Consider the following 113,591-nt stretch of genomic DNA (forward strand, 5'->3'; position numbering starts at 1 on the left):
TCTGTGTGATTATTCTCTCCAGCTCCCCGAGCATCCCGACTCCTGCCTCTGTGATAAAGATATTCATTTACCTGATATGAAAATCTTGTTCATGCTGATCCCAAATGACTCCAGATAGAAAAGGGAAGAAAGCAGGGAGGTAGGAGACAGCATGGGGGGAAATGACAGGATGGAAGTGCTAGAAAGAACGACATGAAATATTTATTTGATGAGCCTGTGCGACACTAAAAGTTTGCATGGAATAAATATAAGGCTTTGGAGCAAATGTGGGTCCAGGGTTTTTGATGTTAAATCTTTGGAGTACTAGGGTTTGGGGGGTGTTGCAGGATAACTCATATTCCATTCGACGCGATACAATGCGCGATACATGACTCAGGATAAAGTTCATATCACAATAGAGAAATTCTGCAATAGTCGATATATTGCAAGACAATCGTATTATAATACATCACAATATCTGATTAACTGAGGAACCCGAAAAGCTCCTTAAAAGGTAAAGTGTAGGATTCATGTATTTATTCTCTGCATATTGTCAGTTACACCTTTGATCATGCTTCGTCCTTTAACTTCTTGTCGCTGCTGTCTTCTTCTTCTTATTCGTTTTTTTATTCAGATGTCGACTTCTTCTTTGGCCGACTAACTTCTGTTCACATGACCCGAATTCAATGTGCCACTGTGAAGAGTCATGAAGTGGTGACGGGGTGAGTCCCAGAGAAATCTGTTTCGAGTGCCATATTTTAAATGAACATACCAGAAATGTGATAAATGTTTCACACACTCAACGATGTCAATATACTTCTATATTGATATTTTGTCCAATCACTACAAGACATACAAGTTTAAGTAGAGTACACATTTTCCAAAGGTTTGTATGCTGGTTTTTTTTTTCAGTAGTGATTCTGGGAAATGAAGGAATGTATGCAGTGTGCACATGATCGACTTTGTGTGTGTGCACAAGCTTATATTGTCGGTGTTAATGTTTGTGGCCCTGGCTTTTTTTGGTGTGTATATTGTCAAGGAGTACACGTCCTCCCCTTTGTGCTAATGATGAGCTTCATTTCATTTTAACTGCATCTGAATGAGGAGGCTTTGCATGCAGTGCTGGCATCCATCCACTAACTCTTCCCCAGATATGAAGCCGAGTGAGTGAGAGAGAGAGAGAGAGAGAGAGAGAGATACGGATATTATGGGTGGGAAAAAAAAAAAACCTGTCCTCTCAAATGCACCCTCATGGTTAAAGGGGTAAAATGAGATGCAGGGGTGCGATTGTCACTCCCCCCCTCCCCTCATCTCACATTTTCTTCTATTGCTTTATTTTGTTTGAGTATATGGCTCAGCCCATCTCAGGTTTTATTGTCTCTATCTCTTGGAGCGCTGCGTCGCCCGTATAACACGGTCGCCATGCGCAGCACATCAGGGAAGTTCTTGATTCTGTTCTCAGTAATTTAAAGCCTTTATGGAATTGCAATTTCAGGGCTCAGTGCTTGTTTTTCTAAAATGTACTCAAGGAATTAGCTACTCCAGCCACAAATCAGTAGAATTTATGCACAGTTGTAATACACTTTATGGGCTCATGGTACATTGCTTCAAAAACAGCAGATGTGAAATTATGATAAATATAATGAGGGTTTTTTTCTCCCCTCCTAACTCCGTCCCTCACCCTCCCTCGCTCTCTTTCCCTCTCTCATTCGGCTGTGAGAGAGGGAGAGAGAGGGATGTGAAGCGTGTTTACTTACCCCATACAATACATTTAATGTCTTAGTAAGGGCCGCCAACAAAACCTGATTAATGTCCTCATCTCTTTTATTAAAGATAAGAGTGGCACTGCAGTCAGGAGATAGAGAGAGTGCCATAAATCTCCGGCAAAATGAGCAGTCAAATAATCACTCATCAGAAATGAAATCTACATACATTAACACTCGCCGACATTCTGCTGAGAATATAAACACAGGGCTATGGGCGATGAAGCCAGCTCCATTTATCCACATATTCCCAGTTAGGGGGAGGGGGGTGGGGGGGGGGGGGGGGGGTAAGGTGTCTGGAGCTGGGGATGATGTCTAAGGGAGTCCTGTCCTGCTAAGCCACAGTCCACCAAACTAACCATGTGTCCAAGGAAGCAGACGCACAATCATTAGGGCAATGGATGAGCGGGATAGCGGAGGCAATTAAGCATCACCCCGAATAGGACATAATGTTGATCCATCCCTACGATTAATCACGGCATGCATTAGACAGTGATGGGCGACCCTGTGCCTTTGTGACAAAATGATTCTTCATCCCGTGTTTGGGGATTGGGATCCTGAGGTCCCTAATGCTCCTTAGAGGCGCCCCAATGAAACCCTGTCATTTATTCTGCTTCTGTCCCTGACAGCTATCAACCTGTCTTCTGCCAGCCCAAGAACATTATCTGAACTCCCAGGGTGCTTAGCGGCGTGAAGCTTATGAGTGGTTGTAGCAGACAGGCAGATATGTAAAGCAATGATAGTGCTACCTTTACTTTTGTAGTATCACAATCAGTGTCAAACCAGGTACATGTACACTCATGGCCCCAGTTCATTGAGAAGCATGCGGTCTCATACAAGAGTGCTGCTTTAAACCCTGCACAGGATCTGTTGGATGTAGATTTGGGTGCTGGCAGTTGTTAAAGAGCTGTATCTGCATTGCAGCCTTGGTTCATTCACAAAAATTTGTTTGTTGGAAAAAAATGTTTTATATGTACCAACCTTTGGTGGCATCAAACTATTAGATTTATCATCTGCTATTTTCAGGATTTAATAAATGTATCATTCAGTTTATAAAATTACATTTTTAAAAACTTTTCTCAGAGCCCAAGTCTTTCTACTTGTGTCCAACAAGCAGTCAAAAACCACTTCAATCTTTACCTTCATGACTAGGGCTGGGAATCTTTGGGTGCCTCACGATGCGAAGTACATACTTCAGGATCTACTCCTATCATCTGTGAGACTGGCTGAATTTCTTGTTGCTCTATTTGTCATTCTACTGAGTTAAAAAGCTAGCCTTAGCACTTGTTGAGTAATTGAGTGACTGATTAGCCCCAAAAAAAGTAAAACATTTTGTAAAAAATAATAATCGATTTTAAATCTTAGAAGAGAAGAATCTTTTTCTTTTTTCCCCCAAGCTCTATTCATGACAGATAAATGTAAGATTGGCTGACGAGGTGTTTTTACTTACAAGAAATAGATTTTCTACGTTTGGTAAGAGTGTCAGTCCACTTCATTTGGCTTCGAATAGAATAGAATAGAATAGAATAGAATGTCTTTATACAATTGTACAACAAAATTATTTGGCTTCACCTTAAAGTGCACACACATACAAGCATCCACAGCTAAAAACAACAAAAGAAGAAAATAAAAAAAAGGAACTCTCATTCAGGTAAGATGGGCAATGTATGGTGGGAGTTATTTACAGGTAGTAGCATAGTAGCAAAGTACTGCTTTACACTCAAATACTGACAGGGATGTGTAGCTGTAATAATGACTCACCTGCAAGCTGGTACTCCTTGTGTGCCTCCATGGAGCCGATGACAAACCCAAAGCACTGTTGTTAATTTTTACAAAACACAGACCATCCTAATATCATTTGTATTGTATTTAACTTTGTGTCCTGAGAAATCACACAGTGATCTTTCAAAAGGATTTCAATCCCCCCCCCACCCCCCCCCCCCCCCCCCCCCCACACACACACACACACACATTATTTTGAATACTAATACACATTATCTAAACCTAGAAGTCTCTTTCTGTCTGCTGCATAGTTTCCTTCCTCTGTGCAGTCTCCCTCTGACCATATGGACACCTATTCACCTGTATTGCTGGATCATGAGGATGTCATTACCTCCATCATTGAGCGCAGGCATCTGAGAGCCAGTTAACCTGGAAACAGGCCTGGCTGTGCAGCCCGGTGCTGATGGTACAATATGCTCCTTGTTATTCTAGGATCATTGACGCTGAAGCCCTGGCAATCAAGTCAGTTTTGTTGAAGCTCATTGGCTCAGCGGGGTCTCATCTCATCTGCTTGGAATGAGGAAAGGAGTGTTCGGGTTAGTTGGGTCGTTAGGTAGAAATTCTTTGATAATGGTGCATGTTACATTAGAGCCTTACAAACCAAGGAGAAGTGTTTCAGAGTCTGTGCAATGTCATTTACCGAACAGTTATGGTGGATAAGAAATTCTCCTGGGGTGTGAAGTATGGAGATGAATAGTGTCTTATTTAACCAGCCTCATCACATGCTACACCGCTAGGAAACACTAGCTTAAAAGTGAATAGATTCATGCATATCTAGGACACTTTTATTGCACATGAAATATGGCTAAATGTTTCTTTTCCTGTTCAATTATTTAAAGGGGCTTTATTGTTGCCACTATCATCTTACTTGTTTATACCATACCCGAGAAACGGCTGCTTTCATGTAGCATTAATAAGGCGTTCATTAATACCCACTTTTGGTGATCAATCTCTCAGCATTACCAGGAGCATTATGAAATGTACACTCATGATGAAATGGGTGTAACAGCTGAGGCCAGAGGTGACCTGCAGCCAACAAGATTTAACTCTTTAGTGTGGTGGGACACTTTCTCATCGGGGACACATGAAACCACTTCTTGCAGCAACCAAAGTTGTGCTGTATCTGATGTCATGCTGCCATGAACGGTGGTCGTGTTACATGGTTGATTTGTAGCAATCGTTAAGTTTGAAAGCTCTTTGTATTTTTCAGTTTAGAACATGTAAATTAATGGAAATCCAGTACAGTAACTTGTTTACTTAAAACAGTAAATTACCCCCAAAAATGCAATACTCCAATGCTGCTATTAACATACATTGCTGTTACAAAATAAGCCTAATGATTCATCAACATTGCTAACAGTGGAAAAGGGTTTTCAGTTAATAGTTTCTATCTTAGGACAAATTCAGATGACCTTTATCATCTCATGACATTCCCACCCACATTCTTAGATTTCTTTCTGACTTTTTCTTGCAACAGCCACTCGAAATGTCACATGTTCACTTCCAGTTGGGCACTTAAACAGAGTGGCGAAGCAGCTAATTCCAGAGGCGTTGTGGCCCATCTGTATTCCTCTTTTTATAATTTACTAAATGTTACTGTCCCATGATGGAAATGCAGGATAAGCCTTGATTATGATGTGGTCTTGTAGATTTATTTTAAAGTCCCCATGAAACCGAACTTCTAACGTATATATAAGTGCCGTGTCTTGACGTAACGTTAGGATGAATTTGATTGGATCATTAGCTTTGGCAAAGCTTTTTAATTGGTCAAAAAATTAGTAAACGCACCTGAGTGCAGGATGAGACATCAGACATTTGAAATGATAGAAAATACAGTTGTTTTTCATGTAAAAAATACTCAGAAAATGCTTTATTGAAATATATTTGGCAGATGAATTAACATTTAACACAGGAACGCTGGGAAAACTGGGAAAATATATTTTTCATTCCATGGGGACTTAAAGGCCACCAGTCTTAATTATTAAAAAAAAATCTATATTTCTGAATAATAATCGTTTCCATATCAGTTTATTAATAATAAGCCACTCTTAATACTGAAATTTTCATGAGAAAAAGCCAATCAGATGCAGCTAATGTTGACTCTGTGCCAACCATGAAACCATAGTTTCTGACTTTGTCCAAACCGACCCAGAGTTCATTGTTAGCAGATGATGATTTTAAATTTTACACTGTATTATTAGCTTTTAGCTGATTTTCACCTCGACTACTTATCGAAGAAATGGGTATTTCCGGGTGCCAGTGTAACGTTCTTTGTACTGGTGTTCCAACCAAGAGAGTACCTCATTCATCCATGTTATGTAAGTACTCCAACCTTTATTATCACCTTTTTATTGTCTCTGTAGTTATGATTATTTTCCTACAACTCAAAAGTCTAACTTCATGATAACAGAATCTAAACTTTAGCTGATGAAAACAATTTCTAGGGTTTCCTAGGGATGTTCCTAGGCAACTAATTTCAGTCGATTAACTTAAAATTCAGACGAACCGATTGGTATAGTTAAGAAAACTCAGAAAACAATCTACATTACACACAATTAATTTAACACAGCTAATCAGGAGACAACAACATCTCCAGTGAAACAATGTGAGACTGGCTTGCCGAGTGTTGATAACTTAAGCTAGCACCACCAGCCTTCGATCCTCCTTTCAGCTGTGTTAAATGCAGTTACACATTGCCGGTTAATATGCCAGTTTAACCTGACACAGGCTACATATAACTACTGACAAACTGCACCAAGCTATGAGATGCGGTTTGTTCACTGTGCTTGTTTACATCATGGCAGTAGAGCGAGGAGAGTAAGCCCATAACCGAAGCTGCAGCCCGTCTATGGCTACAGCCCGGGCTAGTGGCAGATGGCTGCAATGGAGGTCGTACATAAAAATTTGGCCAGCATTGAGGGCTAACATGTAAAAATAATAGTAATGCGTTTAACTGGTTAGTAATTGTGAACATTTTTAATCTTTGGTCGACTAAACTCGTAAATCCCTCGTGTTAACTTTTTTCTGTTTCTTCCGATTGTTGCTCTGGATGTAGTTTTGATTACATTTGAATGTGAAGTGTAACAGTACAGTTTTTTCATAACTTCATGTTACATGTAGGTCACCTCTACATTTTCTATCTCGTAAAAACACCATAACACTTTTGTGGTTCACACTTGGTATGTCGTAACAAAAAGAAACATTAGGTAAGGATACATTTTTTTTTACCCCTCTGAACATATTCAGTGTTGAGCTGTGGTAAACCCCTCACTAGTTTCCTCCAGTTTCTCCTCTCCCTGTGGGATGTCAGCCTCTCAGAGGGAGAGGGGGCATCTTTGAGGAGGTGGCGTCACACAGCTGCCATAGCCCTGCAAAGCTCCTCGAGGAAAGACATGTTGTCAGTGCACATTAATCATCGGGCCTACCATCGGAAACAGTTTCCCCTCATAAGCAATTTTGCTCATTAGAGTTACGGTGCTGATTTGCTGATTGGAGTTACGCTGGGGCTACTGCACCATGAGGGAGGGAGAGGAGAGGAGAGGAGAGGAGGGAGGACAGAGAGAGAGAGAGGGTGTGACACGTTTACAGTGATGTGAAAGCTGAGATGTTGATTAATGTGCATCGTTCCTGTCACATAAACTGAATAAATAAATATCAAACAAAAGCAGAGGGAGAGGCTCATTTACAAAGCAGGAAATGAAAGTTCCATTTAGTTAGCGAGTGAGACGGTCTGAAATGACAGTCTGCAGACACGACTGTAAACAAGAAATCACCGCGGCGTAAGTCAAGTCGGCCTCGTGCGCGCATGCACAAAGCTGAGTCTGTTACAGACATTCCTTAAAGTGACTCAGTTCAATTCTTTTGGCATAGACAAAACATTAAACCTCATCGCCCTGCCAGCTTGTCTCAAGTCCACCACTGTGATAAGTGGCCTTTCTGCTTTGAGTGACAGCTCGCAATCAGCACTTAAAAGCCCTCGAGCTGTGATTGCTTTCAAAACACTCTCACAGGCCACAATTCATGCACATACAAACTTTTTTTTTTTTTTTTTTTTTTACAGAATCTGAAAAAAAAAAAACCCATCTAACATGCCGACTTTTCCACAGCCGCCCGTCCCTACTTCAGGTCGCATTTCGTTTCAGTCTGTTTATATTGATCTTCATATCCCATTCGCAAACACCCTTGTTTACATAAATAAACAATATTCTGTTTGCTGCCATGAAGACTGAGTTTGCACAGGCTGCAAAATCAGCAGTTAATGGAGTAAGATGTTTACATGAGGGAGGATGCTGGCTAATAATGGCATATCTCAGCTGTCACGCTGCTTTCTTAGAACAGGAGTACGTGTTTGTGAAGGCCGCTGGGAGATGGCGTTTACAAGCTGGAACAATTGAATGTAACACTTTAACGTGAAAGGTGCTCCTGTGATTATAGATGCGAGTTTGTTGATTATTAAAATAATGTTTAAAACAGCTCTGGCGTGACATCAGAGCAGTGACGTCCCTGCAGTTGCAGAACTTTTTTTTACTCCAGTCCACCACAGGTTGAAGCCATTGTTCAACAGTGCCAAGTCTGCGGCGTGTTTTGGTTTTGATCCTATCCATTACATCCTCCCAGTCTGGTCCCTTTGTGACCCCCTCCAGCCCTCCCCTTCACAGCACCACAAACTCTCCCAAACCACCAGCGGTCATTAGATCATTCCTCCGTTTTCGGGAGCGCCAAACATCCGAGGCCGTCGTGAACTTTTCCTGTGGAGCGGAGCCAACGACCGCATGGCTTAATAAATGGTGACAAACATAAGCCAGCACTCACACATGGAAACATTACATGTTGCCATAGAAACGCGGCGCAAGTTCAACCAAATAAGTGATCACTTCTGTTTTTGTGCCTTTACATGTCTGCGCACGTGAATCCCCTCTCGTCATCTGACACGCCAGCATCGTTCCCTACGCTTTGATCATCTTCGGCAACGCGATTCCTCTCTATGTTCAGTTACGCAGCGTGTGCTAATTAGGCCTTATTTTGTCAGGTGAACGATGGCTACTGTTACACCCCTCTGTCATTTCCCTGAAGAGAAAATGCACTCCTGCAGGAATTCTTCTGTCTCCTTCCCTCAGCTCCTTTTTTTTTTTTTTTTTCCCTTCCTTCTCCCTGGTTTTGCAGATTTCCTCCATCCGCTCGGCGGCAGCCCGGGAGAAGTCGTTTTACAGTTCAATCAGGAATTCTAATAAACTGACCTGTGCTTTAATGACTAATTCATTGTCTCCTTTACTACCTTCATGGGTATAAAGCGGATTAATGACTCTAGCAAGGTTAAAAACAGTACCACTGTGCTTTTCCTCCATCTATTATCAATCATCCTTTAGATTCTTGGGAGAGCAACGGAAATTGAAGGAAAATTAGTAATCCTTTTGATGGATGATAGCATAGGTAGGAGTGTATGCGTAAGTGGGGCTATAGCATTAAATGGAAATCGCCTGATAAGAAGCTTCACATGTGGAAGCTTGCGTTTTTAAGGCCCGACGCATATATGGAACAAACTATAATGCTGTATGACAGGAGAATTATCATTCTGCAACAACAAAGCCACTTCAGGTTAACGCCACCAGGATGAGGGGAGAGGAGTCATATTTTTGATTATCCTCTCAACAGTGGACTCACAGATACTTGTTTTAAAACGGCCTAGAGACATACTCTTACACAGTTGGGTTTTCTTTTTTATAGAGTGTGTTACTTTAACACAGGAGCTTCAAGGAAAAGCTCTGCAGCAGTTTGGAGAATAGAGGCTACAAATTTCACAAGAGTTGTTAAACTTCTTTGACAGTTTCTTTACTTTTTCCTCACACTGTACGTCTTTCTTGTTGTTCAGAAATCCCATGGAAGAGGAGAGAACTTGGAAGAAAAAAAAAAAACCCAAATAAAAGAAAGGGGAGCGGGCGAGGAAAAGGGAACAGATCGGGTAGAAGGCTGCGTCTCTTTGTTTACCATTCCATATTCCCATCATGCGTTGCGCGCGCGTCTCTGCTGCATCTCTGGGCTCATCCCGTTCTTGGCCCAGTCATTTCTGACAATGTTAATGATTTAGCGGAGAGCCCTCCACAGCGGATGATTTGTGACATGTAGGAAGGCTCGGGAACGGGGGAGGACGAGGCAGGTTTCTGCGGGGAGTGTTTGGGATCCAGGGATGCCTTGAAGATAGTGATTCATTATATTTAAGACAAGTGTGACATCCTACTTCAAGGCAGCAGCACACATATGTATGGAGGAGGAGATTTTTCTTTTTTTTTTTCTGTTTTTTCTTTTTTTTTTCGGGTGGCCAAAGTGGGGAGGGGGGTAGGTAAGTACAAAGGAATGCCTCAGTGTTTTTTGAGATGACATAGGAATAGGAGGCAGGCATATAGAGACGGCAGACTGGAAAATAATGGGTAATGGAGGAATTTAGCCTCGGGCTATATGCCTGCTTTGCCTACTTCTGTATAACTAGTATATTTATAATTCAAATACATACCTTTAATAATTAACAACTAGTGAATATTAAAGGAGAACGCAGGATATCTTTTCCGCGCGTTGGAGTCAGGTGAAAAATAGTATTAAATTTCAAATTTGACAACAACAGAACAAAGGAGCGAAGAGCCAAAACAAAAAAAAAGTTGGGCCGCCATTCTGGGCCTCATCCTTTTCTACGTCTAAGGCTTTAAACAGAAGCGTTCTGATAACTCATAACTGAGTACGATACATTTTCAAACACATCTTATTGTCTTAGCATGAGCGGTATCTTTATATTTCTGGATCCATTTTGATTTTTATCAAATACATTCAATCACTCCTGCTTTTACTGCAGCGTTCTTGTTTCCTGTTTTGGTGAATCATCCTGTAAGTCAGTTAAGAGCCACTCCTTGGGAACAAAAGTACACAGTCACACAAGCAAACGTCTTTGTGATTTTTTTTCCCCTCAAGCGTCTCATTCGGTATTCGATTGTTGTCTGGAGTCAACGTGATTATTTTTCGCGTTGCCCCAGACATCGGCAGAAAAACAAGCGTCAGGATTGGTCAAGTGTTGACGCCCTTTTTGTCTGCACTGTGACACGCACATCACACGGAAGTATGACAGGCCACACGACTCGCATTTTAACCCACACCCACTCTGCCTCAAATTATGTAATTCCAGACACATTTAGGCTGCAGCGATTTTTTTGGGGGGGAAAAACAAGAAGCGTGCTAACAAAAATGCATTGAGATTCAGTGTGTTTATGCAGCGCTCCGAGAGTGCCTTTTAAAATAAAGCATCCCGAAGGACGGCGTGTTTTGTCGTCTGTACACAAGTGGCACAGAAAAGCTCCCGTACACTGTGTCAACCCAACTTATGCAAACACTGGAGTTCGACAAAAAACAACACTTTTGCATACTGTGTGGATCTTGAAATGTGTTCTGCTTTTGTGCGGGCCTCATTTCTGTCTCTGGGCTTTGATGTAGCTCATACATATTGACGACTCTCTGAAGAACGCCACCACGTTAACTAAAGCGTGAGCTCAATTTGTGCATCCCCTTTAAAAAAAAAAAAAAAAAAAAATGGTGCATTAGTTTGTCCCATTTATATTTCCTGGGTTAATTAGCAAGTGAGAGATTGGACAATTAGCTCATCCATGCTAATTGATTAGAATATTACAACTTGGTGATGATGGGATGAACATAGACTCCTCGTTCCATATTCCTCTAAGGGGTTTTGTAATATATACAATGCTTCTGTGTAATGAGGGCTTTAAAAGACCAAATCAGCTAGGGAAATTGTTAATTCAATTCCACTCAGATGGTACTGGAGTTTTTTCTTTTCGGGGGCTCGAATGAAGCGAAATTGAACTGCAGTGTTCCTTTTTTGATTTTGACTCGCGTCAGGGCAGATGATGTGGATCGCTGGTTCGTTTCTGTCAGAAGCACAATGCGATGTGAACCCTTCAAAGACCTGATAGTATCTAGGTCATTTTATTTTTTTTCTGCTGCTTGTAATTGAAAAGTCTGTTCTGTTTCGAATCTGCACATTTTGGAAGTGTCATAAGAAAAGGAAACACAGGAAACAGGAGAAACTGAATACATAACAGATGTATGTTTGGCCGTCTTTAAACCAAAACCAAACACTGTCTGTGTCGTTATTATACCACCGTTCCTCCCTTTATCTAACGTCTGTCTCCGGTCTCTACATTGTAGGAGTGAAAGCACAGGTATGGACCTCTAAAAACACCTCACTGGTGGCCTCACTCCAGCTCCATCACTGCTGTGTCAGTCTGTCATGATGCTGTGCAGAGGTAAAGAGCTGCAGGAGTCGTGAAGTTCACCTGGAAACTTTCAGAAAAAGCCCTCAAACTTTTGCTTTATGTTTAGTACAAAAATGTGAAAAGAAAGAAGATTTAGATTTTTTTTTAACAGCATGCCACTACTTTTGATAGAAGGTTAGCAGAGAGAAATATACTTGAACGTGCCTTTCAGCTCCGACTTGAATTATGTATAGCCCGCGTCTGAACTTTTACCTGCTATTTATTCAAAGTCGTCATTATTAAGCACATCCTTAGTTTCATCCGACCCCAGAACGAGAGAGATTTTGTGAAAAATGTCTCCCTTCACCTCGCAAAATGTTCCTCCTCAGGTGCAGCAAATAAAACAGAAAATAAGATTCATGCGTTAAATGCTGAAGTATTACACTTCTGTACTGTGCTTAATAATTAATAGCCCATCCCCATCTCCCTATGAATATTTACATGCAAAAGTGTCCCTGGGAGCCTTCCATACGCCAGAGGGAGGGAAGCCTGTGTGTTTATTGCATTAAACACTCAAACATCGTCACCGACCCTATTTCGCCTCCAACCACGACAAAAAAAAAACACTCAGGAAAGCATTGTGAGCATTTTATTTGTTGTTGCACAATGTAACCCATTCAACTTCCATTTAGACGTGGCAAGTCAAATTACAGGTACTCTTCTGTGTGCTCCCGCCGAAATCCCAGGACGCCGCTTGTCTGCTCCGGAGCAGAAATGAGCTTTCTCTCTCGTCGGGCTGTTTCGTTTCCAGAGCGATGACATTGTTCACCCAGATCACCTTCCACTTGCTTGTGTCGAAGGTGTCAAAGGTCTTGTTGGCAGGATCAAGGCGTCATTACACAGCAGGAAACAATAAATGATTAAGTTGATCAGTTTATGCTGTAACAAAAGAATAAAAGAAGACATACAAAGAAAAAGTAGTGCATGCTGATTTCAAAAAAAGTTTTCTTCCAGTCAGAGCAACTTTCTGCAAAGAGGAAAATATAACAAATTAAAATGATTGCCTCAGCTATCTGGGTCAATTAGGTTGAGGACTTTGGACTTTTGCAGTGCCAGACATTAATGCGCTATTCACTTCTAATCTCAGCTTCTTCTTGACTCCTCCCTTTGTATCTGATCCAAAAAAGAAAATATATAGAATAAGATTGCACGACAGCTCTGCTTGTGACAGCTCGGGATTCATGAATTCCTGACCTTTGAGAGAGACACACAGCAGGACACACACACAGGGGAAGATCTGGGAGTGTAGCAAAAAAAAAAAAAAAAACCTGCCTTGTTAAAGCTGCACTGCAGACCACTTTAAAGGGGACAAACAAGCTAATAATGGCCAAGTAGGAGATGTTATACAAATACAATCTGTGTTCTTAGTGAACTTGGGCATGTTTTTGCTTCCGCTGGTGATATTTATCTATCCAGAGAAGGTACGGCTGAGTGTTGTTGTTGCCTCGCTGCAGGTCCCCGAGCTCTCAGATCTCCTCTCTTGTCTCCTGTGTGGATAAGTAGTGGCTGCAAAGGCATCGCCGCTCTTTGATATTTCACTCCTCATTTGAATCAGCGGCCGCTTTATTTGACAATGCCGGATAATTACCTGGGTACCTTGCTTGATCATGTGAACTCCTGCAGAACCAAGAGTTGAGGGCGGAGAGGGAAAGAAGGAGAAGAGAGAAAGGAGATGGAGAAGAGGGGAGAATGTAAACAGGAGGAGGGGGGGGGGGGGAGAGAGAAAGCAAACAAACTATCCACATTTGTTTGCCTGCATTGTGCTTTTTTTTTTGTAACCATTCCAAACTAGGGGAGTCGTGAGTGAGACACCTTTTTTGTCTCAAGCTAAAAAAAAAAAAAGGGTTGAGAAGCTTTTTTTTTCTGCCTGGACTGCCTCATGCTGTGACGGGAGGAAGCAAGAGGTCAGGCACTGAGGGAAGATGAACTAAGTGCAAGTTTATTATAAGTCTAATGAATAGTTTTGTCTCTGGGGTTCAGTCATTTGATTAGCTTGCAGTCTGTGGTGTGTGTGTGTGTGTAGAGAAAGAGAGAGCAAGAGTGTGTGTGTGTGTGTGTGTAGTGATTCAGTTAAATCTTACACTTCTGAGCTTGTGTGTCGCTAAAAAAAACCCCACACCTTTCAGAGACAAAGAAGAAGAGACGACCAAAGGACAGTTAATTATTCTTTATTGACGTTATATTAAAGCTTCAGTACAGCACGTCATCACAGAACAACATATACCTTTTTTTTTGTTGCCAGTAATAAAAATGATAAAGACTGAATTAGAATATAAACAAATGCACTTTCATTAAAAAATTTAAACTCAAAGGGGGGGGGGGGGGGGGGGGGGGGTTAGTATTTAGAATATGTGGCTATGGCACCTTGTCAATGATGTTTATTGAACAGGAGAGCAGTGTTTACTCTGTTGTGTGACCAGAATATCAAAAGCGGTCACTCCCTGTGAATGCAGCTGCGTTCAGGCTGACTGACTGAGCTCTCCTTGGAGAAAAAAAAAAAAGCAGCAGACAACTGAGGCTTGGCCCTGAAGTTTAACTCAAACACTGTGCCAGCCAGAAAAACAACCTTTCTTACACCCAGATATCAAATAAAAATGAATTAGGACAGCTAAAAAGAAACAACCTCTCAAACCCTCTACTTAAGCACAAAAATACACTTTTAGGTTAAGACTCAGCAGCTGTTTTAATTGCCTTCTTATAAAAGACATTTAATTCATTAAGGGCTATAAATATAGCAGAAAGAAGAACGTCACACAAGGCTAAAAATATCCCAACTTTTCACGCCTTGAAGTTTTGTCTGCTTTCTCACCTTTAATTAATTGCAAGGAGGGAATAAGGCAGCTTTCGTTGGTGAGTGAGTTAGGACTGGATATAAGGGAGAAAAAAAAAATCTTCCTCACAGCCTTTACTTAAATGTTCCCACTTTCAACGCTGCATGCATTATTCCAGACGTGGACACGTTGTTCCATGTTCTCACGCACTCGGAGGCTGACATGCTTTTTAACTCTTGTTGCAAATTATATTCACTTTCTAATCATGTTGGAACCGTGAAAAAGACACCCGCACTCCACGTTCCCCCGCAGCTTCCGCACCGGACAGACAACACAAGAGCGGAATTTTCGATTCATTTCGAAGTGGAGAGGAGGAGGAATTAAGACAATTTAATAAAGGCTTAAATCGCTGGGGTTGTCTGCACAGCGCCTAAAGCCATATTTCCTGTGATCAGCGGAGGAGGGCGACTTTATTGGACATGTTTCTATTTCCAAATCCGCATAACAGGCAACGATGCATGTATTTCCTATAATGTAGATAAGAGAGAGAGGGTTTGATATGTAATAAAAGGTGGGTCTGCGCTGCCTGTTTAAGCCCCTTAAGCCTGATAAATGATGAGCGACAGAGGCACAGCAAGAGGGTCACCGCTATTAACTCCTCGCTTTCCCGGCCTGCACTTAAACTTCTCTCAATTACACGTAGTAATGTGGCTGGATACGGGCCTTATAGGCTCCGACCCGTTCAATCTAAGCGAAATAAAAAAAGGGAATCACACTCAAATCTTCCATAAGAGCCTTTATATGCAGGGGTATAGGCTGTCTGTCCCTAAAGCCACGTGTTAAAGGGGGGAAACACGGGGATTACAGTGTGTGGCGTTCCTAACACATGCACACCAGGTATTCTGGGACAAACACCCAAAGCAAGCTCATTAAATCAGCATTTGGTGTTTCCGCACAGGCGTTAACGACGGGCTCTAATCTCGGCGGTGACCTGCTCAAAGTGTGTCACAGCCGAGCGGAGCTGCAGGCTGCACACAGCGGAGGAACTATTTCTTTTATTCCACGCTATGGAAAGGTCGATTGAGCTTTGAAATTTGTTTGGAAAATAGTTCGAAAGCTGAAATAATTAAACCAAAATCAAAAATGTTTTTTAAAAGATTTTCTTACAACATAAATATGTCTGTTTTATTAAATAATTTATGAATACCTTCTCGTGCTGATTTAGAAACAATTGAAATAAACGTTTGATTTTTCTTCCTACATTTTTGAGTTCTTGAGTAAAGGATCATTTAACTCTTAATGGTTTTAATGTTTAAATTTTATTTTGAAAGGGCGTTAAGTGCGAATAGCCAAATAAAACTCGTTCAGATGGGCTAAAATAAATATTGCAACAATAATACAACTATTCTTGCTTTGAGGATGTATAGAAAGCTCCATATTAAATACTTTAATGAAACTGATTCAAATAAATACCGATTCACATGTTTTTTAAAATGTAAAATTCGAATAAATCCATGAATGAATAGAAATGTGTTTCATGCATTTAAAGAGAAAGTAATACAAATAAAAAGCCACATTTTGTCGTCTTTTCACAACAGAGTCACAGTCTTGTAATAAACATCAGCTGCAAAATGTTGAAACAGTTCATCTGAATTTATAGTTAAAGCACTTCCGGAATTAAAAGTTCGAATAATTATTTGAGAAAAAATAATATCAACAAAATCTACAGTTTTTGAAGGCTATTTCTTTAAAAACTGAACTTCATATGTGGCCAAAAAATATTTTTTTGATTGCAACCACTTCCGTTTGGATAAAAAAAACACAGTATTTTAATTATACTTGTGGATCGATTTTGTGTAAATTGACTGAATCATTTTTTGTCTTATTTTCTGGGCCTTCTCTCATTTGTTGCAAAGCTTTCGGCAGCTCGGCGTCCACTGTGACCGCCAGGTGTCGCTACATGGCCGCTTATTCCCTAACGAGTCTATGAAGAGGAAAAGCCACAGTTACATTCAGTTGCTGGCCTCCTCTTTTCTCTCTGTCTCTCTTTTCTCTCTCTCTCTTTCTATCCCCCCCCCCCCCCCCCCCCCCCCCCCCCTCCCTCTCCACCCTCTCTGACACCAGACTCTGAGAATCGGTGGAGGGGAAAATGAGGCTTTGGAGCTGAAGAATTTACAGTTAGTCGCGAAACTTTTACAAGTATTTGAGTTGCTCACTCCACTTTCTGAAACCCTATAGTCACATTTCACTCCGAGGTCAGAAAGAGTTCACATTGAGATGACTGAAGTCATGCTTTCTGCACGAGGAAAACACCGAAGCAGCCAAATATCTAAAACAAATACTACATAAAATGAGCATAAAATAGGTCCACAGCTGATGTAAACATACTGCAGTTTGTGGAGATGATTTTTTTTTTAATGTTCATCCTTGTTCTTGTTGCCTAGTTGGGACAAAACCAAAACTGTGCTGCTTTAATTTAGCAGAAAAAAAACTTTAAATTTAAAAGACGCGCCAGCTGCTTTCCTAATTTTATTTTAAATATATGTGTATATATATATATATATAGATATATATCTATAAACAGACACACTGCGAGGTTTTTACTCTCCGAGCTTCTCCAGCAGTCAGTCTATGATCCAGTCTTATCTCTGCGCCTCTATACATTAGCTCGACTCATTTACATAATCTCAATCCCACTGAAGAGGGCCAAAGAAGAACAAAGTTACAAACAAGATTAGGGCGATTTTATTTGTTCCTGCAGTTGAGCGCCAATTGTTTCTCCAGGAGTGTTTAAGGTCACTAAGAGGATTTGAAGCTCGTTTCATATCAGTGATCTTTTTGAGGGAATTAAAACCAACAATGCGTTTTTTTTTTCCACCATATTTAGCAACAGGCTTGTGTGTGTACAAGCCCTGCAGGGTGAAAAGAGGGAGAAAGGGGGAGAGACAGAGAGAGAGAGAGGGAGAGGGGGATTCTAAGTCCTGCTAAGAGCAAACAAGAGGAGTGAGTGGAAGTTCTGGTGCACCTTTAGGATGTGACATGCGGCGGATCTTTAGCCTGCTGATTGTCCCTGTAGTGTTTTCCTTGAAATGGATCCTCTCCCTCCCCTAATGAACCCAAACGCAGCTGGCCATGTCCCACACGGACACCGAGAGCTTTAACCCTACACTGACCTCCATTTGACACCACCAGATGAAATTTTACCGCCTGTTAATGCCATCCACTGATTTTTTTTATTTAATTTTTTCATAAAAGAGTTGTGTGTCCTCACCTGAAAATGTTCGAGACGTGAACGCCACTTGAAGAAATTGATATTTAAACGTGTAATTGTGTGTGGTGGGTGTCCTCCGTGGGATCTTGCTTGTAAACGCAGGGGAGTTACAGTTGGCACAGGTCTCGTTGGCGAGGAAAATAAATTTTCATCAACTATTGGGTGATTACAATAAAATTAAGAAAATTAAACACCGACTTGTGCCATGCTGTCACAAAGAGGAATTCACCTAAATATCGTTAATGATGATGTCTCGTGTTTATGGCTCCTCGTTAATTGCTGGTTCACAAAAAAAAAGAAGGAGTTTAAAATTTCACGTCGTTAGTGGAAGTTTTATAGGGAAGGGTGTCTTTCTGTGGAGCCGTGCATTGGACACGCGTAATTAGCCTCCGCTATTTTTCACACGCTCTTCGGGTGTTTACATCACTCTCCTCGGGGGCAAATCACATATTTTCACTATAAATGTGCACAAAACGCGGCAGCATCTCAACATCTAGAGGAATATTTAAAAAGTAATCGCTCCTGCGTGTGGATGTTTAAGCTGCAGCGTGCGCTTTCGCGGATGAGATCAAACATGAATAAGAAAAATGAATTCAGCGTTTTTTTTTTATAGTCCAGCCTGCAAAACTTTGCCTTCCCTGCGCCGTGAAGGCACGCGCGTCCTCAACAAAGCGGTCTAAATAAATATATACAGCGTAAGGTTACTTACCGTGCTTGTCCATATGGAGGAGGGGTGGAAAGAAAAAAGTCAAGCGCACAAATCAATGTGAACGATAGTATTTAGCTTATGAAAATATGAGTCTTCACTAGCAGAGTCTGCAGTGTTTACAGAGTGTGAAAGAGAGACTTGGAGACGGTGGGTGCCTGGGCTCTCTGCGCACAGCTCTGCAGCTCCTTCCCGGGGTATTGCACGTTGAAATGTCCACACAGCCGTTTGTCAAACCCTGCAGTCCCACACTTCCCACCCCCCCTTTATGCCAACAAACATAACTGTTGTCACGGTTTAATTTATTAAATCTTTACCGTAAAAAAACTCCTGAAATTTCTCTAATCGACCCCCCCTATCCACTCTGTTTGGCATTTTGTTTGTTGGGAGAGTTTATTGACCCTCCAACAGTAGCCACAGCCCCTCTCTCCCTGAGCGTGTGTCTACCTTCATCCAAACCTGTGAATAATTAATTTCGACCATCAACAAATAACCATAAATGGAGCCTTTATGTGAGAACCTATCAATACAGCCATGATGCCATTATTAGCATTGATGGAGCTTAATATTAAAGGGGATATAGATGGCCTGCTTCTGTTTTGTGCGTATAAGTGCCCATGCAGGCTCCAAAAGGGGGCTTCAGTGCAATCGATGGCCGGAGCGTTGTTGCTCCTCCTCTAAACTTCAATCTCCTCACATGATTGATGATCTTGGGGAGCTTTGATAATTGACTACTCTGAGGTAAGGCACGGATTTCTATCAAGACAGGGGATTGGACGAACAAAAAAACATACAAAAATCCTCCACAAAAAGCTTTTTTCCTTCTTTGGAAAAGTTCATTCTGGGTTTGGAGGGGTGCTGCGCGTTGTTTAATTTGCTTAAAAGGAGCTGCGCATTAATTAACAAAGATTATGTGGTAATACTGTGATATGATGCACACTGTCTTATAATCACAACAGACAATAAGTAAGCCTTGTGCTTATATATATGCTCATATATTCATCTCAGCACTCATAAGATGTCTTGATAATGTCATCTAAAGAATGCTTTATAATAATTTGTGAGTCCTATGAAGTCATGTTCCAAGTTATATAAGTTGTTTTTTTGTGCGTAAAAGTACGAGTGCTTCGTGCGTATATGTGCACAAAAATGAACATTTTTTACTCTAAATAATGATTCTTGTTGTTTAATTTACTCAGTGGTATGTTTCATTGAACTCAGTAGAGTTGCAGCCGAAGTGTCCGCGCTGCTAAACCTCCTTCATTCAGCTCTTTCTGCTTTTTCTTTAGGACTCTTCTCGCCACAAAAAAAAAAAAGGAATAGGGTGGGAGTTGGAGCTGTGTTGCTTTGCCTTTTACCCCCAGTGTGGAGTTGAAGCCGTCCCTGCGCCTCGCATATACTCTGCATATCACAAGATTTGGTCTCTCCTCTCTCTTTTCTGGAGCTGCTGTAGGACTGGCTATGGCCACCACTACTTCCGGGATCCGTCATTTCATTCGCCCACCGCTCAGCGCTGCGAACTGACTCTGTTTCTATAAGCAAGCTAGCAGCCAACCTGCCAACACTCGCTGACACTCACTCATCTCAGTTTCGCCAGATAGACGAAATACCTACGGGGGAAAGAAAGGAGAGATCCGAATCGCAATCTCTTAATTTCTTCTGCTTTTTTTCCTTCTTTTACAGTGATAATAAAACAAGATAGCGATCTGGAGGCATTAAAGGAGACGCGGACTTGCGGGATGAAAACGGACTAAAAAGATTCGTCCTTCTCTTGAACATCATCACCAACCGTCATTCATTCATTACCTTGACAACCTCTGGCTTTGATTGACAGCTGGAGTGGCAAAAAGCCATGAGACACGACAGTTTAGTTACATGCAGGTTGTTGATGGGCCGATTGTAACCTTCACTTTGGCGCATTTTTTGATTTTTTGCGAGGAAAAGGGGGAAAACAAGAAAAATTGCAAAAGTCCCCCATGCTACGATTTCAACTGAACCACACTGGCGAATAGGAGAAGTCGCAAAGTTGGTTGAAAACGGAATCTTGCCACTAAATCACTTTCTAACCGGGACTGGGATATTAAATATACGACAGATTCAGGAGTTTATTGGAGCGCAGCCTGATGGCGCAAAGGGTAGGTTTTAAATCTCCTCCACTTTACCTGTTTGAAATCCACTGTAGGGAGGCCCTCGTATCGATAACCTCTTGTCGGCTGGTGGCAAATTTACAAAGTATTCGTATCAAAGCGGCTGTATTTGACATTTTTGCAGCGCCTCGCTCCTCAAGCAGAGTGACAGCCTCTGCTTTTTACACTCACACTGCACGACACTCGTGGAGCAGTTTCACAGGAGACACCAAACTAAATCGCTCTTTTCACCCACCAAACTCACAATTGAGGACCAACATTACTTATAATGTTTTTGGTAATGACAAACACTTTCTCAGATTGAATATATGGCACTTTTTTGTGCCGTGGCTGCAGCGGATTTTCACAGCAGCAGCTCATTAGTTTCTACTTTGCGTATATTCAAACAAGAGACGGCATGCTTTCTGTGCTTTTCACATTTGTTTAAAGAGTAACCGGACAGTCCGCTCACTTTTCTCTCATTTTTTTATTCCCAGTACGATGAGCTGGCCCATTACGGTGGGATGGACGGAGTCACGGCGTCGATGTACGGGGACCCGCACGCTCCCCGGCCGCTTCCCCAGGTCCACCACCTGAACCACGGACCGCCGCTGCACGGCCAGCACTACGGAGCTCATGCTCCGCACCCAAACGTTATGCCCACCAGCATGGGCTCCGCTGTCAACGACGTTTTAAAGAGGGATAAAGATCAAATTTATGGGTAAGGTCTGCACGAGCCAAGTCCGCGTGCAGATATTTTAATTTTTCTAACTTTCCTGCTTTTCTCTAAGTTTGTGTCGTTGGAGTTTCTTCCCCACCACTAAATTTAAATAGCGTTTTGTGCTGGATTGACCGCAATTTTCGGGCTCTATTGTTGGTCAGGGGGAGTTTTGTTGATGTGTAATTTTAGACGTTTGTAGGAGGCATCGTGAAGCCTGCAGTAAGTAAGAGGAAGCCTCGAGCCTGAAACACAAGCTATAAAATAATATGGACGCTCGAAAGTCCCAAAGTGCTTTGAAATATAATAGAAAACTATTTTCAACATCAGAACAATTCTTCAATCTCATCACGTTTTCTTTTTAAATTACTTCTACATATTACCTGTCAGTTTAAAAGAGTCCAGACGCGTTTGAACGCTTTTCTGTTGCTTTCAAAAACTTCTCAAAGCAGTTTGAATTTAGTTTGTTCAGGAACACTGCGCGTGAAACGCACTGCATGGCTTTGGAAAATATATTCCAATCAGCTGACTGTCTGGAAATGTAAGAAAATGTTTTCAGATGTTTTGACTGATTCTTAAAAAAACTTCAGAAAATGTTTACGGATACTCCTCGGTTACGCACGTTCACAGAAAGTGTTATAATCCAGTGTATCATTATAATCTGGGATGTAGTGCAGAGTAAATCCCCTTCATCTCTTTTACTCACGTTGTTCTCATGTGCTTAGAGGAGTTCAATTTATGTCAACAAAAAAATACAAATGTAAAGGCTAATAAGAAAATAAGAAGTATTAAAAGCACACTTCTGTTAAAAACATGTTTCATTCAGTCTTTTAAATGTTAACAAAATAACTTTTTCTCTCAAAATGCGGATTAATGTGAGTGAGACTCATTTTTATTCCCACTTTGAAAGGTTTATCTCTAAAAATGAGATCTTTTTAAGCTCTGGTGCTTCTAATCGTCTGTATAGTTCAACTCCTCAAAATGTTTTTAATTTAATTTAAGTTTATTTTTTGGAGACCTTGTAATTTTCCTTAAATGCCACAGACTGCTTGTGTGTGTCTGTGTTGTTTTTGCAGAGTTATGTTGACTTCTTAACAGTTTTTTAGTTTGCACTGCAAGAAATGTCAGTCACAGTAAGTCCATTATTGTCTTAAGAAAATCCCAACATTTTCCCAGACAACGATAGAAAATATTCCAGATGCGTATTTACGCGAACTTAAAACTCAGACGATCTCTTGGAAAACGATAATCTCCAATCCTCAATTTAGTTTAACTTGCTGTGTGTTTTTATATTTTTGCCGAGAAGATTTGTTTTATAAGAAATATGAAAAAATCAAGCAGCGTGCAAAAAGTAAAATCATGTCAATTGACTGTGTTTTATTTTTAATTTCTTTAAGAATAGTAAAGGTTTACGGGCCATGGCACCGAGAGATGTGCAGGTTGATTTGGACATTTCTTGCAGTGTGCATGTTGAGCCGGTGTGCTGCTTGTGCTCAGACTGTGTTTCCCCTCTTGCAGTCACCCTTTATTCCCACTGCTCGCGCTGGTTTTTGAGAAGTGCGAGTTGGCGACGTGTACTCCGAGGGAGCCCGGCGTAGCAGGCGGCGATGTCTGCTCCTCAGACTCCTTCAATGAGGACATTGCAGTCTTTGCCAAACAGGTCAATTTAGAAACATTAAAAAAATGTATATATTGTTTTATGTTTTGCCGCATTAAGGCACTCTTCTTTTTTTTACTTTTGCATTGAAACTTTCTTTTGAATGATTAAATAGCAGTGTGTGTAAATCTGCAGAATTTCCACAAAACCTGTCCCTTATTTTTTTTAGACTTGTTTTTACCGTGATAGAAATAGACACATTCCGAACATTACATCCCAAAACTAACTTTGACATTTGCTGTGTTATTTTAGGTCCGAGCAGAAAAACCTTTATTTTCATCAAATCCAGAGTTGGACAATTTGGTAAGCACACACTCTCTGACCTCTCTGCCCTCCACTAACTGTGCGGTTTCCCTCTGCCGTGTTTCTTCGGAGGGGGATAGTGTCCGCAGCATCTCACAACAAATAAGTGAACATATGATTAAAGCTTCCACACTGGATGTCAGATCAGCTCTGAGGAGAAGCTGTGTGACCACACTAGCCGCTGTCATTGTGCATGTCCTCCCATCACACTGACCCAGCTGACCAGTGTGTGTGAAGAAGTTAAATGCAGCTTCCTTTTACTGTAAAAAAAAACAAAAAAAAACAGCATGCATCTCATGTGCACACCATAGCCTACTGTTATGACGGGTGGATTTTTACATTGAAACTTAACACACGTTTAAAAAAACATATATTTTTCAGTTTAATGATGTTAACTGTGCCTATTTTGCTCTTTTATTCCAGATGATACAAGCCATACAAGTATTACGATTTCACCTCTTGGAATTAGAAAAGGTAAATATTATACATCTTAATGCATGGCGCCACCTGCACACACACACACACACACACACACACACACACACACACACACACACACACACACACACACACACACACACACACACAGCATGTATGTGAATGTAACTGATATTATTAAACGTGCCTCAACTGTTTTTTTTTTTTTTTTGGCAGTGCTTTAAAGTTATTATCAGATGTTCTAAAATACACCGGCATGCATTTTGAAGAAGTGTTTCATTTTCTCAAAATATGCTTCTTTTTATTTAGCCAACTAATTCTGTGACTTATTGATAAAACATGTTGGAGCCTGTCTGCTCACGTTGCACATTGTTATCGATCCTCAGATTTGGTTTCAGCTGCTCATTATTCCGTCCTTTGCTAACGGCATGCTGTTTGTTTTTTTTTTGGTCCTTCAACTTGTTGCTCCAGTCTCAGGAGAATAATAAGCTCTGCAACAATTTCACTATTGTTTCCTTGCCGCCGATAATGCACCCCCCCCCCCCCCCCCCCTTAATTGCAGTTATTCTTGGACTTGGCTGAAGCGTTTCCCTTATCCTGAAAAAAAAAATGTGCTTTCTTTCTCCCCCTCTTTTTTTTTTTTCTATAGGTGCATGAGCTCTGCGACAATTTTTGCCACCGGTACATCAGCTGTTTGAAAGGAAAAATGCCAATAGATCTAGTTATTGACGAACGGGATGGCAGCTCAAAATCAGATCACGAAGAACTCTCGGGATCGTCGACTAACCTCGCAGATCACGTAAGTAACCAAAGATTTACTATATCTTCTTGGTGTGTGTGTGTGTGTGTGTGTGTGTGTGTGTGTGTGTGTGTGTGTGTGTGTGTGTGTGTGTGTGTGTGTGTGTGTGTGTGTGTGTGTGTGTGTGTGTGTGTGTGTGCTGGGCGTGTGTCTGCATTCATCTCTGATGTCTCACACTGTAGACAATAACCCGGCCGTTTATCATTTTAAGGACGTTAAACAACAAGTAATCGGCTGTTGTTAAACAATCAGATTTGCTTAATTTTCCCCCACAATGCAAAGTCTGGGGGCTGTTAGCCTCGGCTCGGTGTGTGTGTGTGTGTGTGTGTGTGTGTGTGTGTGTGTGTGTGTGTGTGACACTGCTGTGCTGTGCCATCTGTAAATAGCGCGTGCTCTGTTCTGCAAGGAAAATCAGCCGATCGATGTTCTAAGGTCATAAGCTAGATGTGATACAATGGACTGCGTTATTGTTTTAGTCTTTTGATTAGGACCAGTCATGTGTGCATAATGCGTCCCTGCTTGCTCCGAGGTTTGTGTGTGTGTGTGTGTGTGTGTGTGTGTGTGTTGGAGGGTGTGCACGTGCGTAAATTGCTGCCGTGCATTATGGAGAGTTGCACGCTGTAAAAAAAGAAAGAAAAAAAAAGAATGAATGTGAGGCAATTATCTGTTACTAAGGTTTAATGTTAAAGCAGGGTATCAGCGCTAAGCTTTAGCTGTAGGCTAATATTTAAAAAGAAAGGGGCTTTATATTTTGGGGGCTGTGGGAGCTGGATGGGGCCTGTGCGTAAAGCTGTGGATTTTTTTTGGTGTGCTGCAGAGGTGGAGAAAGTGGTAGCCTATTGAAATAGATCTCAGAGCTAAAGGCTTAGCATCAATGTCAAGTTCACAAGGCATATGATGGTTCGTCTGGAGGCCTTCCATTGCTGTTGATGTTAATGTGTTTAATTGTTTCGTATTGATTTGCCGTGTGGTTTGGTGCTCTGCAGTGGCTCTCTCCCCTCTCTGCTCCGCTTCCCCCCCTTCCACCTCCATTTTTTTTTATGGCTGGAGGCTCCATAATGCTGAATTCAATTATATGCACCTGAAGTACAGGAGCTTTAAATTTGAAGATCGATTCCCTGGTTTTAAATCGGTGCATTGTCGGTGTAATAAACACTGACTCTCCCCCCCTGCTGTTTGGATCGAGCTGACGGTGTGCTATTCAGTTGATATCTGTGAATGATTGCGTGTTGCATGTCGGTGATAAAAGCTAATGTTTTGGTGGAGTAAAAGGGAAAAAACAGAGCGGGTTAATGCGACAAAGTGACTAGTTAATATCAGTGCAGCACAAGGCCAAGCCTATTAGGAATTAAAGCAGATTTAAGTGTTATGCAAAGTCACCGCGCTGCATCTGTTGGCTCTGGCTATCGGCCTAATAGCGGTGGATTTCCCCCCCCCCCCCCCACTTTGAAAAGCCCGGCGCGTCTACAGGTCGACGCGGCAGGCTGCACAGGTTGAATTAAAACACAATCACGGAGTGGATGACGACGTTGGTCTGGAAAACGGTGCAATATTGTGGCCCTCCAACACAAGTGTAGAAATGAGGCATGCTGTTGTTTATATTGCAGAGATTAGATAAACTAGCCTGTTTAGTTTCATGGCAGATGGTGGATGCTCAGGCCGGTTTCCAGTGGTGCCTTCACTGCTCAGACACCAAGCTCTGTCACCGGTCCAAGCTCGCGAGAAATATTTTGATAATTAGTAAATTAGAAGTGCCAATAAAGCGAATCAGGAGCAGCAATAAACAAAGAAGGCAGCATGACAAGCCATTCATCTTGGAGTCATTTGGACTGACCACCTCATTAGGTTTTTAACTTTTGAGGGATTTATTTCACTGCTGTGGCACCAATGAACTTTTTATTATAGCTCTCTGCTGCTCTGATTTTTTTTTTTTCCCTTGCTTGTCTTTAGAGCTGAGCTGGGAGCTGATTTTAATAATGGCTGCTTGATGTAAATACGCACCCCTCCTGCTTATTGTAATATTTCAAAAAAAGCACAACTCCTTATCACTTGTAGCTTTTTGTGCACCTCAAGAAAAAAAAAAGAACATCCATAGAGGTGTCTGAAAGCGTGGCAGTAAATAGTTAACTTCTCAGCAGTAATTTCCATGTCTAATTGAAAGGAGTCCAGCTCTTCATGCTTAAAATGTGCTTTGAATGCTGAGAACAATGCACAAAAATGCATTTGGCTGCATAACTGTGTCGCTGGATTGAAAGCAATTTTTGTCCTACTTGTCTTGATTTATTTATTTTATTTATTCATTTGCTTCTTTCTTTTTTTTTTTTATTATTCATCTCTGTCCTCGCTTCCCCATTGAGGAGAGGAAGGCGGTTTGATAGTTAGATATGCTAATTTATTTAGTTAGACTCTCTCACGTCCATTTTTCTTTGCTTTGATATGCATTTTTAATATATAGCCCAGGGCTACATCTCATTTGGAGAAAGTTGGTTTTTCTGGAGATGATGAGGCTCTTCACTGGAGGAGGCAGCCCGTTGAGCCTGTTTGTATGTATGTGTGCATATGTGTGTGTGTTTTCTTTCCTTTTTTAAAAAAAAAAACCCCAACAACCTCTTTCTGTCTCCCTCCTCTTCATACCTGACATGGGAGCATAATAAGCAGTGTTTTATTTACACTTGAATGCAGCATTGTCTCAGCGATGATTGGATTACGTTATAGAGAGGAGCAGGATGAGTCCTTGCTGACACTGTTGATTTCCCTTTTTTTTTTTTTTTTCGCTTGCGGTGACTATCTCAACCATGTAGCCCACCCATGTCTTCCCAACTCACCACCCCTCCTCAGATTACCCTCCTCCCAATTAAAGAAAAGAAAAAAAAGATGTTGTATTACACATGGAGGGTGATGGAGGAGTTAAAAAAAAAAAAAAGAAACAGAGCGGTGTAGATTTGTAAACGGCTGCTACAGTGTGTGTGCTTGTCAATGCTTTTCTCTCTTGTCTTTTAATTAATGAATAAAATATCTGTCTCTTCTGTGCTACATCCAATTAGAGAGGCAAATAGAATTAACAGTGTCTGAATATTATCTGTACTAATGAATTAGCCTTTGTGTCCTCTCCTGCTATTCTTCAGTCGAGCTTACATATTAGCAGAAGGCTTTTCATTCCCTCCATGCATATGCATTACGCTTTTGAAAAGTGTCTTTGCCTTTCTGCATAGTTTCAGATTTGTTTAACAGAAAGTGTGCAGGTTTGCACGTTTGTTTTGGAGAGGCTTCCTCGGGGAACGATAGGAGCTCCCATAGTGGAGCTTATCTTACCTCTGCATGGCTGCTGGAAAGTAAAAAAAAAAAGGATGGTGGAAAAAAAACTTGCTCTGTTTACATTTGATTCTCTGGTTGCTGTAAACCATTGGTCAGCCGCAGTGATGTCACAGGTTCAGCAAAGCAATGCAATAGTTCTTGTTGTGCCCATGCTGTGATTTACTGTGTGTATCTGCAGAGACGGGTGCTCAGTAATGTCTCTGCACGTCACTTTGCATGGTGCAGCATACACACACACACACACACACACACACACACACACACACACACACACACAAACTCAGCACTCTGCCTGTGGACGCTGAGCCCTCGGGCCGAGCCGGCCTGCTGAAGCGTGGAATTTCTCCGTTTTGGAGGTGTTCTAATTCAACTATCTTTGTTCTCCTCGGGGAGCGACCACGTTTGGATCTCTCCTCTTTCCCATTATAAAAAAAACAAAAAACAGTGCACTGCTGACTTGGGCCGCTCTGTCTGTTCCACACAATTGTTTTGTGATGGTGGGATGTCTGGCCTAACATTTCCTATTTGATTAGTGTGCAGAGGCTGGGCACTGTTGGCAGGCATATCTAATCAGTGCTGCAGAGAGGCTACAGGCTCACTTGTTGCATCTCTCACGCTCCCTTCCTTTAACTGCATGCTTGCTCCAAATGACTGCAATAAAAAAACAAACAGTTTCTGGGCTGTAGGGACATTTAATGCATGTATGATGACCTGAGTTAAAATACAACTTTCATGTTAATGACAGTTCAGTTGCATAAGTAAATATTTACAAGCTTTGCAATTGAATAGAACCCCAACTGACTAAAGTGTAAAAGTGTCAGTTTAATAATTAAATTCTTAATCTCAATCTTAAATGTCGAGTTACATCACCACATTATCCTTTGAGGTTTATTTTTGTATTGTCTGTCTTAGGAACACCTCTCATTATGACACGCCTTCACACCGTTCTTAACCATGAATTCAATGCTAAAACACATAATTAAAGTGACACCTCTGTGACCCTGTTAAACAGTAAAACAAACATCATAGGCACCATGAAAAGAGGATGTTGATTAGCATCAAACTGTACAGTTATAAAAACATACATGTCACTATATGAACGTATGAAAGCACATATTTTAGTTTCTGTTGTTGTCGAGGAAAGAACAGAGTTAAATTATCCAAACACACGGATCACTATAGTGATAGCATTCTTTATTGAACCTTCATCATTCTATCTGACATTTACTGCAGTAAAAAGCTTGTTTTTGCCTCAGAGAAAGTTTTAAAGGATGAACACGACCAGTCAATCCCTCGTGTCTGTTAACACATGCTCCTTTGAATGATCGGCTGCTAAATTAAACACTCTTTATATTCGGTATAATTGAGGGTGTTGTGAATAGTCACAGGTTCAACAGAGGTGCACCTACACGTTTCTAAAGCGGCTGTATATAATTACGAGCTCAAGCCAACAGAAAATGTGTTAGAAGTTTTTTTTTTTTTTATACTGTTCTTTCTGTTTATACCATGTGGCAAGATGTGTCTTGAAATGTCAGCTTTATGATTTACGGTCCTGTGTGTTTTCTGGTGTGTCAGCGATTCTGTACGACACACATACACACACATAGAGATACACACATACGCAAGGCCAGTCGTCCCCATGCAGCCTTCCTTACACTGCTTCTACACCGACAGATTTCTTCCCTTTTTTTTTTTTTTTTTTCTTCCTCCGGCTTCCAGGGGAATTCGAGGGAAATTCAATGATGCCGCTAAATCAATTTTATTTAGAAATTCCTAGGGATGTAGGCAGAGTGCAAGGGCGGGGAGTGAGATTGTGCCAGGCAGGTGTTTGTAAATGAGAAACAGGGGACGGGGGAAAGCATTGCATTCTCTTGCTCTCCTGTGGCCCTGCTCCACTACAAGCCGTCCTCCCCATATTGTCTCCTGCTTTTATATTAATTACAACTTGTATTATCAGCTGCCAGTCGCTAACCCCAGCAAATAGAAGCGGCTGTCCCTGGAGACCATGCTTCTTTTGTATCTTACTCTCCATCTAGTCCTATTGTGTGTGTGTGTGTGTGTGTGTGTGTGTGTGTGTGTGTGTGTATCCTCAGCCTGCTCATGTATGTGTTGTTTTTTTTCGCCGGCATTCTCCTCCTGGTAACACTGCTCTTTAACACAATTAGTGGAGAGCATGGAGTGAACCATGTTTGACTCCTAATTATGCCCAGCTTTGGGGAGTTATCACACGGGCTAGAGGCCCTCTTTTTCTTCTTCTGCTCCTTCTTCCTAATTCTTCTTCCGAGGGATTCTTCTGTAGGTTGAAAAAGACTGTTTGGGTGACACGATTTCTTTCCCCGCGCCGACTTGTTTGAACTTCATCAGACCCACGAGGGCTGTGACAAAATGGTTGTGTGTGTTTGTGTTGCGCGGCGCGGGTGTCTGTTGATGCTCAGAGAGGTGCACTAAATAATTCATAAGGAGGAAAGGCTGTTGCTTTTGTCGCCTTGCCGAGCGCGGAAAGTTAACGCTTTTGTTGTGGTGTTTGTTGTCTTGTTTTGCAGACGAGGGCGGTTATGAATGAGAAGTGACTTCCAGGTATTAAAAGAGGAGAGTGTGGGGTTCATCATAAATGAGCCAACGTATTAATATTATTAAGTCATATAAAGTGCTGCGGTGTGCCTTTCACCCTGTAAGAAACAAACTAGCTGAGCTTTATCTACATCCCTGCATTCAGGCCCATTAAATCCACAGGGTAGCAAATCACAGCAAAATATCATTCCCTTTAACACCATTAGCTGAGGTGTCTTTGAATTTAATTTAGTACCAGCGCCATTAAAAATGACACATTACCCTGCAATGATAGCTAAATTAAGTCCTATCGATTCAGCTGTTGCATTAAAACCATGCTGTGGCCATAGCTGGCAAGTGTAAAGGAGAGAGAGGGAGGGAGGGGGAGAGAGAGCGTGTGTGAGCAGTGAGCACAGTTTTTCAGGTCTGTCTCGCAGCTTGCCGGCAGTGGATGTCTCATTTTGAGGAAGTAGAACCCAGTCATTTTCTCCTCCTCTTGGAACGAGGAGCCCGGCTCTGTTTAAACACACTATGCACTCGGGGAGTCTCTGGATTCTTACCTCTCCTTTCTGTCGTGCCTCTTTGTGTCACATGAGACAGAATTAGACTGTTTTCAGATGCTTGATGGGCTTTTCCCACATTAGTGATTTTACCCAGCGCGTGCTGTGTTGCGAGTAACAAAAAAAAAAAAAATCACTATAACAACAGACCTCGTTCCTATGAAGTGTACCATGTGTTGGCACAGAGGATGAACACATAACAATCGTCTTTCCCTTTCAGAGCAGGGACACTTTTCCCTCTGCTTGTTCTGGAGGGCTCAAGCCCACGCACAGCCTATTGTTCCCCCTGTCTTCTTACCCCTCTTCTGAGTAATTCTCCCAGCTCTTTATCTGATTGCCATCCGGCGAACAGCTGACGCTGAGAGGGGCCTCGAGTGGAGCGGAGGGTCTGAAGGGCCTTGTGTGTTTGTGTCTGCTGTTTTCAGCTCCAAGCTGTTTGGGAAAACAGCCCTCCTTCCCCAAAAAACTTAGCAGATAAAAGGGCCTTGCTCACAGGCAGAGCAGCAGCCTCGCCTCCGCAGCAGAACGAACAGCAGCACATCAGGACTGAGCACCCAAGGGAGCTCGGCAGCCGCTTGTCTTATAGCCTCTGTTTCCCTGAAAACCTCCTCTAGTCTCCGGGCTGTCTCCTGTCTGTCCTCAACCAGTACAGCTCACTCTGACTGGGGCACCGTAGCAGGCAGGCAGGCAGGCAGGCTGAACTCCGACAGGAACTACTCTGAATTTAAACAAAATGGTAAAAAAATGTTCTCTTTCTTGGAATATTCTGTAGCATGTACATTTTCCTTCTGCTTTTGTATGAATGTGTATGTGTTTATGTGTGTTTGAGGGAGGAAAAACACCCCTTAGCGGGAACCGAGAAGTGGGCTGAGGTTTGTGGGAAGCCTTGGTGGAGGCCTGTGTTTGTTTGGCTTGGGCTCGGCTCAAGGGGCTCCTTCTCTCGGCGGCCCCCCCCCAGACAATGTTGGGGCTTACGTTGGCCAGCGTTTTGTCATAGTGCTCAGGTGACAGGTTAAATTGGAAAAGACTAGCATGGGTTTTGTAAGCTACGGATTTTCTATCAACTCTTGTGTGAGAGAGGCTTATTGTGTGTTTGTCGGAGCAAGTGTGGTAAAATGAGTGATCAGTCTGTCCCTCTTCCACTTGAATGGCAGAGGAAATTCCACCTCTAGCCTGCCTTCATGTGGCACTGATAAAGCCTTTCCTGTACAGTAGAAAATCCCGTTTCCCGGTTTGCGGCGACAGTGCAGTGGGAATGACCAGGAAAGAGAGAAGGAGAAGGAGAAGGAGAGAAAATGAGCGGAGGAGGGAGTGGAGGAAACAGAAAAGAAGCCTTAAAAGCTACAGATTTGTTTATGGACATTTCTTTGAAGTTAGCCAGCAGAGATTTAACACTTTCTTCCAGTATGTGTTTGTATATAGAAAAGCGAGCGTGTGCGCATGTGTGTTTATTCTTCTTGCTCTATTATGTCATTAGCGTGTGTGCCTATGTGTATTTCTGCAAGCCCTCTGTGGGCGTGTGTATTTCAGAGTGGGCGTGTGCACGTTTTTGGCAGATTAGCTGGAGAATCACTGTCATATCTTATTTTCATTTCTGACAGTGGTAATGATTAATGGCGGCTGTGGTGTGTTTGGACTTTTTACCTCTATATTTCTCACTTGACACGGAAGTCTCGATTGGTTACGGTATAAACGAACTCCGGGCACTGCCATGTGTGTTTAGACAATTACTCACAAGTGCTTCACTTGGAAATCAAACGCCACATTAACAGCGCTGCGTTTTGCTCTCATGCATTAATGAAACACTTTGATTACAGTGTTTTGACTTATTGCCAGATGCTTTAGTGCATTTCTTTCTATTCATCTGTGATTTTAGTGGCATTGTTGATTGTCTGCTAGCCGTGCCAGGAGAATGTAGGCAGGCCAAGGGCCCTCACAGAGCCTGTACACTCTTACAGATGTCACTCTTACTTTTCCTGCATACTCATATGGTCTCTCTCTCTCTCTTTTTCTGTGTCCCTCCCTCCCTCCCTCCTCTTCCCACTTCTCTGCTCTCTCTGCTCCTGGTTTGCGGTTTGGACTGGGGAATGTGGATGGATGCACGGATGGATGGATGGATCCCACGCTCGCTTTCTCTCTCTCTCTCTCTCTCTCTCTTGAAAAAAAAAACAAAAAAACCCAACAACCTCAGAACCCAGCTTCCTGGAGAGACCATGATGACGCCACCTCCACACACTCAGCCGGCACACCGGGGCCCTCCAGCGGGGGACACGCTTCGCAGAGCGGTGACAACAGCAGCGAACAAGGTGAGCCAGCACCAAAATGGGCACGCACGTGCGCGCTCATTCTCGTGCACACCAGCACCGAGACATAAACACACACAGATGCAGGCACGGATCCATGCGGGACATATTAATCATCATGCATGGGAAGAGTTGCCAACACCTCACTTTAACCCTGTCTAATGTGCTATCTACAATGAATAGATGCCACATCTCTCTTTACACATGCGACCCAGTCCTTGCTTCTGCACACTGGATTATCCTGCTTTTTGACTGGCGTCCATGTAAACACATAGTCACACCTAAAAATGAACAAGCTTATCCACTACAGGCAACAGCCAGTGTTACACACGAGCCTCGAGAAAGGGCTTTCCAAAATGTTACTATTTAGAGAGCTGAACAAAAGCTGATGATTAATAGTGTATTTCTGCCAGTTCTTGTTTGCATTTAAACCATATTAACTTTGCATGCACAACAGCCCCTAATTATGTCTCAGTGAGCCTTGTGTTATCTAGTACGTGACCTGCCAAACAGTAATAATGCATTTCAAAACAAACGCATTTGAATTTATTACAGGCGGCGTGTGCAAGTCACAGCTATCTGCCTGGTGTTTTTGTCACGGTCCACATCAATTTTGACAGATAAATTATCAAAAGCACATGCTAAAGTAGAGGTGAGGCCAGGCGTCAAGACACTGTGAGGTTAAAACTGTTTATTAAACACTACTGCTGCCTGATCTGAGGGAACACATGATGCGCTCTTGGCCTTTCCTTTCTTGTCTTCCTCTTGTTTTGAATGTACCAACATTTCTCTTTCACTGGCAATGTGTGTGTGTGTGTGTGTGTGTGTGTGTGTGTGTGTGTGTGTGTGTGTGTGTGCGTGTGTGTGTGTGTGTGTGTTTTTGTAGGTCTCTTTCTGTATCCCTGTGCGCCCTCGGGCAGTGTCCATGGTTTTGCATGAAATTTCATCACACTGTCTACACCCACAAACACACTCAAACGCTCAGATACACACACACACACACACACACACACACACACACACACACACACACACACACGTACTGTAACAGATCGCTCGCTCGCTCGCTCTGAAAGTGAACCCGCTTGCTGTGTCCGTATCGTTTTCCCGATAAGCGATCAAATGTATCGATGGGATGTGTGTCTGTGGTGGGGCTGTTTAAATCATCTTAGCTTTTCAGACGGTTGTAGACTCTGAACCATTTCTAAACCACAGACCCGGGGCCGCAGCAGACCTCTGTGGTCAGCTGTGTCAGTGCTGATTGGATCACAGGCTACTGTCAGGCTAGTTGTTGTTAGCTAGGTCTCGGCTAAGCAACAGGGTGTTTCTGTTTAACAGTGCACAGAAACAATGTAACAGAAACATTTGTTAGAAAAAAACTAAGAGAGGGATGAATAATATTGTGTTTTCCAGTTTGGAGTTGATCTATTAAGTGATTATTCGATCCTAAGAGAATCAATCAAAACAAACTATGAACATAATGATAACCGGCTAATTGTTTCTGTCATCTTCATGCAGAAATGTCAAACATTTGCTGCTTCCAGCTTCTTAAACGTTAGGATTCGCTGCGTTCCTTTGTCATTTATGACAGTATGTAAAGAGGCTTTGGATTTTGGACTGTCGGTTGGACATAAAAGCAGATTTAAAGACATTGCTCTTGGCGTTATGAGCATTTTCCAATTTTTTTTTCGGGGACGTTTTATTGAATCAAATGTAACTGAATAATATTGAGAATAATCACCAGATTAATTAATAGTGAAAATAATTTTTACTTGCTGGCTTGAATATAGGATAAGACTTCTGGATGAGTGCAGTAGGGAGGACAGAACATGGGGAGATATTTTGCACTCATCTCTTTAATTGCAGGCAGCATGGGAGATGAAGACTGCAGAAACAACAGAGAGAGGAGGGGGGGATGGGGTGGAAGAAATGCACTGCCTATTGATTATCTTACACACATAAGTACAAGTGACCTGTAATCCACAGAGCACTTATCGACTCCTCTCCCCACCGTATCCAGTAACAGCCGATCAATACGGGCCAAAGACAGTTACGGTACGGCACCGTGCTCTGGGCCAACACAGACCAGGACTAGATCAAGGCCGGAGCCTGACCCACACTGTAGAGTGCTAAATGCTAGATCCACCAGCTCAAAGCCTTTCATGGCAAAAACAAAGAAAGTAGCATAGACTAGAGGCAACAATTCATAAGAAGGCAAAAGAAGAGCTATTAAAGTACAGAGGTGAAAGAGTAGAGAAGGTGAAAAAGTAGGCAGAGTAAGAAAAGAGAGAGAAAAAAATTGAGAGAGCGCAGCTGATTTAATGGTCTAATGAGGCCGTCCTCCAGCCAGTTGTTTTGTGTGAGGCATGCTCTGACCTTTCGCTTCGCTCGGGAGCCCCGCCGCCTCATTTTTCACATTCTTGCAATTACGTTAACGCTTGAAGCGCTCGCTGACTCCCGACTCTGGACCTTCCATTCTGACAGAGCCTTCCACTCCCCAACCCCTCCACCTTTCCACCTCTCCTCCACTCCACTCCACTCACACTCCACGCATGGACCCGCCTCCTATCTCAATACATTTCCACACAAAATTTGTAGTCCGCACTCTCAGGTCCGCAGAGAAAATGTGAAATGTGTGCTTCACTTCAGTAATGGGGTCTTTAACAGCTTGGCCCCTGTTAAAAGGGGTGATGATGTGGATCAGTTGAGAAAGACAGAATAGATGGGCGAGAGGCGGAGAGAGGGAGGAAGAGTGAGTAAGACCCACTGTGCTTTTTTGGTTTCAGCTGCCAAGAAAAACATCAACTCTCTTCCGCCATCGTGCATCTTGAAAGGTGTGTTTAATGTGCGTGTGCCTTGAAAAACACTTACCTCCAAAATGTATCCAGAAGCATCCCCCAGTTGAAAATCGGACTCCTTATCCGACTCAGTTTCTCCCAGAAATGTTGAAGAAAGGGTAAAAAAAAATTTTTTCTCTCTTTTGCTTTGGCTCTTAAGGGGATGCACAGTTGAATCAAGTTCTCTATTTTATCCCACAAAGTATGTACAGTGCAAACAGAACTCAAGATGGTCTCTGTGAGCAGAATCCACTTCCTCAATCTCTGCCTTGTATCTCAGCGTGGAGGATTGCTCTGAACCTGTGCCAAAAAACAATTTAACAAGTGCGCAAATATGTATCACCCCTCTTGTGGAATAATTTATTGTCAAGCAGTAAACCAAGGTGAAGCATGCTCATAGCTGTCAGTAAAGATTGCCAGTTAAGGTTCTGACGCATACGAAAAAGGTTTCAGCACAATACTCAGATCAGTAACCTTTCCCCGCCTTGTGTTCTTAACATATATTTTTTTCTCTTTCTCTGAGTTTCCCTCCAAAAAATAAAAAATAAGAAGTATCACCCTCAGGGCAAATTCTGCACTCTCACTTACTGACTCTCAGAGAGTGACTCCCTATGTTCTGGCTAGATAAACAAATTTCAGCAGTTAACGGGGAGACGGTTCAGAAGGTAACGCACAATAACTTCATTGGCCCCACTCGCACATCATTTTGATTAACAGTCCTTTGGAACTCCTCCAAGCTTATCTAGAAACATCTGAGACATCAGTTGCAGGGAGTTAAACTTGATGAATGTGTGTGCCTTAAGATAGCATGGGTTTCCAAGCTGATGTCCATAATGTGATCCATCCAAGTTTTAATTAAGAATCCTGCATGTATGCACACACCAAACACAGTAGAGTCGATTGCATTCAATCATTAATGTTTAGGTAATGTTTTACCCCTCTAGCTGTGTGTGTGTGTGTGTATATGTATGTGTGAGTGTGTGCACTTGCCTCTGCTCCAGTCCACACTCGTGATTATTAGCTATGCATGAAGACCAAATCCACGTTGACATCTTGAGTGGTGAGCAAAGGGGCTTTCTGTACAATTCCCCAATTCTACGGTAGACGGAAAAGGCTCAACAGAAGAGAGGAGAAAGCATTTTGTACATTTTCTCAGCAATTGAACAATCCCCACGCTCGGCGGATAGACAGACTCCCCAGAGAGATGGAGAGAGGCAGCGATGGAGGGAGAGGAAAGGGAGGAAGAGAGGGAGAGCTTGAGTGTTCGGCTCTGAGGGAGCATGCTGCGCTTGATGGTATTGTGGTACATTTGTGTGTATGTGTGTGTATGCGTGGGGAGTGTGGTGAGCTCCCTTGGCCCTGACCAGGGGCCCCACTCAGCAAGGTCTTTGTGGTTGAGCTCACCAGAGGGGGGTCATTCCTGGTGGGGACATGACTCCCTGTGTCCGCCTAGACGGTCCCAGCATGAACAAGGCCTGTTGAATTTAGCATTTTCCGGACCTTTGGCTTTGCTTTTTTTTTTTTTTTTTTTTTGCAGCTACGCTTTAGGCTCAAGAAGAAGAAGGAGCAGAGAGGAAAAAAAACCAAAATGTAACAAGAAGAAGAAAAGCAAAGTCTGTGCTTAACGCAAGATGGAAGCCTTGTTGCGTTTTAGTAGCCTATACCTCAGCTCTGAAGTGATCAGCGAGGTGTGTCTGTGTATATTAAATATACGGTGTGTGCGGGCATGCACGCATGAGTGTGTGTTAGCTGGTACCCTCTAAGTGCCTGTTAGAGTTTAATTTAGTGTAGTAATTAAAGCTGAACACTGGCCCATAAACAACAGATAAACAATAAAGCAGGCCCAGGCCCTGCTGTTTCATGGCTCTCACTCCCAGCTGTTGGAGGACTGATAATCTTTTACACCGTGCCCCCACCTTGCCTCGACACAACAACACAATGCTGAAGCAACAAGGTTGTGTGTGTGTGTGTGTGTGTGTGTGTGTGCGTGTTGTGAATGTGCGCTTGGGTCATTTTAGTGTGTAATGGCAGAGGCTGAACAAAACAGGGCGAAGAAACATAAACACTCGGGATATGACCACTTCCCCTCTTGGAAAAAAAAACGAAGAAACACACTGAATCAGAAAGTGTAAGAATAGTAGTCCTACTTGTAAGCTACTCACAAAACCATGTCAAGTGACCATACTCATTACATACTTAGATACTGTTAAAAAGTCGTACCACTTTGTCACAGGTTGGAAATCATATACTGTAGATTTAAAGTATCTGACAAATAAATGTCATTTGACTGCCTCTTGATTGATTAGCAACACAATGAGCAACATAACCGACTAGCTGCAGCTAATCATTAGCTAACTTTAACATCTAGCCACTTTTTTTAGACATTATAAACGTTAGCTTAAATTGCTGTTGAAAGCTAGTGTCACTACTTGGAAAGGCTTACATTTTCAGCGAACTTTATGTTAGCTAGGATTTTTACTTTCTAGCTAACATATTGTTTGCTGAGAAGTTGTTGGACGCTAGCATTAGCTGTCGTCTAGTGGGAGCTAATAGGTTGTGCTAAATGTTGTTTTACTTTTAAATGTTACACAATGTCCTTCCAGACATTCACTGTCTCAATTGTCTTTTCAGTAGCTGTGAAATGACAATAACTTTCAGATACCCCATTAGAAAAGAAAAAGTAAAAATCACACAATTTTAGCTTCCTGCTCTGAGCGTTACATCACAGTAAAATTGCTGCTGTGTGAATATTGTGAATGGCAACAGCGATCTTATCTGTAAACCAAGTGTATTCAACCTGTAACTATTATCTGTAGGAGTTAAAACTGTACTTAAACAAACTCAAAACTTCTGAATGAGGATAACATTGCTGCCTCTCAATAAGCTAACATGTGCAATGAAATGCCATGCGGCTACATGCTAAGCTTCATGTTAGTCAGGTGTCTGTTGTGAAAACAGTGCAGTGTGTCAGTGGGATGGTTTTGTTGGGAAGGGGCAGGGCAATTGTTGAAAGCCGAGAAGAGTTGCTGTGGAGGGGTAGAAAACACGGTACTGAGGGGATACTTTCATGATCCCATTAGCATAAGAGAGGCTAAATTATTCATGCGGAGTGCTTAATCTATGGGGAAAAGTATAGTTAATGCACATAGTTTTAAAATGGATCTCTCCCTGCTCCTGCTCTAACACCAGATTCTTGCTGGATTCAGCATTCGCGGGCATTTACGGGAAACGGCTGTCACTCTCCCCCACATACACTCACGCAGACATCGTATGTGTGGCCATAGGAGCACTTTTGCTTAAGCGCCGCTGCACTTCGAGCTGTTTCAAGGGGCTCTGCTCTCTGGCTCATCCCCTCTATCCATAAGTCCCTTTCTCTCTCTCTCCTTCCATTTATTCCTCCATCTCTCTCTTCCTCTCTTTCTCCCACCCCCCCCCCCCTCCTTCCCCCTCACACTCCTTTCCTCCTCGCTTACCCCTCTGTCTCGCTCTCAGTACCGCAGACTACCTGGCCCTCATCCAAAATGTGATTAAAGAGAATGATCAGCTCCCTCAGCTCCCTCCTTCCTTCCTCCCTTCCGCTCTCTCTCTCTCTCTCTTCCTTTTTATGTCTTGCTGTCTTTCTTCTGACCCCGTGTAACATTTGTTGAGTCTATAGATCATGAGAAAATAAAAAAAATAAAAACAGAAAAAGCAAAGGACCTCTGAAAGGATAGAGTCAGCTCCACTTCCAGCAGCTTAACCTTTCTACATCACCACCACTCTATGCCCTTTCTCCTCTTTCCCGCTCTTCCTCTTATCATCTCCTCCTTTTCCATTCCTCTTATTCCCCCCCCCTCTCAGCTCTGGCTGGGGCCTGGTCCCTCTGGTCCATAATCATGAACAGACCCCCAGTCTGACCCAGGCCCAACCCAGCCTGGCCTAGCTTTGGCCAGGAACTGGGTCCTACGCGGCAGGAAAGGGACATTAACTGGGTCAGCCTAATGTGCAAACTAATGTTTGGAGAACATAGGGAAAAAATTACCAAGATTATTCTGACAGCAGCTGAGGAGAATGTCTGTTTTGCACCATTAAGGGAGAGCTTGGGGGAGACATTTTTTTTTCTTTCTTTTTCTTTTCTTCTCTTTCTGTCTTTCTCTGAAGAAGACCAGATTATATTGGAGTGAGTTCAGCGTGATTAAAAAGGCAGAAAGGAAGAGCTGTTGCTGGGAAATAATCATGATTGAGCCAAAGTAAAAGGAAGGAAGTGACTTTTTCTCTCTTATACCCAAAGGCTTGTGCCAGAAACAAAGCCAGAGTGCAGCTCTGTTGTATCAGTTCATCATTATACAGTGGGTTTACACACCCATGTTCCACTGCTGATTACTCCAGAGCTTGTGGTGATGATGAGGAGAGCACAGGGGTCTGATGTAATATGGCTAAAAGGGATTTGAGCGCGTGCCCCACAGGGCATTTCCACGTCCATTAATGCTGCCGCTGCTGTATTTTCACAATGATGACAGTGCTTCTGTTCTTTAAAGGGAGAGTGTTTTCCCAGGAAATTTTCCGTCTTGTTTCAGCATGCTAGCCTGAAGGGGGTCAGCCAAGAAGTCACCCTTTAGAGGTGATAATCCAATTGCTCTAGTCCTCACCAGATTTGTTTTCCCCTTGTCTGGCACTGTGTTTGCGTGTGTGTGTGTGTGTGTGTTTACAGAGAGTGTAAGCATGCGTGTGTGAATGTAATAGACATAGAATGAGATTCGGAGGCAGCGAGATGCCACCGGTTTCTTCTGTGTCCAAACCCCGGGCCCCACTCTAGATCAGAGAGAGGTTACAGAGGCCAAGCCTGTCAAAGGCACACCTGCAGGGAAACTCCAAAAACCCCTGACTGCCAGCTTACACCAGCCCGTTTAAGGTGTGCTTATTTGGAGTTTAACCCTGACTTCAAATGTCCTTTCCCTCTCTCCCCCTTTGTGTTTGACCAATGGGCCTTGTGCTCTTTTACTTTCTTTCCTTTCTTCTGCCTCCCTTGGCTCTTTAATCTCTTCCACCACCCCCACCCTCCCAATTCTCCTCCCCCTAATATCCGAACCCCGCATCACAGCTAAAAGGTCCCTCCCAAAATAAAAAGCAGCGAGTAGTTTTGAGTCGAGTGGCTTAGCAAGGGCGGGCTATAGCTTGTTCACTTGCTGTGTGGTTTTTCTCTTGTGTAAACCCAAGTTTACACACTGAAGCCTGTTTGGATATGAGCGGAGCAGCTATACCCTACAGGTAGTGCTTTAACCATGCTGCCACCGTCCAAGAGAGTGGGTGGATGATAAAGGAAGTGTGTTACAATCCGAGTTCTTCCTCTCTGCCGCTGATTTTCACGCGCACATCTTTCACGTTTATGCAAAGCTTTTGAGGGCATTATGCAAGATAAGCTCATTTTCTAGTCTGATTCCCACTCCAGTACATGCTTTAATGACTCTTAAAGCCAAGGGCTGCTTTTTTAGGCATAATAGCACTCCCGCAGTCTCTCAGTTTCCATGTAGCTTTTTCCACACCTGATCACTTTTGTTCACCCATTTTATGGCTATTGGGGAGCAGGCGGAGGTGAGCGATTTGACAGTGGTTAGTGCCATGAGCCCTAATGTTTATTGGAAGCGAGCGTCTAATAATTTTTGATTACCCCAGAGGAGGTATTAGCCATGTTAGTCAGCAAGGATAATTTCTTATTTACATGCCCCAAGCAGTGAGCACTCTGAAGGAACACTGGGGCTAAATGCGCAACAAAACGAATCAAACATGCCAAACGAGATGCTCCATCCTGGCTGGCTGCAGGGCTGGAGCTGAGAAAACCTTCATTATGCATTTACCATAATTCATTTAGAGGGTTATCAATTTGCAGAATACAGAGGATATGTTTGGAGGGGGAAGCGAGAGCACCATATCAAACGAAGGAGAAAAAAAGGAACAAGGGAATGTGAGATGAAAAGGAGTAAGATATTCAAGGATAGCTCAGTGCCTGGGTTTTGAAAATGTTGTTCCAATTACACACTTTTTCATGTTTTCAGGCAGAACTCGTATGGTAAATGCTGCAATCTTGTCTCTTTTACCAGTGTCACGCTCCGCCCCCTAAAAAAAAAAAAGCAGAAGCTGATTTCCTTGTAATGAAAGCCATTTGGCCCAGGAATTCTCTTCTATGCAATTTTTTTTTTTTGGTCGAGATTGAGGCTACATAGAGATGTTCTTGTTCAAATATTGTCTCTCTTGTTCATTTGGGATTGCTCTTTGTTTGGCGTCTGCCCTGCTTACTCAGTGTGGCGCTCCGGACAGTTGCTACATGTTTTCATTTTTTCTCTCCTGGCAACACATACTGAGCAAAGAAAAAGACCCTTTTAAAGCATCTTTTCCCTCTGCCATCAGGCGAGGATGACTAAGGCCCCATTAGAACAATTGGAGGAAACTTCAGGAGACGGGGAGTGTTTAAAAGAATGAAAGCAGCCAGAAAACAGCACTATCTTGTGATAACCAGTGCATTCTCTCATTATCTAAACACAAAAAAAAAATCCTCCACCTTGGAAAAGTTGCGCTCACTCTCATTCAAAAATAAAACAATGAAAACAGAGGAAGAAAAAAGCGAGACACAAAAAAAAACAAAAAAAACATTTAACATTTTCCAAAGTAAGGGGGGAAAAGCTGCATTGTTTAGTACGAATGCTTACTCCCAGGGATGCGGTCCTTAGACAACTGAGTGTCTGCAGGAGACATCTGTGAAGCCTGACCTTGTGACCCCGGAAAGAATGCTCTTAAGGTGGGGGGAAAACTGCTTTTACCACTGCATCATGGCCTACAGGATAGCCCAGCAGCCGAACAACAAACCACTGCCGAAAACAACAACACAGCAGACCCAACAGTCGATGAAAAAAAATGAGGAAGAGGTGGGAAAAAAAAAAGGGGAAGATAGAGTGAGGGGGTGAAAAAAAACGAGGATACTGTAAATGTAAATAGAGAAAGAGAATTTAAAGGAGAGGAAAAAAGTAATAGAGGGGAGAGAAAACGGCAGATAACACACATGAAAAAAAAAAAAAACACAGATGGACTGTGCCTCACAGGCCTGGCTGTCTCTTACTCCTTTGCTCCCCCCCCCCCATGAGATCATTTTCATCCTTTATGAGTCAAAAGGAAACCCGGTTGAAAATGAAAGGTTACACAAGCCAGAGCCAGAGCCCTCGGAGTGAGAGAGGAGAAGATCCCTGCTGCAAGGGCCCTGCTGCTATTCAAAGCACCTGCCATTGTGTGGGCGCCCATCCAGGCCTATTGTTGTGCAGAAATTAGTCGTGCTCCCTTTGGCTCCCTTCGGCTCCAGAGGCATGCGGCAGACCCCCTTGTTGTTTTGGGTTCAGATACGTGGTTGGATAGATGCGTGGCCCCGGCTACCATCACCACTGGCTGTGGCCCTTTGCCCTCTCTCCTAAAGCACAGTAGCATTCTCATTTTTTTTTGTTTGCTTCTCAGGCCAACATTCCTATAGTTTTTACTCTCTCTGCCTTTTGTACTCCTACTCTCCTCTTCTCCTTTGGTGTATATGCTTATTGTTCTTTGGAGCACCCTCATTATACCCATGGTTATATTTTAAGGGCTTCTCTCTTTGATTCTGGTCTCGTGGGGAGCCAGTTGTGGGCTGGTGGGAGCTGTAGGGCCTGCCCAGCTCTCAGGGCTCCCTAGCCGGCGTCTCGGAGAGTGGGGCTTCGGGGTACTGTCGGGGCCGGGGCTACTAGTGCAGAAATGCTGGGGCTACAGCTAGTGCAGGGGGTGCATGTGAGGGGAAAATTGAAAAGTCAATAAAGAAGTCCACACCAAAAAAGAAAAGAAAAGAAGAGCGGAGGTTGAAACAAAAGGAGATGGAGAGCTTCAAAAAGCTGAGAGCTATAGAGCACTGCTAATTAATAGCATCAGAGGAAGAGCTGCTTTTCTTCTTCTCCTTCCTTCTGGAACTTTAATGCTGCTTGATAACTTGCGAGGCGATTTAGAGTTCACATTGCAAGTCAGGTCCACCTCGCTGTCAGACCAAGAAACAGCAGTCATGCATTATGAGAGAAGATGGGTAATGTCTTATTTAGAAAATAAACAGAAACATAAAAAATGGACAGAGTTGTCAGGTCAATTTGTTTTGTAATACAATCTTGGTTTTATGAAACTACTGAAGAGAGAGAGATGATGATTCAGTCAGTAGTCATTTACTGTATAAGGCTGATGTTTTTTTTTCTGGTGTAATGAGCTTCAACACCAGACAGTACAGGTGGAATTAACTATGGACCAAAATGCAACCACCAATAAATCAAACAGCTGTCAGGATGCTTTGTTGCATAGCTGTTGCATTGCATTTATCATCTTTAGAGATGTTTCTTGGTCCGACAGTGTACACTTACTGTACATTATTGTCAATTTTCCTGTGCATTATGACATGCACTTGTTAAGTTGAACCCTTATTCCAAAATAGATTCCCCTGTTTTCTATTTCTCTAGAACCAATCAAGAAGCAAAGGGCTGGAAATGTGACAAAATCCAACTTTTTGTGGTCAGTGAGGCATAGTGGCAGTAATCTGAACCCAGGCTTTTGCAATTTGTTTTTTCCCCCCCCCCAACCAGTAATAGTCTCCTCTCCCACTGTTCCTGCCATAGCAATTTCCACTGCCAACAGCTGTCAAGCCCCCAAAAATCAAAATTAGTGCCATGGAATTGGGCCTTAATGAAATGACCTGCTGGATTTACCTTAAGGAGCAGAGTGGACAGTCAATACTAGCCACGTCAAAACCCCCCTCTCTCTGCATGCTGCGGTCCCATTAACGAAAGGAAATAGTCTCGAGTAAATGTATTAACCACTACTTCCACCTTTCTAATTATATTTTTTTCCCTTCTGCCTTCATAATTCATTCAGTCTTTCATTAGTTTTTAATATTGAAAAGGGCTTCTGACTGGTTCTTCTTGTCTCATGGGGTCACCAATTATTTGTCAGGATGTATTAGATGAATGTTAAAAGGAGTCCATGTTATATAGTAGGGATTAATGTAGTTTCCCATTAGGGCCAGGACCATGAACATGTATTTTTAAAGCAGAAAAACAACTATTTTCCATCATATACAGAATACTGTTGCAGAAAGGTTTGCATCATTGCATCCAGGACTCTGGACTCCCCCTGCCTCTGCTTCCTATAGAAAAGAGGTGAATGTGTGCCAAGGCCCAGCGGACGACACTGGGCCCTGGTTATTGACTTGTAAAGGAACCGGTAGGTGAGGGGTCTTGACAAGACATGAGCGGCTGACTCTCTTGTAAAGCTGTATCTGATTTCTCCTCTAGTTGGCTCCCTGGAGAGAGCCGCTTTACCCTCTGTTGATCAGACTCTCACTCACAGCGGTATGGAAAAAACGCGGCGATAAAAAGAATGAAAGAGTAGTTTTGTGAGAGGAGACGCTCTCGTTCTGTATGCCGAGGTTTCCTTCTGTAAGGGGTGAGAATAAGAACGAGGTTCAGGGAAGGAAAAGAAGGAATCAGCTGCTAGAGATCTATGCAAGAGTACATGTACTGTAGCTTCTCAGTAAATCTTCAAATTCATGTTTTGGGAAGTTTTGTACCATGGAGCTTTCAACAAGCGAATGTGCATTTGTGTAGGTGTAAAGAAAACAGACATCAGACGAGGCTAGTATGAACCAAGCAAGAGCCTGACTCCTCTCAGATCTGACTAATTTATGAGGGTAAACTGCACTGACAGAAGGAGAGAGAGCGATTCAGGTGGAGGGGAGGAAGTTTTCATTGACTCTCCCAAGCAGGCCGAGCCAAAGCCCCAGGAGGGATCTCTCTCAGTTTGAACTTTATCAGGGGCTACGCTTAATCAATACGCTATCGGAAAAAGAATTAATTACTAAAGCAGAATAAAACAGCTGCATTTTAAACCGAGGATTCATCAATTCTGTAATCTCTTGGTTACAGCTCAGGTGTCAGGAGGATCATTTCAGCTCCATGTAATGAGGAACAGTGGGAGTTTACCCCAACCCTCTTCTGTCCTCCCTCCCATCCACTCCTCCCTTTCTGACCCCCCTTTTCCACCAAACACCCACTACTTATCCTATACCTCCTCCTGTATGATATTTTCTTTCTTTCCAATTAAATTTGAGTCATTTTCATACCTTCTTCGCTCTTTAAAAACGTAACATTTCCCCTTGCCCCATCACTTTTAGACCTACTGTACCCCCTCCCCCTCCCCCTCCCCCTCCTCATCCCTCTTCATTCTCTTCCCACCAAATTCCTGTCTTTGCGGGGATGGGACGTAGGGGTATTAAACTTGAAATCTCTGGTGCGAACACTGACTGGAATGGGACATTCCCGCTGCTGCAGTCATCAAGCCGGACATTCCTCTGCTCGGGCTGGGACACCGCTGGTGTAGTCAAAGAGGGGGGGGGGGGGAGCAAAATGGATGGGGGGGGAGGTTCATGTGGAGTTTCAAAACAACCCATTAAGGCTAAAATAATAGAAATAGATGTACTTTTAATGCATAAAATCAATGGAAAGTGACAACCAACAAAGAGTATTGGCTGAAAGAAAAATAAAAAAGCCACTGGAAGTATCCGTTCTCTTGTGTTGAGATAACCTTGGCCGTGCTGTTGCCACGAACGCCGCCACAGCCCTTGACCCCGGCTCAAAGCCTGTAAACGGACTGTCCTTGCCTACCCATAATGGGGGATTTCAAGGCAGGTTGAGAAGGGGTTATGGGTGATGAATTGGGTTTTTAGTGAGCTCATTAGGAAGCCAAACAGAGTTTAGACTGGCGGAGCGGGGCAGCAGCGCAGTAATCAGTTCTGCTCGCTTTGTTCCCTGCCTCCAGGACATTTGTGTGAAAAAAAAAAAAAGAGAGCGAGGAGGGAGAAAAAAAAAAAAACTTCATGGCATTTGGCTGATGAGAGGGCTGCTGAGCAGAGGCTACAATCTGATGGTTGACTTGTTGATTTATAAACCTTTTAATCCATTTACTCTAGCAAAGCCTCCAGCTCTATGTAGAAACCCACATCTCTGTTGAACCTCCCTTTGATGCCACTGTCCATCAGGTGTGGCAAAGATGTCTGCAATAAATCCAAGTCATAAGTACAAAAACTGTGTTTGTTTGTTTGGTTTGGAATTGTAATTGAGGGTAAGAGAATCAGGGCTGATGCTGTAACCATAAATTGCCTCAAACAGTGAAAGCTGTTCTGAATCACGAAAACCACACTGTTTTAAAAATAGTGACCTGCATACAGCTGCTCTCTCTTCTGCTTGAGGTAGAAGATTCATATGAAGTACCTTGTAGAATTGTATAGCCTTTACTTCACTAGCAGATGGATCCATCCATTTATTGTTTTCTGTTTTCTCTCTCTCTCTCTCTCTCTCTCTCTCTCTCCTTCCAAAGTCGAGCAACACAGCCTTTCTTCCAAAGATGAAAAAGTGTGGAATCAGCTTGTTTGACTAATGATCGTGCTTGTTTCAATACAACATAGCCCCACTTGCTTTTGGGAAATACCTATTCTTTAATATTTAATCAGCATCAAACCCTAGGACTTAGATATGCTTCTCTGTTGTTCTATCACAACGATTATAAATAATAGAAGGGGGTAGCTTAAATCACGCTTTCGGCTTTAATATCAAGAATAGCGCCAGTCCTAATATATTTAGTAAGAGAAGACGAGGGGCAGAATCTAGGTGTAGGGAAAGTGTGGTTCGGATTGGCAGATTTGTAAGTTTGTTTATCAAGAAACAGGGTCCAAACTGAGATTACCTGCGAGACCAATTAGCCCTATTGGATTTGGATTCTCCGGGAAGAGGCAGCGGCAGTGTCGGAGCGCAGGGGGAGCAGGGTGGAGTTGTCAGGGAGGCAGAGAGTGTGAAATGTCTGGTGGAGACCCAAAGCCCTTCATTAGCCACTGATCCCTGTCTGCTGAGTGAGGAGCAGTCATGGGCATCACAGCTCCCTTTAAGTTCCCCCTAAAAAAAAAAAAAAAAAAAAAAAAAAAAATAGAGAGTGGGGTGAGGGTGGAGAGGAGGGTAGCTCCCCCCCCACGTCCCCTGCAATTTAGCCCTTTGCCATTCATGCAAATTGGGTCCTGACATCTGCAACAGCCTGCCTCCTTTTCTTTTATACATCTTTATTCCATCGCTTTTCTTCGGCTCTTTTTTTCCCCCCTCTACAAATAAAAGCCCCCCCCCCCCTTTGGATGGCGGACTCTTGTCTGAACTGACATACATCCTTTTCTACACGCTCCACATCTGTGTCAAAAGTAGCACTCCTCCATGTGTCTATGTACATGTACATACACAAGGGTACAGAACTGGAAAAGAAGAACACTTTTTTTGTTTTAATAAGAAAATTGTTTCTGCAGGTAGAAGGTTAATTGCACCAATAGTCAGTCCAATTTAAAGACTTGGATGATGTGTGTACTTTGTGCAACCAGTGCTAAATTTCAGGTTCTTGGCAGATGCTAATCTTATGAAAAGATCAAGAGAGTTCTGGGCAGTGACTGTGGAGAAAAAGGCAGTAACCAGGCACCCCCTCCCCCCCCTCCTCCCCTCTTCTCCCTTCTGGATGCACCACTCTTCTTTGGCTCCAGGGGAGAGGCTGGAAGGGGAGGGTGGCTTTGCTCCAGCCCTTATTTTGGGTGAAAAGGTAATATAGCCTAACTGGCTGTTAAAGACAAGTTTTACCCCCAGCCCTCACCCCTCCCTCCTCCCCCCCCCCTCTTTTTCTCTCTCATCTCCCTCCACTTCACTTCAGCCTCGCCCTCTCTGGTTAGGGATGTGCACAGTGGGGTCAACGCCGTGCCTGTGAGAGGAGAGAGGCCTTGTATCGGTGGAGAGGCGATAGTTATCTTCAGCATTCCAGGGATGACAGAGAGATATCTGCCTGATGGCAGGGTTAGGGGGCTTAGAGAAGGGGGCGGAGAAAGGAGGGAGGAGAGGAGGTACAGGAGTTGTTGAGCAACTATCCCCCCCCCCATACACACACCTCCCTCTCTTCTTCCTTTCTTGCTGCCTGACTGCCTCGCTTCCCCACACACAGAAAAAAAACCCCTATCTAATTAGAAGCTCTTATTCCACTTCATTTAAGGGAACACTTAATGATGTGTTTTTGGGGGGAAGACAACTACACATTACTTCTCATGCAAAAGAACCGCTCATTCGTAGCACTCAGGATGCAGATACAGCTGTGTTTGAGATGGAGGCTTGTCCTCCATGTTTCTCTGGGGCGTCACGGCTGGTGGAGGAGAGAGCCAAAAGTGGTAGCTTTCTCTCCTTCACCTTGATCCAGAGTCCTGGAGGGGGGGGGGGGGGGGTGGATACAAAGAAGGTGGGTCAGGGGCATGCGAGTTTAGCAGGGAGACTTGCTGAAGGAGAGAGTTTGTTGTAATTGCTCTGACAGGTTTTAGGGCTGTTAATGACTCCGGCTTGAGCGCTACCAATTTGTCAGCATGCTTGCTGTTTACTAAGCTGTTGTTTTATGGTCCAGTGCAAGGGGCTGCTGCTTGTTCAAGCACAGATCAGGAAATAATCAGCGTAAAAAAAAACACTGGCTGCTCCTAAAAACAGTCCTGTTTAGAGCCCTCATCTACTGTATGCATCTGAACGGGCGCAGTAAGCCATATGGTGCGGTCACACAAACACTCCTCGTGGGTTACTTGCTGTTAGAAATTGGACGCTCAAGTGTGTGTTTTATCATTAAAGGGATTATGTTCTACTCGTTAGCGCTCGTCTGTGTTGTATGTTACGGGAGTGTGAAGCATATTGCTAGCATGCGCTTATAGCCAGAGGAGCTGTAATCCCCAGAGCCGCAGAGGGCCGGCCATTCCTCTAGTGTGAATAGAAACGGTACGTGTTTGTGTGTGTGTGTGTGTGTGTGTGTGTGTGTGTGTGTGTGTGTGTGTGTGTGTGTCAAGAGCATGTGGTCCCAGCGCCGGCAAAACCCCTTCGTAAATCCAGAGTAAATAAAAGGGGTAACCAGACGGACAAAAGAGGAGCCCCCACTGCTTCTCTCATTCGCTGCCATTTGGGGGGGGGGACTGAATGTGCTAAACGCCGCTTATGTTGGCTGAAAAGTTGAGGAGAAAAAGAGGGGAAAGGGAGGCTCTAAATCCCCCTCTTCTTTTCTCTTCATTCTCAGCGGCCAAGCCTGCAGGGCTAGAGGTGGTGTAAAAAAAAAAAGGGAGGGAGGGAGGGTTGGAGGACCCGGTCACTATAGCGTGCTTAGGTGGAGAAGGCCAAAGAAGCTGCTGCTGCTAGCGCTTAGCTTCTGTTCTCCGCGCACTCCTCTTTCCTTCTAACTTTTTCCTCCCCTCGCCTCGTTTGAGCGAGCTTGGGTGAACATGCCTGACTAGTTTGGGCTGACAGCGGGCTTGGGGGGTCTCTTGTAATTAGTCACTTTAACCACAGCTTCCATAAGCCACTGCCTCTACACTCTTGCTTCATTAGTCTGAAACAAATGCAGGGGCCTCACTGTGCAAAATCACTGCATGGCCTTCAGAATAAAACGCACACAACACGGCATCTAATGCGTGTCTAGAGGCTTTAAGAAGGTGTATTCATAGTATAGGGACCAGTAAGTCAGGAGTGTTATTTTATAACTAACCATGACTGGATTTTAGTGTTGTCCAACTATTGACCAGTCATTATTCATTCATGTATGAATGTATAGGATGGGGAGCTGCAATGTATGTTATACTCGCGGCTATATCCATTATGCTTCCAGGGCAGACTAGACTGTAGTGGCTCCCTGAGGGGGCACGGTGCCTCGTCGACATGAAGCATGATCTCCAAAGTCATTAGGCCTTCCCCTGGATTCGCGGACTCTGGGACACTTTGTGCGCGGAAAAACCAGTTCTTTGTGCAAGAAATCCTGAAGCGACCCTGAATGTGCCAACGCAAGATAAGCAGAGTTGCAGCGTGTTTACAGTCCTTTCCCAACCCGTTAATGAGCTCAGCCCTGAGACCAATTTACTTACAGGGAGATATATACTGAATGCATTTTTAATAACCACCCAGTGGTGATGAGAGAGGGGATGCATGTGAGCGTAATGTGCTCTCCGACTTGTTTGTTTGCTTGTGTGTTCATTCACTCCCCCCACCCCACCCCACCCCCCCGTTTGCATCTGGTCATTGTCTTCCATCTCGCCTGATTACACCATCTCGTTTCTTGCGCTTATGAAAATATGCACAAAGTTTCGTTGCGAGCACTTTAAGTCAAGATATTGCTGGAGTGGAGGAGGGAGAAGGAGAGAGACAGAAAGAAAGTGGGGGGGGATGAGGGGGGGGCTGTCTTTTTTTCCGTCTCCAAGGGCGCTGCTTTTCCAAAAGTGCCTGGGGCTACACTCCTGCACCTCGGCTCCCTCAGGCCTTTCGGCTGCCTCCTAATAGCCAACCCCCATCTGTGTCACATGGCCAGATGATGGGACGCTTCCCCCTGCTCTGCCCTGTACTTTTTTTTTTCCCCCCCATTTTTTTTTTTTTTTCACAGAGTGCACATCCACACAGGTTAGAATGGCAGAGTTGCCAGGGAACAGTCAGAAGCCATTAGCGTTTGGGACAATTTGCCCTGCAGCGTTCCTTCTCTCGCTCGTAAGAAAGGAGTGGGGGTGGATGCAAAGCACCAGCTCTCCTTTAGATGTAATGAGGTTGTGCAAGTTGGGCCCTCTTGATTCTTTTTTTACTCCTTCTGTTCTTCCTCCTCCTTCTCCTTGATCCTTTCTTTTTTTGTTCCTCCCTTTTAATCTTCTATCCACACTTGATTTTCCTTCATTCTCTCTTAGTTTAATAAATCTCCTCAGCGCTGCACACATATTCCAAACATGTCTAATCTGTGCGCGCACATGAGCATGCATGAAGAGGGACAGAGGAGCTGAAAGCCTCGGAGTCCAGTTTCACCCTCGCAGACTAGGGCAGGAGGCAGCGAGCATGCTGGGTAATGAAGTGACAGGTCAGTCTGTAAATACGCATGGGTCGCTCCGGCCCTGGCCAGGGGGGAGGCTATCGCATTGCAGTGAAAATGGAAACGTCAATAAAATTAATCTGCCAGCCTTTTGGCCACTGTGTGGTTCCATTGGATGAGCCTGACTGCTCACAGCGGGAGAGGGATTTGCGGACCGGCTCGAAAATCAACACAAAACCTTGCGGCACACAAACAAACAAGCAAAGTGTGTATCAACATTATTCAGTGGAGCTCAAAAGCGGAGCAACAAGGGGAGGGTGGTTTAAATTCACAGCTCACTACTTGTGTTGTTATTGAAGTTTGGAAGCAAACTGGGGGAGTTCGGGCTCAACTTCCGCCTGGGTCGCATTTCTCAGGAAACCCCTCACAGTCAGGGCAGCGCTACGGCCAGACCAAAGTTTATTGTTTTAGGCTTTCCTGAACAAGGGTTCGTACTTAGCTTGGGATTTACGGCATTTACCACTAATGAATGCCCGTTCTACAATTACAACACCCCTAGTCTGCGTGCCCCTTCCCATATGTCCTTCAGCGGGGGCTGCTGCTTCTTTAACTTCTGTCGGTGCAAAGGAGCGCAAAGTCTGCACTTCTCTGTTTTCGCCTTTCGTGTGGCTCCGCACTAATGATGTGGAAGGAAAACAGTGCAGAGAAAGGAAAAGAAGGACAGAGAGAGAACAAAAAAAAGAGGGGGAGAAACAAGGGGGGAGAAAAGGGAAAGAAAGTGGGGAAAGTAGTTTGAAGAGAGGGCCCCTGCTGTCCTTGTATTCTTCATTTATTTTGCATTTGATTACGCCACCAGTCGGATCCTTTTTCTTTCCCCCCTTTTTAATGTTATTAGTTCAAATATTTATGCGAGATTAAGGCTTATATAGGTGCTCGTGATTGATGCCTCCCCAAAAACAGGAGGACATGCGCGTCTGAATTTTGAGAACGTCGGGGTCCTTCCCTGCCTTAGTGGAGGAGTTTTTCAGATACATAATTTAGATGCCCTCAAGGAAGGCTTTCAAGGCATTTGTGCCCGGGGGCAAGAAAAAATAACTATGACTCTTAAAAGTAAATCATTTTTGCTAATGCACAATTAATGCAGAGGAAGGAGAACAAGAAAAAGGCAAGGGACAAAGATGGAAAACTTCGATTTTAAAGGAGAAATCGTGCCAGGGTTTGTGCATGTTTTTTCCCCTTGAAATCAAACGCTGACGGACATTAATGTAGGCGAAGCCGCCGCTGGCCTGTCATGCTAATCATGTGGCGGAATGGGGAGGGGTTGCTGCAAGGGATGGGAGTGGGTAGAGGACAAGTGAGAGAGTCTGGGTTTGGGGTGGTGTAGGGGGGGTGGGGGGGGGGGGGGGGCAGAGGAGTCCATTATGTGCATCGAAGTGCAACAATGAAGCACCCCAGATCACATCCCTACTTTGCTGTGAATTATCAACGCCTTTGAGTTTTGTTTGTATGCCAGTGTGTGTATGTGCACGCAACACGAATGCACGAATGTCTGTGAACTACTGTATTACTCCTTCCTGTCCCCTTTGGCTCTCTTCAAAAGATGAAGAAAAAAAAGCTCTACATTATGTCAAGCATGCAAATTTAATTGAATTAATGACACGAGTCCGAGCCTCTTGTGTACGTGAAGGCTCCTTGTCCTTTTTTTTTTTTTTTTTTTTTTTGTCATCTTGCTCTGTTTTTGTGGCCTCCTTCTCCTACTGTAGAACTACCCTCATAGCGTCCAAGCATAACATGAGAGTCGTTAACCCTTATACCCCTCTGCCGTGCTCTGGGGTGAACAACAACTCAGTGTTAACCCCCTCACTCTCAGGCTAAGGCCATCTCAATCCCCCCCTACATCCATTTCTTCCACTATACAACCCTGGCTTTGCGAGGCCTCAGTACAGTGCTTTTGAATTTCTTATCTGTGGTATTTGTCCGTTTATCCATTCCTCATAGGCCTTAAACTCAGCTTTGTCTGTCTGTATCTCTGTTTCAGCTCTGAGAATATTCTGAGTCAGTGCTGTGTTGTAATTTGGGATGTTATTTAACCCCGGGTTTGGTTTCCGTCTAGGAGATGGCTTAGACAACAGCGTTGCATCGCCTGGCACAGGGGATGACGACGATCCGGACAAGGATAAGAAGAGGCAGAAAAAGCGTGGCATTTTCCCCAAGGTGGCCACTAACATCATGAGGGCGTGGCTGTTCCAGCATCTCACGGTAAGCACAGACTTTTCTTTTTCTTTTTCTTATTTTTTATTTTTTTTGAAAACTTGCACACGCTCAAAAAAATCTTGCTCACACAAACACACACTTGTCACAAAGTTGTCGCTGAGTGGCAGCAGCGCTGTGATGCTCGACTGTCAGCCGCCTGTCACAGGGACACGGCGGCCAGGTCAATCTAATCAGTTTGGACTGTTTACTCTGCTCAGCACATTCAGAGTGCGAGATGGACAGCCCAGCAAGTTCATGACATTTGCTCCAGTATGAGATGCACTGTTTGTTTGGCCTGAAGAAGAGTGTTTTTTTTGGGGGGGGGGGGGGGGGGGGGGGGGGCAGGCTAAGTTTAGGAGTGGTAGTTACTGGAGTAGGATTGTGATGTGAAGGTGTGTCGATATTCAGGTACAGCACACACATTCCTGTATTGGTGGATAGTTCATCGGTAAAAAAAAAGATGTTGCCCATGTCTTTAAAAATGCTTTTATTTCACATTTTAAAGTGAAATAAAAGATTGTTTTCTCATGTTTCAGCCTGAGAAAGTGAATGCTAATGTGTGTGTATATATATATAGATCTATGGCAATGGAAAAAAAAAAGCTGTAGAAGAAAGTGAAAAAGCTCTTTGCTTAGCTGTTTCTGTATGTGTCTGTTTCCTGTCTGTTTGTGCCAAGTGTTAAGGGAAGGACCACATGTCCCCCCACCCTCACTAATGTCAGGACATTATCAGAACATCAGGCTGTATTGATTTTGCAACACAGGTCAGATTTCAGGAGGAGGTGGCCACGGCAGGACACATAAGCTGCTCTCTGAGCACGTGGCTCCATGTCCTAGAGACAGAGGGACAATACAAGAAAAGAATATAGAGAAGACTTAGTCCAGACAAAATTTAAGACGGTCAGATGCACCCTGTGTCCCCCTCTCCCCCCCCCCACCCCACCCCACCCACCCGTGCCCTCTGTACCCTGATTACCTAACCAAAACCCCAAGTACTGTGTGGCCAGCAAATACGGCCTAATTGAAAGGGCTGTAAATCCATTACATATTGGTCAGGGATAATCAGGAGTGCTTTAATCACTTTTATCTATTCAGGAGCAGTGAAGCTGCAACAGCAAAGCCCTGAGCCTCGCAGGCCTTAGCGGCTCCACCACGCCAGTCTGCATGCTTATTATTCTCATCATTATCAAAATGACTTCACAGCTGTTCACAGCTCCATCGTTCCCTGACTGGAGAGCTCTCGTCGACGCGTATGCACCAGGCTTCATTCACAGACTGGAGGGCAGGAGGCGAGAATACACTTTTTTTTCTCCATCATTTTCGAAGATTTTTTTCTTCTATTTGATTTAGATCTCGTTGGGGAATCAAGAAGACAACCAAAAAAAAAGCGATATTTGTTTAATTGAGATGGAATCTACTCTAACTCTTTAACTGCATTAAAAATGAAACATCTTATCGAGTTTAAACGTTAAATGTCTTCTATTCTTTTGAGGAAAGCCTCACAAAACTTCTGCAAAAGATGCAAAGACAAAGACAGAATGACGCTTACGGCGCTCCGAGGAGAGTCGCCAACAATTTTCTTTAGAGTTGTTTTAAAATTGAATTGAAAGAAGGGAAAGAAAAGGAGGAGGAATAGAGCCCAATGCCGGGACACAGGCGCATTTTTCAGACAGCCGGTCAATTCAGGCGGTTAATTCAAGGCCCTCTCTTTCTCCGTCCCTCTCTGCTTTATCACATCCCCTGCTTGTAGATGTTCTCTCCAATCTTTATTTGTTTCTTTTGTACGAAGCCCTGGCCAGTCTTGTACAAATAATAATCCCTCCCTTTTAACCTGCCTTCATTTCTCTACTGAGGAAGAGGACTAATTGAATTATCCCCCTTCTCACCATCCAATTCTCCCACCCATAAACTCTCTCACTCAGTCTCTCCCTCTCTCTCACACACACACTCACACCCATTAGCCATTCTCCTTTCTTTTAATTTGTTAAGCAAATGTATTTGCTATTGCGGGATGCGTTTGTGCAAGAGGGTGAATTCTTGGGGACTTTGGCCCCTGAATGGCCTATAGCGGCATTCTGCCATTCATGCATTCATTAACTGAGGGGTGAGGAGTGAAAGGAGCGGCCTTGTATTTTCTCAAACTGTGGGGCCAGCATGGAGCTCCTCTTGCATGAGCCGCAGGGGTCTCTCTACATATGTTCTCAACATCCAGCCATTGTCACATCCTCTGAAAAGCTCAAAAGGAGAGGACCCCCCTTCACACGCAGAAAAACAACACAGGCCAATAGTAACAACTGTTGGCTTTTGGATTCAGTATAACAAATTTGCCCTCTCCCGCTCCCCTCCCCAGCTACCCCTTCGCTTTATTCTGACCTCACACTCTCCTGGGAGAAATCACAAAAAAGGGTTTTCTTATTGATCAGGCTAATAGAAATGTACGCTATCTCAACCCATATTTGCCAACAATGGAACCAAAAAGTGACGTGTTTGATGCTACAAAGATGATACCGCTGTTATTCTATAGAGAAGCTGATGAAGCTGACCTTATTTATGTCGAGTCCATATACACATGCAGCATCACAGAGCACGTGAGCTGGCAACCTTAAATGCCCTATATGTAATTGGCAAATGGTTGGACAGATCAGCTGGTGTAAGCTGGCAGAAGAGGGTCAGACAGTCTCTCACCTCCCTGCTTCTATCCTTCCTCCCACCCTCTCGCTCTCTCTCTCTCTCTCTCTCTAATACCCCTCCCTCTCTCCCTCCCTCGCCATGAGTTTCTGGATGTCTTCCAGCCACATTAGGGGAAGGAAAATCCCAGACTGTTGGTATAAGCTTTTCAATACTACAGGGAGATTATGTTATCAGAAAGGTAAACTTCACTGTAAGGGGTAAAATGTTCTAGTGTGCTTCAAAAGCTACAAAAAAAAAAACGTGGAGAGGAGAAGTGAGAGAAGGAATGTGAATACTAAGAAATTAAAAAAAGATGGGGGGCTTTTCTCTCATTGTTGCACGAGGTGATGCCCTTTTGTTTGGCAAACGCAAACGCTAAAATCTACAATTAGCCCCTCGGCGCCCCTGGCCTTCCTTCCCTCTCACCCCCTGCTAGCCTTTGCTCACCCCTGTAAAGACAAGAGGTCGGCCTTGCAATGAAAACAGGAAGCACTCAAATCCAAAGATACCACTCTGGTCTCTGGCCTTGTCTTTTGACTAGTGTAAACCCTCAAACACCTATGAAAATAAATAGGGGACCTCAGGAGCAAAACCTCGGCCAGTTGAGAGGGTCGCGCACGTGGGTATGTGGTAGTTTAGAAAGAGAGAGGGGAGAGAGGAGGTGTGAGGGGTGGGGGTGGGGGGGGGGGGGGGGGGGGTGAGTGGTCAGTCAGATGGGTAAGTAGGTAGCCCTCTCAAGCATCAAGCGTCTCAGGTTTTGTGCTGGGCCACCCTTTGGCCTGGGTGTTTGGGGAAATTCTGTTAAGCTGCTAAGCCAGGTGTATTGGTCCCCTGGGCTCCTTGAAAGGGAAGTGATATATCCCTTGGACGTTTGGAAAATCCTTGGACTGTGAGCAGTAGGAGTGGTGTTCAGAAACAAAATGTCATGTATGTATTAGTTTAGTTTAAGTTTTATGGATTAAAGGTTCAAATTTTGGATAGTTAAGGGGCCTATTTTGAACCATGAGCCACTATTTGAATATAGTCATTTGTGCAGTACTTGTTTGCGTCCTTTAAGAAACGACAGTGTGAGCAAGGACTCAGAATCTTTTACTGAATGACTTGATGAAATTCTAATTATTGTATGCTGTAATATCTTTGAACACCAAGAATAAGAGTTAAAGCAGGTCTGAAAAGAGTCTCTGTTAATGCAGGCGTTAACCAGAGTGAGCACTCATCACACTCTGCGTGTAGATGAGTGCATTGTGCTGCAAACATCATTAGACACGACTGACAGTAGCTACCCCGACCCCCTCCTCCTCCTTCCCCCCCACCTCCTCTCCCAATCCCAAGCCCAACATAGCATTAGTCTCCATGACAACAGGGTGTCATCGTCAGGTCGAGCCCTCCTAGCTGCTCTCTCGACCGCCCTTTATAGGCGCACATAAAAGAGCCAGCTAGGGTCATTCACGAGACATGGGCGCAGGCGAGGCCGGACCCTGGCAACGGATGTTTGTCCCAAACGATAAACAAGTGTACAAAGTCGTCCCCCCTGTGGAAAGAGAGGGCATGTTGTTTGAGTAGACTAAACAGTCAGCTCTGTTGTGTCCCCAAGTTTTTGTTTAAGCTCCTCTAGTCCATCTAATCCGTGTGTGTTGTTCCAGTACAAGCAGCGTTTAACTGCTGGAGACACACATCTGCAAACACTTTGAGATACCCGAGCCCCTTTCTCCTTTTTACATTAAACTCCTGAATTCTCTTTATTCCATATTTGCCACTTTATCTTTCCAGTGTTTTGCACATTGCATTGCATTGCACAAGAAGCTTTCTTTAATTGCATGCTCAGCAACTTAGTTTATGTGCTCATCATCTGCCGCAATTACAATGTTATTTTGTTTCAATTTGACATCTTCAATGTAATATGAATAACTTTTTTAAGCCAGAAATATTACAGATGAACAACTTCCCATGTGGGTGTGATGTATCTTTAAAATCTGTTTGCTTTCACCTCCTTGTGTTGTTGTGTTAGTTGGGATAAAGTGAGGGCGGAGACAAAGGAGAAGGAGGGAGAAGGGGGTGTTGTTTAGGGGGTAAGAGCAAAGGGTGAGGAGGGGGTAAAGAGGGGGCTCCTAAGGGTCACAGAGGTGGACGCCTGGAGGAGGCCCACACACTAATCTGTCATGTGCTCGTTTGCCTGGGAGCCCAAAAGTCAGCTCTCCAGTCACCCGGAGAAACCCAGGCGACAGTTTGGTTCACCGCCGCTGCCCGCATGTGTGACGATCAGTGGGAGACGCAGGAAAAAGAGTCATCACGTCACTTTTGGGACAATGCCCGCCTGCTTTGTGTGTTTACAAAACAGGCGTAAGTGACAATATGACTGGATAGTTTGGTGTTGTTTAGCACGGGAGTCATTGAAAGTCATTGATAATGACTCTGGAGGAGATCTTAAGGGGGGTGGGGTTGAAGGTTGGTGCCGGGCTATTGTTAAGTTGCTGTGTTCTTTTTTTGGCTGCTCAGCGACCCTGGAAAACAGAGACACAAGCTACCTCAGTCTGCCATCTGTCATACCAGAGAGTGGCAACCAGAGCAATGAAAAACACATAAGGGTGGAAAAAAACACTCAAAGATTTCGTTATTTCACACAAAAAATTAGCAACAAGATATTTCTGTTTGTCAAGTCGTGTCAATTCGTATTCATATATCTGAAAATCAGGCTGTCTCTGCGTCCTGCACAGCATACGACACCCCCTCTCCTTGGTCCCCTGGTGTCAACAAGGCGTTTCTTGTCAGCGGATTGAGCAGAAAAACCGAATGAAAGTTTAGAAGGGGAGATCAAGTGACTTCCCATTTTCACAGGCTGTATAATTATATGACGTGCCGCATCAACTCTGCCGTCTCATTGCAGAGCGGCTGTGCTGCAATTTCCCAGTGTTAGTGTGTCACAGCTTTGTTTACAGTGCGATCTTACAGCGTTGGTAGCCGCTCCAGAGGTTTAGTGCTGCATTAGAATGTAATAAGCCCTAATTCGTTTCATGCTCCGACATCAGACCTTTACACTTTGCCCCCTAATCCAGATCTGTCATAGTTCCACTTCAAAGCCAACTAAAACCCCATGTAGAATCCACTGACATATAAAGCATGGCACATGAACCTTGCTTACTCTATTCTGTGTGTATGTGCCTGTGAAAAAGAGCAGACATGTTGCTGTTTTTCTTTTTTTTGAATTCCCATAAGATTATTCATCCTCAAAATGGGCATCATGTTATTTTGCAAGTGTAAATGCACATATTCATACGTAATCCCATCACTTCTCCTCCCCCCACTTCCTCTCCCCCTCCCTCCCTGTTCATTTTCATTCCTGCTGTTTGCATTTTAATGCAGGTTGTTTAATGAAGTAGCAGAAATGAGTGCTTTCGCTAAGGGACTGTTTATGACACTTGCACGATGCATGGAGGTGATTAAGCAGTGTGAAACTTCTCAGTGTTTGCCAACGGAGAGAGAAAAAAAAAAAAGAACATTCCTCAAGATATTCTCCTGTAAGACAACAGCAAGGGGAGAAAAAAAAAACACAGAAGAAGAATGTTCCCTAAAATTAGATTTGTTGTGAGTTTTACAACGGGGGTTGTCCTCATTGCAGACCAGGAGCACAGCGTGAGTCGGAGCGGCCCCCGCAGAGGTGACTGTGACCGCAGCAGAATACAAACAGAGCGAGACCTGTGGAGGGCAGTCAGATTTATAAACTCAGAGCTCCAAACAGCAAGAGGCTCCTCCAAAAAACATACATGTGACAACTTCTTTAAGGCCCTGTGATCCGCTGAGTATTGGCCTCATCCCGGGAATGTTTCCCTGCCTCTATCGCAGCAGGAAAATCCCTCTGCTGCTGTAGTCACAACACTGATCTGTTAGCTAGAACCTGGCTGAGCAGAATGACGTCATCTGTGATAATATATATATATGCCCCTGGTGGAAAACCCGAGTTATTAAGATGGTGGCAGCTGATTCTGTTCCGTTTTCCCTTTTCTACACTTTCGGGGTTATCTTACTCATAACAAAATATATAAGAGGATTTTGGTTTCACATCTTGGAGCTGGTTTCCTTAAATTACCCCTTACCCTTCCAGGGGTACCGCCCTGCAGGCTAGCCTCACCCCCCCCCCCCCCCCCCCCCTCCCCCCCCCCCCCCCCCCTCCCATGGTTGATTGCGGGGTTGTGGCAAGAGCTGCTAGAAAACGGTGGCTGCTGCATGCTGGGGGGACCACAGAGGCCAATGAGATTCTGCTGCAGGCCTCCGAGCTGCCCCAGCAGTGCTTTGATATTCATCTCACACCAAGAGAAGAAAATGCAAAAGGGAAAAGGAAGCGGCACCAGCGTGGAAACAGCGAAAGCAGGCTAAAGAAGAAGAAGAAGAAGGAGAAGAAGGAGGGAGGAAGGCGAGGAAAAGGGGAAAAAAGGTTGAGGGATGGAGGCACCGAGTAGAAATCAAAAGCAGACCTTGTGTGTTGCACTGTTTGGTTTGTCATGGGACCCTTGCTGCACCAAATCCCACTCCTGCCATTTTGTGTGATTTTTTTTTTTTTTTTCACCCCTCCCTTTCCTACTCTCCTCGAATGCGTGCTTTTGTTTTGCCCAGCGCTCGGTCCAGGAGCAGGCGGTGGGATTCCAGCACAGTGGGGTCCTTATAACTGGGAGCCATGTCTCTTGTTCTCACCTCAACCCCCCCTCCCCCACCCCCACCCCTCTCCCCACCCTCCTACTTCCTCACCTTTTCATTTTTTCCTAACCGTTGACATCCTCTCTCTCTTTTCCCCTCTGAACATATGGACCAGTTTTTAAAAGGGAGAGCCCAGTCCACATCAAAGACTTGACGCTGAGCGGGTCAATTTGTTGCTCCTTTCCCCGTCTTTTTCCCCCCCTCCACCAGCCTCTGTGGACCCTTCCTGTACTGCAGCCATTTACCCAGAATGCTCCAGTACTAAGGCAGTTCTGCTAAGCATACATATCGAGCCATGGGTTGTATATTTCTCACAAACCTTGTCCAAATCCAACCTGAATTTCTCTGTAGGCACATCCTTCTAAGATCATGAAATGCTCATCAAATGTGCATGTATCATAGATATTAGCCCTTATATAGAAGAATAGTTCTTCACTACTCTTATTGGAAAGAAGCCGATGGATGAATGCCAAAAGAAAAAGGCAGACATAATAAATTAGTATAAATAAATCCTAATCGGAGCTGAGCAAGCCCTGGCTCCAGATGTGAATCTCTGAATATTGATTGTAGGGAAAGCTACTCCCCTCACATCCCCGGGCTTGCAGCTTCTGACACACAAAGCACCTCTCTAAAGCCCATAAACCGGCTTGTACAATTATTTAGATAAAGAGGGCGACAACAGCAGTGCATGCCTCCCAAACCCTGAACCTCCTCCTTGGCTCTCATCCTCCTACTACCACCAATCCTACTCCTCCTTTTTCCTCCTTCTCACCCAGCTATGAAGATGAAGAAGTTAAAAAAAAGGGGGGTTGGAGGGGGGGGGGGAATGTGTAATTAGCCACACATTTCTGAATCCTCCTTAATGTTCATTACTGAAACCAGGGGCAATTACAAGTTCAAAGGGGTTTAGGGCACCAGCAGCCCCGCATAATCAGTCGCAAATTAAGCACAGCTCATTTGTCACAGCGCAGCATGCACGCCTGTATGTGCACATAGAAACACACATGCATGAATGCTGTCAGAGTTGAGTCATAGACAGGCTGACAGGCATCAATTTCCACACAGGAACAAATCTCAGCTACCCCAAGGCGCTAGGTTAGGTCGGCCAATCCTCTTACGCTCCGTGGCTTTGTTGTCGCCAGACAACAGCAAACACCATAACACCTTCACCGTTAGCTTGCACGGCATTACACTGTATCCTACTTGCATTCATCCTCTTATAGGTGTCTTGTTTGCGTCTACAATCCCCGCCACCACCTGTCCCGTCCTGTTTCCATTTTATTCGTTCGGTCGATCGTCCTCCTGTGCATGTCTCCTCCCCCCTGCAACATGTGACCGTGTGTGTTTCAACTCTCCCGGGAGGTGTATCTTGGTTACCTCTGGGGCCGGGTCACAATGGCTAATCCTGTCTTCAGGTGGCTGTTTAGCACACTGAGAGGAGAGCTCGCAGAACCGGAGGTGAGGTCGTGTTTCAGGACTCCCTGACCGGGGGTCACCTCCGACACTGTTCGAGTACACACATGCACGCACACACACAGAAACATGCGCACATGCATCTGATGTGTACACACACTGAAGTTTTCCCACACAAACACATTGAGCCTGCTTATCTATCCCAGGTGGCTCAGCCTTTATTTCCCTTATTCTTCTTTATCTGTCTACTGTACGTCTCCTCTTCTACTCTTTCCCTGTCTCCTCTCATTCCCAGATCACTGACACTCTTGTTCACATTAGGATTCCCTGATATGATCTCCATGAAGACTTGCTCCAGTGGCCATGCGTTGCCTGTCCTGCACCCTCATTGTTTGAGCTGCTCTTGAACGGGGGGAACGCAGTCAGGTCTCCAGTGGATTGAATGGAGCCCTATCATGTGTGGCTCGGCGTAGTGGGAGAGAGAGAGAGAGAGAGAGAACTCATTTTTCACTGCGGGGAACGACATCCATCTCAGCAGCCAAACACGGGGCTGTTTCATTAAGTAGCCCATCCAGGCAGACAGATGTGTTCCCCACACAGCCGTGTTTGCCTATGCAAGAGCGTGTATTAACCCACAATCCTTTGGGGGAGATTAATAGGCTAGCAGCCCCTTTCCATTGATTATCTCCATGCTATTTTCCCCTCCTTCCACTGGCTAGATATTAAAAACTAATGAAGCCTATTGAAAACGGGAACTGCGAGGCTCTTCACGGATCATTTTCGGTTATTTGGACTCAAACAGAGAGGGATCTCTTTAAGGCACAGTTTGAGTCGAATTAAGAAAATAAATGTGGAGAGGAGTTGTTGGATAAGGAAGAGAGAAAAAAGGAGGAGAGAGGATAGAGAGTGTGACTGTAAAAAGATGTGTGTTTAAGAAAAGACAACTTCACTCTGACACATGGAGCGGAGACGCGGCAGATGTTAGTAATTCCACAGCATAGCAAAGCATTCCTAGTGTTGGAACCACGTCCTAATTGCCATAATGGAGGTGGTAAGCGCTGACAGTAATGGAGTTGTGGGGATCCATCCCCAGCAACCTGAATTAGGGGCCACTTGGCAGATCCACTTCAAGATGGCCTGTGTTTTTAAGCCAAGATGCTTTTGTTTTCGCTGCTCAGAACTCCCCCTTAATTTGACTTTTGCAGATTTCGCAATTTTTCCGTCACATCGCCCGCTTTCTACTCCTGCCATTCTTTCACTGGATGGCGTGGGATGCGATTCGGGGGAAAGACTGTTGCGAGGTAGATGGGTCAGAGGGACCTTAGGCGGCTAGTGAGCAAAGAGTTAAAAGCGTCCATGTGAGCGGCTCACCTCTGCACCAGGCCTGGTGAAAGGCGGCGGGGTGCTGTCGGGGAAAATGACTTCCTGAGACATTACCATCAATCACCAGACAGGTCAGGCCCCCCCGATCCCGCCATCAGGATGGAGGAGAGGAGAGGAGAGGAGAGAGGGGGGATGGGGTAAGGAGGATTAGACTAGAGGGGATGAAAAGAGAGAGGAAGCCTGAGTTAAGGCTTGTTGTGGAGCAAACTGTTAACAATCTCTTTTTTCTCACTGTCCTGACTGTTTTATGTCTCTCTCTATCCATCTCTCCACGTCTTTCTCTCCTTCTATTTTCCGGGCCCTCCATAAAGCGGCTACCAAGGCATTCAGTGACGGCCCCTGCTGGTCAGAGTCCTCTCCTCAGCTCAATTGCATCATTAATTATTCCACAGGCAGCGGGCTACAGGCAAATCTAAAAGAGAGGAATAGAAAAAAAAAGAGAGAGGGAGCAAGAGTTAGATGGGAAGATGAGGGGGACAGCTGTCTAACACCCCCAGTTTGGACTTGCTTTCACTTCTCTTTCTCTCTCTCTCTCTTCTTTCTCTTTCTGTAAATGAAGGATGGGGAGAGGGGAGGGGCTTGGGTTACCTCAGCGAGCGGTTGTGTTACATTCCTGAGAAGGGAAGGGGTAAGGGGGGTGGGAGAGGGGGGGGGGGGTGGTGGTTCAACGAGTTGTTGAAAAGAACACAGACGCTTGTCAACAGCCTCGGAGCTGGGGAGCCATCCTGCCTTTGCTTTTAGGCCCAGAGGTCAATGACCTTCTGTTGCACCCGGATAGAGAGAGGTAGATGAAAACAGAGAGAGAGAGAGAGACAGAGAGAGAGAGGGGGGAAAACACCGAAAAGGTACAACAGATCGCCCATAAGGTGCATGTCACTGCTTGTCAATGGCAGAGGTCAGTCGAAAGCCTCAAAAATCTGTAAATCCCTCTCTCTTCTACTCTTCGCCCATAATCACTGTACGTGAGCAGTGGCTGGGAGACGGTGGATTAGCTCTCGAAAGAAGAGTTGAAGGAAGAGAGAGAGAGAGAGGAATACAGAGAGAGAGAGAAGGCGGCGAGTGCTGCTGGCAGTCGCGGCAAAATGGCCCATTAGATTTAAGGAGTAAAAGTTCATCAGCTTTATTAATGGGAAGATATATAAATGAAGTATGAATTACCTGACTTTTATGGAGTGGCGAGAGTGAAACTGGAGTGTCTTATGATATAATGTTTTAGTGAGCTGCTCTGAGCGCTCTGATGAGCAGGCTGCAGAGGGGAGGAGGAGAGAACGAGTCGAAAGAGAGAGAGAAGTGTGCTGGGGTCCCCTGAGTCCAGTGGCTGGAAGGTTGCCTGATTGTTGCTAACATGCGTAGCTGATCGGGTTAGCTTGAAGACAGGGACGTTTGTAGCTTCCAGGCTTATTCTTTGCGTGTCATTAGGTAGCAGAGTCAAAAAAAAGAAAAAAATTGCCGGCATGAAAAAAAAAAAAAAAAAGGTCAGCCACATGTCTGATTTTGTCGCTCTTCTACACATGTGCATGCAAAACACGAGCGTGCAGCTTACAGTCCAGCGCGCCTGCAGTTTAATACACACAAGTTTGTCTATAAGCATGCATGCACTAAAACAATATACGTACGCAAGCTCACATGCACATGCGCGCAAATAAACACACACACATGCTCCCCACCATCCTGTAATAAGCGGTAAGCTGAGCTAGCTGATGGTCATCCTCCCATGGGGCTGCTGGGTGGCTGCCAACTTCCTGCCTGCTTTGTCAGTGGATAAAGCCCCGAACAAACGAGAGGGCTGTAGCTAGGCAGGCCAGTCAGGTCAAAGGTGGCCTCGAACCCCCGGGCAGGATTGAGCCTAAGAGCACTACAAGGAGAGAGAGAGGAAGAGGATGGAAGAATGCTATTAACCAGGCCTAAAAGCTGTATCCCTGCTTTACCACTCCTTCTCTTCTTCTTCTTCTCCTTCTTCTCTTCTCTTCTGCTGTTCTTTTTCTTTTTGCCAGCACTTCACAAAGGCATTTTAACTCTCGTCACTTGCCGACTCTGCTTTGAGGAACGTTAAGAAAGTGAAAGATCCTGAGGGCATTCGTCAGTCCGCGCAGAACCATGCAGCCAGCCAGCCCCCGGGTGTTGAGCAATGACAGGAGATATCTCCTTGACTCATACACACCGAGATGAAAGGAGAGCTCTGAAGACGTGCTTCCCTGAAAGGAAAAAAAAAAACAAAAAAAACGGTATGCAGTGAAAGAGAAGAGACGCAATGGGTATGGACGAGGTGGTGACTGATCAGGGCTTGGCTTGGCTTTGTTCCATGGAAGTACTTGTGATCTCAGATGAATGCACCTATGGTTACCATCAGTGATGCTCGTCTGTCTCACTGATATGGGGACATGATCTGAAGTGGCCGCCTGTTGTGCGCCTATAACATCGTTTTCTGTGGTCTTTTTCACACATGTACGGAACTTCTGAAAACGTCCAACATACATCCAATTACACACAGCATTGCTATAAAGGCAAAAAAAAAAAAACCCAGTCATTATAGTGTCGGACTCCGTCACTTCATCCACTGTCTTTGATATCCACAGCGTCTTTTTGCTGTCATCTGATAAGGGAACTTCCTGCTGTGAGCGACACACGTGAATAATCAAACCGGGAAGAGTTCAGGGGGCAGGTTTTCTGGAAATGTTCAAGAAATTGTGCATGTGGTGTGAAAAACAGCTTTACTGGCAGAGGATGGAAGAGACGGGCAACAGTGGAGAAGAGAAGGGGACATAATCTTTCTTTCCACCCCAGCTGTCCATTCAGAGGGAGAGAAAATTTGACATGGTTGACTTGAACACATTTAGCATCATTAGCAAACAGGAAGTGTCCCCTGCAGCTGTTTTTCAGCGGGGGAGGGAGGTGTTCCTGCCTGCACTGTAATGGACAAATGTTACCCACCATGTTTGCCTTTGATTTTTGACCTGAAAACAAAAATTGACATTACAAATGTCCTATGATATCTTCCAAATTGGCTTGACATTCCATAGCTGGCCCGGAGGGGTTTCTTGTTTGTCCTCTGTAAGTGGTTGTGCTCTTGTTGTCGTGTCCCGAGGCTCACTATTAGAACATAGTGATCTTTCTCTGGAGAATGTGGAGTCTTAAAGAGGCAGAGACTAGAGTGAGAGAGCGGGGGGACAGATTGTGTATTTGAATACTTATGCTCATTAAGTTAATGCACAATGAAAGGGAGAACCGTCAAGTGGAAACTCAGAAGCTTCTGTTTGAAGAGCGAACACGCTCGCTTTCCCTTTCCCTCCGTCTGTCCATCGCTGCACAAATTAATCTGTTTCTGTTTCAATGGAAGATCAGCCCCACTTTACATTGACTCAGGAAGTTAAACAAAGTCTAAGGCACACAATGGAGTAAGAGGATAAACTTAGAGAGACCCTGTATGTTAATGTTAAGTCCTTTTCCCAACACACTTGATCAGCATGGTCTAGAGCCGCACTCTGCTTTGCCAGCAGATTGGTAAAAAGATCTGTAAACTTCTGTGAGCCAAAAGAACAATGTTAAAAACTAAATAGAGTACATTTAGAAGACAAAAAAACCCTTAATATTTCATTTGTATGTCAAGCCAAAGATCTATAATGAAGTAGTTGTGCTAAAAAAAAATATTCTGGGGCAATAAATTTGAAATCCAAGAAATAGAAAATAATTGGAAATGAAAAGATATAAAACTTTTAGGAGGTAAAATATTTTGGTTTTAAGATTAGTTTCCACTCTCATAATCCACGCTAAAGGTATTCCTCAGCCAAGTCTCAGCTTAGAAAATCATTGCGTCTTTTTTTTTTTTTTTTTTTACAATGTGTGCGTTCGTCATTAAAGCAGTGCTGATGTTTATTCAGAGGCTTAGCGTGGTCACTACACTTTAGCTTTTAGCATGTGCTCCCAATGACTTTATGACTGGCAACAGTGACAAGTGGTTCGGATGTGCAGGCAAAGGGGGGTGGGTCTTCTGCTTTGACAGGCCCACCAGGCCTCTAATGATCTGCTTGTAGGCTCTTAAAGTCCCTCGCAAAGGAAGTAGACCCATGACCTAACCTTCTCAGGAAAAAAAAAAAAAGTATGACAGAAGACTTATGTTCAGAGAATTAAAAATGATAATGAATTCTTTCATTTAATTGGAATACAATGCTTTGAAAGAGGACGATCTTTTTTTGCGGATCTGTAGTCATTGCATCAAGATGTTTCTCGGATTTCTGTAAAGCGAGCACTGAGCACGGCTGTGTGTTGACATCAGGCGAGTTGGAGAGAGCGGAGCAGCAGAACAGAGCCGGGTGCCCCTGAGCAGGCAGTTACCACAACAAAGCCAACAGACTGGTCTGAAAAACCAGGCCAAATTCCTGCCCTCTAGGACCTGGCTTAGAGCTTCGACGGAAACTTTGAAAGAGGGGGGGGGACTAGATGAGATGAGAGGAAGAGAAGAAGAGGTTCAAGTGAAGAGAGGATACGAGACGAGGCCAGGCGGGTTAGCATGTAGCGAGAAAGAAAGGGATAGCTGCTGGGGCCTATATGGAGTACGGCAGGAGAAGGAGAGATGGACGGAAATGAGAGAGAGAGAGAGAGAGAGAGAGGGAGAGAGGAGACCAGGCCCCCTCTGTATGGATGGAGGGATCGTATTCCTCCTCTTGAAAGCGGTGTGGTGGAAAAAGAAGCCATGAACTTGATCTGACGATTAAACAGGCACATCTCTATGGCTGCGGGCCACAAATGAGACCAGGTTCACAATGCAGCACACACACAGTTTGTGTATAAAACAGTTGGCAAACTCCAATAGATCCATTAATAGTTTGCAGTCTTTTATGGATTTTATCCAAAAAAATGATTACAGTTTTTTCCCAGTTTTGTTTTCCTTATTGGATTAAAGCGATACTTTATTATCATTATGCATGATAGCATTAGGAAAAACATCTCTCCCTCTCTTTTACGTCGGTCGATCAGTAAACTCTGGAGGTGCATTGGGATTGTGTGGGAGTGATTGCTATTTAGCCTCATGCAGCTTGGTACAATCAGTTGCCTATATCTCGTATATCCCCCAGGGCTCCTTCCTCACCCTCTCCCTCCTTTCCGACTCCCCCTCGCCCACTTTACTTTTACCCTAGCTTGGCAGGCAAGCGGGGGCAGTTATGCCGTAGAGCTTCTCTACAACCTTGCACCATCTCCAGTGAACATAAATTAATGGTGTAGAGCAAACAGGCTGCTGGCTGAGGTCCAGGAGCTGGCTTCAGGAGCCCAGCCAGCAATTGTTGTGGCGGGCCATGGCAGCAACAGCAGCAGTAGTACTGATGCCCTGCCAACCAACCAGCAAGCCAGCCAGTCAGAAGGGCAGACAGACAAACCGGGGGCCCTTTTGCTCTATAATAGATGCCGCGGGCCACACCAAGTCCGCCTTGTATTTGCAATCATCGCCGTTTTACTGTCAGAGGTTTCAGTCCGCTGAGAGCCTTTACACTTATTGTGGAAGCTGTGCTGTCTGGAGTCAGAGAGACAGGAGTGCAGTGGAATGCTGTGAATGCAGGTCGTGTGAGGTGTAGATATGGATGTGCTCTCATTTGCTGTTATCGGAGGTTGGCATGCAGTGCGTGTGCTTCATAGGTTGGCATCATGTGAGTGAGTTCTGTTTATAAGATGGCTGTATTTGTTTGACTGTGTGTGTGTGTGTGTGTGTGTGTGTGTGTGTGTGTGTGTGTGTGTGTGTTCACAAATAGAGAGAGCAGAAGGGTTGAAACTTTGAGACATGTGACAGTCTTGCCTGTTTCATACTTTTTCCAGGAAGCAGTGTAGTTCCCTGCAAAACATAACAAACACTCCTACACCCTATACTCCTCCCTCCACCTGCCCAAAGAGAGAAGAACTTGAGAAGTGTGAAAATATTTTTTTTTATGAAGTTGAACTTAGCAGACATTAAATCAACTTTACTTAAGTCGTTTTTTTTGAACATTCACAATAAAAAAGAAAATGTACCTTAGAAATCACAAAAAGCATCACTTTCACTTTAACAGAAAATATCTTTTGCAATTAATTCTGATCATTTTGAAGAAAAAAAAAGATATTTGATTGTGAAAGAAATATAAAAAGTATGACTTAATTGTCAGTTGTCAATCTGTTTGTTTACAGACAGACATAATTAACCATATCCCTCAACTCAAACTTCACAATCTGTCATAATAGTGCGGCTCAAAAGCCACATATTGCTCCGTGCATAATAAACATTCATGATGGATCCACAAACTCTAACTGGATTTATTTGTCATATCTGTTTGATCTCCCAGCTATGCAGATATGCATTCAATCTCATTGTCATTTGTCAAAGAAGCCAATTGTAACGTTATTAACAACCGCAACTTCATATTTAAAATGTGCCAATCTTACCCCAACTCAGCGTGGAATCCATATTAAAATGTCATTCTTATATTTGATTGCGTTTACTTTTTGACAGTGAATATTATTAACATCCTGCAGTCACTTTGATTAAAAACAAACAAGATTCCAATCAATGTGAGAAAAGGCTTATATGAAAGAGGTGTGATATTGTTGTAAAACCAGACACAATGGATCCCATCAATTCCTCCGGACACGTAAAATCATTCATTTTAAAAAGGTTATTGTGTAAAAATATGTCAATCTTAGCAATCAACATATGCTATAGAGCCAATAAATACATGTTAATAACCCATCCATGTTGCAAAATAGCCATGGCTGAAATCACACCAATCTTGATAAACAAATACCATGTGTTGCCATGACAACCAGGGGTAAACAGCCAATGGCCTGTGATTTCCTAGGAGTCATTAGCATGGAATAGGTTTTGCAAGCCACTGCAACCTCACGACCTGGCTCTATAACTCATGTCACACACTGATGATGTCATTTATCAATGGGGTCCGCCAGCTTCTCAGGCGAGGGGGCTGCAGGTTGGGAGAAGCAGAAGGCGGAGTAGAAGAAGCCTTGGGTGGGGTGGGGGTGGTTGATGCGAAAGGAGCTGCTGGGATAATGATCGGGCTGTGGGATTTGACGACGGCAGCAAATAGGTGTCAGGAGAGTATGAATGTGATGAATGGCGAGCTGGATGTTCAGGGAGTGTAGATGGGAACGGTGGATGTGGGCCGAACGGTGTGTGTGGTGTGAAGCAAAGAGTGGGTCTGGCTGTAGATGTGGTTACTGTGTGTGGGGAAACACCAAGCTGGGCTCAGGGGGGATTTAAGGAGCGCGCACAGCGGATGATGGAGCTACCTTTAGCTTGTAATGTTCTGCAACCACAGGGGCCATTACATCCAGCACTATCAGAGAGCACAGAGAGCATCACAACCTGTAATTTAGCCAGATGTCACACACACACACACACACACACACACACACACACACACACACGTATAAACACACACAGCTCGATTCTCATTGACTGACAGTGCGTTTCACCTGTGTTTATGTGTTCGTGTTGATGTTTGGCTGCACATTTTCAGGTCAGATCGGAATTGGACGACACTTGTGCATCAGAAAAGTGCACAGTCGCACCATTAACAGGCTCAGGCATAATTAACAGAGCCGTTTCGATCGCAAATTGAGGCTGCTCATTTCTGGCTCTAATTATTTATAGACCGGCTGTTTTACGTTTTGCGGTCAATCCTCTTTTAAGGATATCGGCCTTGGTGTTTGTAACTGAACATATTGAGCGGATCCAAAGCTAGTGGGGGAGATTATCAATACCATCTTTGATCTTGCGCTGTGTTTGCGTTTCATCCATTAAATAAGCATGTCATGCTGTCTCCTGAGGGTACAGAAGGACATCTCCAGGAAGAACCCGCATTGAAATCCATTTAGCACTCTGACTGTATGTGTTTGTGTTTTACATTCAATCACAATTGAGGCAAATTTTAATATCATTTTTTTTCTGTCCTATTGGGTGATTTAGTTTCATATTTTTCTACTGAGGCAATTAACATCAAGAGGTTACTCAGAGGTCTAAATAGCCGTTCTCCAATTTCACGGCTGCTGCAGCCTTGTAACCACAAGGCCCACCATGCCGACTCACTTCTCATGTCCCTGTGTGTGTGTGTGTGTGTGTGTGTGTGTGTGTGTGTGTGTGTGTGTGTGTGTGTGTGTGTGTGTTGCCACTGCCATCACACACACCATATTCTGAAGCTGAGAATTCGCCATGCTTTGAGGAAAGCTGCCACAGCGTAAAGTGTGGGTGGCCTGCAGTCACAGCCATAAAAAGTGTGTGTGACAGGGAGGGGGTTAAGCAAGAAAGGCAAGCGAGGGAGTAGAGCATAGATGAGAATAGGATGAGGAAGGGGGCATTTTTTTCGTGTATGTTTTTATGTGTGTGTGTGTGTGTGTGTGTGTGTGTGTGTGTGTGTGTGTGTGTGTGTGTGTGTGTGTGTCAAGAACTGTGATAGCAGAGGTCCAACATATGGGGAGCTAAGGAGTCTGGGAATGAGAAAGAGACTGGAAAGGGGAATGAGCTCAACGAAATAGGATTTTTTTTTTTTTTTTTTTAGTGTTGTGTCTGTGTGGTTAGAGTAAATCTCCTTACTCAGGGGTTTTGTGTGCGAGGGGGGCTTTAACGTCCCCACTCTCCTTGATGAGACATCTTTCTTGTTTGTTCGAACCATTCATTACGCCGTCGCTGCCGGACGAGCTATGCTGCTGGCCGGCGTATTTATCACCGAGCTAAAGCGCGCTCCGGCTGACAGTAGGCGATTGATGACCCGGGCCGAGCCTGAGAGGCTAAGGAAGCCTTAATGCTATGTAGATGACCCACTCCCATTTCCAATTGAGGCCATTCCCTCCCTGCACACCTCCATACCACATCATCTTTAGCTACATCTCAATTTCGCGTATGCATCCATATGTGTTTGCGCATAAAAAAAACGAGTGGGAGGGAGGGTGTGTTCTGTTATATTTGTGAGCGTGGTTTGATGGTATCCGAGGTCAGAGCTAATGTGAAATCGCCGAGGAGCGTAAGGGGGAAGGGAAGAAGAGGCAGTTCTCTTATTACACACACGCACATGAGGATGTCAATGTGTGTATCTGTCTCTCGGACATGTTTGTACACCCCCTACATATGTGCATGCACAGTCACCAAAAGAAATTGCACCATCTTCAGTTGCCAAGGACATGTCAGCACCTGGCAATCAAAAAATGTATTCCTACGCTAGCTTTATCAGCTGTCCTCTGTTAATGGTTTTAGCATATTAAAAGGAACTACGGACACAAGTACAAATCAGATTAATCCCCCTCCGCAGCCGGGACTCATTATTTGTCCAATCTCAGCCTTGTTTGTTATTAATTGAGCACATTCCTCCAACCATTTTTTATCATCTCTCCTTTAATTAAAAAAAAAGGACTACATTCAGAGAGACAATGCTACCTGAAAGGAGAAATCGTCCTGTGTGCTGATATGAAACCTCACTTACATCAATTATTTTAGCAGCAAATGAGAAAATAGGTCTTGAGCAACCGTTATCATTTCATGTTTAAATTCAATTCAATTAACAGACGGCAGGCAGACACTTCTGGTGCTTTGTGAAATGTGCTTTCTCAGTGAGTGTGGAGGTGGAACAGAGCTTGGGAAAAAAAAAAAAAAAACGGGTTTTAAGTCGTGAGGCTTAAGGTGTTTTCCTTGAGGGGGAAGAATGTGTGTTAATGGAGCTTGAAACCAGAGGAGGATTTAAGTGTCACTTTTAAAAAGGCATTTTTGTGTGTTGTGATTTGCAGGTGTCATTTTTGTGAATATTTGTGCCTCTGTGTGTATTTCTGTTCCTCTTGTGTGCACGCATGCTCTCTGGCTGAATGAAGCGCATAGTGTCTCATTTGTTTCGTTTGCGTGCGCCCCGACTCCTAATCTGGCCCTTAAAGACATCTGTCACCAGCGATCACTGTTGTTTTGTCATGCTTCATAGCAGGCCCACGGGGAGAGAGGCAGCCCAAGGTCTGCCATTTATATCAGCCCATGCTCTCTAGATTGGACCTGACACAAATAGTATCATTGCAGCCCGGGTCGCAGAATTACATTTTCAGGTAGAAAAATCTTGGCCAGGCTGTGGAGGATAATTTCACAGCATTCTGTTCTCTTAGCATTAGCCTGTATTCAGCCGCTCTCTATGAAAGAGCCACCACCAGGATATACACGTCAGACATTCAAGGAGAGATAAATGTATTCACTGCAAATCTGCTCCCACTCGTTCTGTTGCTCGGTATCATAAAAGGATTCTCAGACACCACAGGATCTGCATTAAAAAAAAAAAAAAAAAGTCCTAAGTGGGTTTCAGAGCATATGTTTAGTTTGTGCACTATACGTTGTTTGTGCGTGGGCGGGGTGGGTTTTCGAGAAGGGGGTTATCACAGTTGACAGTTTAGACAAACTTGTTCGGCCAGCTCTGACAGGTTTAGCGCTGATTGTGTGTGGGTGTGTGTGTTGATGTGTGGGAGGACACGTGCATGCTCCGAATGTCTATACTGTGCAAAGGGAGGGGCAGGGTTGGGTGGAGGTCAGGAGGAGGTGCGGTTTAGGGTTACACAATGCAACAAACATGAGAACATATTGAATACATACAGTAATAGGCAACAGCCAGCAACCTGACTCGCAGCATGTGTTCCCTTTTGGGCAGCTTGTACGCGGGTGAATATTAATGTTAATGTGTGTGTCAAAAGGCGCTCATGTGTGTGTCTCTCTTTCTGTTTTGCTTCTGCAGCACCCATACCCGTCTGAAGAGCAGAAGAAGCAGCTAGCCCAGGACACGGGCCTCACCATCTTACAAGTAAACAACTGGTGAGTCAAGATTTCCGCTCGCCCTATCTCCACCACCAGCATCGCTCTGCCTTTCATTTTTCAAAAGCCTGTCGCCTCCCTCTTGCCGCCAAGTGTGAAAACCGTTTATGTACAGCCCTCCCCGTCGCATAGAGACACACGCAGCGAAACACACGCAGCGGAACACACTGACAACCTTTTGTGGCATTATAAGGTGTAAGCTAGCAGGATGTTCCGCTGTCATCGGCGGGAGTGTTCTGCGGCTAAGTCACCGGTCTTTGTGGGGGGAGACGACGCACATGCTTTTGGCGGGGATATATATATATATATATAAGGGAGAAAGGAGAAGACATCATAAGCTACCCCTTCAGCCCCCACAATCACCCCGCCCCTTCAGTCCCAAAAAACCATACCTAGCATCGCCACTGGTGCGCCCACAAAAGGCAAAAAAAAAAAAAAAACCTTGCCTTACCACCCCCTCCCAGTTTTACATGAAGCTATATGGTGGATTAAGGTTTCGGTGGCCTGGCCAGCAGGTCCTTTGTAGATGGCTTAGCAACATAACTGGGGGTGGTGGATTAAATAAAATGATCACAGAAGCAAAGAAATGATACAGGAATTACTTATCAAAATACTAGCCCAGGTTTTATCTGCAGCTTAATTTTGTTCAGTACATTCTCAGGGTGATGTTCAGATTAATTGAACTGACAGCTTCCTTTCAAATTTCCGGCAAGGTATTTGCACGGATTTCAGGTCTTACACAAACTTAATTATATGGAACCCCATTTTATCATTCTAATTCCATGTAGCGGGGGTTCTATTTACAAATGACAAGTCTGTGCCTTTTATTCACAGCTTTCCTTAATATATTTATCAAAGCCGGTTCATTTACAAAGTGCTCTATCTGTTGGGTACAGGCGGGCCGACATTAACGAAGCTTTTAGGTTTATCAGACTCGCAGCCTGACAAGCCACCCGAGGGTCAATTGATTTTTTGGTCTCTGTGATACATTTTTTTCTCATTTTTTTTCCCTGGATCACAATGAGAAACATGCCTGGAGAATTAGCCTGGTTTGCCGGCCTTATCTATCAGCCCCCACCCTTGCCCGCCCCCCCCCCACAACCTCCGTTCTGATGTCCTCCCTCTTTCTCTTCCTCTCTCTCTCTCACCCTTTTCTTTATTCCCTTCCAGCCAGGGGAAGTCAAGCTACTTAAATTGGCCACAGGAACCGCTGTTATCAGACTTTAATGCACCCTACAGTGTGGATAGCATTTCAATTACACCAGTAACCAAAGATTAGCCCCCGCTTGCCTGTTTCATGCCTCGTGCCACCGTTTCGGGACGCCACGCACCTTACCTACAGGAGCAGAAAATTGAGTTGCCTTGCCTGTGTCATGGTGATTAATGCAGAAATAGTCTGCAAACCTGCGAGGAGACAGAGAGAGAGAGAGAGAGAGAGAGAGCGGGAGCGAGAGAAAGAAATAGACAGAGACAGAGATAGATATAGGAAGAGCCGCTGCCTTCTCAGAGGCCATGAAATCCAAGCCTGGCACTGAAATGCCTCAGATCCATTTATAAAGAGGTCTCAGAAAATCGTGTGCAGGGTAACATCCTCGTGAACGCACACACACACACACACACACACACACACACACACACATTCACAAGCGTGCACATACACATCGGTGGTTATGGAGCTGTGTATTATTGCTACACCAGGCGCGTTAACAAAAACACACCAGGAATCAATTTTCACAAATAAAGTCATTAGAGAGAGGCTGAGTCTACCTCGGGTGCATTCTGGGTCATTTTCGGCTATTCTACAGCGAGGGAAAGATGAGAAAAATAACTTATTCTTCCTCTTTTATAACTTTACCAGGCTGGACAGTAAAACACTGCCTTGTTTTTTTTGGGGGGGGGGTGTTCCTCCGCTTTTTCCTCATTGTTTTCTAGTTCCAGTGGCTTCTGTCCACCCAGGACGTGACAGAAGTCTGCCATATGAAATTCCTGTTTCCTTAAAAAAAAAAAAAAGCTCTTCAAATTCCTGGCTGGCCCCTTGCATTGTTCTGTAGTTCCCTTTGATGCATTACTGCTGCCATGTTACTGGCTAAAGAGAGAGAGAGAGAGAGAGAGAGAGAGAGAGATAGAGACAGAGGTAGGGGAAAGACAGAAGCAGAGGATGAGTGAAAAGGGGGGGGGGGAGAGCCGCCGTCTTCGGTTTCCAGCGCTCTCCCTCGGGGGAAAGGATGTGCTGAATCAGGGCTTTGTCCGCCGGCACAATCGCAGCCCGGCGAGGGCACAAGGGCGCTCTGTGTGATAGTCAATAGACAGTGCATGATGCTCTCTCTCAAAACTTTACCCCATCAAAAAAAAAACTCCACCCGGACCATCCCCTCCCACTTTTTTTTTTTTAAATCTCCCTTTACGTTTACCTGCGGCTCACCTGTGCACACACGCAGAGAACAAAAGTAAGACCCCAAACCGTTTGTCTCTGCACCACAGGAGACACTCCATCTGCGTCTATATCTATTCTATATCATTAGCTGTTAGCTTCACCTGTTAGTAACCCACACCCCATTAGCTGTGTGATGCTAATAAGGAACAAAGGAAAAGGTTAAAGTCCACAATCTCAGTGCTTTAGTGTTGAGCAGATGAGGAGGAGGACTTGATTATCCTGTTAATAGTTTTGTGTGTGTGTGTGTGTGTGTGTGTGATGCACATTATAACTAATGGCGTACCCTATGCTTACCCAGTATGTGCGTGAGATGTAATGTGTGTATACAATGTGTCAGGACGCCATTAGTTGACCGTTAGGTAGCGTGTTTACTCTGCTCACATTTTGAGACAACTGGCGTCGCGCTAACAGAAGCGGGGAGTGGTCCGAGATGTGATTGCGTTTGTTGCAAGATTGCGTCGGGGGAGAGGTGAGGGCCGTGTCACACAAGGCACTCCGGGTTCAAGAAGTGGGTGAAATGGCAGGTGTCTATTCCTGGGGGAAGAAGCGTTTACAGTTTACAGTATCTGCCCGTGTGTTTTCCCTGCCTCAGCACCTCCTGTTGTCCTGCTATCAGTCTGAGCTAAATGGGGCCTGACCGATTCCTTTCATGTGTCAGCGTCAGACCCAGCACGATGTGGCCTCACTCGCTGCCATAAACGCACACACCAGCAAGCTAGCCTGGCTTCCGCACATACACTACACACACACACACACACACACAGGATTATTACACGGGCTCGAGAAATGACGCGGATGACAGATGACTGAGAGAAACGGCGTCTAAAAAAAGGAAGGAAATCGTCCCCTCATTATTCCCTCATCTCACAGGCAGTCGGTTGGTCATTTCCATGGCATAGAGAGGGAGAGAGAGAGAGACACACACAGAGAGAGAGAGAGAGAGAGAGAGACACACACAGAGAGAGAGAGTATATGTCAGTTCTTGGCATCTATGATGACTGACTGCTGTGCCACTGGAGCACTAATAACAATAAAGAGGGCAATAAGCCACACTCTATTTTTACCTCTCTGCCTCTTCTCTACAGCCCAGGGGGGAATACATGCATAGACACACACACACACACACACACACACACACACACACACACACACACACACACACACACACAGGGGAGAGGCTCTAATTAGCGGCAGAAAGGAATACAATGAGTGAGTTATTAAGACACAGGGGCGGATCACAGCCAACCTTTGCCCCCTGTCGGAGCACAGGTCACATGATAAGGGAAGGATATCCGCCAGACGACGGCGCCAAGCGGCCTGTGCCCACTGAGGAGATGAAATAAGCTCAATCTCTGCGGCCATTCAGGTTAGAGCACGGTACACTGATTGTTTTTTTTTTTCAGTGAGAATCTGTCCTCATCGGGTGGACAAAATCCACCTTTAGGCATCCTCTAATTCAATACGCGTTGACTTTATTTCGACATTAACCTCGTTCTTTTGTTCAGAGTGCGGTTGCGTTAGTTGTGCAGGTGGATTGTAAGCAAACTCTAAAACGGGGTGGAAAGGAAACTGCGTTTTTGTTTTTTTTAAGCACTCCTATGCCTTTTCAGCTTCTGCCTATCGACTATCATAATCTCGGCTCTCCGGCTGTAGCGCAGCATGCAGATAAACGAGTTTAGCCAGCTCTAAACTGACATGTTCTGCAGCTCTCTTCACAGCATGTTCCCCCCCCCCCCCTCTCAGATCCTTGTTTTCCCTCTCTCACACTCTCCAGACTTCTTCAGGGTTTAATTTACCCAACAGAGGCCGCAGGTTCACATGCCCATTGTTAGTAACGGTCAGGCACTTTTTATTTGTAAAATCGCAGACCAGGAAAAAAAAAAAAAGCGAGAAAAAGCAAAGCCAAATTTGTTCCTCCACTTAGCAAAGCTTTTTCCACCCTCTTCCTCGGTCCAATGAGACACTAAGGAACACTGGCTTTTATGATTTTTATGATTGTTTTATGATCCTCTGGTTTGGCGGGCGAGCCCGTTATGAAATACAAAATAATAACTAATATTTTCCAAATGTAACACAAAGCTATGAAACCGGCCCAGCCGCCTGTTTTTCCACATTCTTCCTAAGTATTTAAGTCTTATGAATCTCACACAGACTTTGAGGTCCGCTTTCCTTCTTCTCTCTATCACTAGCTATTCCTTTTCATTTCCCTCTCTCTCGTCTTTCTGCCACATTGGTGGGCTAGTTGACTGAAGTTGCTGGTTATCTGTCTAACTTTGACCCAGATGGAAATGTCAGGCTTTTTTTGGCTCCAACCAGGGACTCCCGACAGTGGCCATCTTATGCCCCCCTGGCTTTCTAAATATACAGCTGGAGTGTGGAGAGGTTGTGGCTGTGTGCTAGTGTGAGTGTGTGTGTGTGTGTGTGTGTGTGTGTGTGTGTGTGTGTGCATCTATAAGTGTCTATGTGAGTCAGACTGAGTGAGAGAGAAACTATCGGGGCGCTGCCAACACAGGCATCATGATCCCTCTCATTTAGGGACCGCTAATTGGCAGTTAATTAGCAGAATTGACTCTGTTGTCAGATCCCAAGTGCCAGCCCCCCTACCAGCTCAAGTTCATTTGATCTGGCTGCTTTCTTGATGCTGTAATAATAATCCCGTTTTATCTGTTTTGGAGGGGGAGAAGCATTTGGTAAACCATATTTTCGTTATTGGCAGGGTAAAACAGAACGGGCTCCCTGTTGTAGCAGGTTTCATTTTGTTTTTCATTTAGTTCTGCAGTTGCTCGCCATCCAAATATCTGTTCGCAGTGAACACTAGACACGTGCTGTGCTCACAGAAAAAGCCATGGGAGTATTAAATAGCTGATGCTAATGGGCCCGCGCCTTCTTTATCAGGCACTAAGGGCACACAGGGTCAAGGCATGTCACGAGCACCAACGTCGGCCATGCAGCGGCCCAGTGCCCACCTCTGAGTTATGAAAAACAGGTGCTGCCTTAGTAAAATTGGCACTGTCTGGCAATCATGAGCACTTTTTTTTTTTTTTTACTTGTTTTCCCATTACAAGACTCTACAAGGCGGTGGAATTCTCCCAGAAAAGAAGGCATGTAAGAGAGCGGAGCCAGACGAGGCAAGATAGAGCTGAAAGAAGCATTAGAGAGAACGCATTAGAGAGAGATGGGAGGAGGGAGGTCTTTGTACTTCTCTGCTCCTTTTGGCTCTTTTATTCCTCAACGGCTTGGTTTTATTGGTGGGTCGTTTAATAACAAGGGCTCTGCGTTTGAAATAAAGTCGAGCTGCGTTTGCGTGGGCGAGACTACTTCTTTTTTTTTCTTCTTCTTCTTCTCCTTCATTTTAAGATGGTAATTTCTGCACTAGGGGTGAGAACTGGGGGAGCGATGGAGAATAGGAGAGGGTGAGAGAGCAAGAGGTTGAGAGTGTGGGATAGGGAGGATTCAAGGAGAATACAAGGGAGTAAAAGTAGGTTAATTTATTTCATTTGCTGGAAGAGAAGGAAGTTAAAACGAAGAAAAGAACAAAAAAAAAAAAAAAAAAAAAAAAGGATGGTGATAGTGAGAAGGAAAAGTGTAGGATGCTGTTTTCATGAACAAGCAGCTTAATGCACACGGGCAGCCACAGTAAGCCTGCCAGAATCTCCCTGTGCCTGAGGCCATCTGTGAGCAGAATAGCAATTTTATTACTTTGTCATTAAACCAATTTCACAGCAGTATTGTTTGTTAATGAGCAGCCGCAAACGAGCGAAGATGTCACGTACTAGAATAGCAGCAAGATTTGTGACCCCACTTCTCCTCCATCTCATCCCGCCAACCTGCACCTCATTCTTATTTTTATTCTTCTCCTCTCTCTCTGCCGCCGCCGCCGCCGTCTTCCTCCCTAACATCCTTACCTCTCTCTCTTATCGCCTCCATCCTCCTATCTTCCCTCATCCTTTCCCCCCCCCCCGTTATAGGGGTCCCTGGCTCATAAAAGGGGGGGGGAAACAACTGCTGAAAGATAAAATGCAGAGTCTATACAGTCAAGTCTGTGTTTATGAGCTTCCATTTGCCTTTAGAGCTCATTGGGACGAATGGTTTTCTCCGTGGGCTTTTCAGGGGTGTGCAGCTGGAAAAGCCTGCGATGTGGGGCCTGTTATTTCGCTTTAAAGCCCAAACGTGGGTGCCAACGGCAAGTGCCAACAGAGGGACTAGCCGTTTGAATAGGTGCATAAGTCCTTTGGATTGTATGCGAGGTGATGTCATGCATTTTTGGGGACTTTTTTTTCAAAGTTGTTTAGAGAACCAGACGTGATCACTGGATTTGTTTATTGTGGTTTGTTTGAAAAAGAAATCTACCAAAACGAAGAGGTCAGCTTGGTTTCAAATGATCTGTTTTTGCCACGGTGCATCAGCTGCTCTGCTTCTTTATGGCTCTTTATTGGCGAGTCACGCTGTTTATATTTTTCCTCTGGAGGTCAGTCGAGCTCAGACTCTTGGCCTTTTTTTTTTTTTTTTTGTGGCGTCTGACTTACAGAGACAGCCAGGGAGACAAAAAGAGAGCTATAGAAAGGGGGATTTAAACCAAGACCCCCAGAGGATCAGACTACCTGACAGAGTAGATTTGGAATAATTAGTTTTATCTGCTGGGGGAGATTGCCGCAGGAGCTGTGTGTTAGCCACAGGCTGCTGCTGCGGCTGCTGCTGCTGCTGCTGTGTGTGTTTTTTAGTTTGGGATGTGTTTCAGGGTAGATGAATGTTGTGTGTATGTTTTGCAAAGGGGGGTTATGGGTGTGTTTGGGGGACTTAAAAAAGGATAAAGGTGACCAGGTGTAACAGAATGGCCCTGAGGGTTTGTGTGTGTGTGTGTGTGTGTGTGTGTGTGTGTGTGTGTGTGTGTGTGTGTATGCTTTGGAGCCAGAAAGGACAGGAGCTCCTTCTTCGGCTGAGCTCTTTAAACTCTGTGAACCTCTACAAGGTATTTTCTCTCTGTCCAGGCATGCTCGATCTCTCACTCTTTCTCTCTCTGTTTGTCTTTATCTCCCTCTTTCACACTTTACATTCCCCCTCTCTCTCTTTCTCTCTCTCTCCCTTTCTCTGTGTTAGGGTATACAGTAACAGCTTGTAAATAAGCATGCTCTTCTATCTTTGCTTTGTTTTCGCGGTGTCATATTCAGAAAACAACCTCCCTTGACCTCCATTCCCCTCCTTACAGACACAATGAAAGTGAGTGTTTTTGGATATGAGAGGGGAGAGAGGACTGTAATCGCATCCTCAACAATGCTCCAATGTGTTATTGTTACCTGTTGTCTGTGTGTGTTTGTGTGTGTGTGTGTGTGTGTGTGTGTGTGTGTATGTTTCTCTGCATTTTCTGAAGCTGTGATTCATGGGCCCCGTGCCCTCTGTGGCTTCGAGATGCAGGCCAATAAGCCCATCATGGAGGACCCTATAAATCAATACAGCCCTTTGTTTGTTTAAGCCATGCTCTGCCCTAGTTCAGGCCTGTTATGGATGAGATATCAGTGAAGTCAGTGCCAGGCAGGAAAAAAAAAAGGAGTGGAAAAAGGCAAGAAGGAGGGAGTCATAGAGCCTCTCCACTTCAAAAAAAACAAAACAATCCAATCTTAATTGGAATGTGGCCCAAAATCTTCTGCATATCAAACCTTGTAATTTGCAATTTGGGAGAGGTGAGGAATAAGAGCCGCAGCCTGCACATCGACTCACACACACGTGTGCACTTTGATGAAGTTATCAGAGCTAGCTGGAGGAATTAGCTGCTATTAGGCAACGCACTAACATGCATAACAAGATGCAGAGATAGAGAGGAAGAGCTGGAGAGAGAGAGAACAATGAGGTGTATATTAGCCTAATCTAGGGGTTTTCTCTCTGCCTAGGCTTATGAATATTTATTCCTCCCATTACCGACAATGATGTTTCAATTGGGAGACTATTTGAGCATGTGCAGTGAGGGGGGGGGGGGTCTATTTTCCCTGGGGTTGGAGGGTGTGTGCCTTTAGTCCCCCGCCCCAAGACATATGCTCTATCATCTAGGAATACTGGTATCACAGACTGAGGTAGAAACATAGTAGAACTCCGGGATGATTTCATAAAAAACAAAACAAAACCTTTCTTAAGAATGAAGTCGTCCGTGTTTTGATCTTATTACTAAATCCTTCATGGGAACACCACACTCACAGACAGCGCACAGACTCAAATACAAGCTCCGTATTCTGCAGTCGAGGCTGAATTGAATGTGGCTTTTGTGACTCACAGAGCTTGCTGTATTTGTTTCAGGCTGTCACATATGAAGGAGGCCAGTCAAAGCTGCGCACAGTCAGTGGTAGAGCTGATCTGAGAGGCAGAGGGCTCGCTTCAGGCCACCAGGCACATCAGAGTCCCTGTGGTCTGCTCCACAGTGTCACTGCTGCCTCTGCCAGCGCTCCCCTCCACAAACAACAGCTATTTATATCAGCAGCCTGCTGCTGGGGCCTTTTGAGCCCTAAACTCTTCCTTCTGACCGTGCCGGCACATGTGTGTCTGTGCGCCCTGTGTGTTCACGCTTATGTATGTCAGAGCGATTACGTGCAATTGAAACTCCGATTAATTATTCAAGAGTGGAGGCGGAGGCAAGCCGACAACATTTGACCAACGACTCTCGTGGTCACTAATATGTGCGAGACGCGAACACACTCGAGTCAGACGCATCATGGAAACGTGCTCGGTTGGAAACACTCACTCACATGCCAGAGACACAATGATGAGAAGATGATGACATCCCAGTGGGAGGGAAAATCCCTTTCCAAACACTTACGCGCACACACAACAGTGAGTCCTGTACCCAGTAGTCTGGCTCTAACATGCAACGGCACCTAAACCCAGGCTTAGGAGTATTTCGACAGTCTATCCACAAGGTTTAGGTGTCACTTTTTAATTGCTCAAACTGCTGTCGGTTTCACCAATCTGTAACACTGCAGCAATGTAAGTGGGAATGAAAAGTCTCAACAGCAGAGGGAGAATTTGCATGTCTATGTATTTTTTGGGGTTGGGTGGTAAAACGGGGGCACCTTCCCTCTGCAGCCTCCCATCGCCTCTTACTTCTGCTAATGCATTTGAGATTCAGGAACCTAAGTTCATGTCTGCATGCTCAGAAGTGTACCCAAGCATGCATGTGTGTTGCGTAAGACCCAACAGTGAGGGCCCTCTTGGCAGCCCTCGTCTTCTACTTCTTCTTTGAGCTGAACCCATTATAGTCGTATAAAAGGAGGGAGAAGAGGAGACGTTTGATATGAGGCAAAGGAAACAGATTGGCCTTATTTCCTTCCTGGCTGCCGCAGAGCAGACACTTGTGTTGCCTAGACGATGCAGCCAATTGACACTCAATTTTGTTTGAAATATCACGCCTCTATCATGTCATTATCAGCTTCCCCTGGTAATCCACAAAGCCGCCCTGTTTGATATCTGACAATAAGAGAAGGGGGGGGGGGGAGTCACAGAGTCGGGGAATCTCTCTCACTCGATTACCAGGCAGGGAGGAGGGAAGAAAGGGTCGAGAATGAAAGGAAAGCAGAAGAGAGAGAGAGAGAGAGAGACAAAGGAGGGGGTGAAAGAAATAGAGATAGAAAGATAGTAGAGGAGGGGGCTAAAAAAAAAAAAGTCACACATTTGTATGATAAGAGTGAAAAGTGAATGGAAACAGACATTATACTTGCCCTCCCTGTAAAGATTTGCAAAAAGCCCAAGAGGCGGAGCGTTGGGAGGGATCTGGGCAATAGGGGTGGCACTCTTCACAAGTGAGAAAATAGGGCGATCTTGTAAGCACACCCACTCATCTCAGGAGGCCTGATGGGTAGTGAGGTTAATGATAGAGCAGGATTCATTCTTTCTTTCTCTTCTTCTCTGTGTGTGTCTGCCAGCCTGCCAGCCTGCCAGCATGCCTATACACTCTATTTTCTTGCTGGCCCTGCATGAAAGCGGGAAGCCCTCACCCACCCAAAAGGTGAGGTGCGGAGGAATCAGCGCTACCTTCCAGCGCTGACGCCCTCTGTCATGCGCTATGTGCTGGAACCTTTGACGGGGGGCTAATATTGACAAACGTAAGATGTTTTTCAGATACTCTTCAAACGACGCAAAACACAACTGTTGGTCCCTCAGCTCCCGGGCTGGCAGAGAAAACTGTTTGTGCACCTATGCACGCTAATAAGGTGTTCTCTTAGGGGAGAAACAAGGAGATTTGGATGAACTCTTTCCTCAATCCCCAGATCTGGTGGTGGTGGTGGTGTTGTAAAAAAAAATATTTACAAAAAACATTCCAGGGCAGAGGTGTCAGGCTCCAAGGGAAAAGGGAGGTTAATGACGGGAAATATTAGGGGACTGTCTCGGAGACAGGAAGAGACAGATTAGACGATCCCACCCTCATACCTTGCATCAGAAAGCAGGTAGAGCTAGGGCAGGTTAGCCACGCTGGGTTGCTACAATAAGGCCTCTTTCATACAGGTGTGTTGACGCCTGGGGCAGGCTTGGCCTCGGTCCATTCCATTCACTCTGGCTGATTTGAACAATAACTATCATATCTCTTAAAAGAGAAGGGAGGGTGAAGCATCAAGACGGAGATGCCTGAGAGCTGTGTCGGGGCCAAGAAAAACCCTGCTGCCGTTGTCAGAGCTTGTTGATGTTGTAGTGAGGAAAAAACGGGCAAGTTTTTTTTTTTTTTTTTTTTAATCCCCCCCCCCCCCCCCCACCCCTTCATAAACCCCACATTTTTTTATTTCCACCTCTCCTTTCTCTCCCTCCACTTCTGCGCCGGATTCTGTGTTTTTGCGCCGTAGGACAGAGTGTGGTGAGGAGACAGAGGAACAAAGTGCTGCTGTGTGGAGCAGCAGCTGCTGCTTGCCGGATCAAAGGGGCAACAAGCGTGGTCTTCCTGGCCCAACGCTGCTCTGGAGGTGTTTGACGGACAGTCAGCAGCTGGGTCCGCACAGCCCGCCATGCAGGGGTCAGGCTGCTGGACTGCAAGGCCCAGGGGTGACATGCCCTCACTGGACAAGGGGGGAGAGGGGAGAAGGTGTTAGATGGGAGGGTAAATAGAGGGAGAGATGTCTATGTTTGTTTCCTTTGTTGTTTGTCTTGCTGTTGTTGGTTAGAGAGCTTCTACTGGATTTTTTTTTTACTACATGTTTCTGTCATTGAAATAGTATGACTGTACACACAAAAAAGTAAGACTCCGGGTTAAAAAAATAACCCATTTTAATCGTGTTGAATCAGTCTCAGCTTTATGGGCCAGGTATGCTCACACACACAAGGAATTTCACTTCGGTGAATTCTGCTCTCTGTGTTCAAAAGCACAACATCAAATATCCACAATATCGGTGGGTAGTGGTATTGTAAAAGTAGTATGTATTAAATATAATAAAATATATACCGAGTGATATTTCTGCCGCAGTACTGAAGCAACAAGGGTGAAGGTAGTAGAGAGAAGCAGAGGAGACATAACAATGCTAGCTAGCAAGCTAATGCTGCATTAACTGTGAAGATGAATACATGCAGTAAGACAGTGAAGTCAGCTGCACAATAATGCCTAAAAACAGCTGCACGTTACATTTATAAATGTAGTGTGTAGTAAGCTGTGGATATTGAGAAGTTATCAGCTAGCATTAAAGCAGTTTTTAAGCTAACTAGCATCTTGTTAAATGTCCCAGGATGAAAACAGCTGAATGATCCTCTGTCGTATTTTCACCATGAAACAAGCCTAAGATCTGCTCGTCATCAACAGTTATTTAAATCTAGGTCAAAAAGAATCTAGTTGTGGCTGTTGTTGAAGATTTATTTTACAGGTTAAACCGTCAGTAGAATGGAACGCACCCCGCTGCAGCTTTGCACTTCGTTCCTATCTGACAGAAAATCTGAGCGAGAAAAGAGAGAGACAGAGAGAGAGAGAGAGAGAGAGAGAGAGAGCGAGTGTGCCGCAGTGCTATTGATTTATTTTAATTAGCTGCTCGTTAAATCGTGTCAGTTTGCAACACAAATATATAATTCTTTGTCTGATTTTCCACTCGAGTCTTAATGACTCGTACTCCCCGGGTTTCAGAGAGGAATGACTTCTGCAGCGAGACTGACAGAGCAGTGCAAATGTTACTCATATGAGGCTGAAGGGAGGGGGAGGGGGAGGGGGAGGGGGGGGGGGGATGCCACAAAAGGGCAATGAGTGGAGTAATAAAAAAGGAAAGAAAAACAGGTCAGTGAAAGTCCATGGAGGAGAGGTGAAACAGTGCCCCTTAGAGAGGCAGACAAAAAGAGTGGGGAGGGTGCATGTGGATGAGAGAGAGAGAGAGAGAGAGAGGGAGGTAAAACTATGTAAACACAGTGGCTGCCCTAAACGTGGGCCCTCTCTCTCTCTCTCTCTCTCTCTCTCTCTCTCTCTCTCTGACGTTCCTAAAAAATGATCCCGCCTCGCTCTGCTTCACATCTGCACTAAATCAAACACGGGGGTGAGGTAATGTTCGCCCGGCTTATGTCTCTTAACTCCTGTTTTAACTTAAAGACGGGAAGAAGGGATAGGAAAAAAAAAAAAAAAAGGGGGAAACTCTCGCGTGTAGGATAGGACGAGGAAGCGCGAGGAAGCTTCCTACCGTACCGTACCTGTTTTGTCCTTCGAGGAGCGAAGCCTGTGAAAGGTTCTTTGTCGTAGTTTATGATAAAGCCACAGATACCGTGGGTTCAGTCTGGTGGCAAGCTATGTATAAACTGTTACAGGGGGGCCTGTTAGGACCATGTGAGCTGATTCAATCAGTGTTGTTGACACTACAGTAGATCAGTGTTGGAGGTTCAGTAGCCCCAGACTTCCCCAACGTCTGAACGGACCATAATTAGTGTTTGCTTACACAAAACACACCCTCCTCATGGGGTTAATTTGCATGCACTTCCTGGTCAAAGGACACTGAATGTTCTACTCCTTTCTGCCTGCCTGTCTTCTTTTTTTTTTTTTTTTTCTCAGAGGGAGGGGATCAAACTAAAGCCTTCCTCCTTTGATTCCACTGAGTTGTGACTCAATCGCTGGAGGTTTGGAATCTCTATTTCAGTCTGAAGCTCGAGTATGGAAGCAATGATCTTTAATAGGAACCAGAGGACGGCCATGTTTGCGAGCAGTTGATCGGGGATTGAGTTCAGCACGTTCTTGTTCAGATTGTGTTGCATCTAATCTTCCCGTAAAGACATACATGGGGCCCAGGAATATGACTCACAAACGGAAACTCGCCCCTCTGCCTTTCGCACACGACGCTTTGAAAACGGGCATGTGCAGGTCAGCCGTGAAGGCAATAAACTGTCAACGATTCCTGCGTCGCAATTTTCAAAGCCGCCGCCTCTCTTTTGCACGCTCTGCAGAGCTACATTTGGAGCGGTCTGACGCTCGTTTCTCGGAGAAGACATGTTCAGTATTTCTCTGTTTCTCTCGCTGGCTCTGGCTCCGTTTCTTTCTTTCATCACAAACTCGTCAAACGAGTGACCCTACTCCTGATTGGCTGAGTTCCCTCTGCTCTCCACAGCAATTGGCCAGACAAACAGAAAGTCTCTCTCGCTCTCACTCTGTCTCATCTGTCTCTCTCTCTCTCTCTCTCTCTCTCTCTCTCTCTCTCTCTGTTGGCCATGCTCCAGGGTAGGGTGGTTTGGCATGACGATTTCTCAGGGAAGGAATGCTGACAACAGGAGCGAGTTACCAGGTGTGGCTGCGAGTCAGTTAACCAGAAACAAGGCCTTTCTGACAGATTGAGATGAGGAAACGAAGAATGAATGCGAGCACTGAGTCAGGCGGACTGCTTTGCTGTGATTTCATCTTCAAACTTTAAATAACCTTCCGATATATATCTCAACATGATGCAGCTGGTTTGAAGCATTGAACGAGAGTCCATCAATTAAAATAGGTTTTGTAATGAACAGTATAGGATTATGTAAGTTCCCTAAATTCCTTGTCAGACCTTGTTGTCTTCTTCCGTCTCCGACCCTTAAACCTGTCCACCCCCACCGGGTAAAGCATAACATTGTATGCTAGCCAGGGCATTTAACACCTCTCTGAAGTCCCGTCCCCCCCCCCCCCCCCCCCCTCCTCCGCCTCCCTGCGTGTGTGAGCAGATATTAGTAACCAGGGATGCCAAGTTGATCCAGCCTAGCAGAGACCCTGTGTCAAGTGGACTCCTGCTGCCGTGGCTCCATCATTCATAACTGTCTGTTATGTTCCTGTGCCACCTGCGCAGCCACGACACCGGGCGCTCGTAGACTAGTAGAAGGGGTGCTCAGCCTTCCACTGGATTTGTACATACACATGTGTTTGTACACGTGTCCACTCACACCATTCTCAGGGCATGTCAGCGAGAAGGGCTACTGTTGCCCAATTGGCGCTGGGGTGTGAAGAATGCGCTGACATGCACACACACACACACATATTGACTGACATGTGCGTCCACATTTGCATGCATGCTCTAAAGCATTCTTAGCGCTGCACGGGCAGTTTTTGATACACAACTTGAAAATGCTGTTTTTAAAGGCTGACCGGCTAGAACGAAAAAATAGCTGCCCACGTTAAACAGCAGTGGACCGCCGGCCCCCACCGGCACCGCTTTCTCCTGGGGTAATGTACACATTCTGAGCTCTATCCTGAGGAATAACCTCCACACGACCCCCTAACCTTGCCTTTTAATTATTTGTTTGAAGACAGCATGGAGTTCCCATGCTGAGAGGTGTACTGTGTGTTCGTGTGTGTGTGTGTGTGTGTGTGTGTGTTGGTGTTTCTGAGCTCTAACACTGAGCAGAGGCAGGCCATAATAAGCTAGACCACCAGATGTAGATAATAAAACATGGGTCTTTTTTTGGTTGGAGGTTTTTTTTTTTTTTTTTAAGCTAGTGTCCCCTGTGAGCCTCCTGTGTTCTGGTTAGCCTACAGACACACTGGCGGGGCTTGTGGTCATGTCCATGGTGTGGATGTGTGGATTTACGGCGTGCACGCATGTTTTAGCGAGTGGTTGGGAATTCCAAATCCCTGTGGTCAACCTCTGTGTCTCTCTCCGGGGAGGGGGGTGGGGGGGACATGGGTCCTTAGATCCATCCATCCATCCATCTATCCCTCCACCCGGGTCGACCGGCCTTCATCTCTGGAGGATTCCTGGTGGTGTTGTTCTAAGCACACACCATTAGCAGCTCACGGGTCGAGGGAAAACAGTGTTATCAGGCCTGGCTCTGATAATCTCAATTGGCTTTACTCGGGCTGATAAAAGGTGCTCTAAGGCCACGAGAGGGGCCCTCGGTCAGCCCCCACTCCCTCCAGTTCACCGCATCACCTCCTGGTTACTGTGGCAACTTGTTTAGCGTACAAAAACAGAGCCATTGTAGGTGTGTGTGTGTGTGTGTGTGTGTGATATGGTTTGTTGTCAGCCAATGGGGAATGCTTAGGAAGAGGGAGGAAAGAAATTAAATATCCACATGTTTGTGCGTCAAGAAATTACCATTTCAATGAGAACAAACATCTTCCTTTGCGAAACATTTTCCCCGTTTATTTAGCGTGTTACGTTCCCTGAAAGAAGTTTAAAGCCTAAGAGGAGGAACACGGTTGTTGAAGGAACATTTCAAGATAAAAGTCAGAAAAGAAACCTGGAAACTGCACTTTGATCTCACTCAGCTTGCTCTCGAGTCCGTAGAGAATTTCCTCTGCAGTCGCTGGAAACCGTATGGGCTAGTTTAGCACCTGGGAAGAACATTCCTAATATTATGTGTTTATGGTTATGTCCCAGAATAGGTAAGAAGGCATGTGGTTGTGATTTTGAGTCCCTTGGTGTGTCTAGAAAGGGAGAAAGCAGGACATGTATTTCTGAAAAGGCTCCGCAATCTGGTCTTACAGAGCGAGCGTGATAACAGGAATGCTTTACTGTTTTCTTGCTCAGCTGGTTCTGATGCGCAAAACGTCTTTCTCTCTTAAGCAACGTGGGCATTTCTGACAGCAGAGCTATCTCAGAATGCTTCATCCCCTTTCTTCTTCCAGAAAAGTACTTTCACAGTTAATAAAACTTTATCCTTTATGCCTCCCTTAAATCACGAATTAGAATAATATCATTTCCAATCCATCTCTCTCTTTTGCTTATTCTCAGATATGGACGTGTTTCATCTTTTTTTTCTTCTCGGGGGCCCGCCGCTCCCCTGCGTACCTGCACTCTAGATGCCCCTCGGCAAATGAGCACTGCGTCTTTTCTTTTCCCAACCGTGCATTTTGTACATTTAACCATGTCACTTTGAGCCCGGCAGATTACAGGCGTTTAAGTTCATTGGAGAAGGTAAGGGCAGGTATCAGGGCTTCATGGGGGATTAGGAGCCCAAATTGGTTCCAGCTCTCCCTTCCTTCTAATGACCAGTTCTTTAGCCCCGCTGATGGTGCGCTGGCCCGTATGTTAGCAGAAGGCGGTGCTGCCTTTTTTTTTTTTTTTTTTTTTTTCTTCTCCGCTTTTCTGGAACCGTTGAAGGACTCCATGCTGGACAGCTCTGACGTGATTTGAAACCCCTCTTTAATATCAACCACATGGTGATACCTGTAGCGTTAAGTCCATGCTTGACTCTTTTCTTTTTTTCCATGTGAAAGAGGAGGATATAGAGAAAGAGAGAAAGGTGGAGAGCTTGAATGGCCTGAGTGGCCAGCTTGCCTTCGACACAGCCCAAGGCGTCCCATTCTGAGTTTTTTTTTTTTTTTTTTTTAAAAAGAGGGTCACCCCTGGCTGGCACTCACCTCCAGATGACCTCCGGCTTTACACTGGAAAAGCCACAGGAGCGAGGCCGGCTGGGGAGGCTTTGTGGAGCTGCACTTATTCGCTGCTGTGGTGGTGATAAAACTTCAGACAGCCTAATTGATGGGCTTGCTGACATAACAATACCTTGTGAAAGCACGGAGTGGCTCATGCCTGGTCCTCATTTCTAGACAGCTGGAAGGGGAGCAGAACCCCCTACAATGCAGCCAGAGTGGGGGTCCCACAGAGGGGAAGGGTTGGAGGGGGGTGGGGGGTGGAATGGTGGGGAGTCATGAAAGGAGCCATTTGTATGCTGCACTTTGCTAACGTAAAGCTTACTTTGAAATTCCAATGGGTGATAACACTGCAGACATAATATTGTGTTGGAGGGCGAGCTACAGACATGACACTGTACTTCATATAAACGTGCTGCGTTTGCCCGGGTGGAACTGGCTGCAGGAAAAAAGGAAAGAGAAAGAGAGGGATGTGCCACAGTGAGGGTTCCTCTGTGCCCGAGCTGCACTTAATACTTGAGGAATGTCTCCCTGGTGCCCATAGCAACCAAACGTAATCAAAAGCTTTATTAAAAGCGGGGGGAATAGATCATAAGGAACATTAAAAGTATCCCTCACTGGGTTCCCAAGTCAGCACACAATTGCCCTTTTGTTTGTTGCAGTTTTGTTGTGCGCGCCTCTCTCAAGGACTCGCTGGCTAATGTTGCCATTAAGTCATGCTACACAGTTTTGTCTTTGTGCTGGCTTGTGATGAATCTTTCTGTGTGTGAATGCAGCATTGATTTAACGTTTGTTTTTCTCCTCTTTTTCTCTCTCTCTCCTCTCCGCCAGGTTCATTAACGCCAGGAGAAGAATAGTACAGCCCATGATTGACCAGTCAAATCGAGCAGGTAAAAAAAAAAAAAACACAAACGGACAATTCAGCCAGCATACAGCTACTACTTCTCTCTCTCTCTCTCTCTGTCTGTCTGTCTCTCTCTGTCTGTCTGTCTGTCTTTCTCCAGCATGAAGACACCCCTCTAAAATCCTTCACTGGCATGAACATCATGCCTGAAGCTCAGATTTTTTTTAAAGGGGCTCCCTACATGTACATACCCCTCCAAAAAAATCCTTATCCTCTCCCTTCCTTCGATTTTCTCTATGAGATGTGTTCAGCAGCGGTGCAGGCCGTTTGCTGATTGACTCTAATTGGAGATTTCCCATTCTAAGTGGAGGGAGAGCTATATTAGCGCTCTCTCCGTGATTTACTAATTGGACACAAGAGGAGTGCCCGAAAAGCTAGCAGCAATTTATGAGTTATCCTCTCTTTTTTAGGCTTTAAAAAAAAATTGAAAAAAAAGAAAACGGTCCAGGGTTATGGGGCTAGTCTCAGTTTTTCTACTGCATTTTTAAATTCCCATATGATCATTGTATTATCAAGTAATCTATTTTTAGTCACAGAGGAGGTTTGGATTGCGTTAGGTATGATGTCTTGACTGATTTAGAACCAATATTTGATCTAAAGCCAACGCAGGGAGATTTAGATTAATCAAAAGGAGATTAGATTACATTAAGCTTCATATTGTTAATTGATAACACAATTAATTTAAATGTTTCTGTTGCTGTCAAATAACAAAAAAAAAGCACAAACTTAAGTAGTAAACACACCACTGTGTTTCCTCGCAGCATAATTCAGTCACCCTAAGCTTCATTGACTTTGACATTGCAAAAAAATAAAGAAGCCAAGTAAATGTGTCTCAGGGAGGAGAAAAAAATGTCTCCACACATCAGGGTGAACATTTTTACAAACAAAAACAAACGTGAGCCATGAATAAAATGAGATTGCGCTCGCATACGTGGGTGACTCTTCCTGCAATCCCTGTGCTCAGTGTGCAACAAATGTTGTGCCAAACAACAATCTGTGCAAAAACAGCATGACTAACAGCTCCCCCTAATCTTTACGAATTACAGATTATCCAAGATAATACTGTTATAGTGGCAGAATACACTGTGCTCTACAGTCTGCAAAGAGCATTAGTTAATTAGGCCTAATAATAGACAAAGCAAGAGGCAATTAATTACTTGTGTATCTTGACAATTAATCAGGAAAATCTTCAACAAATCGAGTCATTTTGTAGGTTTCTGATTGAATACAGATTAGTTTGCTCCTTTTAAGAGTAGACGTGTATATCACGTTGTTTGTATGACTACTGAGTGAAAGAATTGCCTGCCATGGCAGAAATTCTTCTCATCCTGTCAAACTGCATGCTTTCTCCTCTCAGCTAGAGAACAATGTATCTCCTGTGTGTGTGTGTGTGTGTGTGTGTGTGGTTTTGAATGACACTGGCTGAGTGTGTGTGCGTAAGAGTGTGTGTGCTTGCATGCGTGAGGACCCACTGTATGCGTGTTTGCATGCCACGCGTCAGCCAATGCGGTCCACAAACATGAGCACAATGTCTTACAGTATGTTTGGGCTGAAGCTGGGACAATTGCTGATTGTCTGGTGTGTTTTCTCTTCTTCTTCCACCCTCCCTCCCTCCCTTTTTCATGTCCACGTTTTGACTACAATCAGGTTTTCTTCTTGATCCTTCAGTGAGCCAAGGAGCAGCATACAGTCCGGAGGGCCAGCCAATGGGCAGCTTCGTGCTGGACGGTCAGCAACACATGGGGATCCGACCAGCCGGTGAGTCTGCCCGACTCTCCTCCACAGCACCTCACGCCTGCTTTTTAAGACACCAGTTTCACCCTCGGTTCCTCGCAGAGCTGATCACCACTGATCCACTCGTCTGTAGCATGAGATTTAGTGACCTCAGCACGGAGCAGGACCCCAAGCTAGACCTAACTCTAACAAGTGAAACACAACCACACTAACAATTCTTTAAAAAAGTCCCCTCACATACAGCATCTCCTGACTATCTCCTGTCTGTCTGTCTTGCTTGTTTTTATTTCCTCTAATCTAACAAATCCTTCACAACTGATCATAACAAAGGGATTTGTGGGGATGCAATGCAAGATAAAAAACCTTTAAACCACTTCTTCATATCTCCCCACTTCCCTTTCCCCTAATCATTTTCCATCTAAAGCTAACCAAAACTCATCCTCTCTATCAGTGGCTCTCCTCTGACCTCCTCTGTGATTCAAACTCCTGCTGACCTTTTTTTTTTTTCCTGGCGTTTATCTCTTCCTTCCAGGGCCTATGAGTGGAATGGGGATGAATATGGGCATGGATGGGCAATGGCACTACATGTAACCTCCATCTTGTAAAGCAAAACGCAAAGAAAAAGGGGGAAGTAAGTACTGGGCTCTTTTTCCTTGTTTTTTTTTTTTTTTTTTTTATACTTTTGGGCTGTGGGTTTTATTTTGTTTTCACCCATGATTCTCTTTCACCTTATCAACGCTACCTATGCTTGCACTGCCCATCATTTTGCAAAAAGTCTACTGTATCTATCTTGAACCTAGCATGCATTGGTGTTTTAACAGGATGGTTTAAGGGGTAAAGAGGGGGGGGGGGCGGGGGTTTACACGTCTTGGGAAAAAAAAGGGGGATCGTCCTGGGACAGAGAGGATCTGACTTGTGGCGCCAGACAAACAGGAACAACAACAGAAAGAAGGAGGGGGGGGGGGGGGGGGCGAAGACAACCTGGCATGGCGTGCACAAATTTATTTATCACAACAGCGCCATCGCTCTCCCCATCCCGGACAGCCAATGCAAATGTTGGACATTTAGGGAAAAAATAACATCTCCTGGGGAAGGGGCTGACGGGGAGAAATTAAGCAGGCTCCAGTGAAGCGATAAAGAAGGAGAAGTGAAACTGTCCTCCGAGTGACATAAATCTGTCCGGGGAAGGATTGATGCCCAAATTATCTTATATGCAAAGACGGGAACAGCGCAGTACATTACGCTCCCCGAGCGAGATATACGGGCCGTGGGTGACATGGCCGATCCTTCACTGGGGGTTTGGTTTGAGCTGTGTAAAGGGAGGAATGAAGTGGGGGGGGGAGGGGGGGGGGGGAGAGAGCTGTGTGTTTTGATTATTTTTTACTGGAGGGAGACGATTTAGGGGGGGGTGCAGTCTGACCTGAGACTCACAGACAAGAGCGGGGGAGACATTGAGATAAATTTATAAGGTTGTAGACACAAGCATGAGTGCATCTTAAAAGAAGGGGATCTCTTTCTCACACACAGATACAGTCTCTGTGTCTCTCTCTCACACTCACTTACACACACACACACACACACACACACACACACACTATCCCCATACGGCTAAATGGCGGCAGTCTGATTAAGCCGGCCATTCCGCCTCCCGCTAGTGTCACAGTGCTGACATTTGAAAAATCAAGACGTATCACATCCCGAAGGCGGCAGGGCAGAAGAGATTTTATTTTAACACCTAAACTCCCTTTGCCCAATGAGGCACAATATAATAACACTTACCTTGATTAAAAGAACCCTTTATATGTAAATGGCGACTGGATTTTCCAAAGGGTCACAGCGGCAATTCTGCCGACAGAGATCATTTCACCTCCTCTCTCTGTCTCTCTCTCTCTCTCTCTCTCTCTCTCTTTCCGTCGCTCACTCTCTCATCCCCTCCTGTCTTTGCTAATGGCAGCAGGGAGAAAAAAAAAATCAGGAAGCAATGTTCCCTAAAACAGCCACACAGAGACAACATTTGCTCAGGTTGGCTAATTCTTAATATAGGGCTATATAATTTTGAGAGTATTTAATTACGTAACATACTTTATGCTTCATGACCAATTACATTAATAGCTTAATACAGAGGAATATTATCCTCTCTTGATTTGATTACGCAGCCACACAATATGGCGTATTTGGTACTTAATTATGGCCAGCCATTGAGCAGGACCGCTGTGCCATAACAGAAGTGAGGGGAGGCAGGCAGGCATGCAGAGATGGAGAGAGAGGCCTCAGTTATTGTCTTCAGATGGTTTTACCACTCTTGTTAATAAAGGAGGGGGGGGGGTCTCAGATCTACTTAACGGAATGACTGCAGCTTACAAGACTGGAGATTACCAGCTTACAGTGTCAAAAACATCTGTTGGGCCTTTTAACAGGAGCCACTCTAGGTTATATGGAGGTGAGGGCACCCATCATACTCCTGCGCCCTGAGTGATTTATTTCGTTTATGACCCCGGTAGTGAGGTTTTAAGAGACCTGCTCTGACAAACATGTGCATTTCAAATGAACTGACATGGACAGGGGGAGTATAAGAAAATGGCACAGCTTTCAACCAATGAGGCCGGTCATTAATCTTGGCCTTTGCTGTCCCCCCCCTTTTTTCCCCCCCCTCTCTCGCTCTCTCTCTTTCTCTCTCTCTCCTTTCTCTCCTCCTCTTCTTCTCCCTCCCCTCACCGGGGCCCTCCAGTGTAATTTCTTAATTGCAGTGTACTAAGGTGGAGGAATGCAGAGAGTGAGCATGCCTAGTGACCTTGCAGCGACCTCTCCCCTCCTATTACAGCTTCTAATCCCCCAGGGGTTCACATTACAAAGCAGGGCCGGCCCAGACCCAATCCCAGACCCAGGCCCCCTCCGGCTCCAGCGGGGGACCCCCTGCTCTGACTTGTTTCTCCCCAAGGTCCAGGCCCTGTAGAGCAGCCATGTTCCCATACTCCAGCCCCTTCGCTCCAGGAACAAAAAAACCCCTCCACTTCCTCCCTGTTTCCCCTCTTTCTGATTACAACAAACAGCAAACAGTGGCACTGCGGAGCTGGCTGTGTGACCCGGGTCCTGTCACAGTGTGAGATATCCAGCATGCTGGGGTCTCTACACATATGAAGTAGAGTCCATCTTTAAGTGACATCAAAGTCCCCCACCTGCTCTTCCTTTCTTTCTTTTTTTCTCTCCATTTGACTCCCTTTTATCTTTGCTACTCTTGTCTTGCTGCTGTTTCCTGCCCCCTTCAAAAAAAAAAAAAAAAAAAAAAAGAAACCTACACACCATGCATCCGAGAGCAGCGCTTTGTTTTGCATGAAACTCTTTCATGCATGGGGTAGAACCAAAGTCTTTAATGCTTAGCTGTCTCGGTGATGCAGCTAACTTGACTCCTGCATTATTTAATAAACTGCTTTTAACGGGATTCTAAAATCAAATATGTTCGCAAAAAGACGCGAACATACCCCCCCCCCCCCCCCCCCGTGAGAGAGTGTCACTCAAGCCGGCCGGGGAATTGACTGTTCGGCTTGTAAAAAGTATTAGCACTTCTCCACATCAATACCGCCTGCTTGGTTTTCATCACATCCTCCTGGACTGCAGTGTCTGTCTGAGGATGACTGAGGATCATTTTCCAACCTGAGACCTGACCACAACGCTATTGGGCATTGTAAACCACTCACCATGGGCCTGAAATAGACTGACCAATAACGTCTCTCTTTACCTGTTAGCTAAGACACGGTGTCATAAAACCTGCTAAGCCCTGTGAAGTCAGAGTTGTATATAAATTGAATTAAGGCCTGTTAACAGAGACGGACAAAATAGTTTTATTGACTGCATGTATTCATTTCTGTTTTTTTTTTTTGTTTTTCTTCCTCTCAGGTCTGCCAGGCATGCCAGGGGATTACGTACCTCAGAGCGGTCCTATGGGCATGAGCATGGCCCCGCCCACCTATACCAACCCTCATCAGATGACCTCCCACCCCTCCCAGCTCCGACACGGACACCCTCTCCACGCGTACCTGCCCGACCACCACGCCCACCACGCCCACCACCCTCATCATCCTCACTCTCACCACCATCACCCACACCCCCACCCGCACCACGCCATGCTGATGCATGGAGGACCCTCTTCGCACCCAGGAATGACCATGTCTGCACAGAGACCCCCTTTGCTCACCCCCATTGACCCCAGTACTGGAGGACAAGGCCTGGACATCCATGCCCAATAGTATAAGGGAACTTTTTGTTACCACGACAACAGCAGCTACTACAAGAAAAACAGTTTTAAAAAAAAGCGAAGAAGTCAGCAGCCCACAATAAATCCTATTTTGAGACTATTTTTAAGAATAAAAAGCGAACCCTTTTGACCAGAATTTGACACTAAAGAAACAGAATTCCAGATGAGCTGTGATAAATCTTTCTTTTTTTTTTTAAAAGACTTGTCAATTTTCTTACTTTCATCCAAACGGAGGACCAAGCTGACAAGAACACTTTGTAAAGTCTTGGGCTTTTGGTAACGATCAACAGAGGATGTTTTGACATACACGTGTGCAAAGAATGGACAAATGCACACACACACAAACACACACACACACTTCAAAATCACACACTTTTTTGGCACACTCACTCACACACAGCATCATAAACATGTTCAGTACACTTTAATGTCAAACGCTTCGAAACTAAAAATCACTCTGGAAGATTAAAAAAAAAAGAGAAACAACAGAAAGACTCCAAGAGTTATAACTACTGTAGTATAAAAAGTATAGATAAATAAGTTAAAACTTGTGCATTTTTTGTTGATCACATGGTTTATGTTTCCTGAGCTAGTTTTAGAATTAAAGGTTAACCTTTTCTCTCTCACACTGTGTGTGCTCCTTCCTGGAGGAGAAACTGTCTCGCAGCACAGCACTAGACAAGAAAAAAAAAAAAGAAAACAATAAGAAGATGGAACATCTCAAAAAAGGCTCCAAACCACGGAGGGCGATCAGGTCCTGTCCCTCATAAGAACAGGGCATGATGGGAAAAGGCTGCTAAATGACACCGGATCTCTCCAGAAGATTCAGTTTGAACATTTGTCATGCCCTTCTTTTTTTTCTTTTTTTCTTTGGTTCATGAATGAATGTTTCCCTGTAGGTTTTAAAGGAAAAAAAACGTTCTTTGTTTGAATTGCCCAAGCACTGGATTGTGTTGGTTTTATACATTTTTATTTTAATATTATTTTATTTTTTGTACCCTGGACTCTCATTGGTCAGAGCCTATTGAAGGAAGCTTAAAAGTGGAAAAGCAACATCCTACGGCGCTTTCTTCATCTGCCGATCAACTCTCTTGCCATAAGGACAATACTGACACAAACGTTGATCCTGCAGCACTGAAGAAGCATTTGATGGTTGATGCACCAAAAAACTTATAACTTTAAAAAAAAAAAAAAAAAAACGACAAAAAAAAAAAAAACTTAAATTATGAACTCAATGCTTTTGGGGGGAAAAAAAGCTGAGAGAATATTGTAACAAACTTCGTACAGAGTTCAGTCTATTAATTGTTTCATGTTAGATATTCTATGTGTTTACCTCAATTGAAAAAGAATGTTTTTGCTAGTTTCAGATCTGCTGTGGCATTGATATTGTATGTCCATGAATTCCTTCCTTTTTCAGCACGTGTTCCTCACTAGATGATAAGATGCCGTCTCCCTTAAGCTTTGTCAAAAATACATTAAATACTTGTATGAGGACTGTGACGTAATGTTTAAAAGGTGTTCAGTCACAAATGCTGTAATAAATATTTCATTTTTGATTTTTGTTAGATTTTTGTGTGATTACCTGTGTTACAAACTGATTCCATGTTTCACTTTTAATAGTGATACCAGTCATTGGTTTATTGTTGTCTCTATTATCTCTCAGAGCGCATGTCTCCTGGGTATGTTGTCGCCTCTCAACAAGGTCTCACATTTTTATTTACATTAGTGGTCCTAACAGTTCAAGTCAAGTTTAAAACCTTTCAAGCTTTATTTGCAAATACTTAACCAGACTAGTTGTGAAGGTTTTTATGCACTCTTAAAATGAAAATAACTGATTATAATTATATATGGACAATTTATTTGGCCAAAATGTTCTTACATTTTGAATTGCTGTCACAATGATCCAGAAACAATATTTCAAATTACTGAGGAAAATTCCCCAAACAGCCCACTTTAGCTTAGCACCAACAGAAAAAGGATCAGTGGTGGTGTGGTGCTAAATTTAAAGAAACAAGTGGATAATAAATATTATGTAAGAATAAATTAGAATAAATGATAATTTCTGAAGATTAATTTGTAGAGATTTTATTTTAGTCAAATTCCTATTAAGGTTTTTTTTTATAGATTCAGTAATTGTTCAGATATTTCTGTTTTTCTTTCTGACTGGCAGACAAATTGATTTAGTTGAGACTTTCTTTGCGTTCAAACAAAAGGTGTAGGTTTTTGTTCCCCAGTGTATCTGCTGCTGTGTTAGAACCATGGCTGGCCCTGTCTGTGTGCTCTCTACTCATAATCTGCCGTTTTGCAGCGCCGCCTGTCGGCCAAACGTGGCGCCGCCGTGCAGTAAAAACACAAATGGGCTTTGATGGGCTACCTCCTCTCTCTTCTCCATCTCTGAGCTTGTGTTCGCCCGCGGCCATCCGAGCCAGAGAGCCTTAAAGCAGAAATGACAACATCACTCGGGCTCAAATATTTTCTGTCCTTCACAAAGAAGTTTCAACATTTGCTTTTTCAGATTCAAGGCCTTGCATATATTTTTCCTTCACCTTTGAAAAGGACTTATTGTTAACATGTTTTCAGTTGAATAAACAAAAGATCACTCTCATGTTTAAATCAACAAATACAGTGCATGGCCAAAACTATAACAATATTATTAATTTAACAGCCAATAATAACATGAACATTTTTTAATTAGTATTTGTTTTTATGCTCTATAAGAAAAATGTGCCTGGTTTGTATTTCCGTTTACACTCAGCTGAGTTTTTAATTATTATTCTCATGTGGACTCCTGATATTTTTATTCAATTTTGACAAATTGTTAAGAAACATAAAATGGTCAGGATATGACTTAGATTTAATTGTGTATTCATTAATTTGCAATTCATTTAAAAATCGTAAATTATTCTTGATTCAAAAAAATATATAGCCTATATTCAAACTCAGATTTGTTTATGCAGCAGGTCTGTGTGCCCAATTGTTTATTTATTTATTGACTTGTGTGTGTTCTTGTTAAAACAAAGAAAAGACAAACAAAAACAGTGATGTAACTCACACCTCTTTAAAAAAATAAATAAAAATAATATTCGTTACACTCAAAATAAATCCACAAAAATATCCCGCATGTAAGTCCTCATTGTAAACCGTACAACTAAAATGTAAACATTTGATTTGATTTACTGATTTCTTTTTTTTTTAAAGCACGGCTGTCAGCCTGCATCATCCCCTTTCGGCTGTCTTCACAGTTGGTCTGAACGTTACGCAGTGTGTTTTTATAGAAATTCCGGACAGAATAGCTGCACAGTTGATCTTTGTTTAACACTTTTCCTCCACACGCAGAGGCATGTTAGGCCTTAACCAGGCAGAGAAAAAAATGGTAGATATTTATTGGTGTTACACCAGAGTCTAGTTAATGATGCATCCTCTTCTCTCAACTATTCAAAACCTTAAAGTCCTTCTTTTTTTTTGTTGTTTTTCTAGCGCTCCATTATTCTGCGGATAAAACGGAAGGAAGAAGCCCTCCGTTTTGTGCGGAGATTATCAGATGAAAAAGAGAGAAAACGTGAGGATTACTGTGGATGAAGAGGATTTTAATATTAATAGTTTTTTTTCTTTTCTCTCCCCCCTCCTTCCTCCCTCCCTCCTTCCCTCCCTCCCTTCTCCTCCCCCTTCTTCCCCCGATGAGACAGAAGGTAGATTGCCTCTGCTGCTTTCCTTTTGCCGATTCGGTGTGACAGGGATGATGGATGATCCAGCCGAGCTAAACAACTCCTCCCCTTCATCTCCTCCCTGTCAAAGCCAGTCCGGGCTGCTGCTGCACGAATAAAATAAGGAATATATTCCCTCTGCACTGCTGCACAATGCAGCCTGCTCCTCTGGAAGACACTCTTTGCGCGCGTGCAACAATATTAAAAGTCCACACACACACACACTATGTGCGCGTGAGTGTGCGTAACAGAGGCAACATGTTAATAAAGCCCATGTTATTGGCTCTGTTATTTCTCTGCAAAGCATCACCTATATGTGTATTTTTGGATGCACACGTGAGTTTTCTTGCAGCAAGGGACAAAAAAAAAAGTTTGTTCTTTGTTTTTTCTCCTTAAATCGCTGATTTGGATAGTGGTCATAAAAATGCACGCGCATGCAGGAGCTGAGTGTCCTTCGCTTTGCAGCTGTTTCTCCCCCAAAAATGGCTTGCTCGCTCTGGGGGACAGTTTTTAGGCTTTGTGTGTGTCTCTCTCTCTCTCTCTCTCTCTCTGTGTGTGTGTGTGTGTGTGTGTGTGTGTGTGTGTGTGCGTGCTGCCCTCCTTTTTAAAAAAAAACATTTCAGCAGTTTTCTCTCCTCTTGCCATAAGGTGTTTCTATGACTACGTTACGTAGGCCTGTGCGCGCGGGTCAGAGGCGGGGGTCCCTGGGAGAAAAGGGCCGCATTTGGCTGATCATTTATCAATGTCAACCGCATAATGATTCTCCCTGCAGTCCCCCTATTGATGAGGATAATTACATTAGCTCAGAGTGACTGATCAATAAAGCCCAGGGAAAATGGTTTATTATAGTACCACCGAAAAGCCTTTCTTTAACAGAGGACTGGCTGCTGTTTTTTTTCTTTTCTTTTCTTCTCTTTAAAAAAAAAAGCAGGGCTGATCTGTGCTATCCAAACTCCGGAAAGATACCAAGTGAGAGGCTAAACTTCGTCCGTATGCAGATTTAAGGTTGTGAAATCCAAATGTTTAGGGAATAATAATTAAAACATTATGCCGTATCTTCTTTTAATGCTCTTCCCTTTTTGTTCTTTATTGCTTGAATGATTAACAGTTCTTTTTTTTTTTTTCTCATGAGGTCGAACCCTGCAAACATATTTTAAACCCTCCTTTTGGTACTTAAGTGTTTCACCTTCTCATGGAAGAAAGTATAGAGCTTTACATCAAAACAAAAAATCTTCAAATCACATCCTTTTTTTGTTTGTTTTCAGTTTACCTGGAAGTAAAAAAAAAAAAAAGCCAAACGTTGCACTTAAACTTCATGGTTTAATTTAATTTAAGAATATATCATAGTTCCATTTTTTTTCTGCAGCATATTTTCAAAACCACTTTCATTTAGGCAATACATGGTGCAGTTTTCTAAAACCCCACCGGCCTTGAAGTATAAAACCTTCAAAAATAAAACAACAAAATGGTTTGTTTGTCAAGCAGCAAATAATAAAAATAAGATAATAATAATAAAGATGGAAATGAAAAGGAGAGAATGCGAGTTAGAAGCACTTCTGACCTCTCTCTCTCTGTCTCTCTTTCTCTCTCTCTCTCTCTCTCTCTCTCTCTTTCAGCACACGCGTGTGTTCTTTAATTGTCAACAACTTCTCCCCTGCAGGAATGTTGCAAACTCTTTCGCCTTAATTCTCCGTGGTGCTCCGCGCCAGCTCCCATTTAGCGCTGATGAACGTGTCTGCAGGAGACAGCTCCATTATCTATTTATCATTTCTGATAGTATTTTCTCAGACAATGGAGGAAGAAACGCGCCCACGGACGGTCCCACTCGTGCTCTTCTTCACTGCCCTTTCACTCACGCGCGCACTTCTTCATCTACGGGATGACATTTTGATAAAAATGAAATTAAGATTTAATTTGAGAATAACGTCTTGTCGTATTCGAATATAATGTCAATGTGCTAAATATATTATTTATTTATTCTTTTATTTTTTTACTTTCAAAAAGATAAAGCTTGAAAAAAAAATGCATCATAGTCTTCAATTTGTAACGTTTAAAAGTAACTTTAAAAAAATAAAAAATAACTAAGTGTGCGATTCAGGAGTTTTTTTGCGCATGGCAGCGACCACTTGAATTAGAGGCAATTTATTTTCACACTTCAGCGATGCTTGTCTTCTTAAAAATGAGTGACAGTCACCCTTACACCCCCCCTCCTCCTCTTCCTCCGTCTTCTTCTTCTTCGCCAACACACACTCAGCCCGCAAAAAAAATAAATCTTAATGATGTGAGAATTATAATTAGTCAAATAACATAGCTATGGGGGCTTTGAGTGAGCAAAAAGTGGAAAGTGCAGTGGCCAGTTGTGAAGAAGAAGAAGGGGGCATGTGAGTGCAGAATAAATAAAGCGCAATAAAAAGGGAAATAGCCGGAGTTTAGTCAAGCCTTGAGGTACTCAAACCTTTATTTCAATCAGTTAAGATTTAATTAGGAAAGCCCCAGGCCTGAGAGTCTCTTTTTTTCCTCATTATGTTGCTTCTCCAGCGCTGTGTTACAATGGCCCCAAGGTTGTCAACATTTGACCGTTTTTTTTCCGCTGAAATAATCACGCTTTATGGCTGGAGAAGCCATAAGACTCGCAAATAAATCTGGCATTATTCCATTATGAGGCGGAAGTCCGAGCAGTGAGCGGCGAAAACATCGATTGTCTTAATTTATGGGTTGTTGTCCAGGGTTCTTTTTCTTTTTAAAAAAAATGTTATTCTTAATTTATTTTCAGTTATTTCGAGAGCTTTGAAAAGGGAAGGTCTTGAAATATCTTGCGGGTAGCCGAGGGCAGCAAAGTGAGACATTTCACAAGAACTGTAAATAACATAAGAGGGCAGAGAGACAAACAGAGAGAGAGAGAGAGAGAGAGAGAGAGAGAGAAACAGAGAGAGATATTTTACTAAAATATGAAATATCTCCAGCTTATTGATTAATGTGCACATTTCAATATAGGCTCAATGCACACTTCAAATCAATTAATTATGAACTCCAACATAATTGATGTTCGTTGGTTTTTTGGAGAGAGAGAGAGAGAGAGAGAGAGAGAGAGGGAGAGCGAGAGCTGGAGACCCCCTCCCCACCACACCCTTGGGCGCACTGTTATTACAAGATGGCGACCCCTTCTGGAGGCCTAAGTAAATGTGTTTACAGAAGAAGACTTATCAGCTTTGATATAGAGCAATCTTCTATTTTTTATCGTCCAAAAATGTATGCAAAAGAAGAAAAAAAAAAAAAACCCTCCTCCATTTCCCACCTCCTGTATGATAAGAGGCTGACCTGCAGCAGTACATGTGACCTCCAAAGACACTCATCTCATATTTACTCACAGGTATAAAGCTCCTTATGCATGTATTAGGCGGCCACGTTGATGGTAAAATCAATAAAGATGGATTGTAGGGTCAATATTATGCTTCGCACCTGGGGACTTGTTGCCCGGCTCCTTCTTTCTGAGAGGGTGACAGAGAGAGAGAGTGAGAGAGAGAGAGAGAGAGTGTGAGAGAGAGAGAGAGAGAGAGAGAGAGAGAGAGAGGAGTGAGCAATTCATAATAAGAGAGCGCAACATCTCTTCTGCAAGAGCACGAGACGTGGTGTGTGTTTAAAGAGAGAGAGAGAGAGAGAGAGAGAGAGAGAGAGAGAGAGAGAGTTCTGGGGCCTGAAGAACACTGACATCATTAATCATTGCCCACTTGAAGATTAAGACTGAAAGTATAGAATCGGTAACCATTATCGTCTCGGGTGGCAGTTAAAACCTCTTCTTATTTTTCAAAACAATGTAATGGCATATAGGTCTATGCAGAAAAAAATGGAGGGTGGGGGGGGGGTTAAGACGAGGACGAGGAAAGGGAGACTGGTGTCACTGGGATGGAGTTACAGAGAGGAGGAAATAACATGGAGACACAGAGGTAGTCCACTTCATTATGGACTTATTTAATAATGATGCAAAGAAGAGAAATTCATCTTTTAAACTGAAAATTACAATGTAGGCCCATAATGCATTGTTACAAGAGCTTATAATAATAATAATGATTAATAATCTTTAAATATAGTTTCCCCATTCATGACATTTTTTATTTCTCCTTTATAGCATGTGCGGTTTTTAGTAGCCTATATCAATGTTTTGACGGTAATAAGGTCAAAAATAATAATAGTGAAATTAAAAAAGAAACAGTAATTTCGTTTGAAGATGCTATTAATCGCGGTTTTATTGACGTTACACTAGGATACAAAGAAAACTGACATTTTATTTGATTGAAAAACCAATAAAGAAAATAAAAAAATAAAAAAATCCCGATTTTTTTTTTTTTAATTTGATTCGTGGAAAGCTCTGCTGTCAAACGTACACTTGTGCACACGAATTTTAAATCTATCGACCCCCAAAGCATCAACAGCTGTTTACATGAATTTTTTAAAATCACAACCGTATTTTCTTTTTGACAGAAACTAGTGTCAAGTCAATTTTTTAGACATGTCCCAGTGATGTCCAGGCGGAAAATGAGATCATTTCGCAGTAGTCCCAACAACACGTGGTTTTAGTGGGAAGTTTCAAATACGCCAATGAGTGATGTCATGAAGATACATAAAGACCTACATTTTTTTATAGACTACCTGCCCTCTTTAATTTAACCTGTGAGAACTTAAAAGTGCGTGTTGAGGTTATTGGGCCCATTAGCTTACCCACCAAACTGTATGAGAGACGCAGGGAGAGCTAGCATGCTGCCTGTTAGCAGTCGGAAGCTGCAGTGATGAAAAGCAATAGCTGGTGTCAAGAACTTTTTTTTAGCACATCACTACAGCTGGTGGGAATAAATAGTAGCCAACTGAAGAGGAGCAGGAGGAGGAGGAGGAGGAGGAGGGGGAGGTGGGGGAGAAGCTGTGACATAAGGCTATTTGGGTGTGTGACCACAGGGAACCTGGGTTTTCATATCTCCCCTGCACAATGAAACCCCTGTTGTGAGGGACTGTCTCACAAGTCCAACTTTGTTTCTCAACAAGGAGTGTAAACTGTTGTCAATATTCCGATAGCCTTCATCTGCCAATAATGACAGGCAGCCGGCTTCCTATCTTATCTGCGGGCCAGGTAGCGCCGCACCTGGGGGGAATAACTGCTGCGATAAAGAGCGTCTGGGCCAATAGAAAGGCTCTTGTCTGTCTGTGAGGAGTTAATGGAGAACGCCACTGGAGACAGGAAGTCCTCAGAAAGTGAAAAGCACTTTATTGTGCACCTGAATGGTCTGGCGTAGGATTTCTCTCAAACCCAATGGGAAAACCACATTACAGGTCCTTTACACAGGGTCATTACAACAGGGCAATGGAGTTCAAGTGATCCATTGCATTTGAATGACAACATCACATCGCTCCATTCATTCTTCCCTCCTGTGTGACCTGACGATGATCCCTGTGGGACTTCATTTGCTGTCAGTGAGGTGATGTGCTGAAGTTACAGTAAAGCGAGATTTGGCTCGTTCAAGTTTGCGTAAAAAAATCAGTGCAGCACACATCTGAGTGGAGACAGTTGTGGAGACTGTTGCTTTCTCGCAGCAACAAGTTCAGGCACCCATAACCCACTGTACACTGCAACATGACATCATCAAGCCTCTAAAAATGAACTGCAACATCGATCCCTCGCAGGCTGACCTCCCATAAGTCAAATATAGACGATGTGGGACATGTGTTTGGATGGAAGTGTATATTTACCTGTCACCGGGAACTCAAGGACATGGCAGCAGCGGGGTTTTTATCCAGCCCAGGAGTGGAGTGTTTTGGGGTGAAAATGAGTTGTAAAAGTGATAAATGGGCCACATTTCTCCAGCTGAAGAGCACTGGAGCTGGCACAGTGCTCACAGCCAAACATTTAATTGCTCAGTACAAAAAAACAAAACACATGAAGCATCAAAAAAAAAAAAAAAAAAAAAAGGTTAATCCAGACTGCATCCTCCCTCTCTGCTTTTTTCCTTCTTTAGCCATGAGCTGTTTAACTACTTCACAGCACAAAAATATTAGGTTACCCATGGCAACAATTCAATAAAATAGCCAATCACATCTGCCCTTTCAAATATTTCTAAAATGTAACAGAGTCGACACATAATGGGAGACTGCGCGTTACCAATTCATGCCAGGATTTATTGTTGTGTGAGAAATGATCGCGTGGCGTGTTTTGACAAATACAAGGCTCCTTCTGAACGAGCCGGCACAGTTTTCAAGGAACGGATCTGCTGTTGTCAACCGGATTTTGCAGCTCTGATTTTGCCCTGGATTCAAGCCGTTTTTTCCCCCTCAAAGCACCAAACACTGTGGTTGATGCATCCCATAATAGCTACGCTTGTCTCCATGGACACCGCCACCAGTGTACAGTAGCCCCACCTCCTTCTAAGTGTTATTATTTCATAATAACCAGCTTGTGACAGTTCTCATCAGGAAATTATGCTCACAAATAGAGGACAGGAGAAAGGGTGAGCCAGGGTTTGTTTTGGCTGAATTTAATTTCGTCTCCGGATTCTCGCAGCTAACCTTTTTCCCTCTCCGCAGTCATATTTTCCTACCACACAGCTCCGGTCTTTTAGAATGTCACTGGGGGCTGCCTCTTCCTCCTCTACCCTGCTGTTCGCCGCCGCTCATCCCTGCGCCGGCCCGTACCTGTACCTGTGTGTGGACGTAACCAAGGCCTCCTCCAGACCCTCGCTGAGGAACAGGAGATGACACAACTTTCTGGGTCACTTCTGTCACGGTCCAAATGCCACTCAGGGGGGGCTGACCTTTCCAGTGGCCGATGCTGGAGCAGGCGGCCTCCATGCTGGCTGTCACCCCTGTGGTTCCAACCACAAACACACGCTCCCCAGAGCTTTTTTTTTTTTCTCGCTTTTCTTCTGCAGGATTTGCCTCCTCCTTTTTTATCCCTGACAATACATGTTAGAACAACGGAGGTGAATCAAAGCTGACAAGCGAAAATAGCCGCTGTAAAATATGGTTGATGTACGAGAGCTTGGCAAAAGTCAGGACCCACAGCGATGACCACAGAGACATGACGGATCAGGTCTCACTGGAAGGAACTCCAAATATGTTTCCTGGATTTATTTGAAGGTGTGGGTTACACAAATGAGAGCTTGAATCTAAATGTAATACCTCAATTAGCGAGAAGCCAGTCAACACCTTTCTCTTTAGCAAAGTACACGATCTGAGATATTTAGACTTCCACTGCCAAGCTGGCCCTTCTAACAAGCAGTGCTTTAGGGTTGTCAATATGGAATATTTTAGTGGCTATGTTTTTTTTTTTTTTTTTTGCAGTGTCTCAAGAGCTCAGATTTAGTTTCGGCCATGTTGCTTCTAGAGCCACATTCTCAGTGACTCATACATCTCTAAACAAAACTAGCCCCCACATCTCCCCCCCCCCTGCCCTTTAGAGTTGCTTAATGTGCCAAAGTTGTTCAGTTTCCCTCAAACATACCATCTGCCCTCCATCCTGTCAATCAAACATCCACTGCACTGCCATTTAAAAAATCCCCCGGACCATTTTTCTCATGCTCCATTGTTGTTTTTAAATAACAGCCTCTGATTAGCAGGCAGCGCTTACTAAAAATAAAATCTCTTCCTATCTGCGTTAGCTAAGGGCAGATAGGCTGTTCCCCCCCTCCCCCCCCTCCCCTCCCAGTGCAGTTATTCAAGCCCTCTAAAAAAAATCCTTTTTTAATTTCAAACTGGCTGCTCTCAACTCTTCCAGGAGAACTTTTATTTATTTCCACCCTGTGATGTCTCGCTGGCTGAGGGAGGCTGAGAGGATCTCTACTAAAAGCACCACGCAGCCCGAGGCAGAAACAGGCCAGAGCTCTCTTCACATAAATAACGCAGGAGCGTGGAGGAAGTATGTTTGGTGGTCTGCTGCGGGGATAGAACCAAGCCTTCACTCTGTCTCTGGTTCGGTCCTTCTTTCCCGTTCTCAGCGTCTCAGTGGTCTATCCAGCAGCTTGACTGAAGAGGCATAAAACAGCAGGATGTGGAAGAGATTGGGCCAAGATGTACATCTGAGTGGATAGTGGACTTCCAATAGCCTGGGGGGCCTGGGCAAAACAGAGTGGATGCTGTAAACTGCATCAAACTAATCCGACACATGGGAGACACATATTTAAGAAATGATACCAACATTATAACAGCAAAAAACATGTGTAACTAAATCCTTCTGCACGGTGATTCTCTGCAATATTGTAACAGAAAAAACATGATTTCAAATATGCTTTCAATTTGTTCTCCTCCATATAAAATCTATTACCAGTGTTCCTCATCTATAACAGTAAATAAAACAATTCCTTTAATGAAAAAGGTAAATTAAACCCAGTCTTGTTCTTGCTGGATTCCTCTTGAGGATCACATTTCTCCACAGCACTGGTGTCTAGGCCGCAGGAAATGACCTCCCCAAACTGGCCTTATTTGGAGAGCACTCGAGTGCCCCATTGTTGTGACAAGGACAATGAATCTAAAAAGAGGTGGGAGACAAGGGCAAGAAAAACACAAAATAAAGATGTCTGGCTCTCAGAAATCATCAGATGGAAGTTGTTTTTTTTTTCTATTTTTTGCACTCACATCAGGGAAATAATATCAGCTGACGCCGCCGTCTGCGCTTGCCTTTGATGTGGATTTAAAAAAAGCTGTATTTAGTTTGCATTGTGTGCAGAACCTAATTTATAGGAGTTGACCCTGACTCCTCTTTTGTGCGACAGCCATCTTGGAGTACAATGACAGGAAGGCTTGAAAACTTGAGAGGAACTGAATCTGCTGTTTTCCATTTTTTTTCCGCCCCCCTGTTCTTATTCAACAGAGAATTTTCCCTCCCTGAGTTAAATGGCTCTGTTTTTGTGTGCAACAGGAGCCATAAAGTGATGTCTAAGCATTCCATGGCCAGGCAGTAGGGCCGGGTTTAACTGGACACATGGGGACAGTTGTTTTGTACCACATGGAGCAAGGGAGGGGGTCAACAGAGGAAGCCATGGCCGCCTGGCGACCTCGCAGTGACCCACTGGCCTCCTCATGGAGGGATCAAGGCCTAGATGGGAGCCGGCTGAGGGTTAGAGGTTTAAGGGTAACAAATCATGCAACACTTTAGTGGTATTTAACCCCCACATTCCATATCTCTCTAAGTGTGTGAGCCGTGCATAACTCTGCAAACAAACATAGAAAAGTGTATTTTTATTCTCCACGGGGGCGGATCTCTTTAGGAACAGAACCAGTGCGGGTTATGTTATAAAAGTCTGTAATGGTAGAAATGTCTGCTTTATTCGGTTTTAATACCACAGCAGTCAGAGGAACTAAACGTGTGTAAAATGATTCTAATCTTATTATGAGATGCCCAAAAGTTACTGCAGGTTCTTTACACTTTTACTTTCTTTCCTCTTATCGTTTTTTGTGTGTGTGTGCCGTAAAGAGGAGGACACGACAGGGACCCCCTATAGGCAGTGCATATCTGCCTCTAAAAACATCACTCAACTTTATGTTCTCTTCAGGTTCCCTTCACCGAGCTGTGTTTCTTCCATCGGTGCCTGCTCATAAAAAGGACTAGAGGACTGTAAAGATGTGCAACAGACAACCTTTAGATAGTCACACACACCTTATCGTGGAGATCAGGTGTTTTTTTACGGACCTGTAGGCACTCAGAGCTTAGGTCAAAGAAGTAGAGGAAATCATGGAGAGGTTATGCTTTGATATTCATGACAAGAACATATCTATAGTTATTAATAATAATAACACGTGTATAACAGCACTCTCCAATATTTGTTTTGAGAACATATTAAAGGGCAAATTAAGGGATAAGAGGACTGAATGTTTTCATGAAGGTGGCACAGAGACCGGATTCATTTACATTTGATTTGACTCTGACCTCAGCTCTCTGACTCAGCATGAACCTTAACTCCCTCTATGGAGCTCGCTGACCACTTGGCTTACCAGATGATGGAAGTAAAGCTGGGATCAAAAATGTGATAAATAATGAATCACCTTAATATGTAAATAAAACATCAGAAAAGCAGCTTATTAGAGAGAATTTACTCTTTTTTTTTTTACCTTAAAAAAACATTTTTCATTTCTCAAGTAATTTTGTTTTTGAACAAAATGATCAATCAATATTGATCTTTAAAGGTTCCTTTGAAAAAATACATTTGTTATAGGAGTGTAGATGGCTTAGCAGTTAGTGTGCGAGCCTCGTGTACAGAGGCTTTAGTCCACCAAGCAGGTGGCCCGGGTTCAAATCTGACCTGTGGCTCCTTTTCTGAATGTCATTCCCCACTCTCTCTCCCCCTGATTTCTGACTCTAAGGCATAAAAAGCCCCAAAATAATCATAAAAAAAATTGTTCTACATTCATGATTTATTAATATGTTTGTATTTACAGCATGTGTGTTTGCATTGTTGTGCATATATATTGATATATGTATGTATATATATATTTTTTTACATTTTTATTCAAACTTGAATATTCT

At 44.1% G+C, this 113,591-nt stretch overlaps 1 protein-coding gene and 1 long non-coding RNA gene across 14 annotated transcripts; one reads left to right on the top strand and one right to left on the bottom strand.

Annotated features, from left to right (window-relative positions):
- Positions 1 to 12,406: 12,406 nt before the first annotated feature.
- LOC132992914 (uncharacterized) lies at positions 12,407 to 19,308 on the bottom strand. The gene is made up of 2 exons (XR_009676400.1): positions 18,585 to 19,308; positions 12,407 to 12,712 (listed from the first exon to the last, which is right to left on the bottom strand). It is a non-coding gene; the product is annotated as an uncharacterized LOC132992914 (long non-coding RNA).
- Positions 19,309 to 19,915: 607 nt separating this feature from the next.
- On the top strand, positions 19,916 to 100,942 carry meis2a (Meis homeobox 2a). 13 transcript variants are annotated; one of them, XM_061062490.1, is made up of 14 exons: positions 19,916 to 20,716; positions 21,205 to 21,428; positions 22,944 to 23,085; positions 23,335 to 23,385; positions 23,809 to 23,859; positions 24,473 to 24,622; positions 33,239 to 33,353; positions 36,137 to 36,184; positions 54,201 to 54,346; positions 75,225 to 75,301; positions 93,328 to 93,386; positions 95,048 to 95,158; positions 95,667 to 95,765; positions 99,029 to 99,203. In XM_061062490.1, exons 1-13 carry the CDS (start codon positions 20,705 to 20,707, stop codon positions 95,723 to 95,725), a joined length of 1,245 nt encoding a protein of 414 aa, XP_060918473.1. In that variant the 5' UTR covers positions 19,916 to 20,704; the 3' UTR covers positions 95,726 to 95,765; positions 99,029 to 99,203. The 13 variants fall into 13 exon arrangements, with proteins under 13 accessions (XP_060918473.1, XP_060918466.1, XP_060918467.1 ...); XM_061062492.1 differs by having other exon boundaries at positions 19,918 to 20,716; positions 95,069 to 95,158; XM_061062483.1 differs by lacking the exon at positions 95,667 to 95,765 and having other exon boundaries at positions 99,029 to 100,942.
- The last annotated feature ends 12,649 nt before the right edge of the window (positions 100,943 to 113,591 follow it).

This window comes from Labrus mixtus, chromosome 18, assembly GCF_963584025.1.
Source record: "Labrus mixtus chromosome 18, fLabMix1.1, whole genome shotgun sequence".
Taxonomy (NCBI): Eukaryota; Metazoa; Chordata; class Actinopteri; order Labriformes; family Labridae; genus Labrus; species Labrus mixtus.

Excerpts from the sequence above, each read along its gene's own strand:
- meis2a (XM_061062483.1), top strand. Across the intron at positions 24,623-33,238 it reads CGACTAACCTCGCAGATCAC|AACCCAGCTTCCTGGAGAGA; the intron begins GTAAGTAACCAA and ends CAACAACCTCAG. Across the intron at positions 95,159-99,028 it reads CATGGGGATCCGACCAGCCG|GTCTGCCAGGCATGCCAGGG; the intron begins GTGAGTCTGCCC and ends TCTTCCTCTCAG.